We start from the raw sequence: 144179 nt of genomic DNA, 5'->3' as shown, positions 1-144179 counted from the left end.
AAGAAATCTGGAGAGTCTTAAGAATGATCACAACATTGGATAGATCAAGTCCCCAGTGCTTTATTTCTGAATTCCCTTCATTATAAATGCAAATAACTCTCAAGCAGCTATAATTCTCCTTTATAATGCATTCTCATAACTGAACTATAAATTTCTTCGCACTTGAAGTAATTTTTTTGTCTTTCAGCATAAGAAAATATGAATTCTGCAAACAATTTTTGCAGTGTTTATTTTAAAAATCATTTATTCTGTTTTCTTGAAAAAAATTCTTTTATTAAACACTACAATGCTATCATCCTGATAGCTTTTTTTTTTTTTTGCATTTAATTTTAATACCTCTCTAGGTTGTTTGATTGATTTGTTTTAGAAACCTTGTTTAAATCACAAGTTAATAATCAAAAACAAAGTTGTGCTCTATCAAGTCTGACCATTCAGAAACTGCTTGGAATCCATGAAGTCAATACAGAAATGTAGAATCGTGATTACATGAAACCCAAACAGTTTACCAGCTACTACATCTGTCCCAAACCCCACAGTTTCTCAATACTTCTTCCCTTTGTCCTTCCTTACCTCTCATTTTTCCTGCCACAGACACACATACATCCCTACACACTCCTCTGTTCTTTGAAAGATTTAAATCAGCCCAATAAGATTGTATGCAGAAGATTAAGTGGTTGATGTCTTCTTTCATCCTACACAACCCTATCTCTGATTATCTTTCAACTACCGACTGTGCTGAATTGCCACAAAAATAAACATGCAGACCAATGGAATAAAACACAAAGCCCAAAATAGATCCTACTCTATATGGATTTCTATGGTTCCAAATAATAGAAACATCACAAAGGAAAACGTTAAGGTTTGTGTCCACTGAAGTACTTGTGTCCCCTGGGGAGGCGGTGTAGGAAACCTATAACCACAAGACACAATGGAGAGGAAAGGAAATTGCGGTAAAACCAATTGAATGAAGATAAATATCTGTACCAGATAAACAGCTCTTTCAGATATATCAAAAAAAAAAATCTCAAATTCCATAGACACAAAAATGTGCATCTCAGGAATCAATATTAAGACAGCTCTGGAGTACCATTGTATATCTATTAAATTAGTGTCAGAAAACATTTTATAAATGCTAGTGAGGCCAGAATAAAATAGTAAAGTCACTAGCACTGAATATTAGTATAAACTTCTGGAAAGGTAACATGATGAAAAAAATGCATCCAGAATTATTAAAACATTCATACCATTGAACTCAGTAATGCAATTTATCAATATTTGTTCTAAGAAAATAATTCAATAGAAGCAAAAACTATCTGCTGAAATGTGTTCACTTCAGAATTATTCTTACAATAATGCAACTGTAGAATTATTAGAAAACAGTGTAACTGATGAAAATACTATCTGCTATGAGGTAATCACTGCAGGCTTACTTACAGTGGTAGAAAAGGAAAAGCCTAGAGCCAGATTAATAGCCCAAAAGGGCAAATGATGTAAATAATCAGTTCCATGAAGTATGATACCACTATCTCAAATGATAATTATAACTGTTATGCATAGATCTAAAAATGCTATCAGTAAAAGATTATGTGATTATAAACATATGAAATTATAGAGTGGATTTAGGGGCTTGTTCCTGCAATTTTTCTTTGGTTTTTAAAAATATCTTTTAAAAATAAAAATGGGGACCCTTTGTAAACTAGGTCCTAAGAGCCTTACAGGGAAAGCAAATTTTCCTTTGAGAAGTAGGAAAGTTCTTGACCGACTTGTTTTGTCTTCTTGGGCCCCAGTGTCTTTCACAATTCGTTCTGACAATGTAACTAATGGAAACCAGTGAATAATACCACTGTCACATCTGGCCCATGAAAAGTTCCCACATGTGAATCTCTGTTCTCTGGGGCTCTAGCTTGGTACAGACAGGCACACTGACTCGGGAAAGCCACATGTGACACGTGGCACAGCCGTGAGCTAGAAGGAGCCTAGGTCCTCGAGTCACTGTTGGCAGCAAATTGCATACCGATCCATTTTTGGCTTGACAGCAAACTGCTGAGACTTTGACTATATTGGTCAGGGTAGCCAGCTTTACCACCTCCTGAGTTTCAGTGTGAGGATTTCTAATTAGTTTTAGCAAGGAATTAGTAGGAAAGTTGGAGCTCAGGCAGGCAGAAATTCCGAGTCAGAACTTTTTAGCTCCCGTGCAGATAATCCTAGTTCTATTCTCCCTCCTTCATTGAAAACTGTTTCATTTTGTCATGTGTCATCACTCTTCCTTCTGTTTAGATTTTTTCCCCCCACCTAATCAAACACTCAAAATTTTGGTGTTAACATGTCAACAAGCATTTGAAAATATCCTACCCCGTATCCTCAGGAAGAAGGAACATTAGCGCTTGGCCACTCTGAGGCCAGGGGGAGCAGGTGGGTGCTCAGCAGACAGAGGTGAGTTATCTGGCCCCGAAGCTCAAGCAGAAGAAGGGGACATCTGAGAACATAGGGCCATGGGATGCCTCCACAGGCCAAAGTTTAGTCACTGTGTCTCTTGTGGTTCAAAGAGTTTAAATGTCAGTGTGATTATGATCAGTCAGTTGGCAGGTCAGATGAGAAACTGCCATCCTGCTCCAAAGGTTGGGAATTTCTCTAGGGATCTTGTAATTGTAGTTCAAGGCTGCTTGCCCTCAGACAGGGGGAGGGGAGGGCCTTATGCAGCTGGCAAGATGATTCAAGTGCCTTTATGGGGCGCCTGGGTGGCTCCGTCCGTTAAGCAGCCGACTCTTGACTTCCACTCAGGTCATGATCTCAGGGTCTGGGAGGGGAGTGTGCTTGAGATTCTCTCTCTCTGCCCCTCCCTCCCTCCGCTTGCTCTCACACTCTCTAAAATAATAAAAAAAAATTTTCAAAGATGATTTAAGTGCCTTTAAAAAGGAATCAACAATGAAAAATACGAACTCTTAAGCAGGAAAAAAATGTTTGTTTTTTTTAATTTTAAAAGTCAAAGGTGTACCACGAACTTTACCTGATACAAATAAAACAGAAGCATATAACTTCCAGTTCATAATTAACTTTTCAATTCAATTAATCTAATCACAGCTGATGAGTGATTAGAGCCCAAACTTGTTTATTTTTAAACTTAACCTACAATACCTGAGAGCTTTTTTGAAAAAAAAAATTATTAAACAGCACCTGAATTAAAAGTGAACTTTAATATGACAACATAGCAGCACTGTGTGGCTCTCTCCTCCCTACAAGTCCCCATTCCATCATGATGGGCCCCTCCCTATTGGAGTGACCAGCAAGCATTTGTACTCTGTCTCCTTCATAAACCCGGCTCACCTCTATCTCCATCCTCATCTTTTTTTTCATAATTTATTTATTATTTATTTATTTTTTGTTTTTTTTAAAGTTTTATTTATTTATTTATTATGATAGACACAGAGGGAGAGAGAGAGAGGCAGAGACACAGGAGGAGGGAGAAGCAGGCTCCATGCCAAGAGCCCGACACGGGACTCGATCCCGGGACTCCAGGATTGTGCCCTGGGCCAAAGGCAGGCGCCAAACTGCTGAGCCACCCAGGGATCCCCAATACTCATCTTTCCTCATCTCTCAGAAGATACCTTGTGTCTGAGCCCTACAGAACTCCTCGAAGTTTCCTACCCTAAGCTCCTCCAGAACTGCGTGCCTCTGCCACTTGAATGAAATCTACATCATCCTTCAGGACTCAGCTCCAGCCTGGCCTTCTCTCGAGGCTCTCGCCTGGGTTATTTGCCCCTCTTCTGTGCTCCCATGGTCTGCTCACAAAGCACTTGGCACACGCATTTTTTAAAAAGGATTTTTAAATAATCTCAACAACCAATATGGGTCTTGAACCCACAACCCCAAGGTCAAGAGTTGCTCATGCCATAAACCGAGCCAGCTGGGAGCTCCTTGGCACACCTATTTGTAATTGCAGTTTCAGTTGTTCATTCTTTCTTTCTTTCCTTTTTTTTTTTTTCAAACTGTAAGCCCCTTAAGGGAAGAAACAACTTTTCATTTTTGTGTACCCTGAGACACAGTATTGGCATATATAGATAGTTGTTTAATAAATTTGTCATATGACTGATTGAATGAATTCTGTATCTTAGAACTGTTTTAAAAAATAATGCCAAGGGGAGCCTGCATGGTTTTAGCCAGTTAAGTGCCTGCCTTCAGCTCAGATCATGATCTTGGGGTCCTGGGATCCTTGGGGTCATGATCTTGGGGTCCTAGCCCAGCGTCAGGCTCCCTGTTCAGCGTGGAGTTTGCTTTTCTTTCTCCCTCTAGCCCTCCCCTCGGCTCATGCTCCCCCCCTGCCTGTAGTCTCTGTCTCAAATAAATAAGATCTTTTAAAAAAATGATGCTACGATCACTTGTTAATCTAACCCCCTACCACAAAGTTTTTTAGTTTGCTAGCATGCAGTCAACTGGCGCAAGGTGTTGGAGTGACGAGGCTTTGTTTACCAGTTACAACTTAGCAATGGTTTACCAGGTCTTCCTAACAAGCTGCCTGTCTGCACATCAGATGCTATGTTGGTAGGTAAGTGTTGATAAAAGGAGCACCTAGTACACATTTATGGAATCCAGTCTTATGCTGACTGAATCCATTCATTCATTCATTCATTCAAAAAGTATTTCAGTGCCTACTGTGCCATGCTATTCTAGGTGTTGGAGATGCAGCAGTGAAAGAAAGTTAAAAGACTAATGTCTTCCCTCCTTAGAGTAGATACAAACTAACTAGATATGTACTTTGCTGAGTGTTATGAAAAATTAAGTTGGAGTTTAGTGGATATAGAGTGCAGTGGAGGGAAGACAGTTGCTGTTTCATAGGGAAGTTGGGGAAAATTTCTCTGATACAATGACATTATGAGCAAAAACCTGGAGGGAATGGAAGGGGTGACAGACGGCAAGTGCAAAGGCCCTGAGGCAGAAGTATGAATGGCAATTCTCCACAAATAGCAAGGTGCCAGTGTGGCTGGGGCCAAGTAGCAAAAAAATAATAATAATAATAAAAATGAGGTGGAAGGTGATTGTGGCTGTGGGAGAGAGGCAACAGATTATGCAAGGCTTCTAGGCTGGAGTTAGAACTTTGGTCTTTACTCTGAGGAAACTGGGGAATTACTAGAAGGTTTTGAGGAGAGGAATCCCAGGATTTTACTTTTTTTTCTCCCAATTTTTAATTTAAATTCTAGTTACTTAACATATATGCTTAATATTGGCTTCGAGTATAGAATTTGATTTTACTTTTGTTTTAGAGATAGCTCTAACTGCTATGTTAAGAGCAGACTACAAGTAGTAAAGGTTGCCTTGGGGGAAATAGGTTTGACACAGTGATGCAAGTAAAAGAACATGGTGACCAGACCCAGAATGGTATCGGCAGGGGAGATATGAAATGTTCATATTCTGGTTAGATTTTGAAGGTCAAGCCAACAAATGGTTAAGTTACGAGAGGAAGCAAGATCCATCAGCGATGACAGCAAGGTGAGAGGATCAGTAGAAGAGACTGGCCATCGAATGATACGTAGGGTTCTATTCATGTCTATCTTTGGGGGAAAATCTAGACGGTGTCTTCTGTATTTCCTTTTTCTTTTAGATGATAAGGTCACATTTACAACTTATCTGCTTCCAAATCCTGAGGATTATTTGAGATGTACCCTTTCCTCCACTGCTCCCCTGTCACCAACTCTGAAGCTTCTTTTTCAACAACATCTCGGATGTCTTCTCCGCCTTTACTTTTTCTCTCCCATTCTTTCAGTTTTGGCTCTCAGGACTCATTGCTAGCTAGAAGGCAGCGACTTCCCAGTTCATTTCCAGCCTTCAATACTCAACTCTTCCAGTTTCTCCCAGGATGAAGAAAGCATGGATGGAATCAAACCTACCATGTTAAAAAAAAAAAAAAAAAATCTCTGACGACCTTTTTCTGCTTGCTGAATAAAGGCCATGTCTGTCCTCTGAGCACAAATCTACGCAACATGCTCTTCCAGCCTTGCATTTTCTTACATGGACCAGCACATGCCCCTTGCTTCTGTTGTATATGCTCCTGGTCTCAGCTTTATTGGTTTGCGCCAGCCCATCTTCCACACCTGCCCCTGCCCCAAACTCACTTCTAACTGTGCATGTTGGAATGTTTCCAACCCTTTTAATATCCATTATTCCAATAGCTTCGAGCTTCAGCCAGTAAGAACTAATCTTTTCCTCTTCTACATATTCACACCCCTTTGGGCCTCTGCTTAGCGCTCTGTATTGGTGATTTATGTGTGTTTCTCTGCCTTCTTTTGGATAGTGGCCAACTATATGAGAATGCAGAGCTCATTTTGTGAATCCCATTGCTACAGTTCTCCACAAAGTACTGCTCAGAATAGATCCGCAATAAATATTCGTAGTAGGCTCAAATAGCAAATTGTGACAGCAATGAGAACAGCCTTAATATTAAGAAAAGATTAGCAGAATTTTCAGCTGGTCCCTACCCACACATAAGCAGTATACACAATTATTCTGTAAGTGCATTTTCTTTTATAGGATATTATTTATTATCAGAGTCTGTTTAGAACAAAACCATCAACACAATGTAAGTATTTTAAAGGTCATATTCAGAGAATCTCAATAAATATAAGCCTCTCCGGAGTAATATTTAGAAAACATTGTAGAATAAATGAGATGTTTTGTTCCTCTGAGGACAAGTATGTTTTCATTTTTGTGCGCCAATAAAAAAATATTGATTTTTCTCTTTCTTTGCTGAAAAAAAAGGTCTTTAAAACACACTGGGCAAACTGCGTATGTGTTGCAGAAAGCCAGATGTCTAAAGGACACTGAAATAGAGATCTTAAGGGAAAAGTGATGAATGTTGTGATTTGGCAACTTGAGGCTAGCTGGTTCCACTCTGTGCCGCATCAGGAGTGCCTCTGGTGTCCGCCTCACTGCTGCATGTTAACATTATTGGTATAAATGCCTCTTCTACGAGTTTGCTGCCCCACAGCTGCACTTCACTCCTGTGTATTAACGTTATTAGTATAAATATATTTTTCTTCACTAGATTATAAACTCCTTGAAGGCTATATTATCTAAAGTTATTGCTGTTTATGAATGTGTTTCTCCACTAGACCTTAAGTTCCTGGAGGGCAGGAACTGTCCTTTATTTAGTTTCCACCAACTCTCACTCTAAAACTTTGCACCTAGCATTCACTCAACCAGTGTTAAATTCACCTCGTCCCTTGGCTACCATTCTGCTTGATTTCCTTTCTTTGCTAAAGGACACTACAACTTATCCCTGATTTAGAAGCTTGTATTACTTGTTATAAAGGTTCAGAGGCTGTAACAGAAAGCCAGAAGAGTTGAAACAGTCCAGGGGGAAGCTTCCCAAGATTTACTCCTCCCGTCTGGCCTACCCACACAGGTGGCTCTGGGCTACTGGCTACTGTGTGTGGTTGTGCAGGATGTACACTGCAGCACTCTGGGGGCTTATTCACACTGTCAGCCTTGGGAATGGTGCCCACTGGGCTACTGCAAGGTATGACTGCATGGCTGTAGTTGGCAGCCCTATGGCTGCTCCAATGGTGGTAGAGATCAATGTCCCTTTTTCCCATGGCTCCACTATTCCGAGGGTGTTCCAAGATCCATCATGTTCCAAGATCCACCACTTCATCCACATTCCAGTAAGCACATGCTTACTGGAAGATGCACTCCTCACTTTTTCTACTCAACATTCCATGCTAGAACTCAGTCATACAGCCATGCTTAGCTGTAAGGGAGACTGGGATCCATTTTCATGCTCAGTGCCAAGTTGTAACTCAAGGGTTCAATTACTATAAAAGCAGGGAGCAGATACAATGCTGCAAGGTGCAGGGGACACGTTGCAAGGGACAACTAGAAGTCTATGACACACCGGAATACTACCTTTCATTGTGTCCTTTGCATTTCTATTTCTGCAAACTTTGTTACAGCTATCACTTCTTCTTTGTTCCCGACAACCAGGAATAATTTCTGTGTTGCCTAAATTTCTGTAATATTGTTTGTGACTAATGGCAGTTTTGTTTCTTCCTTCCTTGCTCTTAGACTTTCATCACCTCCCCCCTTGTTCCGCTAGCCGGGATTTCCAGAACAAGGCTGAACTGAAAATGTAACAATAAACACACCTGTCTTGTTATAAGAAGGCAAAAAATTCACTGGGTCATCCTTTAGTATGATGTCTGGTGTAAGCTCTTTGTAGATACTAGTCATTGGATTAAGGAAATCCTTTTTTTTCCTCTGTTGGAAGAGAGGGCATCTGTAAACAAGAATTTTTGAGAGAGGATCTTTGGCACCAACAGCAAACCCTTCCTATCTCCCTGAGACTTTGTCAGACGCTTAGGGATTCAGTATTCCCCTACTTTGGCCCCTCTATTCAGCAAACTCTTACTTTCACTCGCTGCGGTGCAAAGATGTTCTATCTTCACATAGATAACAATGCTCGCGTTATTTCATTCATTCATGCAGCCTGTTTTATATTACAAAAAATTTTAGAAGATATCTAAGCACCACACACTAAACCAGCAAAGTAGAAATAGACCGCAATGAACTTCATGGAAAATACAGCAAGTGTAAAAAATCCTCATTAAGGCATAGTTAACATGTAAATTTATGCAACTCATATCCTACAGTATTTCTAAATTCGACCTGCTAATTTTTTGATATTCTTTATAATAAGTTTTGCATTGACTATACGAAACAATCATATCAATTCCTCCCAGGAACTAAAGATTTCCTAACACTAGGATTTGAAAAAAAAATTTTTTTTAATGCTCTTCGCATATGCAGAGGATATTAAACACAAACTCTGAAAGAAATGCAGAAGCAGACTGCCTGTGACTGTTGTAATTTCCTTCAAGGTGAGCAGAGGGCATAATTCCAAAGCAAAATTCACTAAACACAATCTTTCAAGCTGTCCAAACATTTTGAATGAAGTAACCCGTTACTGCTGCTCGTTCTAGATCCTCTAGAAGTGGGGCATTCGCATTTGTTTGGAGTTACAATCTTCGTCAGATAAGCTGGTAATTTTCCCACCTAGGATTTTTTTTTTTTAATATGAGTTGTTCAGTGGTGACTTTAGTTATAATTAATTCTGGGCAAAAGCTTATTCCCATGACTGGTTAAAGATGAACATAAATTATTTGTCACTCTTCCCATCAAGAGGTGACTTTATTTCCCCAACCTGTGAGTCTAGGCTGGCCCTGGACAACAGAATGTGTTGTAAGTGGTGCTGGGCTCAGTTCCTGGTCTCACCTTTATGGGGACCGCCTCCCTCCCCTTCCTTCCTCTGGGGACACTGCCTCCCAGAACCCACCTACCTGGAGAAGCCAAGCCATGTAGGAAGTCTGTGCAAAGGAAAGCCAGTGGAGAGCCCCAGCTCGGCTCCCTGGAGGCAGAGACAAATAAATCCCTGCCACATGTGTGCATCCTTGTGGATATTCTCTAGCTCAGCTGGGTCCCTGGCTGATTGTAGCCTTAACTGACATCACATGGAGAAAAAAAAACTCTCAGCTGAGCTCAGAGGATGTGAGAGTCACAGGACTGTTGTATAAGCCATTACACTTTGGTGTGGTTTCTTAACTCAGGAATATATATAATAAAAATACTTCTCACATTTCACTTCACTGCACACAGCCCAGCGTCTGCTGCTGCCACTCCAAAGAATGTGTTCTGTAAAGTTCCTAATTTAACAAATCACTGGGAAACGTTACAGGCAGCCTCCCATTCTCGCCTCTCTGAAATTGCTGCTGCTTTTGAGTAAAGACGTATCCTTAAAAGACTATGCGGATAATACTTTCACCTGGTTTCAAGATGAGAAAGTTTAAAACTGTCACCAGGGGGAAGTCTCCCTTCTATTCTTTCCCACCCCTGGCCACTGACACTGCCACCTCTGCCCTCAAGAGGTAAGAACGATCCTTATTTTCTTAGTGTTTCTGTATATACACACATATATGCTTCTCCTTTTCCCAATTTTTATTTATTTATAAGTAGGTGCCACCACCAGCATGGAGCCCAAGGTGGGGCTTGAACTCATGACCCTGCGATCAAGACTGAGTCCAAATCACGAGTCAGATGCTCAACCCACTGAGCCACCCAGGCACCCCCCTCTTCCGACTTTCTTAAAATTTTTTTGACTTAAATTCAATTAATTAACATATAGTGTATTATTAGTTTCAGAGGTAGACTTCAGTGATTTACCAGTTGCAAATAATACCTACCCAGTGCTCATTCCATCACATGCTTTTAATACCCATCATCCACTTTTTAAACATGCACTTATACATGCCATTCCACGTCCTTGTTTTTTTCCCCCATTAACAATTTATCTTGGAGATTTTTATATGTAGAGAATTCTACTCTGTAATTTTTTAGAGATTTTATTTATTTATCCATGAGAGACACACACAGAGAGGCAGAGACATAGGTAGAGGGAAAAGCAGGCTTCCTGCAGGGAGCCAGATGCAGGACCCGATCCCCAAACCCCGGGATCACCCCCTGAGCCGAAAGCAGGGATCAACCACTGAGCCACTCAGGTGCTCTGAGAATTCAATTTTAAAATCATATTCCTTAAAAACATTCTACCATATTGCTGGCTCTATATTAAAATGCTGTTTGTTCCACTAAAGGATTTCTACACAACCCACAGAAAGGTATGAGTTTTACATTAGCAGTTCTCCTTCCCTCTAGATTCATAAATGGCCAAACATGCCACTTCTAATCGAGGCCTGCCCCTCAGAGAAGAAAAATATAATTAACAAGTAGGTCATAAATGGATTTTTCCTATTTCACTTTGTAGTTTAAGTGCCTGGCAATTATTTTTTTTATTGTGATGTAAGGGCTTGATGTTAAGCTTTTGAAGGCAGAGGGCTCCATTTCAAAGACCTCCATCTCGAATAAGCACACGGCCAGCCACACCATTAGACAAGGGACCGGGCTGCCCCAGCCCTGGAGTTCCCCTTTTAGAAAGCCCTGGGTGCCCTAGATAACTGACCACTTGAGTAACCGTGCTTCTCCCTTCCTGCCCTTTAAATCCCACACATTTTCAATTCACCAATAAAAAGTGAGTCCTCAAAACCTTAGGCCCCCTACCCTTGGACCCAATGAAGTCAGAACCCCATGCTCGCTCTCTCTCCATGACCTTGCTGTATGGCCCTTGGACTTGGATGTGCTGTGCACCCTCCAAGACCTATGAGTAATGAACCTTGTTTTTTCAAAGTTCCCTGATGGCTGTTGCTGGGGTGCATCCTGCAATCCTAATAGCCACAAGGTCTGGGTCAGTCACAAGAGCTCTGCTTGGGTAAATGTGTGTGGGGGCTCGCATTAGCAGCCTGGGCCCAGGTGAGTGCTCCAGGTATTTGCAGCCAAAGGCATTGCTATCCATAGGCTGAGACACAGAATACACCCCCCACCAAACAAATATTTCAATGTCAGAATGAAAGTAGATTCATGCTTGTATTTGAAGAGACATGGAGACAAAAACAGAATAAAGAAGGGGAACTTAAATGTGCAAATCCCGTGTGTGTGTGTGACAAGTCTAAGACTCTTCCCTCGTCCCCTAAGAGTACTGTATATTCAAGTAACCTTGAAATGAGAAGTTCCCCTGACATACGCCACAGGCAGCATTCCACTCTGGTGAGAGGAAGACAGGTCTTACTCAGTGAATGCTGTTAGAATAATGTGAGGTTCAGGCAGGGAAGAATAAAATTAGATTCCTACCCTACACCACAACACTCAACATTTCAGATGAAAATAAAGTTACGCAAGCCATTAAAGAATAAGAAAAGAAAATGTACTTAAGATTTTAAGGTGTCTAGGTCTTTTTGAACAAACATAAAATCAGACGAAAGGCTGGCAGGTTTTGTGCATAAAAAGTTAAATCTTCTGTAAAATGAAAGCCATCATAAACAAAGCTAAACATAGGCACTCAAAGGAAAGAAATGTGTATGTTAAAGAACGCATATCAATGGTGTACATGAGCCCTCACATGTCAGTAAAAATGACTAACAATTCAACATAACGGGGGCAAACAACTTGAAAGTACAATTCACAGTAAAAATACAAGTAGCCACTAAGCATATGAAAATACGTGCAATTTTAAAACTCAGGTGGTGAATATTCTATTCTAAACTCAGGTGAATATTCTATTTCATGGAAAAATATGAGGGTAGAGGTGCCCTCATACCTTGCTGTTGGGACTGAACTGATAACACCTTTTTGGAACACAATTTAGCAGTATCTACCAGAATTTAAAATGGTGTTCCCCTTAACCTAACAATTTTACACCTAGAAATCTCTGGCATGTATGTATGTGCATAAAGATACAATGTTTTTGGGCTTGTTGCTTAACCTAAGACCAATCCTTTATTGGTAAAATGTTTATTCTAATAGTGTGTGTCCCATTTGGTTATTTTTAAATGAGGTTTATTAATTAGCCCATGGCCTGGTACAAAATAAATTTCAACAAATGTTATATAGTATTATTGCCATCATTACCATTTAATTATGATAGTTATGTTTGTGTACTTATAAATTATAAATGAAATGTACATCAATGGAGAAATACAGATTATGAAATAGCATGCATGAATATATAAATACAATACTCTAAAATGTACGATCAAAATTATATAAAATCTGTACATATTTCCATTTAACTGTGTGTGTGTGTATAAAGGGGAAGAGTGAATGTGTTTCATAAAGGTCTATAAAGATACCAAACTGTTAGTAATGCCTGAAGTATTGGAACAAAGGGAAAAAGACAAACCTACATTTTACCCTGCATCATTAAAATTAGGCATTCTAAACATTTCTAAACAGCAATCTACGCTGGCATGGCCTCTCCAAAACCAATGAACTTGACTCATCTAAAACTGTAACAACTGGACCATATGACTTCAATATGGTCATCTAGTTTTTCAGATTAGAAATGACAAGATAATTCATAATCTAGATTTTGCACACCATCTGGGATGGCAAAGATTTACATCTAATCTTTCTAAATGGGTTCCTAAGATGAGCTTAAGTCTTTTGGAAAATCATCCTATTGCTAACAATGGCAGGTTAATGAGGTATTTCTGAATAAAATTATTCTATCGTATTCTGATTAAGGAATTCTTTTGAGAAACCTATGAATCTTTTATATTCTTAAGTTAATACCATACATACAAATTATGAATGATATGCTGACATAATGGAATTCTCTAAAAGAATCTCCTGTTTTAAGGAAGGTGGTCACATGCCCTCAGCCCTGGGACTCCTGTCAGGGAATCAAAATCTCCCTCCTCCTTCCCTGGAAGTGCTGCCAGGGGCCCAGGCTGGCTGGAAAATAGCTCACCACAGCTTCTGCCTAATTTTAAATACTCACTATTGAAAGACATGCCCATCAGGAAACCTCATATACCCTAAAAGGGATCAATTTATTGGTAGCTCTCTTCCACCGTTCTATTAAATGAAACTATGCTCTTCTTTTTCTAACCCAAGATGAGAAAATTTGATAGACAGAAGTCATCTTTCAGGAGACTGAGTGGCTCAGTGGTTGGGGGCCTGCCTTTGGCTCAGGTCATGATCCTGGGGTCCTAGGATTGAGTCACACATCGGGCTCCCTGCACAGAGCCTGCTTCTCTTCTGCCTATGTCTCTGCCTCTCTCTCTGTGTCTCTCATGAATAAATAATAAATAAAACCTTTTTAAAAATATAAGTCATCTTTCAAATCGGTAAAAAAAGGAAAATATATAGAAAAAAGAAAATTTTACCAAAACAATTCTCTGTAAGTGATATGAAATTCTACAAAAGAAATGTGGGTTTGGTATGACTGCAGAAATTCACCTGGCACAAAACCCTTGTTATAGAACCATAAAAAGCAAATTGTCATTTGCACCAACATTTATTGAATATTTATATTTGCCAGATTCTGTGCTACAGTTATAGATATTCTCTCATTGGCAATTCAGACAACATCTTAACTACAAAGGAGGACTCTGACACTTTGGAAAATTAGGTACTTTCCCCCAAATCTAGCACAGTCTTATTCCCATGCCCCATTCTTCACCATTCCACTCATCACTATTCCACTGCCGGACGGGGCCAATGAGAGAGACTTTTAAAATACTTGTCATCAAAACCTAATAATAATATCCTGAGGTATAGTCATTTTTTATTTGTCAAGAAATAAATCCATGTACTCTTTTTTAGCTCTACGGACATATTTACAGCTTTAAGTTAATCCACTTCATTCACTATGAGAGTGGAATTGGTGCTCAATTCAGTTTCCATTCCACAGAACTTTAAAATAAATGTGGTCATGATTTCTTTCCTTCTCTTAATGTTTACTCAACAAAGAATATATACTTCCCTCCCGTAGTGTCCCTCAGAGGTGGTGAAACAATTCAAATGCCTGCACCAGAACTGCCTCGCACCTTGCTAAAAATGCAGACTTCTCCACTCCACAGCCATTGGTGTGACCTAAGGGAGGGAGTCTGTGATCTCAGTTGACTCTTATAAAAGCTGCCATCTGAAAACCATTTTTCTGTTGTCATTATCCTCAAAGTAAAAACCACAAAGCGTTAAGTGGATTTAAGGATAATTTTAATTTTCAAACTGTACAAACTGCATTTTAAAATATAGGGATATGGCACTACCATAAATCAAGAAATAAAATTAATTTCTACAACAGTCTCAATCTTGTGTTACTTAGCATTTTAGTTGAGCAGAATAATAGCATGAGAAGAGTATATAATAGCATAGAACAGAATGCTGTGGTTAAGAAATTTTAAGCAAAACCAAAGTACATTAATCACAGAAATTTATAGTCTAGGGGCATAAAAGTCAATATAAAGGTGAGTTAATAATGTCCCCGGAAATTGCATGTGTAAAAAAAATTAGTACTTTTTAAGTCCTTAAAAAGATATCAATCTTCATGTATCAGAGGACAAACATATTAATCAGGTAAAAAAAATCCCAGTGCCTGATTTCAAAGACAAACTCTAAAGAATTAGACCAAAAGGTCTTCTATTACTAAAATACCTGCTACCCTGTCACCAAAATATTAACAGAAACCCTAACACATCCAAGTTATCACTGATAAATGGAGCAAATCTATACTCCTGTTGAAGAGTGTATAAATTAAGTCTATAATCATGGGGAAACATCAAAGAAATCCAAATTGAGAGATTTTCTACAAAGTAACTCCCTTGTGCTATTGGAAATGTCAAAGTCAGGATGCCTGGGTAGCTCAGTCCACTAAGTGTCTGCCTTCGGCTCAGGTCATGATCCTGGGGTCCTGGGATCAAGCCCCAGTTTGGGCTCCCTGCTCAGGAAGGAGTCTGCTTCTCCCTCTCCCTCCGCCCCCTTCCCCTTGCTTGTGATCTCTCTCTCTCTCAAATAAATAACACTTTTTAATTTCAATAACATTCTACTATTCTCAAATAAATAAATAGCATTTTTTATGTTATTCATGAGAGACACAGAAAGTGAGACATAGGCAGAGGGAGAAGCAGGCTCCCTGTGGGGAGATCATGACCTGAGCTGAAAGCAGACACTTACCCGACTGAGCCACCCAGGAGCTCCTAAATAAATATAATGCCAAAGTTGTGAAGCATGAAGAAAAATCAAGGAGCCACTCTAGACGGGAAGAGGTGACAAGTAACTGTAACGCCTGAACTGGGACTGTACCCTGCCCGTGAACGTGGATGTGTTTGTTCGGAACACTGCTAAGGAGGTTTGTGTGAGGTCGGCTGTCATCTAGCGCAAGGTACTGTGTCAACGTGAATTTCCTGTTTTGGGTCACGGTACTGTGGCTGCGCAAGAGGATGTTCTTGTTCTTAGGAAATATTTTGTGAAGTAATCACAAGTTAATGTTTTCAACCTACTCTCAAATGGCTCACAAAATATTAATGAAGGGAGAGAGAGGGGGAGAGGGAGAGAGGTGGGGTGGGAGAGGGAGAGAGGGAACACTACACCAAATGGAGCACAGTGTTAGGTGTGGGGAATTCAAGGGAACACTTTCTAGCATCCTTGCAATTTTCCAGTTAAGTTTAAAATTATGTCCAAACCAAAAACTGATAAAAATATTTTTTAGAGTTGTCAATCAGAACACTAAAAAAAATCTAATATTTTTAGAATACATTTTTAAGCTTCATATCTAGAGGAAGTACTTATGTCTAAGTTTGTTTTGTAAATCTAGACTAAAAATATGAACAAATTGAATTTTCAAATCCATTCAATGACTTCATACTAGAAACTATAAAATTGTGTTGTTCTTATTTTTTCTTCTATTGGATGTGTATATATTCCAGATCACTATATAGGTTAATGGAAAATACTTCTATGTTCTACGCATTCATCTGAAAAATAATTCAAATGCTGGTTTTTATAGTTATTTTTTCTTATAGTTATTTCCTTCCTTCTTTGTGCCTTAATGATTTATTTTATCCGTTTCATATCTATAATTGATTTTGAGTCTATTTGAAAGTAGTTTTAAACCAGAATGTTATTTATTTAGTGGCACCAATACACTTGTATACACGTAAGTAAACAAAAAATCCTGCCACATCAGATTACCAATGCATGGCATTTTATAATGTTTTGCAATGGCATCTCCTAACTAATCTAACCTAACAATTGTGTGAGAGATCTTACTGTGTGCAGGGTGGAGAGAGGTATGACAGGAAAAATAAACCAATTCTCTACAACAGTAATTGGCACACAGATGGCACAAAATAACTGTTTGTGTGGGGCAGGTTACTGTATGATTCTGTATTACCTGCCACGTGTCATCAGAAACCATGAGACAGTGGCATATGAAATAGATGCTTACAAATCCAAAGATGAGAAAATAAAGCTCCTGAGAATCTACAAAGGTCAATTAATAAAAGCTTTCGGTGAAAATGACTTTATGTTTATTTTGGCATACTTCTAAAAATTAAGTTATAACAGGGACGTTGTATTAATATCAAAATAAGACTATAAAAGGAAAAGGAAAAAAAGACTTGCACACACTGTACATATTATATATCAATCTTTAAGACTACGAAAAATGAAAAGCAGCCAGAATCTTGTGGAATGTCACCAAATATAAATGAAAGTTGCTAGTATCACAGTTTCTTGATAAATGTTTTTCCAATGCTGCGGGCTACAGGATTGAATGGAAGTTCGGTTTGATTCATGTCCTGGTTTGCTTATTGAAAAAGGAAAGTGGGGAAGACTTGGGGAGAATTCTAAAAGGTGCAGGCGCAGGAAACAAGTGCAAAGGAATTTCAAATACTTTGTCTCTCAAATCAAACTCTCATTTAATCACTTTGTTTTCTACACACAGGATAGTTTAGAATTAGTTGAGTATCAAAGATACTGAAGATAAACTAAATTTAAAGTTTAGGGGTACTATGCCAACAAAGGTCACTAAATAGTTTGATGCATTTTCGTTTTTATTAATCACAATTCCTACTTCAGGATATTCTACAACTGAAGGAAATAAAGAGTTATTACAGATGCTTGAAGGGAGTACAGGTTGAATTAACACAAGTTTTGGGAACAGCATTTAAAATATTTTTCATAAGACAGGCATCTAACAGGATCAAGATGTAAATGAACTTCTTATACATACTATGGTACCAAAGGGAACAACTCTCCCCCCAAATTTCTTCCATATAAAAATTCAAGATAAAAACGGATCAAATACTGTGAGAGCAGAATGAACACTGGCATTTTAAGAATTAGTAACCTCATACAGAGAATACACAGGGCTGGTTAAAACATTCAGCTGCAGAGAAATATTAAAATGTAATAAAGGAAATAGCACCTTTTAAAAATCATGTTACCTAAAATGATAGTTTGCAAAAACTATTCTGAACTGCAAATTTTCACATGAAGAAAACTGAGGAGGTACAGTTTTGAAATGTGTAATGTACATGTTGATTGTAAACACAATACAGAACATTTAAAGCCAAAATTCTCCTCCATACCGTAATAGGGAAAAAAAAAATCCTTTTCTCTTAAAGTCACACATTTAATACTGTCTCTAAACTGGGTCCGTAAAGCAGCATACCTTACCTAAGTAAAGGGAAAAAATATTTAAAAGGCCTACTTAAGAATTAAAGCAGTATTAAAGTATCTTTGTATGTCTTTCTTTTTTTTTTTTTTTTTGTAATGTCTTTCTACTAAGCACAAGGATAGGAACTTTATTATAAGACTTCTTGCTTGAAATTCAGTGGAATTCAGAATAAAGTGAGTCTGTCAGGTCATACTCCAAAACTTTTCATTACCTTAGTATCACAAGGGGATTATCATAACATGATTTTTATTAGATGATTCCAGGTGCAGAGAAGCCTTTCTCCGCCAGAGTTCTAACATTATGATCAGACCCAATGTTATTTGTTTTTTACAAGTGAGGCAAAGTATACACTTGCATTCTTTCTAATCCCTTAAAATCCTTAGAGTTGAAAAGGTTGTCCTTGAAGGTTAATCCAAATAAAAATAAATTTGCCTAGCAGTACATGTAATTTTAACAGCCTAGACACATACTCAAAGAATATTTTCCAATTGTGACATCTACTTGAATATTTTTATTATACAGCTACTTTACCTATATCAAAAGTTCTATCAAAGCAAATTATGTCCATGCTCCCAAAAATGGTTATTAATCAAAAATATTGCCTTATAACTTGTAGGAAACAGATCTGGGTTCAGGAAATATCAATATATTATTAACAAGTCATTATAATTCTGCATTTACTTTCATTTATAAATATCACATAAATATCACTGGCAAGTTAACAATGTTAAATCATTAAACTAATTTGTAAATATTGATTTAAAAACCTTGGAGCATGTGCTGCAAAAAAAAAAAAAAAAGTAAAAATTTTTAAAAAGGTTTTTTTCCCCCCTAGGTCATGCACCCAATTATTTTAACGATCACCTTCCCAGGAGTTGGTAATAAATACTAGTAAATACTTGCATAGTTCTTTATAGAAAATGGACCTAACACAATGTGAAGACAAATATTGGCAAATATCACATCTCAGATTATACAGTCTAAGAAATCATACAATCTGTAATATTTCATAAAGTTGTTTATTCTTGTTATTAAAACTTGGATTCAAGTAATCCTGGTTATTCTGGAAAAAGCACCTTGTTCAGGGGGATCATTTAATCATCCTTTTCTACAATCACTTCTCCATGAAGCACCTTTCTTCTTTGGCGTAACATATGAAAGTAGAGTTGTGGGAACACTATTTGAAGAGAGAAGACAAAGGATACTGTTGAAAATTATTTATACTTGGAACCTCTTACATGTTATGTTAGCAGCTGTTGAGGGTAAGCACACCATCTCCCACCACAGCTCCCCCCTTCCCCGGACATTTATAGAGCTCAGGCCAAGAGTACAAGAGGAGGCCTGCACACCATATGCCTACACGTTTCACAGGCTTGCCTCCTTTTATTGCGTTTTTTACAAATTGAAGGTTTGTGGTAATCCTGCCTCAAGCAAGTCTACTAGCACCATTCTTCCAACAGCCATTTGCTCATTTCGTCTCTTGTGTCACATTTTGGGGAATCCCCCGATATTTCAACCTTTTTCATTATTATTGTACTTGTCACGGTCATCTGTGATCAGTGGTAATGAATCACTGAAAGCTCTGATGATGGTGAGCAGTTAGCAATAAATAAAATATGTTCTAATCAAGGCGTGCACACTGATGCTATTGCACACTTAACACACTACAGTATAATGTAAACCTAACTTTTACTTGCAGTGGAAAGTCAAAAAATTCACTTGACTCACTTTATTGCAATATTAGTTTTATTGTAGTGGTCTGGAACTGAACCTGCACTATGTCTGTAATGCCATTAACTGCTGGGGATTCTTTAGCAAAGTTAAGTATCTTGATAAATATACTTTCATAATGACCTGGAACACTGCCAGAATGTTCAGCACAAGGAAAACTGCCCCCCTCTCTCCAGCCCGTTGGCTGTCCTGCACTGTGAGGGGTCTCATGAACACATGTAGGTATCTAAGCCCACACAACCCAGCTTTGTCCATACCCTTCACAGACAGCTGCCCCTCAGCTACCCCTTGATCTCAGGGAAGCATACACTGAGGACATGGTTTACTCCTCAGGAGAACAGAAGGGGAAAGGCTTCTGTGAAGTCCCTAGACACATGGTCAGTGCCCTCGGGGTAGTAAAGTCCATGGTCCCAGGTTTCTAGAATGTGGTCTAGAAGGAGAAGGGGAGGCCTGGTGGAGGAGTGATTAGAGGAGGGCCAGAATAGGGTCCTCTAAATCAGGGTACAGAACAGGAGCCCCTCTCGGCTGGGTATACGGCTATTCTGTTAAAAACACACTTACATGTGTGTGTTAAATCAGTTAGATAAATGGTCATCTGCCCTTTTAAATTTGAAGAATTACTTCAAATTTGCTTCTATTATAGTGCTTTACTGTGTAAATGTTAGTGGATGAACAAATTAGCAGCTATAAACAATACAAACGTAAAAATGTTTCTGAGAATGATGGACAGGATTAAAACCAATTAACTTAATAACCAAAAAAGCCTCTGAATCTTGCTTAGGCAACTTTGGTGAACTATTTTTGGAACTTAGTCCAAATGGAATAAAAATTCACAACAGAGTTTATTTCTTTAAATTTAGGTACTACCAGGGACGCCTGGGTGGCTCAGTGGTTGAGGGTCTGCCTTCAGCCCAGGACGTGATCCTGGAGTCCCGGGATCGAGTCCCACATTGGGCTCCCTGCAGGGAATCTGCTTCTCCTTCTGCCTGTGTCTCTGCCTCTCTCATGAATAATGTTTAAAAAAATCTTTAAGGAAATTAGTAAATTTAGGTATACCCATTTTGATAAATGTAATCATCATACCATACTCAGAAGCCTAAACATACTCAGGTAAAACATACTTAAAGCTACGATGAACTGAGAAGCTGCTATTGACACAGGCCAGAGTCTACGTCTCCCAGGATACCTGAAAACACACAGCCAAGTTATTGGTTTGATATTTTCAAACCATGACCTGTTGGGCCCTGGGTTTCCGTGGAGATGCCTCAGTAGTCGTAAGGAAGAGGGGAATCCAATACCCAAACCTAGAGCTACAATATGAACAGAAGCCAGCCCTGCTCTGCTCCACACCTGGGGCCCCTCGCCAGATCCTGGGGAAGCAAAGGGTGCAAACAAGCCCTATGGGTGACCACCCTGGGCCCTCCTGAACTGCCCCTGGTGGATAATCTGATGAGAGTCAGGCTGAAATGACTGAAGATGAGGGAAGTTAAAACAGTGTGACCATCAGGGCAACTTTGATTTTGAAAAAGTTTAAAAGTTGGAGGCTTCAAGGGACTAGCCAAGTTTAATGCTCACTCTCTTTACATAAAATATTTTATGTACATTTTTTTTTTTTACATTTTACTTAAATATCATGTCGATGCAGATCTTAGATACTATAAACTTTTCTTATTTTCTTTCTCCCCTCACTGGTACCAGTCTCCAATTTCATTGAGAAGGGTAAATAACAGCCCTGCTTTACCCATATTCCCTGCTAGTGACTATCAAAATTTGACCTAAAAAAATACCACTATTGGCATTTATGTGAGGTGAGTAAAGCTTCATCAATTCACAGCAACTCTTAAGAGGTGATGAGAAATTAATCAATGGGTTGAGTTATTCAAAATATTTTAAGGAAAGCAGTTTCATTATTTTCTAATATGTAGAGCAACACACACGAGACTAAAAGGTATTCCTAAATAACTTTTCCAAGTATATGCTCAAGGGTTAGACAGAAATGACCTGATATTTTCTTGGACAAAATGTTTATCTTTAGATAAATAATGCTGGCAAACGGTTCACTGATGTGTGCTCATTTTTTTTAAAAAAGTCATATTCAGCTTCTCTTTAAATGATTCTGAGAAGGCAATCATTTGTGTATTTATTTACTTACTTATTTCCTTATAATTAGGAAAGAGTCCTTTCTTCCATTATTTAAAATTATGAATACATGTGGGGTTGAACAGAGGTTTTTTTTTTTTAAGATTTTATTTATTTATTCATGAGAGACACAGAGGGAGAGGCAGAGACACAGGCAGAGGGAGAAGCAGGCTCCACGCAGGGAGCCTGACATGGGACTCGATCCCAGGACTCCAGGACCACGCCCTGGGCTGAAGGCAGCACTAAACCACTGGGACACCCAGGCTGCCCCTGAACAGAGGTTTTGATGTATTTGTAAGCCATCAGGTCTCCTTGCTTATTAAACTAGTGTACCATGATATTTTTACAGACACGTTTGCAGCACACGCTAAATCAGAGTACTAATGTCCACATACTTACATGGTATATATGAGGCCATGGTTATAAGAAGAAAATAGTAGTAGTCAAAGGAGACATTGTATTTATTAGGAAGTCTTATCGAAAACATTCCTGTCTTCTTCACATATGGTAAGGCAGCATATATTGTAAGGAGTTCACCAACAACCCCGACAGGATATAAGATGATAAAAAAATTGTATCTGAAAAAAGAAAGACCCCCAGAAAATTACTCTTTTATAATAACAAATGGAAAAAATAAATTAAAAATTAAAAAAAAAAAGAATAATGACTGGAGTTGATATCATTCTTTGGCTACTACTGTCTTTAAACTTAAAAACACACATATTTACAGTGTCTCTCACAGAAGGTTAATTTTTTTCTACATTATCATTTGCTTATAAATTTATCCTTTTTTATCATAGCAGTTTCTATTTTAGATGGTAAGATATTAATAAAATAAGACAACTTTACAGTACTGAAACAGTGGTATATGTGTTAGCAATGTATATGTAGTGTGTATTGTAAAGGATGTAAATGCTGTAAATACTATATTGTAAAGTACCTATAAGTATTATAAAGTATTGTAAAGGTAACTTCTTTAACACCTGGAATCAAAACTGAGTGGTTTGTTCTTTTTTTCCTTTCAGCATTTATTGATCAAGTGCTGTCCTTTAAAAGACCAGTTATAATCCTAATTTTATATCTAAATCTTAAAATTACCAAAGTGGTTCTTGAGGCATTTGGAAGCCTCTTTGCAGTTACCAATTAAAAGAAAATTAATTACTATTTCAGAAAACTGAAATACTACTAAATATATATTTATATATTAACATATAAATATACTAAATATATTTAGCGTATTTAATATATAAATAATACTAAATTATCAGTACTTGATGAATATATTGTCTAAAACTGCTCTCATAACAAAATAGGTAAAACAAGTTGTTTCGAAAATTCCCACAATAAAGGAACAGTCAGTTTGCTTAAAACAGAGTGGAGAAAGTTCTATTCAAAATCCAGAATCAGAGCCTGTTCATCTGGGCTGTGGCAAGGTCTCCCACATAGAGTGGACCAGCCATCATTCATGACTACAGTGAGGGGAACACTCTGCAGGCCTCTATAGGCCTCTAGCAGGAAGAGCTTCAAGGACCCAAGGCAACAACACTTCTCCATTAAAGAAAATCATTTTTCTCCAAGGCAGTTACCACAGAAAATAAAGGTGAAAATCTTGGTAGAAAAAGACAGAAATCAAATTAATCTGTATTTGATTTCATCATGTTGTTGGCATTAAGATATCGGTAAAGAAATATTAAGTTTATCATCAGTATAGCAGAAATGTGGAGGCAACTTAAAAGTCATTTTATTATTTATTTTATGTCAAGGATACACACCAGTAAGAGACGGTAGGGAAACAAAAGTAGTTGCCAAAATAAATTTAGGGGTAAAAGAAAAGATGAATGATCCTTTTACTGTCCCTGTCTATCCCCTCCTTGCCGTGGGTATATCATTACTAGTTTTGTGTAGTTTTTTGTATATTATTTAAATCACTCGTTTCTAATCTTAATTTCCTAACTCAATATAAAGATCATATAACTGAACATTTTCTAATCCCTTCTCAAGTAAAACTTTTAAACTTAGTTACACAGTTTTCCAACTTTGTGTGACTCTCCGATGATTTTTCTGGAAGCACTATTCTTCAACAGAAAAAAATATATCTCTCCTAGAATAAACTAGTTTAAAGCCTTCAGCCACTGATTATTCTTAATGCACTAAGAACAAAGTATATAATTCACTTTCTTTTCACTTTAAAAAGATTGTTTTAATACTGCGAAGAGAAAAAAAAAACTGCAAGTTTTGATGGCAGCATGAGCAATTTAACTACCTATTCAGAAAAAGAATTCCTCCTTAAAGATTCCTAATTGCTGTCTAAAAATTTTTTAAGGGAATGCATTTTTGAAATTAAAACATAAATTAACATAAAACATAACAACATATAAGTGCCTATTCAGTGGACTTTTCTAGGAACATTTCTAACACATAAATGGAATTGAAGTGTATTCAAACTAGTCATAGTAAGCCAGCTATTTATAAATAAGAAGTCATTCTTATTGTAAAGTTCTATTTGAGAATGACAGCTTCAACATTTGAATATAAATACAAATATTATTTTGGGTTTTTTAATAAGGTTGGCAAATATATATAAATGGTCGGGATCTTTTAAGATTTTTGACATGAAATACAATTACTCATGATTATGATGAACTGACATGTATTACGCTAACATGTGCATTTCAAAGTTGAAAGATCTTACAGTACTTGGTTTAACACTAATGCAATTGACAAAGGATTTCTAAACAGCAAATTTAAACATGTTTTGAACTTTTTCAGAAATTCAAGACATGCAAAATGCATTCCAAAAGGCAGACAGACAAGACATTGAAGATCATTATCTTCTGCAAATAAATTTTTTTTATATGGCAAATGAGATTATATCATGAATTAGTATTTTCAAAGGTGCTAGAGATCCAGAAGACTGAGGTCATGCAAGACACGAGATGCACTGAGATGCATTCTAGGATTAGTCCGGCGATACTCCAAACTGCCAACTGTGTGAAAGGCCCAACTACTCAAAGTGAAAAAGTGTTCAGTTACAGTAAGAATAAAATCAACCTAAAATATATAAACAGTAGCGCAGTAAAAACAAATCTGACACTGGTTGTATGTTACCTTCAAACAAATTAGGAATGTGTTAATCTAAATATCAGAGTTTTAAAAACTAGAAATATGGATATAGTATTGTTTATAATATCTCAAAACAGGATTTATAATATTAGCAAACTGGAAATGATCTAAATTCTGGCAACAGAGAAGTGGTATGTCATACTATAGAACATTGGGCAGCATTAGGTTATAGATAGATCTAAATATTCCTGCTTTGATTAAAAAAATAAAAGCTCCAAGATATAAACAAAAAGCAAATATAATGTCATTCTGCTTATGTTTTTAGAAACTCATGTTTGTGTGTTCAGTTTTGTCAATACGAAAAAGTCTGGATGGTTAAACTCTAAACTTTTTCCCTCCAAGAAAGGGAGTAGGTGAGGGAGGAGTATAAATAGGAAATTTCCATATTGATTCTATATATTTCTGTACTTTTTTGAGCTTCTTACAGTGAAAACATATTACTTATGTAGTTTAACAAAACAATTTAAAGAATGAAAATATCCTCAAACCCTTTTACCTTACCCATGTGGAACAGACATGTAGGAGACAGACACAGACGGGATACAGCCCTCTTACCCAAATTGTCTCCTTGCAACTTCCCACTATCTGGCATCTCACATGTCTGTTAGTGGTTTTATTTTTTGGTCTCTTACGTCTTGAGAGGACAGAGCTTTTCTTGTGTTCAAACTTGCATCTCAGGTATGCCGTCGTTACACAACACGTATTGTTGTGAATGTGAGTATAACACCAAGAACAAAAGGAACAAATCTATGCTGGCTTATGATCTGTTCTTCAAAGAACAGTCTTGCTTTTATAACTGTAAAATATCAGCTGCTCAAGGACTTCAAACTTTAAAAAAAAATCTTTTTGCCTTAAAAATTGTTTCTTTAGGATATATACATTTAGAACCCTTGAAATACATATTTTGTCCACATTCCAAAAAATACAGCTTAAGTGTGACTTTTAAAAATGTCTGTCTCTGCTACTTAAGACACCAAAGAAGCTGACACTGTATACATAAGATACTAAAAACTGTGGATACTAATTATTAAAATAATTTAAGTCATTCAGACAAAATGCCATATTTTGGCACAGAATTTACCTAATATGATTAAAAAATATTGTATATTTTGCTTTCAGAGAAAAATGAATGACCAATTCAGGTTGGGTAAGGATACTGATCTAACTTGTCTGGCACTGATTTTACTCAAAATCAAAATACATTAATATGATTTCTCTCTGGTCATTAAATTAAGACTTTAGAATTCAAGTTTTAATACTATTAAGAGCAAAAAAAACCCCAAAAAAACAAAAACCAAAACACCCAGCATCCTGGCATCATGGAGCTAAGACACAAATTTTCCTTCTCTGGTGTTAGCTCAGCACAGAAAACACGCATGCACTAGTCAGAAACTAAACTGCAAGACATCGCCACCTGGCCCATTTAATGAAGTATGGCAAGTGGTCGAGAAGACTGAATGTGTAGAAGGAATAGCGAGTGATCTCTGTCACAGTCCACGCGACCAGAAAAAGCACCACGCTCTCCTCATTCTGGATCTGCAGAATCACAGAGAAATCCACAGTGTCGTTCAACCTTGAACATTTTTCTCCACGAAGAATATACTTTAATTATTTACTATGTGTCTTTGATTACACTGGAATGTCAGGGGTGGACAGAGGCAAGACAGAAACCTCAACACAGTCACCGTTACGTAATTCATGACACGCACAAATATGTCCTAGACACAGAAATGGTCAAATTTCTAATGGTTTCTCCTTCTCAGCCTTCTCTCCAGCCGCTGACGTAACCATCCTAGGACATCAGCCCCTCAAAACCAGAGTGGGAACAATCCGATGCCCCAACTTTCTATGGCTTGTCTGGCTGTACCCATCCTACTGGAGCACCAGCTACTGCACCTGCCCATTCGCCTTTTGTCCTATTACCACCATCTGAATTCAGGGCCTCATGGTCTCTCACCCAGACTACTCTAACAGCCTTCTAAATAAATAGTCTCTCCACTCGTTATTCTCTTCATGGATGAAAGTCTTCTCTTAAAAGCAAAACAAACAAAAATGCATTTGGAAGCAGTGGTCCTGTGATTTAAAAGCTTCTTTGGCAGTCCTGCTGCCTAACAGGAGAAAAGGATTGTATTCAAGGTTCTCGACGATCAATCTGAGCTCAGAAATCTCTCCAACTTCATCTGTTCAACTTCCCACTACCGCCTCTCTCTCTAGTGACACCAACTTTGTATTATTTCCAGAATACGCTCTTCCCCCCAGTTAGAACGCTACTTACTCCCTTATTAGTTACCACCCTATTTCTCACCCTGTAAGATCCAGTTAAAGCATCACGCCCTCTGGAAACCTTTTCCCATATCCCACCTTTTGCCCTGACCATTTACTTGCTCACTTTCCTTTTTCATGTCCATATTCTAACACTTGCCAATTTGTATTAAAGTCTACCTGCCTGACTTGTGTATCCACTGGTGCTCTCAACTCTCCTTACACATCTCTTCCACAGGGAAGCCTTCCTTCCCTCCTAGGCCAGGCTAAGTCCCCAGATACACTTTGAAACATATTCATTTCTTTTTTTTTTTTTTTAAAGATTTTATTTATTTATTCATGAGAGACACAGAGAGAGAGAGAGAGGCAGAGACACAGGCAGAGGGAGAAGCAGGCTCCATGCAAGGAGCCCGATGTGGGCCTTGATCCCAGGTTTCCAGAATCACACCCTGGGCTGCAGGCGGCGCTAAACCGCTGCGCCACCGGGGCTGCCTGAAACATATTCATTTCTTATTTCAAAGCTCTAAAACTAATATAATGAAATTATTATAGTTGACCCCTGAACAACATGAGGGTTAGGAGCACCAACCCCTGCTGCGTAGTCAAAAAACCTGTACATAAGTTTTGACTCCCCAAAAACTTAACAGAAGATAACCTACTGTTGACCAGAGGCCTTATCAATAACATAGAAACAGTTGACACATGTTTACATGTGAACACATATTTACATGTTATATGTATTACATGTTATATTCTTATAATAAAGCAAGCTAGAGAAAAGAAAATTTTATCTAAAAATCAAGAGAAAATACACTTATCGTATTGTACCGTATCAGAAAAAATCTATAAAAAGAAAAATCTATGAGCGAACACATGCAGTTCAAACACATGGTGTTCACGGTCAACTGTATTTGTGCAACTACTCGCTTACTGTCTCTCCCAATTACAGGATCCACGAGGCAGGAACTGTATTTCTATTATTAACTGTCAGATCCTTAGCATAGTCTCAGGCATAGAACAGTTGTGCAGTTAGTGTTTGCTGAATGATTCAACATCTGACTGCCCCCCCCAACCAGTACCCACCATAGCTGGAAGTGCCCTATCCATTTCAAATAAATCCAGACATAAGCACAGTGTCAGGTGTATAGAAGGCACTGAATAAATGTTGGCTGAATTAATAACGAGGAGCGGAATGGTGCCAGAAACAAACTGTTGTTTGAGAAAACTGAGTAGTAATACTAAGACAGAGATCCTTTGGAGGATAAAAAAGAGCAGGTGGGTCTTTTTTTCTCCTGGGCACTGGCAACCCATTAGAATCTCTTTGACTTCTTTTCTGCAGCTGACGCTGGCCATCCTGTCTGGTCTTTCTTCTTCCTCAGTCTTCAGACTCTTTGTAGTCCTGGCCCAGCTATTACAGTCACTCACTGTCTGGAACAGTCTTTCTTTGATTCTGTTTATGTCCGACTCCTGCTTGTAAAGCACGCGGCGATCTGAATGAGTCTGGTTCTGCACGTGGCATGCGCTCACTGCTAAGTGCATGGCAGTCACTCGTGAGGGGCCAGGTGGGCCGAGGAAGCCCAGTGAGAGACGCTAGTCAGGACGGCTAACGTGCAGAGTGGAAAGAGGGCACAAGGGCAGGGATCTGTCCCCACACAGACAGGGGCCAGGACGTCCAGCAGGCAGGGGAAGGGAGTGAGGTATCATGTCAAGCAGACTAAGGACAAGAAAGGCATCTCAGGAATGGAAAGGAGGCCAGAGATCTGTCCTCAAGTAGACAGGAGACGCTGGAGGCTGTCAGAAGGTCAGAAGGGCCCATCTGGGAAATGTTTCTGTCATGGGTTTAAAAGGCCCAGTGTCTTCACATAGCGAGCATGGTGTTTGTTTGTCTAGAAGGGTTTAAGCCATTAATTAGATTCAGGTCTGTCTCCTGTCATGCCTGTTATAATATAAATAATATGCTAATTTCCCCTAAGTTCCTCAGCCCTTCCAACTTTTCATTTAGTCTTTCCCGTTTGCTCAGATCTATGAAACTACATTTGCTTTTTATGCCTGTTGCTACAATACTCCATGGCGAATGAGGAAAAATATACTGTTTATGCCGGCGACTTCAATACATAATCAAAGAGAATATACATCCATATAAAATTTTCCACCGTTTGACAGAATATGAATATTAATTTTTAAAACTGGGAAACATCAGAGGAGAATAGAATATAGATATGAATATTTAGTTTTGCTTGTGTTTCAAAGTCATTCTACTAATGTGCTAAGTCAATGTACAGTCACACCTAAATCCAAACTCAGCCTTTTTTTGTCTAGTGGTTCTGCTTCCTGAATTATAGCAACATTGGTATTTTCGATTCCTATTAATAAAAAAGCTTTCCTGCAGGCTCACAAAGAGAAAGTGTTAGTGTCACTTACTGGTTTTATACTGTGAGTAATGAGCCACACCATAAAGATTCTTGAGCTCACTTGGACCCCAGCCACAATCACAGAAGTAGGTACAATCCCTTAAAGAGAAAAACAAGTCAACCATTGCCCTAAAGGCAATTTATACCGACTATAAAAATTAAATCAGAAACTCACCAATTAAACAGTGGACTATCTGTAAGCAAATAAAAAAAAAATCACAAGTCAATAGCATGCAACATAAAATAAACCCGTGAATGCTGGTTTTCTACAAATTTGAAGGTGATATATGTCATCAGAAAAATAAGATTGATTTTGCTCAACAAATAATTTTTCAAAAAAATAGTACAATGGAAAAACAGCATCACTGAAAACTTACCTCAAGCAAGGCAAATGTCTGGAAAAATTTAAGTGTCTTCTGAATACTTTTATATAAACCTTTGTGTGTTCCTTTTTCCATATAAAAACGTACCATGGCAATAGCTAGAACCAACCACCTAGAAAAAATAAAAGTGTTTTGTAAAGTTCTATAAAAATGAATACCAGTGATCTTCCTGAAAGGAAATGGCATAATTCATAGTAATAATATGTATGTTTTATTACATTCTCAGTTCATTATTCTTTTTAACAAAACCCACTGGAAAAAATGACATGGTTTTTACACTGACCCTTCTTCGAGGGGATGAATAGAACATATTGGAGATCAACTGGATTCAAATGTCAATGTCCATTTCATGTTTGGTTTCAGCAGGTGAACTGACAGACTGAAGAAATTATATACCCAATTGAGGTCATTATAAAGCGTTCCATAATTATATATTTCTTATGGTAAAAAGCTGTGTATGTGTACATACAGAAATATATAGTATAGGGCACCTGGGTGGTTGAGCATCTGCCTTCGGCTCAGGTTGTGATCCCAGGGTCCTGGGATCAAGTCCCGCATTGGGCTCCCCACAGGGAGCCTGCTTCTCCCTCTGCCTATGTCTTGCCTCTCTCTCTGGGTCTTTCATGAATAAATAAAGAAAATATTTTTAAAAATCTAAATATATAGTATATATTTACATGTAAGTATAAATAAAGATCTTTCATATTTTTTATTTTTTTAATTTTTTTACAATTTGCACAAAATAATAACAATTGTTATTACCACAATTGTATCACCACAGAAGGTGTACATATAGAAGGTCTGATCTGGGCCTGCTTTCAAAGAGTTTGTTTTACAAAAGGACAAAATACAAAATACATATGCCTTCCCTTTTCAACTTCTATTTCTACATGACAGAGGTTCTATGCTGTGAATTACCGGCACTTCATACACAAGCTACACCTGTGGAGATCGAGTTTCTCACCTTATATTCAATCCGCTAAAGACAAATTGAATTTGTCACAATTTTAAGAGCACTTTCAAGTTTTAAAAAGTTGCGCCATCTGTAACTTTTTATTTTTATTTATTTTTTTTAATTTATTTTTTTATTGGTGTTCAATTTACTAACATACAGAATAACACCCAGTGCCCGTCACCCATTCACTCCCACCCCCCGCCCTCCTCCCCTTCTACCACCCCTAGTTCGTTTCCCAGAGTTAGCAGTCTTTATGTTCTGTCTCCCTTTCTGATATTTCCCACACATTTCTTCTCCCTTCCCTTATTTTCCCTTTCACTATTATTTATATTCCCCAAATGAATGAGAACATATAATGTTTGTCCTTCTCTGACTGACTTACTTCACTCAGCATAATACCCTCCAGTTCCATCCACGTTGAAGCAAATGGTGGGTATTTGTCATTTCTAATAGCTGAGTAATATTCCATTGTATACATAAACCACATCTTCTTTATCCATTCATCTTTCGTTGGACACCGAGGCTCCTTCCACAGTTTGGCTATCGTGGCCATTGCTGCTAGAAACATCGGGGTGCAGGTGTCCCGGCGTTTCATTGCATTTGTATCTTTGGGGTAAATCCCCAACAGTGCAATTGCTGGGTCGTAGGGCAGGTCTATTTTTAACTCTTTGAGGAACCTCCACACAGTTTTCCAGAGTGGCTGCACCAGTTCACATTCCCACCAACAGTGTATGAGGGTTCCCTTTTCTCCGCATCCTCTCCAACATTTGTTGTTTCCTGCCTTGTTAATTTTCCCCATTCTCACTGGTGTGAGGTGGTATCTCATTGTAGTTTTCATTTGTATTTCCCTGATGGCAAGTGATGCAGAGCATTTTCTCATATGCATGTTGGCCATGTCTATGTCTTCCTCTGTGAGATTTCTGTTCATGTCTTTTGCCCATTTCATGATTGGATTGTTTGTTTCTTTGGTGTTGAGTTTAATAAGTTCTTTATAGATCTTGGAAACTAGCCCTTTATCTGATATGTCATTTGCAAATATCTTCTCCCATTCTGTAGGTTGTCTTTGAGTTTTGTTGACTGTATCCTTTGCTGTGCAAAAGCTTCTTATCTTGATGAAGTCCCAATAGTTCATTTTTGCTTTTGTTTCTTTTGCCTTCGTGGATGTATCTTGCAAGAAGTTACTATGGCCGAGTTCAAAAAGGGTGTTGCCTGTGTTCTCCTCTAGGATTTTGATGGAATCTTGTCTCACATTTAGATCTTTCATCCATTTTGAGTTTATCTTTGTGTATGGTGAAAGAGAGTGGTCTAGTTTCATTCTTCTGCATGTGGATGTCCAATTTTCCCAGCACCATTTATTGAAGAGACTGTCTTTCTTCCAATGGATAGTCTTTCCTCCTTTATCGAATATTAGTTGCCCATAGAGTTCAGGGTCCACTTCTGGATTCTCTATTCTGTTCCACTGATCTATGTGTCTGTTTTTGTGCCAGTACCACACTGTCTTGATGACCACAGCTTTGTAGTACAACCTGAAATCTGGCATTGTGATGCCCCCAGATATGGTTTTCGTTTTTAAAATTCCCCTGGCTATTCGGGGTCTTTTCTGATTCCACACAAATCTTAAAATAATTTGTTCTAACTCTCTGAAGAAAGTCCATGGTATTTTGATAGGGATTGCATTAAACGTGTATATTGCCCTGGGTAACATTGACATTTTCACAATATTAATTCTGCCAATCCATGAGCATGGAATATTTTTCCATCTCTTTGTGTCTTCCTCAATTTCTTTCAGAAGTGTTCTATAGTTTTGAGGGTATAGATCCTTTACATCTTTGGTGAGGTTTATTCCTAGGTATCTTATGCTTTTGGGTGCAATTGTAAATGGGATTGACTCCTTAATTTCTCTTTCTTCAGTCTCATTGTTAGTGTATAGAAATGCCACTGACTTCTGGGCATTGATTTTGTATCCTGCCACGCTACCGAATTGCTGTATGAGTTCTAGCAATCTTGGGGTGGAGACTTTTGGGTTTTCTATGTAGAGTATCATATCATCGGCGAAGAGGGAGAGTTTGACTTCTTCTTTGCCAATTTGAATGCCTTTAATGTCTTTTTGTTGTCTGATTGCTGAGGCTAGGACTTCCAGTACTATGTTGAATAGCAGTGGTGAGAGTGGACATCCCTGTCTTGTTCCTGATCTTAGGGGAAAGGCTCCCAGTGCTTCCCCATTGAGAATGATATTTGCTGTGGGCTTTTCATAGATGGCTTTTAAGATGTCGAGGAATGTTCCCTCTATCCCTACACTCTGAAGAGTTTTGATCAGGAATGGATGCTGTATTTTGTCAAATGCTTTCTCTGCATCCAATGAGAGGATCATATGGTTCTTGGTTTTTCTCTTGCTGATATGATGAATCACATTGATTGTTTTACGGGTGTTGAACCAGCCTTGTGTCCCAGGGATAAATCCTACTTGGTCATGGTGAATAATTTTCTTAATGTACTGTTGGATCCTATTGGCCAGTATCTTGTTGAGAATTTTTGCATCCATGTTCATCAGGGATATTGGTCTGTAATTCTCCTTTTTGGCGGGGTCTTTGTCTGGCTTTGGAATTAAGGTGATGCTGGCTTCATAGAACGAATTTGGAAGTACTCCATCTCTTTCTATCTTTCCAAACAGCTTTAGGAGAATAGGTATGATTTCTTCTTTAAACGTTTGATAAAATTCTCCTGGGAAGCCATCTGGCCCTGGACTCTTGTGTCTTGGGAGGTTTTTGATGACTGCTTCAATTTCCTCCCTGGTTATTGGCCTGTTCAGGTTTTCTATTTCTTCCTGTTCCAGTTTTGGTAGTTTGTGGCTTTCCAGGAATGCGTCCATTTCTTCTAGATTGCCTAATTTATTGGCGTATAGCTGTTCATAATATGTTTTTAAAATCGTTTGTATTTCCTTGGTGTTGGTAGTGATCTCTCCTTTCTCATTCATGATTTTATTAATTTGAGTCTTCTCTCTCTTCTTTTTAATAAGGCTGGCTAATGGTTTATCTATCTTATTAATTCTTTCAAAGAACCAACTCCTGGTTCTGTTGATCTGTTCCACAGTTCTTCTGGTCTCGATTTCGTTGAGTTCTGCTCGAATCTTTATTAACTCCCTTCTTCTCTTGGGTGTAGGATCTATTTGCTGTTTTTTCTCTAGCTCCTTTATGTGTAAGGTTAGCTTTTGTATTTGAGTTCTTTCCAGTTTTTGAATGGATGCTTGTATTGCCATGTATTTCCCCCTTAGGACTGCTTTTGCTGCATCCCAAAGATTTTGAACGGTTGTATCTTCATTCTCATTAGTTTCCATGAATCTTTTTAATTCTTCCTTAATTTCCTGGTTGACCCTTTTATCTTTTAGCAGGATGGTCCTTAACCTCCATGTGTTTGAGGTCCTTCCAAACTTCTTGTTGTGATTTAGTTCTAATTTCAAGGCATTATGGTCCGAGAATATGCAGGGGACAATCCCAATCTTTTGGTATCGGTTCAGACCCGATTTGTGACCCAATATGTGGTCTATTCTGGAGAAAGTTCCATGTGCGCTTGAGAAGAATGTGTATTCGGTTGAGTTTGGATGTAAAGTTCTGTAGATATCTGTGAAATCCATCTGGTCCAGTGTATCATTTAAAGCTCTCGTTTCTTTGGAGATGTTTTGCTTAGAAGACCTATCGAGTATAGAAAGAGCTAGATTGAAGTCACCAAGTATAAGTGTATTATTATTTAAGTATTTCTTCACTTTGGTTAATAATTGATTTATATATTTGGCAGCTCCCACATTCGGAGCATATATATTGAGGATTGTTAAGTCCTCTTGTTGAATAGATCCTTTAAGTATGATATAGTGTCCCTCTTCATCTCTCACTACAGTCTTTGAGGTAAATTTTAGTTTATCTGATATAAGGATGGCTACCCCTGCTTTCTTTTGAGGACCATTCGAATGGTAAATGGTTCTCCAACCTTTTATTTTCAGGCTGTAGGTGTCCTTCTGTCTAAAATGAGTCTCTTGTAGACAGCAAATAGATGGGTCCTGCTTTTTTATCCAGTCTGAAACCCTGCGCCTTTTGATGGGGTCATTAAGCCCGTTCACATTCAGAGTTACTATTGAGAGATATGAGTTTAGTGTCATCATGATATCTATTCAGTCTTTGTTTTTGTGGACTGTTCCACTGAACTTCTTCTTAAAGGGGAATTTTAAGAGTCCCCCTTAAAATTTCTTGCAGAGCTGGTTTGGAGGTCACATATTCTTTTAGTTGCTGCCTGTCTTGGAAGCTCTTTATCTCTCCTTCCATTTTGAATGAGAGCCTTGCTGGATAAAGTATTCTTGGTTGCATGTTCTTCTCATTTAGGACCCTGAATATATCCTGCCAGCCCTTTCTGGCCTGCCAGGTCTCTGTGGAGAGGTCTGCTGTTACCCTAATACTCCTCCCCATAAAAGTCAGGGATTTCTTGTCTCTTGCTGCTTTAAGGATCTTCTCCTTATCTTTGGAATTTGCAAGCTTCACAATTAAATGTCGAGGTGTTGAACGGTTTTTATTGATTTTAGGGGGGGATCTCTCTATTTCCTGGATCTGAATGCCTGTTTCCCTTCCCAGATTAGGAAAGTTTTCAGCTAGAATTTGTTCAAATACATATTCTGGCCCTCTGTCCCTTTCGGCGCCCTCGGGAACCCCAATTAAACGTAGGTTTTTCTTCCTCAGGCTGTCGTTTATTTCCCTTAATCTATCTTCATGGTCTTTTAATTGTTTGTCTCTTTTTTCCTCAGTTTCCCTCTTTGCTATCAACTTGTCTTCTATGTCACTCACTCGTTCTTCCACCTCGTTAACCCTCGTCGTTAGGACTTCTAGTTTGGATTGCATCTCATTCAATTGATTTTTAATTTCTGCCTGATTAGCTCTAAATTCTGCAGTCATGAAGTCTCTTGAGTCCTTTATACTTTTTTCTAGAGCCACCAGTAGCTGTATAATAGTGCTTCTGAATTGGCTTTCTGACATTGAATTGTAATCCAGATTTTGTAACTCTGTGGGAGAGAGGACTGTTTCTGATTCTTTCTTTTGAGGTGAGGTTTTCCTTCTAGTCATTTTGCTCAGTGCAGAGTGGCCAAAAGCAAATTGTATTGGGAAAAAGAGAAAAAGAGAGGAGAGAAAGAAGGAAAGAAAAGAGAAAGAGAGAAAAAAAGGGAAGAAAAGAAAAAAAAACGAGAAAAAAAAGAAGAAAAAGAGAAAGAAAAAGAAAGGAGAAAAAAAGGGGGTGGGGGAAGGAAACAAATCAAAAAGCAAAACAAAACAAAAAAAAAAAAAAAAAAGAACCACAGGGGAGTATCTTCTGATTCTGTGTTCTTTAAGTCCCTTGGCTTCTCCTGGAAGTTGTCCGTCTAGCTGATCTTCTGGGGGAGGGGCCTGTTGTGCTGATTTTCAGGTGTTAGCAGTTGGGGGAGCTGCTGTGCCCCTGCCTGGTGCAGGGCTCAGTGGGGGTTGTTTACCCCGTGAGGCCGCAGGAGGAACAGCCCCAGTGGCGGGGCAGCTCTGGAAACCTGGATTCAGCTCCGGAGCTCTCCGTCTGCAGGGCCTGGAGGCTCCGGGGCGGGGCCGCTGATCTGCTCAGCTGGGGCAGGAGCGTCCTTGCTGTCCTGGGCCCTCCCGGTCTCTGCCTGTCCCGGAGGAGGCCAGATCCTGGGCTGTGACCCGTGCCCTGTGCTCCGGAGCCTGCGCTGGTGGAATCGCGCTCCCGGGCCGCGCAACCCCCTCCGCGGAGCCGCCGCCCGAGCCCCTCCGAGCTGCTCCTGGAACCGCGCAGCCCCCTCCGCACGGAGCCTCTTCCTCTGCCCGAGCCCCTCCGAGCTGCTCCCGGGGCCGCGCAGCCCCCTCCGCGGAGCCGCCGCCCGAGCCCCTCCTGGCTGCTCCGGTCCCGCCGGTCCCGCCGTGCGCGCTGCAGCCCTTAGGGAGCTCGGCGCACTCTCCTGGGCGCGCAGTTGCTGTTACTGTCCCGGGGAGCCCGAGGGCATCCCCGCCCTCCTGGGTCCTGCTCCACCTCCCCGCGAGCCCCTTTCCGCCCGGGAAGGTCGGTGCAGCTCCTGCGTCTCCGGGACGGGGCTCTCCTGTCCTGGGGACACTCGCCCCGGCCTCAGCCCGGCTCCTCGCGGGGCCCCTCCCCCTCGGAGGCCTTTGTTTCTTTATTTCTTTTTCCCCGTCTTCCTACCTTGATAGAAGCGCGAACTCTTCTCACTGTTGCATTCCAGCTGGTCTCTCTTTAATTCTCAGGCCGAATTCATAGATTTTCAGGATAATTTGAAGGTTTTCTAGGTAGTTTGGTGGAGACAGGTGACTTGGAGACCCTACTCTTCCGCCATCTTGCTCCTCCCCTCTCCATCTGTAACTTTTTAAAATCTTTAGTAACACAACCATGGAAATGAGTACCTAACCCAGGCTTTTAATTTGGTGGTCTCCAAAGTGTCTACTTACATGGGTTTATGAAATACATTATTATACGGTTTTAACTTTTTTTTAAAGATTTTATTTATTTAATTAATGAGAGACACAGAGAGAGAGAGAGAGGCGGAGACACAGGCAGAGGGAGAAGCGGGCTCCGTGCGGGGAGCCCGATGTGGGACTCGATCCCGGGTCTCCAGGATCAGGCCCTGGGCTGAAGGCGGCGCTAAACTGCTGAGCCACCTGGGCTGCCACGGTTTTAACTTTTTAATTAAAGATCACTCATAAAATGGACAAACGGCTTAAGATTCCCCACAAAGGAACTAGTGATTGAATATGATAAATGTGATCAACAAGGTCAACAGAAGAAGATGGCAGCGGGCACTTCTGCTCTGGGCACTTCCACTCCTCCTCAGCACACACTGAGAGGAAAGCAGGGGTGTTCCTATGAGGTGTGACAATAAGTCAGGTAAAATCTGAAATTATCAAGACCTCTGAAAGATGGAAAAGTTAGTGATAACAACAATGCTGATAATAACATATTTTCAGAACGCTTCCAATATTCTACACAAGGTTCTAAATGCACATTTAACATATTAATATTTCACGCTCAAGAAAGCCCTGTGAGGTAGAGATTGCTATTATCCTATTTTACTGTAGAGGAAACAGGCAGAAAAGGTCACATGGCTGGGGTATAAACCTACCAGTGAGCTCTTGCTTAGAATCTATACTCTTGTACCATGATGCTGTACTGGTCTGGCTCTAGGTATATACATGCCTTGGGATATTAGTTAATCATAGTATTTGGTATATTTGAATTACAAGTAAATTTAAAAAGTTATAAAGAGGGGGGCATGCATGGCTCAGTCAGTTAAGCATTTGCCTTTGGCTCAGGTTGTGATCTCAGGCTCCTGGGATCAAGCCCCTAGTAGGGCTCTGTGCTCAGCAGGGAATCTACTTCTCCTTCTCCCCCCAGCTCATGCCCATGCATGCTCTCTCAAATAAATAAATAAATAAAATCTTTAAAATAAATAAGTAAATAAGTAAAAGTTATAAAAATTGTGCTCAAATATTTTAACTGATAGTAGTATGCTATCAAAAAGGTTTGAGGGCCACTGTTGTAGATGAGACAGTCACCATGCAGAGATGTCAAGTGACTTACCCTAAGTCTTAAAGTCAATGGGGCTGGGGAAAAAAAGACCCTCTGAGGTCTCTTAACCCCCATGCTATTCTCTCTCCATGATACCCTGGCTTTACTGGATTCAACTGATGGCTTCATCCCATATGAGGGCCACGGGTGAATTCTGTGCTGGGCCAATCTGATTTAGATGCCTCCCAGGTTTAAAGTGTTATGATTTCACCATCTTCAATTCTAAGTCCCTATACTAACAATAAGAAAAAGTGTATTAAGCTGTTTAAATTCACATTTTTCATACATTTGTCTCTTTTTTTAAAAAAAGGAAAACGCCAAAAAGATCATTTTGAGAGGTAATTATTAACCTACCAAAGAGTTCATTAAAGGATTCATTTAGACAGCAAGTTTTCTTTTGAAATAGCAAGATATAAAAATCCATGTGTTATAACATGGTCACAAATTTTACTGCTGTTCCATAGGTGGCAGTATTGTACCACCTAGTATACTATTTTAACACCAATAACAAACTTGTTCAAAATAAAAGAAATTAACACTCTGGGTGAGGTTAGAAAGGACCACGGAGACATCTATCCTAACTTCTCATCTATTTTCAGTCAATATGGCCAGGAGCTAATCTGAACTAATCAGTGGTCACTAAGCCCACCATCACAACAGGATGACAGTCAAGTCTCCCACAAGGACCCTCCATTTAACTAACTTCAGACTTCCTACATTCATCAGTTTAGCAATTGTAATTTTAAAAAAATGCAAAAGCGATGAGAGCTTCTGCAATTGGGAATTCTTTTTTTAGAAATACTGTTTTTAAAAAATAGGCCAGAGCGACTGATAATCCAAATATGAACCGAGATAGCTATGCTCAGTCCTTGAGAAAGTACTGTCTTTGGAAAATATATAAACGTGTGCTTTATACTTAAAAGACTGCTTGCTTGCTTAACTCATTCATCTTCACGTTCAACATTTATTGCTAAGCCAGAAAGTGTGCTACATGTTGAGAAATGAGAAATAAGTAAAACCTAGTCCTTGCCTCAAAGAACTATTAAATTAGTAAGTGGATAAAACTAAATAGTGCTACAACAGGAGGTATGTGCCACAATTCACTAAACACCAGGCCTTCCTTACCATGTCACTACGCTATGATGACCCTGAAAAATCTTATCAGAGAAGTGCTTTCTTCTAGCTGTCTCTGGTGCTTCTTTCACTCCTGAAGTTTCTTGGAGACAAACTGCTCCATAAGGAACTTGGTTACACCAAGTTCTACACCTGTATCTTTTTTATTCCAGCACTTCTTTTTAGATTTTAATTATGAACAACTTCGCACATACACAACAATACAGAGAATGGTACGAGGAACCCCCAAATACCCACTCCCCCGATTCAAGCATTATCATCTTAATGGACAATCCTGTGTCATCCAAGCCTCTATTCACTTCTCTCCTCACCATCCCTTCCCCTCATTGTTTTGAAGGAAATCTCATACATTTTGTAGTTTAATTCATAATAAAAAGCTTTTGATAAACATTACCATAATACCACCATCCCATGTAAAAAGTCAGTAACAGATCACAAAACAGAGTCAGGTTATGAATTTTCTCAATTGTTTCATAATTTTTAAAAATCATGATTGAAATAAAGTTCACATGTTGTAAGTAGTTGCTATGCCTTTCAACGACTCTTTTAATCTATAGGTTTCCCCTCCCTCCCTCTATCCATTCATCTCATCTCTCCTCCTTTCTTGTGAAATTTGTCTGTCCAGGACACTGAGTGGTTTGTCCTGCAAAGTTACCCTCAGTCTGGGTTTTGCTAATTAGATATCCAGGGTCATTTATTATGTTCTTCTGTTCCCTCTATTTCGTGTTGACAGTTCCTGGCTTGTCAGATAGAGTCACATTTGAGGCTAATTCCTAAGTTGTGTTGTGTACTTCCCTAAAGAGCACATACCTTCTGGCTGTCCCTCTCGTTTGTCTGTGATGCTAGCACTCACTGCCGATCATTGTTCAGATCCATTATTTCAGCAGTTGCTGAAAAATGGTGATATTCTAGTGTCATTTCTTCCTGATACCTTCAATAAAACTACCATTTGGAAGCTCCTACCGGAGATGGTCTTTGACATTCATATCATCCATACTTTGTTTTTTTTTTTTAAGATTTTATTTATTTATTTATTCATAGAGACACACAGAGAGAGACTGAGAGAGAGAGAGGCAGAGACACAGGCAGAGAGAGAAGCAGGCTCCATACACCGAGCCCGACGTGGGACTCGACTCGATCCCGGGTCTCCAGAATCACACCCTGGGCTGCAGGCGGCACCAAACCACTGCGCCCCACATCCATACTTTCATGTATTGTTCACTGACACCTGTAAACCTCCTTTCCTAAATTAAAATTTTTATTTAGCAGCCAATATGTGTTTCAAGGTAATGCACATAGACATTCGAGACAATGGAGTTAAACTGAAAGGTTCACCAAAAAAAAAAAAGATAAACTGAATTCCATTTAGAATAAAACCTCCTGCTCTTTGAAGAGAATAAAAAGCAAGCCACAACTAAGAGAAAATATTTACAAATTACATATCTGATTAAAGACCTATATCCATACCATGTAAAAAACTCTCAGAACTCAGTAATAGAAAATCAAACAGCTTCATTCTTTAAAAAAAAAAAAAAAAGAAAGGGCAAAGAAGATTTGAAAAGACACTATGCCAGAAAAAACACACAATTGGTAAGTAAATGCATAAACAGATGTTCAGCGTCATCAGTCATCAGGGAAATGCAAAATAAAATCACAATAGAGATAACACAATACACCTCTTAGATGTCTAAAATTACAATGACTGATCAATATCAAGTGTGGGTAGGATGTATAGCAGCTCTCATTCGTTGCCCACAGGGCTGTAAAATGGTATAATCATTCTGGCAAAGCTGGGCAGTTTCTTAAGAAATCAAGAATGTGACTACTGTTGACCCAGCCATTCCACTCAAAGATATTCACCCAAGAAAAATGAAAGCATACGTCCAAAGCATACGTCCAAAGACTTGGACGTGAACGCTCACAGCTTTGTCACAGCCAAAAATTGGGAAGAACCGAACCGTCTATCAACAGATGAATGGATAAACAAGTTGGATAAACAAGGTCCATAAAACAGAACTACCCTCCTCAGGGATTAAACATGTCTATTTAACATTTTGGGAAAAGTATATGTCTGAACCCCAGGTTTGGTGCTCTAATAACCCACACTATGTATACTCTGAAAACATCTTAAATAGTTTCTCTTTGTCTATCAACCACCTTACTGATCACTTCATATCCATGATCTTTTTATTCTTTGTAATAATCTAGCAAAGTAGTGTTTTAATTTACAGATAAGAAAACTCAAGGTCAGAGAGGTTAAGTAACTTCTCTGAGGTTACTAGTCCTCTGAGCTAAAAAGGAGTAAAATACTGCCTTTAACCAACACCTCATTGTGGTATTTACAGACTAAAACCCAAACATGTTGGCCAGGCGTTTAAGGCCCTGTGCAATGGTCCAGGCTTCCCATTCAGCTTCACCCCCACACACACACTTCAGGCCCAATTGCGATCACCTCAGCAACATGTCTAGGAATGTCACATCTCTGTACCTTAAGTCACGCTGTTTCCTCATTCATGCCTATCAAATCCTACTCATCCTTCAAAGCTCAGTTGAAACGCTATGATCTTCACCACAAAGCTCTCTCTGATTCCCTCTACCTGTCTGACCTGTCACCTCTGTCACCTCTGTCGAGCACTTATCTCATTCTTTCACTGCAATATACAAATGCCCCTGGGTTACACTTCTTCAAGGACAGAGCCTAAAATATTTATCTTATGTCTCTCATTTGACCAAGGATGATGCACTTGACACATACAGGCTCAAAAGTCTTAAAAAAAAAAAAATAAGAGACGGAGAAAGAGAGAGAGAGAGAAATACTTCTCTGGTCAAGTACCTGTTATGAACAAGTACCATAAAAATCCTCACATCCTTTAAAGGTGTAATTCCACTCCTGGGAATTTATCCTAAGCAACTAATTTAAAAGAAACAAGTAAAAGCAAATGTCATTGAGGGAATGATCTAATCTGTTATTGTGCATTAACTCTATACACTCTTCTATAGCCATGAAATAATACATTTATGAAAACTATGCAGAAATATTTGGTAGAATATTAGGTGAAAGTAGAATATGTAATAGGGCAGACACCCTAACTACAATGCTTTATAAGTACATTTAGGAGGTGACACTCTAATGGGGGACATGAGGACAATAAGCAACAAGACAAATTACTACGTTTATGACAATAAGCGCAATGAGAAAAACAAAGCAGGCAGGAGGAATGATAGCATAATGGGGTATATGCTTTCTGCATGAAGAGAGCTAGGAAGGCCGCCCTAAAAATGGAGATTTGAGTGAAAGCCTGAAGGAAGTTAGATACATTAAAGATAACAAAAAACAAAAGGTCATGCTAAGCTTATAGAATTAGGCAAGTTCTTTTTCTACATTTATGTAAAGACTTCTCACCTATTATTGTTTTCAAAACTATTATAAAAATTTAACATACTTCAGAGTTCTGCTAAAAGAGAAAAACAAAATAAGCAAGGTAAATGAACAAAAAGCACCTCAGCTAACCTTCTGCTATCCATACTATTCAATGTATACCTCGGTGTCCCACTTTACACACCACAACCTTATTTACCACTGTTCTCCAACATCACCCTCCAGATAGGTCAAGAGAATATACCAAGCTTTCTTGCATCTCATGCCTATTTCTAGAATTTATCTCACTTGAAATATCTACCCTCCACATATGCCAATCCTATTCCTTCTTCAAATCTCAAGGACTCTAGAAAGCCTCCAAAAGGTTACATGGATTATTCCATTTTGGTTACCTTGCTTTTAAACAGAGATGAAAATGAAAAGTGACCTTCCCAAAATAGGCAGGGAGACAGATAAGTTTCAGACACGCAGTAATTTGCTGGGCAGGTAGGAAAGATAGGAAGTGTGAGAACACAAAGGAGGGAGCATTTAATTCTGTTCCAGATAGGGTGGGAGACCTAGAAACCTTCAGAGGATGGCTTGATTTAGATATCATACGAGGAACAAGGAGGATATTATATGAAGAGTGAACAGCTTGAGCAAGAACAGAGAGAGTGGTGAAAATAAAAATGTGTGGTGCTTTGCCCACATTATGAGTTACAGCTGATTTCAAACGCGGTAAAACTGGAATGGGAAATAGGGGAGCAAATTGCAAAGGGCCCTGAATGACATATAGCCTAATCCCTTGGATTACAGCAGAGGTAATGGGGAGTCACTGAAGGCTTTTAACTAGAGTTATGCACTGATTTTCACTTTTAAAAGGTTAACCTGGTTTTCAGAAGGGAGAGTGCACTGGGTAGAAAGGGACAGCAGACCAGTTAAAGGCAGGTCTCCCAGAAATATTAACCGCGTAAGACTATCACGGGAGAGAAAATTCTATCAGTTCCCACTGTCCCTAAAGACAGTAGCGCACGGTGGGTACTCAACTATTCCCCAGTTTTTCTCAGTATATTATTTTTCTGTTTCAAGATTATAAAATTCAGTAAAGCATAAAGGCAAAGAAGTAGCAGGTCTCTGGAGTCAGACTGTCTAGGCTGAAATCCAAGTCTGACACCTGCTGGCTGCATGATCTTGAGCAACATACTTAACCTCTTTGTGCCTCAGTTTCCTGACCTGTCAAATGTAGTATCATGCACCCCGTCACGGGATGGTAGAGAACTAAAATTGAGATAGCACAATTAAAGTAATCAACCCAGTACCTGGCACATGGTAAATCCTCGTATTGTTCGTGAACCGTATTTGGTATTCTGGGTTACACCGAACGCCTAATAGGGACTCGGTACTGGGTCAAACTATTTATTCTTTCTCTACAAGCCCCGGGGAGAGTGTAAGATACCAGACATCCCCCCACACTTCTATGGATTAATACTCCATGTGACCATGAGACAGTAAGTTCTTAAAAAGACCATGCGTTTTAGAAACAGAGCATTTTCCCAACAGGTCCCGCAAAGCGATCGACACAAAAGTGTCACTTTGACAGCTCTCTGAAGAGCGCTAGTCGTGGCGTAACCTCAACTTGTAAGGCCTCCTCAAAGTCAGAAATAAGAGTTCAGGGACTCAGGAAGCACCGGCCCACAGAGATGCTGGGCTCGAGGGCCACGCTCCGATGCGGCAGGGTTTCGAGAATACTGTCCCCAGGAAGAAGTTCTGGGGCTCAGGGGAAAAAGCAAACAAACACCCAACCCAAAGCCACTCGTGCCGGCACTGGCGGTTCAGAGCGCTCTGCGCTGCGCGGTGCGGCGCAAGGCAGCGGGCACCGGGACAGCTCCGGGCGCGGGGCCGCCGCACACAGGCGTTTCTTCAACAGCAGCAGCAGGCGGCGGCGCCCGGGGCGGCCGGGCCGAAGCCGCCTCCCCCGCCGGTCGGCCCCGCATTCCTGCCCGGGTCTATACTTAACCTCCGGCCCGCGCCCCGGGCCGCCGCGCCACGCCGTGCACCGTATTAGGCAATGCCGGGCGAGCAGGGCCCGGCCCCCGCCCCCCCCGCCCCGCTCCATTCAACGCCGCCGGCCGCCGCGGCGCCCAAGCCCCTCCCCCGCGCCGCCGGCCGCGCCCCCTCCCCGCTCCGCGCCCCCCCCCGGGCCCCCCGCGCCCCCAGGCCCCCTCCCCGCTCCGCACTCCGCGCCCCCCCCGGCCCCCTCCGCGCCGCCGCGAGCGCCCGCAGCCCAGCCGGCGCCCCGAGCGCTGAGTGTCGGGGGGCAGCCGCGCGGGGCCGCGGACGGAGGCAGGCCAGGGCCCCCGGCGGCGCACGTACCCCGCGGTCATGGCGATGTTGTAGAAGGTGAGCCAGACGGTGGCCAACAAGCCGAGGCGCCTCCGCCTGCCGGGGGCCTCCTTCTCCTCGCCGGCCTCCGAGGCGCCGCCGTTGGTGCCGTCCTCCTCGCTGGACGCCATGGTGGCCGTGCACCCGGGGGAGGTGGAAGCCGGGGGAAGGGGAGCGGGAGGGGGCCCCGCCGAGCGCGCAGCCGAAGCGCCGCCGCCGCCGCCTCGGTCAGGCGCCCCATGTGCCGCGCGCAGGGGGCTCGGCGCCGCCAGCCCGGCCGCCCCAGGGGGAGGAGCGGGAGCCCCCGGCCGCCCCGCCCCGCCCCCGGCCCTCGGGAGCGCGCGCGGCGCGGGGATCTGGCCGCCCGGCCGGGGCGCGGGGGCGCGGGGGCGCGGGGGCTCGGGGCTGCCGCGGGCCCCCGCAGAAAGCCGTCCGCGTCTCCGGCCGGGGCGTCCCGCGCGCTGGCGCCCTGTGCCCGGCTGGGGCTTGTGTTCGGGGCGGACGGCGCGCACCTGGAGCCGGGAGGCCCTGCCCCGCCCAGCCCGTGGGAAGGCACCGTGTGGGCAGGGGGACGGGCAGGGCGACCTTCCCGCCAAGCACGCCTCAACACCTTCGGGGGAGGAGTCGCCCACTTGCGTCTGTTTCACTTTTGCCGGCCGGTGGGGCGTGTACAGGGGGGAACACGCAGAATCGCCTCCCTCGGGTGGGTTCCCCGGGGCCGGGGCCCTAAAGCCGTCGCGGCGCCGTGGCGGAGGCGAGAGGGGAGCTGGAGCGGGAGGGCCTGGCGAGAGACCCAAGGGGACGCGCTGGGGCCCATGCGGGCAAGCTGCAGCTGCGCCGCCACCACCGCTGCTCTCCACTCCATCCCTTTCCTTTCCGTATCTTCCCTCAAACGCCCGTGCGTTCTCCCAGTAGCTCTCTGCTCTTTCCCCTTAAAGCGCACAGTTGGGAAAGCCGGCTCTGGAGTCGGGTTACTGAAATTCAAACCCCAGATTCCTGGCTTCCCCAGTCTTACAAGCTTGTGAACGGGGGCACCTAAACTTCTCTGTGCCTCAGTTTCCTTAGTGGGAATGATTTATAAACCTGTGTCGTGGGTTATTGTGAGATGCAAGTCTCACACTTAGGAATCACCCACACTTAAATCACCCACATAAATCACTTACAGGTCTGAAGCAGTTTTGCCCACCCCCCCCTTCCCCCAAATTAGCATGTTAGCACCATTCTGGTGACTCGGATCTCCCTTGATCCAGCAAGAGAAATTTCTGCTCAGGCCTGTGGAAGCGATCTGCTTGTTGTTAGCTGTGCTGCTGGAACCTGAGCTTGGCCCTGGGCAGGGGACCACATAGCTACGAGTCCAGTAGCTCCTCCGGGTATGGAGTAATTTCTACGCAGAAGAGAACTTGGGAGAGGTCACCATAAGGGAAAAAGAAGGACTCATTCCTTTGTTGAGATCTGGGCTCTGGGCGCCTGTCCAGGGGGGCACTACCGGCCTGCTTGGGAAATGATAATTTTGAGGAAGACATTCCAATAAGGGAGGAGGAGGCTGAGATGTTCCTGGGGAAGAAATAATGGCTGAAAATGTTCACATTTGATGAAAACAATGAGTGACTGTTTTTTAAAGACATTTAAATTGGAAAGGAAAAAATAAAACTATTTACAAATGACAACACTGTATAATTAGAAAAGCCCTAAGGAATCCACAGAAAAGCCACGGGAACTAGTTGCAGGTTACAAGGTCAATGTAACAAAAATTGTTTTCTACATACTAGAAAAGAAAACTGGAAATTGAAATTAAAAATAAAACCATTTAATGCTCAGCAAACAAAAAGATGAAATATTTAAGGGTAAGTTTAACAAAACCCGTAAGATCTGTATACTGAAAGCTATAAATCACTGCCGAGAGAAATTAAAGACTTAACTAAATGGCTATACATTGGAAACCATTGGAATTGGAAGATGAATTGGAAGATGTTATGGTTAAAATGTCAGTTCTCCCCCCAAATGCCAACAGAATATATATTGTTTTAATTTGACAAGTTATCTCTAAAATTTATACATAAGAAAAACAAAGTTGAGGCACATACCCACTGGTTTTCAGAACAGTATTAACCACAGTTTTATATAAGACTGTGGTAAGCATAAGGGTAGACAAATCAGTGAAACAGAATAGAGTCAGGCCCATATATATGGTCATATATATGGTCAACTGATTTTTCGCAAAGATGCCAAGGTATGTCTTTTCGACAAACTGTGCTGAAATAACTGGATATCCACATGAAAAAAAAAAAAAAAACTTGACCCTTACCTCATACCATACACCAAGTATTAATTTGATATAGATCATTGACCTAAACATAAAAGCTAAAACTATAAAGCTTATAGAAGAAAAGAGATTCATTATGGTCTTGGAGAAGGCAAAGATTTCTTAGATCCGATAACAGAAAAAGCATTAATCATAAAGGAGAAGACAAAACTGTCAAAACATAAACTTTTGTAATTCCAAGGACAACACTTAAAAGTTGAAGATTTTCTCAATACATGTGTCTGACAAGGAACTTGTATCCAGGGTATATAGAATCTTCACAATGCAATAACACAACTTTTTAAAAATGAGCAAAAATTTGAATAGATTCTTTGCAAAGAAGATATGTAAATAACAACAGCACACGCAAAGACACCCAACCTTACGTTTTTAGAGAAATGTAAATCAAACCCACAATGAGATATCACTATACCTAATATTTTAAATGTTGTCAAGGATGTCGAGCAATTGGAATTCTCATATATGGCTAAAGAGAATAACACTTTGGAAAACAATTTGGTCATTTCTTTAAAAGATGGTCATAATGCTGGCTTACCATATGACCCAACAATTGCATTGCTAGTTATTTAGCCAAGAGAACAAAAACAGGTTCACACAGATTAGGACACAAATGTCCATAGCAGCTTTATTCATAGTAACCTCTTACTGTGAAAATAATTCACAGGTCCATCAACATGTGGAGTAAAATAAATTTGAAAACTGGATCACAAAGTGCTATGGTATTTAAAGAGCTGTCAGGAAATGTAATTTGGGAGATTAGAAAAGGCTTTGTGCGAGAAATTGCCATTGAATATTTTATTCCAACAGACAGATTGCAAGAGGCAGGCTGAGTGCTCACCAGGAACAATGAAGACAGGCCACGCCAACAAGCTTGAGGAAAAGTGAATTGTGTGGTTTGACTAAAATTTAAAATGATCAGGAGAAGGACTGAATAGAAGTGTCAAGAACCACTCTATTTTAAAAGGTAGAATTGAACTTCTACTAAAGACTTGTGTGGAGGAGAATCATGTTAAAGAAACCTCTTTTTGAAGAAAATTAGGCGGCAGGAAATGAGATCAGTCGTCCTCCAGAAGAGAATAAGAAAGGCCAGAATTGGGTTGGTGATCAGAATGAACAAGGGAATGAATGAATGAGATCTCTTGAGACAGAACAGAATCAAAGAAAGGGTTTTGTTTATTTGCTGAAGTGAAGGTGCCATTGAATAGGGAGAGACTGTCTATGTGAAATAGGCTATTTATGGAGCAAAATCCCTCTGACTGTGGGAAGATAAGAGAGTAAGAGGATAGATGGAGGAATTAGTTTTCAAAAAGAGAAAAGACATTTCTTTCTCAGTAGGAATGAAGGAAATGGGGGTAGAACTATTTCCAGGTAGGGAACAGAAAGTTGAGGTAGGGAAACAGCTATATATGAGTTTTAGTTGCTCCTTATCCTGGCCAATACTTGGTATGGTCAGTCTTAGATTTTGCATATTTTAATAGATATGTTGTGTTATCTTATTATGGTTTTAATTTCCTTAATGGCTAATGATGCCGAACTTCTTTTCATGTGTTTGTCACTTGTATATTTTCTTTGCTTTAGGGACTTTTCAAATCTATTCCCCATTTCTTAGTGGTGCATCTGTGTTGTAAATAAATTTTGAGAGTACTCTAGATTCTGGATCTAAGTCCTTTATCAAATATATGATTGGCAAATATTTCTTCCCAGTTTGTGGGTTGCTTTTCATTCTCTTAACAATGTCTTTCCAACAGCAAATCTTAATTTCGGTAAAGTTCTATCTACCAATTTTGTCTTTGATAGACTGTGTTTTTAGTGTCATCTCTAAGAATCTTTGCCTAACCCAAGCTCACAAAAGATTTTGTGCAATTTTCTTGTGGAAGATGAATAGTTTGTAGTTCTACAGTTACGCTTATAATCCACTTTGAGTTAATTTTTGTATATAATATGAGATCCAGATTGAAGTTCATATTTTTTGCTTATAGATATCCAAGTGTTCAGCACCATTTGTTGAGAATGTATCCTTTATCCACTGAGATGCCTTTGTACTTTTGTCAAAAATTAGTTATCTGTGTATGTATAGATTTCTGAAATGTCTATTCTGTGCCAATGATCTTTTTATCTATCTTTATACCAATACTATATCTTGAGTATCATATGTTTAATAACAAATCTTGAAATCAGGGTTAATGAGAGTGTTAGTGATGTAAGTGATCTGTCATGCATGTTTTTGGCATATGATAAAATCTGTCTGGCCTTGGTGTGGTTATTTCAACAGGATAAGAGAAATAATATCATTAATGGGAAGAATGGAAAGTGATGTCACTAATTTAAGAAAAAAAATTTCGATTTTTTTTAAAGATTTATTTATTTATTTATTCACGAGAGACACACACACAAGAGACAGAGACACAGGCAGAGGGAGGGAGAAGCCGGCTCTCCACAGGAGCCTGATGTGGGGACTTGATCCCTGAACTCCGGGCTCACGCCCTGACTCGAAGGCAGAACTCAGCTCAACTGCTGAGGCAGCCAGGCATCCCCAAAACAATTTTTAAGCAGTTTTTCTACTTGTAAGTATCACAACAGGAATGACTATGAGAGGACAGAAAGTGGGTAGATTCAGGAGGAGAGTATTTGTAAAGTGCAGCCTAAGTGAGTAATGGAAGTATAGTTAAAAGCTGAAATGTGAAATGTGAGAAAAAATCTGAAATGTGAAGAATGATCAGAATCTTAAACACGGAGGTATTAATGTAGAAGATGATAAATTGAGCACTGTAGTTTGGAAGGATTGGGGTTAATTTGATTTTTTATTGATGTGAAAACTGAGCCACAGTGATGTCTTTAGAGCTTATCTAGAATCTCCTCTAAAACAGAATCAATCATACAAATTTGGTTTTAGGTCGTCAGCTGAAAGTCAAATCTTCTTTTTTTTGTTTTTTTGTTTTTTTTTGAAAGTCAAATCTTCTTAAGTAAAATCCTTTAGTTCTATACATGTATTATTTTATTTTTTGTAAAGATTTTATTTGTTTATTCATAGAGACAGAGAGACAGAGACACAGGCAGAGGGAGAAGCAGGCATCATACAGAGAGCCTGACATGGGACTCGATCCAGGGTCTCCAGGATCACGCCCTGGACTGCAGGCGGCGCTAAACCGCTACGCCACCAGGGCTGCCCCACATGTATTATTTTATTTTATTTATTTATTTATTTATTTATTTTTTCATGTATTATTTTAAATGAGAACTTCATTACTAAAGAGCTAGTTCATTCTTTACAAAACTGATTATGAAAATGAAATTATATATGCTATCATAAACACTAATTATGTTAGACTAAACATAATATAAAAAATAGTATTTTAATTGCTTCTTTCGGAAATATTTTCTACATGGACGCAGATATAGTACAGGGAACTTAGAATGAAAATGCGTTTTTTTTTTTCCTATCAGTGTCCCTACAGCAAGCGTATATGTTTTTCATTGTTGCTAGAAATGAACTACCTTAAAAACTGGCATCACCTGTTTTAAAAATTGTGGCTTATTTTTAATATGCCTGAAAGCCTCTGAAAAGTCTGAATGGTAAAACTGGGGCAGAGCAGATTCTTTGGTGCGGATCTTTTCCAAGTATATACCAGTTGCAAATTGAGTCAGCGGAATCATCATAAACCCAGACCAGCTGGTGAGTGTGGCTGATCTAGTTACCCAGTGTTTGGCACTTATTAAAGAAAATACATGATCTTTATAGGGGTAAAGGGGGAAAAAAGTGAAACTGACCAATTTATGTATACTACATTAAGGGAGTTTCTATGTTTATAAAAACTATAGTTTGTTGTGAAAAGGCTATTTATAAACCATGGCATTAGACAGATTTGTCCAGTCTGCTCAAAAAAAGATGTTACACTAAGAAGCAGCTGTTCCAAAATTATCTATTAGGAGAGGCTGGGTAATCTGGTTGGGGAACAGGCTGAGGCCTTGATTTTCAAACATTTTTACCTTTACTCATATTTTAAGTGATTTAAAATTTTTCGTCAGAACTATAAACTTGTTGTGAAGGATAAATTTCTAGTAATTTTAATTGCTTTATTGAGGTCTAATTAACATACAATAATATGTGCATATTTAAAATGTACAAATTGATAAGCATTGACATATATGTACATCAATGAAATTATCAACACTCTCAAAATAATGAAGATAACTTATCAACCCTCACCCCCCAATTTCCTCATGCACCTTTTGTAATCCCCAGAGAATTCATCTAGGCCTGCAATTAATTTTGTTGAAGGTTCTTAACAAGCAATTGCATTTCTAGGTAGTAACAGTTCTATTCAAGTTAACTATTTCTTTTTGAGCTTTAGTAATTTGTGCCTTTGAAGTAATTTGCCATTTCTTCTAAGTTACTCAATTTATAAAGTTTGTCATAATATTCCCTTACTGTGCTTTTAATATCTGTAGCATCTATAACGGTCACTTCCCTCATTCCTGAAATTGGTAATTTGTTTCTTTTCTATTTTCCTCATCAGTCTGACCATAGTTTTATCGATTTTATCTCCTCAAAAACCTAGCTTTTAGTTTTATTTTCCCTATTGTTTCCTGTTTTCATTGTTTTTCTCTTTGACATTTATTATTTTCTTCTGCTTACTTTAGATTTCATTTACTATTTTTTCTAGATTCTTAAATGAAAGCTGAGATTTTTGATGAGACCTTTCTTCCTTTCTAGTATATAGGCTGTATTATAAATATCCCTGTAAATACTGCTTTCCACAAATTTTGATGTTTTCATTTTTATTACTTCAAAATACTTTCTATTTTCCATTTTTATTTCTCCTTTGACTAACAGTCATTTTTTTTTTTATGATAGTCACAGAGAGAGAGAGAGAGAGAGAGAGAGAGAAAGAGAGAGGCAGAGACATAGGCAGAGGGAGAAGCAGGCTCCATGCACTGGAAGCCTGACGTGGGATTCGATCCCGGGTCTCCAGGATCGTGCCCTGGGCCAAAGGCAGGCGCTAAACCGCTGCGCCACCCAGGGATCCCCAACAGTCATTTATTTTTAAACATTTTATTTATTTATTTATTTGACAGAGAGAGGGACAGCACAAGCAGGGGGAGTGGCAGAGGAAGACGGACAACCACGCCCCCCCACCAAACAGGGAGCCCTGATGTGAGACTGGATCCCAGGATCACGACCAGAGCCCAAAGCAGACGCTTAACTGACTGAGCCACCCAGGCGCCCCAACCGATGATTATTTAGAACTGTGTTATTTAGTTTTCAAATTATTTGATGACTTTTATGTATTCTTCTATTATTTATTTTTAATTTAATTCCACTATAGTCAGAGAACATATTTTTGTGAGACTTGAATCCTTTTAATTTCTTTTTTTTTATTTTTATTTATTTATGATAGTCTCACAGAGAGAGAGAGAGAGGCAGAGACACAGGCAGAGGGAGAAGCAGGCTCCATGCACCGGGAGCCCGACGTGGGATTCGATCCCCGGTCTCCAGGATCGCGCCCTGGGCCAAAGGCAGGCGCCAAACCGCTGCGCCACCCAGGGTTCCCTCGAATCCTTTTAAATTGAGATTTGTTTTTATATGTCGTGAGCACTTGAAAAGAATATTCAGTTCACATCGGTTGTAGTGCTTTATCAATTACAATTAAGTTGGTTGATAGTATTAAGTCATGTACAGCCTTACTGATTTTCTGCTTGTTCTATCACTGTTGAAATAAGGGATTTGAAATTTTTAACTTTAATTGTGGAATTGTCTGTTCTTCCCTGAAATTCCATCAGTTTTTATGTTCTCTGATGTTCTGTTATTATAGGTCAGATTCTCTCATTTAACTCCTTTTTCATTATAAAGTTACATTCCGTATCTCTGGTAATATTCCCTGAACTACTTTGTAGGATTATTAACACAGTGTTATGTTTAAAGTAGGTTTCTTATAGATAGCTTGCTAATTTTTTATTGGATGTCAGACACTGTATATTTTATCTTCTCAAGTGATGGATATTTTTGTGTTCCAGCATGTCTCCAGTACTCTTTTTTGCAAACTTTTTCAGGCTTGGCCCCTCTGGACTCCTATCTGAGTCTATATGTCAAGGAGACTGGCACTATATGTGATAGCCTGAAAAAACTACCCAAGCAGTAAGCTAGGACAATCATAAGGCTAACGTCATTTGTGTCCCACCCCTCAGTGATCATTATCCTTTGTTGTCTGATGTTCCAGTGTCAGGAGAACTGTTGTTCATATATTTTGTCCAGTTGTTCAGTTGCTTCATGCAGGAGGACAAATCTAGCCTATGTTACTCCTTCTAGATCAAAGGTCAAACTGAAACCTATATTCTTTTTTTTTCCTTGTCTTTAGTGTCACCACCATAATGATATTTAACTATAGTGTGAAATGGGCATTCTTGTATTTCTGTTTATCATAGAGAGAAACACTGTTTTCCTTCACCATTGGGTAAGATGTTAGCTTTAAATTTTTTTGAAGATTCCCTTTGTCAGGTTGAGAAAGGTTTCTTTCTTTAAAAAAATTATTTTTGAGAAAGGTTTCTTCTATTCTTAGTTTGCTAATAGTTTTTATCACAAAGGCTTTTGAATTTTCTCAAATATTTTTCTGCATCTATTATCATGTTTTTCTCTTACATTCTGTTAAAATGGTGAATTGTGTTGATTTTCGAATGCTAAAGTAACCCTGTATTCCTGGGATACACTCTACTTGGTCATGATGCATTTTTGTTTTTGTATATTGCTGTAAATCTCTATTTTTAAAGGATTATTATATTTATGTAAATGAAGGATAGTTTTTGAAGTTTTCCCATGATATGTTGTTTGATTTTGCTATCGGGGTAATGTTGATCTCATAAAATAAGTAGGAAATTTTTCCTTCGTGGTGTATTTTCTAAAAGATTTTGTATAGGTTTGATATTATTTCTTCCTTATAAGATTGATGAATTAGAATTAACTACTGAATTTGTGGGCCTGGAGATTTTTGTGGAGTGTTTTTAACTAAGAACTTAATTTCTGCTATTGATATATATCTTTTCAGGTTTTCTGTTACCAGTTGTGGCCATTTGTATCTTTCAAAGGTTTTTTCCACTTCCCTTATGTTCTCAAATTTATTGGCATAGAATTTAAGAATATTCCTTTATGAATGTTTTAATATCATTTAATTCCTATAATGTTTTAATTACAGGATATGTAGTCATAGTGCTTCTTTCATTCCTTAAGCTGGTAATTTGTTTGTTTGGTTTTTTTTTTTAAAGATTTATTTATTTATTCATTCAGAGAGAGCGAAGAGAGAGGCAGAGACACAGGCAGAGGGAGAAGCAGGCTCCATGCAGGAAGCCCGATGTGGGACTCGATCCCGGGTCTCCAGGATCACACCCCAGGCTGCAGGCAGCGCTAAACCGCTGCGCCACCGGGGCTGCCCTAAGCTGGTAATTTGTGTTTTCTTTTACTCTTTTTTTCTTTTTAAAATATTTTATTTATTTACTCATGAGAGACACAGAGAGTGGCAGAGACCCAGGCAGAGGGAGAAGCAGGCTTCCCGTGGGGAGCCAGATGCAGGACTCAATCCCACGACCCTGAGATCACGACCTGAGCCAAAGGCAGATGCTCAGTCACTGAGCCACCCTGGTGCCCTCTTTTTTTCTTTTGATGTAGGTAGAGTTTTACCCATCTTATTAATCTTTTTAGAGGATTAAATTTCGTTTTGTTGATTTCGCCTTTGTGTTTTATTTTACTGATTTCTGTTGTCTTTATTATTTCTTCTTTATTTTGAATTCATATTTTTATCTTAAAGGACTCATGTTAGATTTTTTCTTTTCTATTATCTAAGGCTGGAAGTATTCCTCTAAGCAACACACCAGCATCCCACAAATTTTGACATGTATTTTCACTTTCATCCAGGTCAAAATATTTTGATTTTTCTTTGACACCTAAGTTACTTAATAACTGCATGGGTCAATCTTTACATAAATTGCAATTTTCCAGAAAATGTTCTCTTATATTCCTAAGTTAATTCTGTTTTAGTCAAGGAACAAAATCTATAGGATTTTATCCTTTAAATTATATGGAGTCATTTTAAGGTCAGCATATTCTTATTTTTGTTAATGTTCTGTGCCTATTTGACAAAAATGCATGACTTGTGGGGTCATTATGTCAGTTAAATCAAATTAATTGATAGAGTTGACTCTTCTAAGTAATTATTGATTTTCTATTCTATCTTTACCTGAGAAAAGAATTTTGAAATAGCCAACACAGGGGCCCCTAGGTGGTGCAGTGGGTTAAGCATCCAACTTGATTTCAGCCCAGGTCATAATCTCAAGGTCATGAAATCAAACCCTGTGTTAGCTCTGAGCTCCAGCAAAGAGTCTGCTAAATTTCTCTGCCTCTCCCCTATGCTCACACTCTAAAATAAATAAAACTTTAAAAAAATAGCCACGGCAACTATGGATGTATCTATTTCTCCTTTAAATTTTTGAAGTTTTGTTTCCTTTTTTTTTTTAAGTTTATCATTAGGTTGATACATGTTTAATATGTCTTCTTGGTTAGTTGATCCCTTCACCACTATGAAATGTCATTAATTATCCCTGGAAAGTTTCCTTTTTTATTTGGTCTGATATTAATATAACCAGAGCTTTCTTTAGTATTTTCAAAAAGTATCTTTTTCCACCATTCACTTTTAACCTACCTTGTCTTTATTTTTAAAACTAGTTTCTTATATAATGCATCATCTAGTTGGATGTTGCTTTTTTAAAAATCTAGTCTGACAATCTTTATCTTTTAATTGGAAGAAGTAGATTTCTTGTATTTAATGTAGTTACTGATATGGTTGGATTTAAATCTCTGTCCCATTTGTTATTTTTGGTCTTTCTTTACTGCCTTTTAAATTTTTTTTTGAATTTTTCAAAAAATTGCATTTATTTTCACTACTGTTTTATCTATACCCCTTTGCTTGATTTTCTTTGGGAGGGCTATGGCTCTAGGACTTATGATATGCATTTGAACTTATCACAATCTCTTTTCAAATTGTATTTATATTATACCACTTTATACATAATATAAGGACTCCTCCAACCCTATATTTCTATTTTCCTACTGCCATCCTTTGTGCTATTTTATTTCTGCCTATTATCAGTTTCAAAATATACAGTTGATATTTTCATTTTTAAATAAATTTAAAAATAAGTAGAAATGTCTTTTACACTTATTCTCACATGATCATTCTAATGTTCTTCATGCCTCATGTGAAGATTTGTATCATAGATACCATACTCCTTTGCCTAAAATTATTTTCATTTGTATATTTTAACATTTTTCATTGTGTAGATCTGCTGCTGAGGCTTTTTAATGGAAATATTCATTTCACCTTCATTTTTTAAAAATATTTTTATAGAGAGAATTCTAGGTTGACATTTTTAAAATTAAGGACTTTAAAGGTCCTGCTACAGTGTTTTTTGTTTTTCTTATCTTGCACGGTTTAAATCTATTTTAATTCTTTTTTCCTGTTTTTGTCTTTTTGTTTTCCAAATTGTCTTTATCACTGATTTTCAGTAATTTGGTCATGCTGTGCCTTGGTGTCATGTTTTATTATTGTTTTCATTAGTTATGATTGGGATTCACTTACATTCTCAGATCTGTGGCAATAGTGTTCATCCAATTTAGGGAAAATTTGGTATTAAAAATTTTTTCTTTTCCCTTTTTCTTACTTGCTGTGAAACTACACATTATATTTTTTCATGTTTGCTTATGGGTCATTGAGGACAATTTTTTGTCTTCTTTCTACGTATTTCAATTTGTATACTTCCTGTTGCTGTGTCTTTAAGTTGTTATATCTTCAGTGTCTAATCTGTTAATTCTATTTAGTGAGTTTCATCATAGGTATTAGATTATCTGTAGAATTTCCATTTGGTTCTTTTTGATATCTTTTATTTTCCTTCCTCATTATGTTCATCTGTAAAGCCTTAACTTTATTGACCATAGTTATAATAGTTCTTTAAATATTTCTGTATTAATCCAATCATCTGTTTAATTTCTGGATATTTCTATGGACTGCTTGCCCTACTGGTTACTGGTCATATTTTCCTGGGCCTTCATGTGTCCAGTAACTTTTTATTCAAGTCTACCCATTTTATGTATTTACCAAAAACAACAAATAAATCAAAAACAATGGATGGCTGTTAAAAAATAAAGGTGTAGAGACGGGAGTGGAAGAATGAAAACTAGGGAAATAAAATGCTTGATAGTTTTCAGGTTTGCCACCAGAGATACAATATTTTAAATACTTTGAGAAAGAGTGACTTTTAAGAATATTATATTTCAGATTTTCAGCACTAACAGATTGCATATATACAGTTCATTTACTTTTAATAAATTGGCAATTGATATTTTATTAAATGGGGAATTAAGAATATAAACTAAACTTTGTCTTAAATTGATTTTTTCTTGGCCTTTATTTTTATGACTTAAAGTATAAGTTATATTTTGGGAGATACTTTCTAGACATTTGGGAAGTTTGGGTGCTATATGAAGAAAAACATTTAAAGATATATCATATTTCAGATATAAACATCTTGTTTTCTTGAATGTAATTTATTTATTGGTTTAAAATACCTCTTCTGCTCTCAAGATGGTGCCTGTTAACCTAAACGTAGAATATATTTATTACATACAAAATATTTCTTAGCCACTTTTAAGCAGCAATGTTTTATCTAAATGGATGTTCATTTATACATCCTGATAATTATTTAAATTGTTACTTAACCTCACTCTGGAAAAAAAAATAAACCTTAACATTGAAACAACAACAAAAAAGTCTAGCCATTTTATTTTTTTGAGTATTGTATTGGGGGGGTATACTTTTTAATTTCATACTTTGTTTGCCCTTCATTTATGTCTTGATTTTTTCAAGAGGTACTTTTTAAAGCTTTCTTGGAGCAGCTCTAGAGTAGCCTTCTCTTTCAGGCCACTCCTCACTATTAAGACATTACCTTTTGAGGGTTATTAAACATCTAATATCGTCAATTAGGTTTCTTCCCTCTGGCTTTGAGAACTCAAGTGATTTCCGGACTTGTCTGAGCTCGTGGGATTTTTCAGATTTTGGTTCCCTGGAAATAGCTCTTTCCTTGAAAGTTCTTTACCTAGACTTGTAGAGCTCTACTGACCCATGACTAGATTAGCAGTCAGCCATAGTCTCAAGGGAACTCCTACACAAATTTCTGGAGCTCTTTTTTTTTTTTTTTTACTTTTTTTTTCTTTATTTATGATAGTCACACAGAGAGAGAGAGAGAGGCAGAGACACAGGCAGAGGGAGAAGCAGGCTCCATGCACCGGGAGCCCGACGTGGGATTCGATCCCGGGTCTCCAGGATCGCGCCCTGGGCCAAAGGCAGGCGCCAAACCGCTGCGCCACCCAGGGATCCCTGGAGCTCTTTCTCTACATAGCACCGTCCTGTCTTCTAAATTCCAGCCCTTCAGCCTATCCAACTCTGATTTTTCTCTTTAATATAATAAGACCATTTGGTTCCTTTTGAGTTTCCTTTCTCCATAGTATAGTCCAGAAACTGACTCTAGGCAGAAAGCTGTGGCAATCGGAGGGTTCATGCAGGATTCCTTTATCCTTGGGATTACAGTCTGTTGTCCGATGTTTGAAATCAATTGTTTCATACATTTTGTTCAGTGTTCTATTTGGTTATGGTAAAAAGAGAAGTCCAGATCCTGTTACTGCCTCATGGCTGATAAGTATGTTATTGGAAATATACTACTTTAATCCTGACATATTTTATTTCTTTACTACATTTAGTAAATATTTATGGGACACCTGCTGAGGAAATCTAGAGATAAGTGAGTCACAGACTAATACTACTAAACAAGTAAGAAGTTACAGTATTGTGGTTGCTTTCAAATATAGTCCCAAAATTCTTTAACACTCCTTTCATCAAGAATTGGGTTTATTTCCTTTCCCCTTGACTGTAGACACTATGACTGCTTGTCTAGTAGAATGTAACTGAAACGATACTGTGCCCATTTCCTATCTCTTAGGAAACTAGCAGTTTATTTTTCCTGTCTTAGGAAAACTAGCAATCTTAGGAAACTAGCAGTTTCCTTTTCGTCTCTTGGAATGCTCAGCCCAATATGCTAGGAGCAACCAAGCAGACACATAGGAGGTCCCATATAGCTATTCTAGCTGACAGCTCCAGTGACCTAGCCAACTGCCAGCATCAGTTGCTAGACATGTAAGTGAAAAAGGTTTCAAACAAATGCCAATTCCAAGGTGCCTTTGAGGCACCCCTGCTGACACTGTGTAGAAGGGAAGCAATCTGTGCCTGCAGAGCTCTGACTATATTTCTGATTGGTAATCAAAAGGAATGATTATTGTTGCCTTAAGACAAGTTTGGAGGGGTTTCTATATAGTAAAAGACACCTGGAGCAAATATAATACCATTAAGTGCTGTGACAGAGGTGGCCAATAATTAATTCACATATATTTATTATATGCCTGTTACTGGTCAGGTACTGAGTCAGGGAAGGCTTTTGGGAAGTGAAATCTGAGTAGAGGTTTAGAAAAGGTATCGAATCAGAGAAGGAAAGGTAGAAAAAATTGCTTGTTCGAAGATATGAAACCATGGAGCATCAGAAATGTTAGACTACGAAAAAAGACTGAAGAGTTGAGGTACTAGAGACCAGCTCAGTAAGGATATACTTACTAAAGCATCAGAATTTAACCCTGAAGGCAGGAGACTACTCTGCAGAATTGTAATCATGCAATTTATTTAAAGACTGTATTCCCCATAGGATATACTTCAAAAAAGGTTATCTCATATAGAGCATTTGTCCTTATGTATACAGAATGGTACCTGGCTCACATAAGGAATGAATAAATATGTATACCGAGTGACTGAAGAACCATGTGAGAATTTTATAGGAATGACACGGTCAGATCTGCGTGTTAGAAAAATCATTCCATCAGGGGTTTGGAGAATGGTTTGGAGACAGGTAGGAGCATTAGTCAGTTCTGCTGTCCTAAGAAATGTTCATTGATTGGAAAGCTTAAACAACAGAAATATATTTTTGGAAGCTTTTAAGTCTTAGACCATGGTGCCAGCATGATCAGGTTCTGGTGAAAACTCTATTCCTGCTTTTCTTCTGTGTCCTCACAAGGCAAAGAGAGCAAGTTCCCTGGTGTCTATTCTTAAAAGGGCACTAATCCCACCATGAGGGCCCCACCGTCATGACCTTATCTAAACCTAATTACTGAATGATCTATCAAAGGCTCCATCTCCAAATACCATCAGATACCAGAGCAGGGCTTTAGTGTCAATTTGGGTGGGATGCAAATCAGTCCATAGCAGTAAGAAAGGAGAAAAGCATAGTAGAAAGTGGATGTAATAATTCATATAAGAGATGATGAGGGTGTGTACTAGTGTGAATAATCTTTCTGGGGTATTTCTTTTCCTAAACTTTAAAATTATAGATTTTTCTTGGAATAACTCCATTTGCACATTGCTATTGTTTTTTAATGTAGATTTTTCAAAATCGAACCAGAAAAAAAAAAAAGGATTTAACATTTTAAAATTAACCACTGAATTTAGTAAACACATACTATAGAAATGTTTTACTGTGAAATTGACAGTCAATTTAAAAAACTTTTGATATTAAAAGTGCAACTCCTGCAGTTTCAATGTTTTAAGGGATTATAACGGAAAGCTAACCTCAAAATACAAACCCATCTCAGTTTTCATATTTGGCTTTTATGTTAAATATAACAATAGTATTAAAAGTTCTACATTTAAAAGTTATTTATAGTATAGTCATCGTAAAGTCCCCGAGTAGGTAAAGTAATTCTTTTAGGTCAGAAGACATGGATAATGCCACCAATACTAATTCCTTCACTATTCCCAATGCTTTTACATATTGATGATCAAGGCTTGAACAATTTGGTCACTGGCTTATTGCTGGCAACAGTAATTCAGTCTCCTTAGTGAAGTAAAAGCACATCCAAATGCATTTTCATAAATATTTGACTTTGATGCAGAGTGCCTATGATTAAGGTGCCCCAGGCACTGCTCAGGAGCTTAAGATGGACAAGCTGTCACTTGATTCTGTCAGCCCAGTCATCAGGAACCAGTTTTTGAGAGAGAGAATGTTCTGCTTCTATCAATAGTGATGTTTTAGAAGAATTTAATACTTGCCATACGGGAACACAAACAAGCTTTTGGCATTGGTTCCTTAAAATGTTAAGGACTGGTGTTACTAACATACCACATTTTTTTACATTGTTGTGTTTTGTTTCTGAAAGAAATATAGGCTCATTAAAATATCTGGAATATATAAAATGCACAAAAAACAAAAAAAATCATCCCAAATCTTAACCATATGTGGTTCTCATTTATTTCCTTTCAGACTTTAAGAAAATTGGGAGTATTCTGTAATTTTACATGTTTTTGCAACCTTTTAAAAACTTACGTATTTAGATGTCTTTGTATGAAAATAAAGACCTATATAACCACCTTTAGCTGTGGGGAGTTTTTACTATAATCTACTTGGATATTAATAATGATCTCTTGCACTTATTTGGTGCTTACTATATGCCAGGCAGGCACTCAAGGGCTTGGTTTGTATTCATCCGTTTGATCCTTCACAACCCTATTATTATTCCTGTTCCTCACGGATAAGAAACTGAGGCGCCAAGAGGTGAAGTAATTCATACCACTTCTTAATATTGGACAATGTTAGTGGTTCACAATACTTTGGTATTATAAAAACTGCGTTTATATCGTTGTTCATGTTCTTAAAAAATATCTTTCCCTGCGTGGAACCGGCTTCTCCCTCTGCCTGTGTCTTTCATCAATAAATAAAATCGTAAAAAAAAAAAAAATCTTTATGATGAATTCCATGAAGAACTGCTGGGTCCAGAAGAGTTCTCATTTCTGAAAGCTCTTCTAACAGACGTTCAGGGGTGTCCTTTGGGAAGACCCCGTTAACTTAGACTTCAGGCAACAACGTGAGTCCACGATTCCCCACATCCCATTTTAATCCCTGTCGGACAAAAAACGTCATCTTCACTTTTGGGAACGAAGAGTGTTCATTGTGAACGGTGCTTGTAAGCATTCTTCGTACACCGATCCCGTCGATGACAAGTCCTAGACCCTTGTTTTCCACGCTACGCTTCGAGGTGCTCGGATTTAGGTATGATCCACGTAATTCCACTTTGAGCGCAAACGCTCCTCCTCTGTCCCAAGCGGGACGCAAAGCGTCTGGGTGCTTTCCTTAAGAAATCCGACACGACGTAGGCACCGCTGGTTAAAACACTCCTTAAAACAACAACAACGACAACAAAACAACAACAAAACACTAAATAAACGTTTTAAGTCCTTGGGAAGCCCTCATCGAGTTCCAGCTCCATCCGCAGCTTTGTTTTGGGATTTTGCTCGGTCTTCGCGGGGAAGCGGGGTTTACCGTAGGGTAAGTCCCAGGGCGTGAGCCGTATTTTCCGAACATCGCCGCCGCTCAGGGACTGCGCGGTTAGTCAGGAGCCTCGGCCTCAGCCAGAGGCGCTCCCGACCGGGCCCCGCAAGCAGGCGTTCGCGGGCCGTCGGGACGCTGCCGCGTTACCTCAGCCTCTCCGGAGTCGCGCGCCCTGACACTCCCCTCCCTCCCCAAGGAGTCGGGCCAACGGGTTCGGCTCACATGACTTCATCCAAGCAAGTTTCTGGTCACCTCAGGCAGACACCGAACTCACGGCTTTTTAACTTCAATACCCCCCGCCCCCGCGAAGGCGTGTCCCTCCTCCCTCCCTGGGGACCATGAAACGCTCACAGCCCACGGCGTGCGGGGCGAGCACGGGGTCTCGCTCAACGCTCACGCGATCCTCTTTCTTTCTCAGCCTCTGATTCACTCCGGGGCTCGGGGGGCGGCCCCGGCGCGCCTGAAGGACCCCGTCCTCCGGAGACTCCCGGCCGAAGCGAAGGCAGAAGACGCAGGCGTCGCTCCCACTCTCCGGGACGACCGATCGCAAGGGGAGTCAGGCAGACGGGGGCGCGTTGGCGGGGCCGGCTTCGGGGGGCCCGTTCCGGGCAGCTTCTGAGCAGGCAGCGCCGAGGTCGCCCCGGTTCCCGACAGGCTCCGCGCGCGGGAGGGGCTTGTCTGCGCCTCCGCTGTTGCCGCCGCAGCCGCCGCCGCCGCCGCCGCCGCCGCCGCCGCGGTTGCTGGGGGTCTGTGAGAGGTGGGGCTGTCGCCACCCCTGTGGAGTCCGTCCGCGTTGCCGTGTTTGCCCGAGGCAGTCTTCCCGCGCGCGTCGCCCCCGGACTCCCGTGGTGTCGAGGGGGAGTCCCCGCGGACACCCGGGCACGCAGCGGAGATGCCTCTCTTTGCCACCAATCCCTTCGATCAGGATGTTGGTAAGCGCTCCTGCCGCTCCCCGGCCACCCCGCGCGGGAGCGCCTGCCCGCCCTGCCCGCCCTGCCCGCCGGCCCTGGGCGCGCGTGCCCGACCCCCGCCGCGGCCCGCCGCTTCGCCTTCCCCGAGGCTCCGTCCTGAAGACTCTGGAGGAGGCTGGGGGCTTGGCTCGCCCTTTTGGGGAAGAAATGGGACTCGGAGAGCCTGCGAAGTGGGCCTTAGACTAGGGCTGTGGGCTTCGGGAGCCCCGCTGTGGAGAGGGCTGGTGTGGGGGGCCTCGGAGGAACAGCTGGTGTGGCATCTGGGGCTGGGACGGCGCCTCTGCAGGACGGGGAGTGGAGGGCGGAGCAGCAGGAGGTCACCCAGGGGAGGACTATAAGCCCTCCAATAAAGTGTTTCCCTGGACAAATGTCAAACGTTTGGAACTAGGGGGATGTTGTAGGTTAGCTTCCGTAGGGGATTTTAGGATTTATTTATTTATTTTTATTTTTTGCAATTGTAACGGGTGGAGGGAGCTGCTGGCTAAGGGTAGAATCACAAAAATGTCGGGAGAGGTGAAAATGGAATAGTTGGCAACAGCTGAAACCGAACCGGGGACCTGAGCCACTGTGCTGCCTTCTTTAGGCAGTGTCTCAGTATTTCACGAAGTGTGCAAGAGGACCTTAAATCTGGAAGTGCTGCCTTGTTTTAATTTTTCAAATGTCCCTTCTGTTTTGTTTTTCTGTTTTCTGAATCACTGGTTTGGGGTCCTGACCATACCAATTCAACAGGTTAGGGATTCCCCCACCTCCCCACTCTCCTGGGTTTGAGGGTGATAATTACAGACTTTGAGTTTCCTGGAGTAGAATTTTGGGGTGATTTGGATGCACTTAGGAACTACTGTGGCACACAAGTATGGAATGAAAGCAAGCCAGGTACCGTGACTAATTACTATAGTAAAGAAATGTAAGGACACCCTTAGGGAGTTGCGTTTTTTTGTTTTTTTTTTTTTTTTTGTAAGATTTTATTTATTTATTCATGAGACATACACAGAGAGAGAGAGGCAGAGACACGGGCAGAGGGAGAAGCAGGCTCCCATTAGGGAGCCAGATGTGGGACTGGATTCCAGGATCCCAGGACCACGCCCTGAGCCAAAGGTAGACTCTCAACCACTGAGCCATCCAGGCGTTCTGGAGTTGCTTTTTATTATTTTGTTTAATTACAAATGGTAGGTGTTGATTTTTGCTTTTTAACTCTTCCTTAGAACATGTCACTGAGGCTTGGAGGTTTGGGTTAAGACTAGAAAATGGGTTCAGTCCCATCTTGGCCACTGCCTAGCTCATGGTGAGATCATGGGCAAATCCCTGAAGCTCTTTGAGTCCCAGAGTGCTGCTCATCTTTAAAACGTGGGAAAAAACACATTGTTTGTGATTCCGTGAAATGATACATGTAGAGGGCTCAACGAAATAACCTGTATAGTGCCTTTGTAGAGTAGTCATCTAAGTGATAGCTATTTTTGGTGGCAGTTTAAATGCATGGCCTGAATCAGCAGTGGATGGAACTTTAGAGATGGCCAATAATACTTAATAAATAATTGGAAAATTGCGTTTAATTCAGTAAGCACTTAGCACACAGTACAGATGGTCCCCGACTCACAATAGTTCAACTTAACGATTTTTTGACTTTAGTATGGTGCGAAAGGGATATGCATTCAGTAGAAACTGTACTTTGCATTTTGAATTTGGATCTTTTCCCGGGAAAGCCATATGCAGTCGGTATGATCCTCTCTCATGATGCTAGGCAGTAGCACCCACCTGCAGTTCCCAGTCACCCATGCAACCACAAGGGTAAACTACCAGTATACTTGGGCCATTCTGCATTAATACAGGCATTCTGTTTTTTCCCCACTTTCAGTACACTGTGCAATAAATTATATGAGATATTCAACATTTTTTTAAATAAAATAGGCTTTATGTTAGATTTTGCCCAAACAGGCTAAAGTAAGTTTTCTGAGCACACTCTTAAGTAGCCTTAGTAGGTTAGCCTAAGCTGTAATGTAGGTTAGGTGAATTTACTGCAATTTTGACTTAGGATATTTTCAACTTACGTGGGTTTGAGACCTGACCCTATCATAAGTCTAGAAAGATCTGTATTTATAGGAAATTGTCTTAGTGACATCACAGGTGAGTAAGACATGGCTGCTGCTTTCAAGCAATTTTATCACATTACAGTAATTTCTAGGGCAAATGCTTAAAATAAAACAATTTCTTAATACCTCTGTTTTCAGAACTTTTATCTGTTTTTCATAGCTGCATATAATCTAGTTTCTAACTACATTCACTTTTATATTCTACTGCCCTTTTTTTTTTTTTAAAGATTTTATTTATTTGAGAGATACAGAGATAGGGACAGAGATAGCAAGAGAGAGCACTAGCGGGGAGGAGAGCAGGCTCCCTGCTCCTAGCCGGATGCGGGACCCCGGGCTCAGGGTTAAGGATTGGATCCCAGGACCCTAGGATCAGATGCTTAACCGAGTCACCCAGGTGCACTTATCCTACTAACTTTTAAGCACACATTTAAATCAATTTCTTAATGACAAACTTAATTTCCCAAGTACCTACACCAGGGTTTGGTTAGTTAATGTCTTACGTGTCAGTTCATTCTAATTTATTTTTTCTACATTTTTACCTGTGCTCATGATTAAAGGATAACTCAGAATCCAACTCATTATTGAATCATTTCCTGATTAGTCTAGCCTAGAATTTCTCAGTAGTAATCGTATTGACAGTTTAGACGAGATAATTACCTTTGTTGTGGAGGTCTATCTTGTGCAATGTAGGGGGTTTAGCAGCAGGTCTGACCTCTACCCAGTAGATACTAGTGCCAACCCCACCCCCCATGATTTTTAAAATTTTCAGACGTTACTAAATATCCCTTGGGGTCATAAAATAGCTTTCAGCTGAGAACCACTCTTTTTTTTCACCCCCCCCACCACTCTTCTCGCTCACTGTAATCTTCTCCCTTTTCCAAACTCCTGCAACGCTTTCTGTCTTTACCAAATTATTTAGTATTAAAGATAGTTATATCCTGTATTATGCTCCGTAATTATTTTATTAGTTGCTTCATAGTAGTTGCCTAATAAATGTTTGATTGAGACTGTCTCAACTGAGGCTGTTAAACAGTAAGCTGCTTGAATGTAAGGACATTATTTTGCTCCAGGAAAGCTTATCTTTTAAAGTTAGTCAGGTTCTGGTATTTGGATCCATTTGCTCTTCATGAAAATATGAGATGTTACCCTAAGGAGACCTGTCAGAGACTTACAGTAAATAATCCTTGGAAAGAGTCCAATGGACTCCCATGTTAATTTTTTTTTTTTTTTTTTACTAATATATAGAATATGGTATGTAGAATAAATTTAACAACATTCCTTCTTAGTCTATCAATGAGTATGTGACATTAGTCATACTAAGTCACTTGATTTAATTATCACTTAACAGAATATACATTTGTACTTCTTCAGAATTAACTGCCTTTAGCTTTATTCATAAACTGAGATGGTGAATCAGAAATGCACTGATTTATAGAATGTAACATTTTATACAGAGACAAAATGCTGGTTATAGCTTTTTCCCTGTGAGAAATGCCGAGATGTGTTAGAATGTAAGCTCCATAAGGACAGGGATTGCTCTATACTATATCCCAAACATGTAGACTACTAATAAAACATTCAGCAAACATTTATTGAATACATGAGTCTCTTTTTGGATGTTGTATTTCTTGATCAGTTCAATTATTGAATTATAATAATAACTTATTCCATCAAATTTTTATTTCAAAGTCCCCTAGTGACTTCAATCTTGCCGAGTCTAACGGTTATTTCCTGGTCTATTTCTGTGTTGATCTCTTAGCTTTCCTCTTTGATATACTTTATTTACTTGGTTTCCAAGATATCAAACTTTTGCTCATTTTCTGCTTAGCTTCTGTTTAGTCTTCTTGGCTTCTTGTTTTTGTGACTTCCAAATTCAAACCAAGCCTCAGGCTCAGTCCTAGAAATTCTTTGACCTTTTTCCCCGTGCAGTATTACCAGGCAATTTAGCTTAGTGTTACAAATTCAGACTCTGGAGCTGTACTGTTTGAATTTATTCCCCAACTTTGCTGCTTATCAGTGAAAGTGACACTGTGCCTCAGTTTCCTTGTCTTTAATATGGGAGATAGTGATAAATGGTTCTTAGTTTTCTTACCTGAACATCCTCATTTCTTCACCCTTGCCTATTTCATTTAGATGGCAGCATTGCTATATCCTGTCACTCATCTCTGATGTCTTCAAGTCATCATTGTTTCTTCTTTTTTCACTTTCCACATCCATTTTATCAGTAAGATCTTTTGGCTTTACTTTAAAAATATATCCAGAATTTTGTCACTTCTCCTTACCTTCCCATTATTGTCTTATTCTGGTCATTGGTACCTCTTTCTTAGACTACGGCAAGAGGTTTATAGTTGCACTACATGCTTGCCCTCTATAGTCAGTTCTCCTCTACAAAGGTCATTGATGATTTTTTTTTTTTAATATTTTTTTAAAATTTATTTACGACAGTCACACACACAGAGAGAGAGAGACAGAGACATAGGCAGAGGGAGAAGCAGGCTCTATGCACCGGGAGCCCGATATGGGATTCGATCCCGGGTCTCCAGGATCGCGCCCTGGGCCAAAGGCAGGCGCTAAACCGCTGCGCCACCCAGGGATCCCCTGATCTTTTAAAAATCTTAGATAATGTCACCTACTCAGAACCCTCCAATAGCTTTCCATCCCCTTACAGGGAAATGCACATTCCTTGTTGTGGCTTACAATTAGGCCCCTTCCTGTATGTCTGATATGATTTGATCTCCAAACTTTCTCATTCTAAGTTTTTTGGGTCTGAACACTCCACGGTCATTCCTGCCTTTATATTGTGCTGTCGTCTTTGCTTGAATGTTTTTCCCCTTGGTATTTGAAGATCCAGATGTCCATTACATCATTCAAGACTGTTCAAATGAGTTTCTAAGAGAGTCTTTCCCTAATTACTTTCTGTAAAAAAAAAAAAAATCCATTTTTACTCCCTCACTTTGTTTCCTTGTTCCATTTCATTTTTCTTTATGGTACTCAACTATCTGACATTGATTGAGTGATTGTCTCCTGTGTGGAGTATAAACTCCACATAAGGAGACTTTCATTTTTATCTCTTAATACCTAGGGACAGTATCTGGTACATACTCAATACATAATAAGTATTTATCAAATAATGAATTACTCATTTTTTTTTTATCTCCAGTCTTGTATTTCTGTTTGGTGTTCTATTATTACCTAGACATCAATCTATCAGAAAACCAAATTTATTTTCCAGTCTGATTATACTTTCATTATATAGTAGATTTTTTCTTTAAGATTTTATTTATTCATGAGAGACACACAGAGAGAAAGAAAGGCAGAGACACAGGCAGAGGGAGAAGCAAGCTCCATGCAGGGAGCCCGATGCGGGACTCGATCCCAGGCCTCCAGGATCACACCTTGGGCCGAAGCAGGTGCTAAACTGCTGAGCCACCCAGGGACCCCCCTCATTATATAGTAATTTTACGGTGTTCTAGTTATCCTGATTTGAAACCCTAGAGACATCTTCGAATCATTACCCTGCCTCTGCTAAATCATCATATCTTTGTTTTTGTAATAGTACTCTTTTGTATTTCTAATCAAAGTACTTTGGACCAGTTCGTATCCTGTAGACTTGGCCATATTTTTAGTCTTATCTTTTTAGTCCATTCAGTCATAAAACACAGCCATTTTAATTTTCATAAATTTTTTTTTAAGGATTTTATTTACTTATTCATGAGAGACAGAGGCAGAGACACAAGCAGAGAGAGAAGCAGGCTCCATGCAGGGAGCCCGATGCGGGACTCGATCCTGAGTCTCCAATATCACTCCTTGGGCTGAACGCGACGCTAAACCGCTGAGCCACCGGGGCTGCCCTAATTTTCATAAATGTTAATGCTACATTATTCTTCAGTATGTATGGCGTGATGGAAGGACTTTGGGCTTTGGGTTTAAATTGCAGGTGCAGCATTTGCTGTTAGTAAATGGGCACAGTGTGGGCAAGTACAGAAGCCCTGTAAGTTCAGTTTCCACCTTTGTAAATATGGATAAAAATACCCCAAGGAGTTGCTATGAGAAATAGTTATAGAAACACATGACATTCTAATTCTTTTCTGGAGATAATATGTTTCAAATCCAGTATGCTCAAAATCATATCCAGACTTCTCAAATACGCTTTTCCTCTGTTCTGATTAATGGTACTTCAGTTTAGTCACACATGTCAAGAATATTGACTTCTGTAGTTGTAATTTTCTACATTCCAGACAACAAGCACATACTGTCTACTAGGTGCCAGGCACATGGAACGTGCCCTCAAGGATTTGGTATTGCTATAGTCTGTATGCTTTATCTTCCGTATAAAGCTCTTGAATCCACACTTATTTTCCCTCCATTCATGCCTCCCATCCTTTCCTCTGCTAGGGCAGGCTTAGATCCCTCAACTCTTAGATTAGTACAGTAGACTGTTATCCCTGTCTGCAGTCTGTTGCCATTTTCTGGATGGCTGATAATATTTCTAAAATGTAATATAATCATATATCTCCTCTGATTGAAGCATTTCAGTGAATCTACACCTTTCACAGGAATTTGAACTTCTTAGCATAGAATGTAAGACCTTTTAGCATTTAGCTTCCTTTTTACCTCCTCATCCTTACTTTCCACTGCGTTTCTCAAGGCATGTTTCCTTGTTGCTTTTATACTGCTACTTTTTCAGATATGAACCTCTGGCCTGGCATAGCCTTCTCTTCATTAGTCTTCATTTAAGGATGTGATGCATGGTAAAGCACTTAATACAGTACTTGCCATATAAGCAGCAGTGGATACATTTTATCTTCTCTTATAATATAATTAGTAGTAGTTGTGGAGCCTGGAGAGACTGCTCACATTCTAAGGGGTGGAATCAGTTACTGTGAAAATATGTTCAGGGGAGAAATGTGAAAATTTAGAATATAGGTCCCTTCAAAGTCTGATAACCATTGGGTAAGAAATTGTACTCAGTGTTTCTTCTGTTTTGATTTTACTTCTCCTCTTAGGTATATTTCTTGTAGCTTTTCAGGTTTGCATTTCTATTTTGCACTTTTCTCTTAGATGCTTCCATGCTGTTCCTTTGATGCCTACTTCTTTTCTGGTTAGTAGAGCTTCAGATTGCTTTTCTTTGTAAACACAGTTTCTGGCGGTCAGGGGGGATAGGAACTTTAGATGAAACATTTTGGAAAAATTGATAACCATCATCTCCAAAAGACAATAATTTCTTAAAGACTTGCTTTCTTCATTAGCCATTTTTGACGAACTGTTACATCTCTAAGCTGATTGATTCCCCCCCCCCATAGCCAGAACATAATCGGCAATCATCCTGTCAGCATTTCTCACCTTCCCAAATCTTTGATAGTCATAAATCCTGAGAAAATCAGAAATAGCTGCTTATCAGAAAAAGATATCCAATGCATTGAGAAGACTGTTGAAATTCAAATGAGGCTCTGCATGTGTTTTTCTGGGTACCTAAGCAAATTTCTCAGTCTTCTCCTTTTGGGTATAAGTATACCTGGGAGATCTTGCTGGTTCTGTTTCAGATTTCCACAGTAAAGCAAATATTGCAATAAAGAGAATTAAATGAGTTTTGTTTCTCAGTGCATATAGGTTAATTTACATTATACCATAGTTTATTAAGTGCAATAGCGTCATGTCAAAAAATGTATATACCTCAATTTAAAAATACTTTATTGCTAAACAAAAATGCTAACCATTATCTGAGTTTTCATTAAGTCATAATGTTTTTGCTGGTGGAGGGTCTTACCTTGGTGTTGATGGCTCCTGACTGATCAGGATGGTTGTTGCTGGAGACTGGGGTGGCAGTGGCAATTTCTTCAAACAGCAGTGAAGTTTTCCACATCCATAGGCTCTTCCTTTCATTGAAATATTTATTTCTCTGTAGCATGCAATGCTGTTTGACACCATTTTACCCATAGTAGAACTTATTTCAAAATTGGAATCAGTCCTCTCAAACCCTGCTGCTGCTTTATCAACTAAGTTTATGTAATCGTTTAAATACTGTCACATTTCAACAGTTTTCACAGCATTTTCTAGTAGATTCCATCTCAGGAAACCACTTTCTTTGCTTATCCATAAGAAGCAACTCCTCATCTGTTCAAATTTTATCATGAGATTACAATAATTCAGTCCCATCTTCAGGCTCCACTTCTAATTCTAGTTCTTTTGCTATTTCTGCCTCATCTGCAGTTACTTCTTCCACTGAAGTCTTGATCCCCTCAGAGTCATCCATGATGGCTGGAATCCGCTTCTTCCAAACTCCTGTTCGTGTTGATCTTTTGACAAACTTCCCATGAATTGTGAATGTTCTTACTGGAATCTAGAATGGTGATCCTTTCCAGGTTTTCAATTTTCTTTGCCCAGATCCATGAAAGGAATTTGTATCTATGGCAGCTGTAGCCTTAGGAAATAAATACATAAATATTTTTAATGATTATATTTGAGAGATATCATGGAGAGGGAGGATGGCAGAGCAGAGGGAAGGGGACAAGGCAGACTCCCTGCTGAGCAACTCAGGACTCAGTCCCAGGACTCTTAGATCATGAGCTGAATCAAAGTCAGATACTCAACTGACTGAGCCACCCAGGTGCCCCAGGAAATGTATTTCTTAAGTACTAAGACTTGGAAGTCAAAATGACTTCCCTGATCCAAGTGCTGCAGAATGGATGCTGTATTAACAGACATGAAAACAACATTAATCTTGGTGTATATGTCCTTCAGAGCTTTTGGGTGGCCAGGTGCATTGTCAATGAGAGCTTGTATTTTGAAAGGAATTATCTTTTTTTTTCTGAGCAGATCTCAACAGTGGACTAAACTTTTACTGAACCAGGTTGTAAACAGATGTGCCATCTTCCAGGCATTATTCCATTCACAGAGCACAGGCAGTGTTGATTTAGCATAATTCTTAAAAGGCGCTAGGATTTTCAGAATGGTAAATGAGTATTGGCTTCAACTTAAAGTCACCACCTGCACTAGCCTCTAACAAGAGAGTCATTCCTGTCTTTCAAAGCTTTGAAGTCAAGTATTGACTTTTCCCTAGCTATGGAGGTCCTAGTCAGCATCTTTTGCCTCTATAAGGCTGTTTTGTCTATGTTGAAAATCTGTTTAGTGTAGCTACCTCGTTAATGATCTTAGCTGGATCTTCTGGATAACTTGCAGCTTCTACCTCAGCGCTTGCTGCTTCACCTTGCTCTTTTATCTTACAGAGATGGCTTCTTTTCTTAAGCCTCATGAATCAACCTCTGCTAGCTTCAGACTTCTCTTTTGTAGCTTCCTTTCATTTTTCAGTCTTCATAGAATTGACCTTGCTCTGGATGGGGCTTTGGTATAAGGGAATTTTATGCCTCATTTGATCTTCTCTCCAAACTACTCAAACTTTTCTCCGTATTGACAATAAAGCTGCCTCACTTTCTTATCATTTGTGTGTTCACTGGAGTATTTTCATTTCCTTCAAGAACTTTTCCTTTGCATTCACAACTTGGTTAACTGTTTGGTTCAACAGACTTCGCTTTTGGCCTATCTCAGCTTTTTGACATGTCTTCCTCACTAGGCTTAATCATTTCTAGCTTTATTTATTTATTTATTTATTTATTTATTTATTTATTTTTTTTTTTTTTTTTTCATTTCTAGCTTTAAAGACACATGTGACTCTTCTTTTCACTTGAACACTTAGAGGCCATCATGAGTTACTAATTGGCCTAATTTCGATATTGTTGTATCCCAGGGAATATAGGGAGGCCCAAAGAGAAGGAGAGAAATGGGAGAATGGCCAGTGGACAGTTAATATACACACTTTATTAAGTTCATCATCTTAATATGGATGCAATTTGTGATGCTTCAAAACAGTTAGAGTTGCAACATTAAAGATTACTGGTCTTTGGGCAGCCCTGGTGGTTCAGCAGTTTAGAGCTGCCTTCGGCCCGGGGTGTGATCCTGGAGACCTGGGATTGAGTCCTGTGTCGGGCTCCCTGTATGGAGCCTGCTTCTCCCTCTGCCTGTGTCTCCCTCTCTCTCTCTGTCATGAATGAATAAATACAATCTTAAAAAAAAGATTACTGGTCTTTGTATACAGGCATACCTTGAAGGTATTGTGGGCTGGGTTACAGAACACTATAATAAAGTGAACATCTCAATAAAGTGAGTCAGGTGAGTTTTGTTATTTCCCGTGTATATAAAAGTTACATTTGTACCATACTGTAGTTTATTGAGTATGCAGTAGCATCCTGTTTAACAATGCACACACCTTAATTAAAAAATACTTTATTGCTAAAAAATGCTCGCCATCATCCGAGTTTTAGCAAATCATAATCACTGATCACAGATCACTATACCAAATATAATAATGAAAAAGTTTGAAATATTGCAAAAATTATCAAAATGTGACACATGGAAAAATGGTGCCAAAGACTTGCACAAAGCAAGGTTGCCACAAAACTTCAATTTGTAAAAAAACAAAAAACAAAAAAAACGCAGTATCTGCAATGTGCAATAGAGTGAAGTGAAGTGCAATAAAATGAACTTTGCATCAGAGTAAGGATGATCTGAGGATAAAATGAGATCATTATGAAGCTTTCAATTCTTTAAGAAGCAAGTCCCTTTTTTTTTTTTTTTTTTGCTTGGCACTTTTACCTTCCCTACAAACCCTCTTTCTGTCTTAGAAAATAGTTTTGACTTTGCTGCTCACAAAACCATGTTGAATTGTTACTAATAGTTTTTATTCTTCCAATTTAAAATGTATTTGTTGTTTTGTAACTGAGAAGAACTGTGCTACTGCTCTTGTTGATCTTGAGCCAGCATCAATAAATAATCTGAATAGTTTCAGAGTTTGGAAATGGGTTGCATTTCTGATTTATGTAAGTTTGAGTCAGATTCTGATCTTGTTTATGTATCAGAGAGCAAAGAAGGTAGGTAGTTCATGACTGTTTACCTTGTTCACCTGTTCAGTAGGTACATCTTCACTCAAGAACTGTGAGATCATACTTTGCTACGGTAATAAGCCATTTATATTTGATCAGACATAAGCATATCATATCTGGTCAACAATTGACTTAGTAAGTTAAGACTTAAATAGCTTAGCTATTGTATTTTTAAATAAGGCGATGAGTTTTAAAATTTAAGTGTTTTCTTTTACAAAAATGCATTGTTTTTAAGAAGCCTGCTTGGCTACCAGTCAGTAAGGATGATGATTAATTATTTAAATACACTATCAGCTCAAAGTGATGACTTACTTTCCTTTTCTAAGATGAAGTAAATGTTAGACCAGAGGATATTGATCAGGTGATTCACTCAATATTCTTTGGCTTCCTAAAGGTTGGGATCTATGAGGTTGGGACTCCCCAGAGCAGTTCCACTTGGATTGGTTTACATATTGAGTTTCTTTGAAGGTAAAATTTTCTTATAAAAGAGAGTAATGAGTAATAAAGTGTGTCACTGGTCTTTGTCCCTGTTTCCTGAGAGGGACCCTCTAAATCTTTAGAATTTCTTGAGTGATGATAGGAGCATCCTATTCAGGAAGAGCTCCTAGGACAGTATTTTAGTTTATGCTAATGAGATGACTCAGCATGGAAGCTGGTCATTCCAGAAAGACTTAGCCTTGTGATTAGATGGTTGGGACTTTGAGTCATATGATATTAGCCAGACCTCCAGAGAAGGGTAGGAGGCCTGGAGATTGAGTTCCAGGAGGTGGCCGATAATACTTCATTTACTGAAATGCCAATAAAAACTCTGGACACCAAAACTTGGTTGAGCCTTCTTGGTGATACACATTGGTGTGCCAGGAGGATCATGCATCCTGAGGGCATAGCAGCTTTGGCTTTGGGATTGTCCCAGGCCTTAGTCCCACACTTCATTGATTGGTTCAGATGTGTATCTTTTGTAATAAAACTGTAATCATAATGCTTTTCTGAGTATTGTGAGTTGTTACAGTGAATTAATGAACCTGAAAGGGATATTGGGAATCCCTGATTTTGTAGCCAGTTGGTCAGACGTGCATATGACCTGGGAACTCCAGAGCTTGTTGCCTATGCCTGAAGTGGGGAAACTTGTGGAGTTCTCTGCCCTTAGCCAGTGCACAGTGCAATCCAACAAGCTCCAGATAGGTAGCATCACAGTTGCATTGTAGAGACTTTTGTGCACTGAAAAGTAAAGTTTGAAAATCATTGAAGTAGATACCATTAAAGGTATATGTGTTCCTGTGAGTTTTATGGGTTCATACTGTAAATTACCTGAGTGGATTTAATATTTATTGAGTTCTTAGGCTGAGAACATGAATATTGAAAGAATTGCCCAAAGTTCAAATTGTTATTATTTTTAAGGGATTTAGTCTTTTATGGGAGCTTGAAAAGTGACAGGGAAGTTTGATTCAGTTATCCTTTTGGCATACACTACAGCCTGAACAAAATCAACAGCATCTCAGCATTTGCTTTATAAGTAACCTGTTTAGTTTCTAGAGTAGTGTTAGTTTCTCATTATGTTTGTTGCTTTTCCCTCATGCAAACTGTTTTCACATATGGGCAGTTGATTCTTCCCCCCCCCCCCCCCCCCCCGAAAGTCCAGTTCTGATCAGATAATTTCTTGTTGGAAACTTTGCTGTTTCTTGAGCTAATACAAATACCTCATCTTGTATTTTAGGTTTTTGAGTGGTTCCAACTTTTCACAAAGTAGTCTTTATTGTAGCCAGCCTAGATTCTTTGTTATACTTCTCTTCTGTTTTCATAACTTTATTCTTTATTATACTATATATACTGTATATTTGTACTTAAGTAGAGACACGAGTGTATTATTAATCCTGTTCTCTTAGTTTTTAAGTATATCAAGAAGCCTTTCCTGAGTGTTCCTTTCTCTCCCCCCAGGTCTTTACCTTTTGTTTTGTTTTGTTTTGTTTTTTCCAGCTTACTTCAGGCTTTCCATTTTTTTCTGTGACACTTTTTCTGTTGTCTATTTAGATCTCTATCTGCTGGTTTCATTTCTTTATTTAGAGTCTAAGTACTTCAGATGGGGCCTGGCATAGATTAGAAATTTATTCCATTTTGTTGAATATCCAGATTTTATTACTTTCTGCAAATAAGTCACCTTTCCAGGATCTCAGATGTCTTGGATATTTGTATTCTTACACAAGGAATTTGTGTGAATTACCTGCTTTTGTTAAAATCTCTATTGGAAGATGGTAGGATGACTAAGCACAGGTACCTACTACTCATTGGTTATCACCTACTACCACCTTATTAGATACTTAATCTAATTCCCTAGTGGCAATGACTAACTGGTAGGTGTTTCTCTATCCCTTGGGGCTGTTCTATGGATCAGGAATTGTAAGCCTACAAAGAGGTTGGACAGAATTGGCTGCTTGCTATTTTGTGCTTTAAATCTCCAGCTCTCCATAGTAGATTCTAGAATGGGGAAATGAGTATTATTGTCTGTTGAACCAGGGAACAGGACTTTGAAGGAAAGTAAGGAGCAAGAATTTCAGTGTCCTCACCAAGACCAGCCCCTTACAGGTAGGAATATTGGTATAGATCAGGCCTCCTACTCCCAACCCATCTCAGGTTTAAAAAAAAAAAAGGAAAATGTTAGTGGGAATCACGGTGATGCTGTCTTTCAGCATATCTGTTCTTTGAGTCACGGTGTTCCAGGCAAGACAGGTTACCTTCTGCTTCTGTGTAGCTTTTGTTTCAGAAGATAATAACGATTTCTTTTGAAGTTTTTTTCCTCTCCACATAGACTCTTGTTTTTTCTAATTTGCCTTATTCTGTTTTCTTTTTTGCCATATTTGCCTGTTTTGTTTTTTTTCCTTTATCTTGCATATTAGAAGACTTTCTCAGCTGCTAATCCGTGGTTGTCTTCCCAAGCTTAATATTAGAAAAATAGAAAGCGCTTTGGAAGCTGTGATCATGTGGTTAGGCCTTACTGACTGAACTTCATTATAAGTGATATGGTATGCCATTTACTGTGGAATCTCTCTCTACCCTCTGTGTCCCTATCTTGAGTATTTTTAGCTGTTTCCTCTTGGACTGACCTGGAATCCCCAGAGAAGAGTTCTGTAATTTCTCTGAGGGTATGGATGAATGTGAGGGGGTAGAACAGAATAATTTCTGAGAGGGCAGATATTTGATGGGGGTGTGGGAGACCTCAAGACTACCCTCCTACCTTTCCACTTCCAGGATTCACCAGGACTCACAATACTCAGCATATAGTTACAGTTATGATTTATTATAGTGAAAGGATCCAGAGTGCCATCAGCAAAGTGAAAGGGCACATGGGTGAAGTCTGGAAGTACCATTCATTAGAGTCAGTGCTTGGGGTTTTTATTTGGAGCTGATCTTGTAGGCATACTCTGCTTGGCACGTACCCAAACTCCAGACTCCCGGAAGGAAAGCGGATATTCAGAATAAACCATACTGTCTGTACAGTCAGTTTAGACCTAGGGAGCCAGTCTTCTCGTTTCTGAGGATGGTGAGAACTCTCCCTATATTCAAGTTTCTATACACCAGGAAATGCATAAACAGGCTTCTTAAAGTATAACAGGCCTCTATGTTAACTCTTCAGTGCAGCAGGTATGAGCATTCATGCAGTTGCTGCTTCCTTTATTAATTTTTAAATAATAGACTTTTAGAGTAGTTTTAGAGTCACAGCAAAATTAAGCAGAAAATATAGAGATTTCCTATATCCCTCCTGCTCCCACATATGCTCAGCCTCCCCAAATATCAGCATCCTGTACTAGAGAGGTATGTTTGTTAAAATCTTATGAACCCACATATCCCCATCATCATCAGCACCCAAAGTCCATAGCTTACATTAGCATCACTCTTGGTGTCTCATCGGAGTAGTTTCTCTGCGTGGCGAACCTCTGTGCTCCCTGTTCGTCTTGCCCTTGCTCCAGCCCCTGGCAACCACTGATTTTTTTTTTTAAACTGTCTCTATAATTTTCCCTTTTCTAGAATGATATATGGTTGGAAATATGTATTATCTACTTTTTCAGATTGGCTTCTTGCCCTTAGTAATATGCCTCTAAACTTTGTCCGTGTCTTTTCAGGACTTATTAGGGTTTTGTTAGCACTGAATAATATTTTGTTGTTTTGATGTACCTTAGTTTATCCCTTCACCTACTGAAGGACATCATGTTTGCTTCCAAGTTTTGGCAATTATGAAGAAAGCTGCTGTAGACATCCATGAACATGGAACATCTTTCCATTTATTTCTTTGATTTCTTTCATTGGAGTTTCATAGTTTTCCTCATATGGAATCTTGTATGTATTTTGTAGATTTATGCTTAAGTATTTTGAGTGCTAATATAAATGGTATTGTGTTTTTAATTTAAAATTACAGCTGTTTGTTGCTTATATTAGGAAAGCCTCTGACTTTTGTATCCTACAATTTTGCCAAAATAATTTTTTTTAAAGATTTATTTATTTCAGAGAGGGGGCAAGGGGGAAGGAGCAGGAGGGGGGCAAGCAGACTCCCTGCTGAGCAGGGAGCCCAACAGCTTAGAGGGGAGGGGATGCTGATCTCCAGCCCCTGGGACTGTGGCCTGAGTCAAAAACAAGAATCGAAGGCTTAACCGACGGAGCCATCCGGGCGCCTCTCATTTTTTAGTTCCATTTGTGGATATTTTTGGATTTTCTACGTAGATGAACATGTCTGTAAGGAAAAATAAGTTTATTTCTTCCTTTCAAATGTATACCTTTTATATCTTTTTCTTGTCCTTTTGTATTAGCTAGGATTTCCAGTATGCTGACGAAAAGGTATGGTGAGAGAAGACATCCATGCCTTGTTTCTCATCTTAGGTAAAGCTTCTACTAGTTTCTCACCATTAAATATATTAGCTATAGCTATTTTGTAGATGTTCTTTATCAAATTGAGGTTCCCTGTTATCCCTGTTTTGCTGAGAATTTTTATCATGAGTCATTGGACTTTGTCAGATGCTTTTATTGATGAGATCATGTGATTTTTCTTCTTTAGCTGTTGATGAGCTGGATTAAATTTATTGACTTGAATACTGAGCCAGCATTGCATACCTGGGATAAATTCCATTTGGTTGTGATGTAGAATTCTCTTTACGTATTGTTGAATTTGATTTACTAATACTTTCTTAAAGATTTTTGCATCTGTGTTCATGAGAGATAGTGGTCTGTAGTGTTCTTTCCTAATGTCTTTGTATGGTTTGGGTACTAGGGTAATATTGCTCTCATAGAATGAAGTATTTTCTGCTTTTGTCTTCTAGATGATATTGCAGATAATTGGTATAATTTCTTCCTTAAATGTTTGGTAGAAATTACTATTAACCTCTCTGTGCCTTATGCTGTCTGTTTTGGAAGGTTATTAATTTTTGCTTCAATTTCTTTAATAGATACAGCCTTCTTCAGATTGTCTATTTTTGTGTGTGTATTTTGGCAGATGTGTCTTTCAAGGAATTGATCATTTTATCTAATCAAATTTGTGGGCATAGAGTTCATAATTCTTATGGGTGTTTTTCCAGCACTACTGAGCAGTTCTCTAATTCTCAGTGGACATTGACCAGTGTCCCACAAATGTAACTCAGTTCTGACACTATCTACCTAGAAATAGTGTCAGAGCCCCCACAGGTTGAGGACTCAGTCCCACAAGACTGTCCTCACTCTTCACTTCAGATGCCAAAGTCCAGGATATGTCCTTGTGCTGCCCTTTTTTTTTTTAAAGATTTTATTTTATTTATTCATGAGAGAGAGAGAGAGGCAGAGACAGGCAAAAGGAGATGCAGGCTCCCCACAAGAAGCCCCATACGGGACTTGATCTCAGGAACCCGGGATCACACCCTAAGGCGAAGGCAGACGCTGAACCACTGAGCCACCCAGGCATCCCTGTCCTGTGCTTATTGATTGGCCATAATTTGGTGGTTCCCATGATCCCCCAACTTTATTGAGCCATAGTAATGTTCATATAATATCCTTTTAATATCCATGGAATCTATAGTGACATCCCCTCTTTCAGATATTAGTAATTTATCTTTTTTAAAAAGATATTTATTCATCAGTGACACAAGGAGAGAGGCAGAAACACAGGCAGAGGGAGAAGCACGCTCCTCCAGGGGAGCCCGATGTGGGACTTGATCCTGGGACTCTGGGACCATGCCTTGAGCAATGTTCAACCACTCAACCAGGAGTCCCTCTTTTTTATTTTTCAACTGTCAATTTTATTGATATTTTCAGAGAACCAACTTTTGATTGTATTGATTTTTCTTTATTTTCTTTTTTCAATTTCATTGATTTCTGCTGTAATTCTTTTCATCTGCTTACTTTGGATTTAATTTGTTCTTCTGGTTTTCTTTTTTTCTTTTTTTTTTTGTTCTTCTGGTTTTCTAAAGTAGAAGTTTATATTAGTGACTTTAGATTTTCTTTTCTAATGTAGGCATTCAAAGCTATAAACTTCTCAAGCACTGATTTCAATTATATTCTACTTTTTTTTTTTTTTAAGTAGGCCCAGTGTGGAGCCCAACATGGGGTTTAAACACATAACACTGAGATTGAGATCTGTGCTGAGACAATTAGCCAAATGAACCACCCAGGGGTCCCTGTCCTACAAATTTTTGTATGTTGTACTCTCATTTTTGTTTAGTTCAAAATATTTAAAAATTCTCTTGAGCTTCCTTCCTTGACTCATGTATTATTTAGAAGTGTGTTACTTCACGTTTTGTGATTTTTCCAGCTATTTTTTGTTAATGATTTTTGTTTAATTCCATTGTGGTCTGTGAACAGATATTGTAAGATTTCTAGTCTTCTGCATTTGTTATGGTGTGTTTTATGGCCATGCAACATATTTGGTATTTCATGTGAGCTTGAGAAGAATGTGTCTTCTGCATTTGTTGGATAAAGTAGTTTATAGATGCCAATTATATACAGTTGATGGTGTTGAGTTCAACTATGTCCTTAATGATTTTCTGCCTTCTGCATCTATCCATTTCTGATAGAGGGATGTTGAACTCTCCAACTAGAACAGTGGCTTCATCTATCTTTATAGTTCTATTGGTTTTTGACACTGTTATTTTGACATTCTGTAGTTAGGCATTAACATTTTAAGGATTATTATGTCTTTTTGTAGAACTAATCCCTTTATTTTATGTAATGCTCTATCCCTGATAACTTTCCTTGCTCCAAAATCTGCTCTGTCTGAAATTAATATAGCTACTCCCACTTTATTTTAATTGGTGTTGGCATGCTTTATCATTCTCCATCTCTTAACTTTTAATGTGCATGTGTCTTTGTATTTCAAGTGGGCTTCTTGTAGGCAATGTATAATTGGAATTTATGTTTGATCATTTTGTATTTAAAGTGGGCTTCTTGTAGGCAGTGTATAATTGGAATTTATGTTTGATCATTTTGTATTTAAAGTGGGCTTCTTGTAGGCAATGTATAATTGGAGTTTGATCACTCTGATAATAATTGTATTTAGACCATTAACATTTAAAGTAATTATTGATATTGTTAGATTAATACCTACCATATCTGTTACAGTTTTCTAGTTGTAGCCTTTGTTCTTTGTTCCTTTTTTTTTTCCATTCTTTTTTTTTCTGCCTTTCATGATTTTAATGGAGCATTTCATATGATTTAGTTTTTTTTCTTTTGTAGCACATCAATTATACTTACGTTTTTGTTATTTTCAGTGGTTGCCCTAGAATTTACAGTGTACATTTAAAAGTAGTCCAAATCCACTTTGAAATAGCATTATACCACTTGACTGTGGTAGTGTGAAGTGCACTGTGTAGTGCAGGCAAGTGAAATAAATAACAAAATATTGCCAGTTCCTCTCTCTCGTTCCTGATATCCTTGCTGTCATTTATTTTACATAAATGGAAACACATGTATATACCGTATATCTCGATTTTTTCCTCTATCTTCACAGATAGAGACTTTTTTTAAACTTGTAAAGTCAGTTTATTGGCAACAAATTTCCTTAATAGTTTTTTGTTTGAGAAAGTCTTTATTTCTCCTTTCCTTTTGAAAACTAATTTCACAGGATATATAATAGGTTGATGGTTATTTTTTCTCAACACTATTTCACTCCATTTCCTCCTTGATTGCATGGTTTCTGAGATGTCAGATGTAATTCTTTTTTTTTTTAATAAAAGATATTTATTTATTTATTTATTTATTTATTTATTTATTTATTTAATTGGAGTTCAATTTGCCAACATATAGCATAACATCCAGTGCTCATCCCGTCAAGTCCCCCCCCACCCCCCAGTGCCCGTCACCCAGTCACCCCAACCCCCTGCCCACCTCCCCTTCCACCACCCCTTGTTCACTTCCCAGAGTTAGGAGTCTCTCATGTGTTCTGTCTCCCTCTCTGATATTTCCCACCCATTTTCTCTCCTTTCCCCTTTATTCCCTTTCACTATTTTTTATATTCCCCGTATGAATGAAACCGTATAATGTTTGTCCTTCTCCGATTGACTTACTTCACTCAGCATAATACCCTCCAGTTCCATCCACCTTGAAGCATATGGTAGGTATTTGTTGTTTCTAATGGCTGAGTAATATTCCATTGTCTACATATACCACATCTTCTTTATCCATTCAGTCAGATGTAATTCTTACGTTTATTCCTATATAAGTAAGGTGTTGTTTTTTTTTTCTGCTGACTTCTTTTTCCATTTTTTTCTTCCATCATTCATTTTCTTGCAATTTAAAAATGATTTACCTAGGTGTAGCTTTTTTGATAATTGTTATGCTTGGTGTTTCCTGGACCTGTGGTTTGATGTCTTACATCAGTTTGGGGAAATGTTGAGTTGTTTTTGCTTCAAGTATTCTGTTTCTCCTGTGCTATTTCAGTTATGCCTGTTTTACTTTTTATGGTTTCCCACAGTTCTTGGATAATCTATTGTAGTTTTTTTTTTTCTTCTAGTCATTTTTTTCCCCTTTGCTCTTCAGTTTTGGAAGTTACGATTGATATATACTCAAGTCCAGAGATTCTTTAGCTGTGTTCCGTCTGCTGATGAGTCCATCACAGGCATTCATTTTTGTTATACCAGTTTTGATCTCTAGTATTTTTTATTCTTTTTTAGAATTTCCATTTTTGTGCGTACATTCTTTATCTGTTTTTGTATGTTGACTCTTCTTTCCATTAGAGCTCTTAGCATATTAATCATAGCTTTAAAAATTCCTGGTCTGATAACTCCATTCCTGTCATGTGTGAATCTGGTTCTGATACTTACTCTTCAGACTGTGTTTTTTGCCTTATAGTGTGGTTTGCTGAAAGCTAGACATGATGTCCTAGATAAAGGAAACAACATACCCCCAATCTCCCAAAAAAGAAAGAACACCATCCTTTAATAGTGTAATAGTAAGGAATGATGAGGTAAGACATGTTCTGTAGTCTCGTGATTAGGTCTCAGTTTTTTAAAGTGACCTTCTGCCCCTGGGATGTGAATTTCTCACTGCTTCTCAGTTTTTTCCTCTTTTGGGTGAGGAAGGATGGCTAGATGGGCTGAAGTTGGATATTCCCTTTCTTCCACATGGGAGGCTGGTGTTGGGACTTTTCCCTAACTGTAGGTGGGTTAATCTCTGGTAAAAACCCTGGTTGGTTAGGTACTGGTTAAAATAATTAACAAGTAGTCCTTGTTCAGAAAAGAAGGCTCTGGTGTATCTCACAATGGTTATTGTCCCCCTCATCCTGCTAAAAAATGGAAAATTTTCTCTGAATTTATCTTGAGATCCTGGGAGAGCTCCTGAGAATAAAATTTATAAAAATGTGGGAAATCCTCTGTGTACCCTTTTGGATTTTAGCCTTCAGAATTGTGCACACTTAGCTCCAGGAAATTTGTCTGTTACAGCTTAGATCTGTGGTACTGGTTCCTGGTGATATTTCTGCTTATGGGTTTCTGATCTATTAAATTGTTATTCTGTGTATCCATCTGTCTGTATCTCTGATTTTGGGCACAGCATTTGGCCTGTGACTTCACTTCTGAGGGATCTCAGAAGAGTTTATTTTTCAGCTCTTTACTTGGTTGGATAGAGTGATAATTTCCAAGTTCCTTAAATGCTGTATTGGAAACTGGAAATAATTACTTATTTTTGGTGCTTATGTCTCAGCTATGCTTTATCTCCAGAAAGCAAATCTTCACTCATTTGCTCAGGAGGCTGGGGAGAGGTGGTTACCAGAGCTCCTGATTAAGGAAGGCAAAATAGATACCTACCTACACTTTGTAGCATTATTCCATTCTAAATCCTCTTTCTTCTCCACTGTCAACTGCAGGCATTTCCTTCTGCTACCAGTACTTGACTTTTCTGAGAATTCAGTGGTATAAAACAAGCTGGTTCTTAAGCTTTTTTTGTTATTGCTGGTTGGTATATGATGCATGTTTTTTAGGTCTTTTGAGTAGGTAACCATATCTATATTGTTACATAGTTTTTGAGATACTGTTGCTGTTATTGCTTCTAATGTTTTCCTTGTCCTTGTGTGTTTGCCTTAAAAACATTTTTTAAAAAAATATTTATTTATGACAGAGAGAGAGAGAGAGGCAGAGACACAGGCAGAGGGAGAAGCAGGCTCCATGCTGGGAACTCAAGGTGGGACTCGATCCTGGAGTTCCAGGATCGTGCCCTGGGCCAAAGGCAGGTGCCAAACTGCTGAGCTATCCAGGGATCCCCCAGAACTTTTTATTTTAATTAAGAGAGGGAGCCTAATGAGATGATTGAGCTCAATCTGTGATATCTCTAAATTTGTCATTTTCATTTAATGGGAAATCCTCAGTTAAAGCTTGGTTTCTTTTGTTCATTTTCTTCCTTCCCCATGTCAGATACAAAAATCGACAAAATTACATAATAATTTTATTACCTGAAACTTTTTGCTAAAGATTTGTACTTAGTTATGTTTCTTCACTGGCAAGTAAAGGTAAGAAGTTTTTGATGATGAAACTATTTCTTATTTTAGTCTTTCTTCATGGGGAAAGGGATAGATCTGTATGTAGTTTTTTTGTTGTTTTATAAATAAGTATCAATGGTCTATTTGTTTTTCTTTTTTAAGATTTTATTTATGTGTTTGTTAGAGAGAGAGAGAGAACGTGTGAGCAGAGCCCAGGGGGACAGGGGAGAAACGGAGAGAGACAGGTAGATTCCATACTGAGCGTGGAGTCAGATGTGGGGGCTCAGTCTTAGACCCTGAGATCAACACCTGAGCTGAAATCAAGAGCCAGGTGCTTAACCAACTGAGCCACCCAGCTCTCCCATCAATGGCCTGTTTCTTCTCTTTTTAAAGATTTTTTTACTTTTTCAAATTTTAATTAAAATCAATTTATTTAACAGAGTGTATTATTAATTTCAGGGGTAAAATTTAGTAATTCATCAGTTTTATATAACACCCAGTGCTCATTAACATCAAATGCCCTCCTGAATGCCCCTCACTACCATCTTCTCCACCAGCAATCCTTAGTTTCTTTCCTATAGTTAAGTCTCTTACACTTTTTTTCTCTTTGTTTTCATCTTTTTAAACTTTTCCTTCCCTTCCCCTATGTTCATTTGTTTTGTTTCTTAAATTCCTGGCCTATTTCTTATATTAAATAACAAGCAACTGAAGTGTGAATGGGGAAAATTATTGTAATAGAGAGTAAATGTGACCCTACCCTCTTTTGAGGATGTACTTGACCATCTCATTAAACAGATTGCTGGCAGCTGTTCTGATTTCTAGTTGATACTTGACGATATCACAATTTGGTCATTTGAATGTGGTCATTTACCTCTTAAAGATTTTTAAAAATAATGTTCCTGCAATTTCTTTTCATAAACACAGAGAAAGCAACCAGTGAGATGAATACTGCTGAGGATTGGGGCCTCATTTTGGATATTTGTGATAAAGTCGGTCAATCTCGCACTGGGTAAGTGTTGCCAAGTTTCAGAAATATATATTCTCTTTATTAACAGGAATAAAATGAGAATTAGAAGGCAAAGCATATTACAATTATAATTTAGTTTAAGAAGGCAATGTTTTTGCTAGCAAGATTTGAGGAATTATCCCATTTAAGTTATCCTTTACAACCAATTAGGGTAACATGACTGGTAACAATGTTGGTTTTTTAATTAAACACCCTTGTCCATAGTTGCTTCTTGAAGCCTAGCTTTTTCCACTGACTTTTAAAACAATAGTGTTTTTTCAGGTAAGTGATTTCTTAAGTTTTCGCAGTTATTTTTCAGTTCTTTTCTTCACTGTCATATCTGGAATATCCCACCTACTTAATCAGTGTATAGACAGTTTTAGGACAGTATAATCTTAAACTTTTTGGCATAAAGCCTTTTTTGTTAATACAGAGCTTTTAATACAGTGAGTGGATTAACTGGTATACAGACTAATATATCTTAATTCCTGGGCTAATAAACACCTGGTTATTAGCAGCCTCATTTACCCCTTTGTGCCACAAAAATCTTGTCTTATTTATGTACTTTGCTGTGAAAAATGTTAGAGAGCACTGCTGTCTTATACTTGATTCCTTTTTTTTTTTTTTTTTAAGATTTTATTTTTAAGCAATATCTACATCCAACACGGGCTTGAACTCATAACCCTGAGATCAAGAGTTGAATGCTTCACCAACTGAGTCAGCTGGGTGCCCCTTTACTTGACTCTTGTGTTGCTAATCTTAACCATCTGATGATGCTTTTTTGGCTCTCCTTCCTTCCCTTCTAAATATATGCAGTTTCTTAAACTTTCTTAGATCCATTTTTTTTTCAAATACTTTTTTCTTTGCCAGTACATTTTTTTAAATCTTGCAATTTGTTTGTATTTTTATATGGGTGGCATCTATATTTTTGGCCCTGATTTTTCTCATCCTAGCACTAGTCTTGTGGACACATCATTATTTCTGGACATCATACTATATAAGCTTTCATCTCACCATGTAGATCTCTGTTAATGACAAGATTAATTCATTTGCACTTAATACCTCAGAGTCACTTCCACATTAATATTGTTGAATTCTATCAATCTGCCTCCAAAATATCTCACAGAATGTTGATATTATTATAAAGTCTCCTCAATTAACTTCTTGAACACAGGCAGGGGCAGTTTGTCTTCATAGTCTTTCTGACCCTTCAATCAAGCTCCTTTCTGGCCTGTAACGTACAGCCTTCATTAGGTTCCCCAGACTGTGGCCTCCAAATGTGGCCTTATCCATCTGCTTTCTTGTCTTTACATTTTAGTGTACCTAGTCTTTGTTTCTGACCCTGTTAGTTCCTTTATTTAATTGGAATTTGAGTAGCTACTGTGTGCTGTATATCTATTCCTTTTTCTCTATTGCTGTTGGTCCCACTTGAGACATTCCTTTTCATGCCTAAACTAGTGAATTAACCTTCTGACATTTCTTTCCATTTCCATTTCATTTCTGTCTACTTCTTATATCTAATTGCCCCATAACAGCTCTGACCATGTCATTCCCCTACCTTCTGCAGTGAGTTGTCTGACCTCTCTCTAGGACTCTGACTCATTTATTTTCCGTTTGTTTTTCCTCTAAGTACTGTTTTTTTTCAAGTCAAGCTTTTCAGCTGCTAGTGCTTTTCTACCTTAGTTTAAGGCTTTTGGTCATTGTATTCCTTTAGTGTGAAGTATTTGATTCTCTCATTTTCTGTCTCTCTGTCTCATATCCTTCGAGGCCCAATATACACTTCATTTCTTCCACAAACCTTTCTTTATCCCCTTTATTGCAAATCATATTATGGTCCTGTGAATCCTCAAAGCAGTCTATCAAAATCATTCTTTTTTGTGTCTTGTTTTGTGTTATCATAGTTTATGTCTGTCTGATAGACTTAGATTTATAGAATGAAAAGGTCCATGAATTTTTGTTGTGTAGAGGAAAGAAGCAGATAGTTTAGTGGTTAAGAGCATGGACTTTGAAGTGAGACCGTCTGGGTTCATATTCTGGCTCTGACCGCTCTGCCGTGTCATACTGGGTAAGTATCTTATCTTCCTGGTTTGCTATGTAAGAGTAAAAATAGTGGCTTCTTCACAAGGTGCTTATTGTCAGTGTGAGATTAGTTAACAAATGTAAAATGTTTATAGTAGTATCTGGCACATGGTTAAATGGGTGCAACTTAACCTCTTTTTGATTAAGTTCAATTTTGTGACAATTTGTCTGTTAAGGATTAGGTATCAACCTAATTCCATCCCAGTATAATTTGGAGATAAAACTTTTATCTAGCATTCCAGTTACTAAGTGCCTCCCCTCTTCACTCTGTCGGCTTTCTTTTCATTTTTACATTGGTAGATACTTTTTAAATAATTTGGTTTGTTGCTTGAAATACAAAGATAAACTGCTTTTCATTACTAGAAATAGTCCATATTTTTCCATTTAAAAAATTTATAATTTATCTGAAATTCTGCATAATGTACAATGAAGATAAAGAGATGAGTAGTTCTTTTTTTTCTTTCTTTTTTTTTTAAATTCATTTTGCCAGCATATACTATAATGCCCAGTGCTCATCACATCATGTGCGCTCCTTAATACCTCAACCCCCCCTCCCCCCCCAGCTCCACATCTACAACCCTTTGGTTGTTTCTCAGCGTTAGGAGTCTCTCCTGGTTTGTCGTCTTCTCTGATTTTTCCCCACTCAGTTTCCCTCCTTTCCATTATTGTCCCTTTCACTATTTTATATTCCACATATGAGTGAAACCATGTGATAATCATCTTTCTCTGATTGACTTGTTTCAATCAGCATAATACCCTCCAGTTCCATTCGTCGATGTAAATGGTAGGTATTCATCCTTTCTGATGGCTGAGTAATATTCCATTGTGTGTGTGTGTGTGTGTGTGTATATATCAATCACATCTTTATACATTCATCTGTTTAAGGACATCTCAGGCTCCTTCAGTTTTTTTTCCCTTCAGTTTGTTTTTCTTCACGTTAACAGTTTTTTTGCTACTATTTATTATTCTTTTCCTTATTTTTTCTTATGAGAGAACTTTTAAGGCCTACTCTCTTAGCAGCTTTAAAGTTCCAATAAAGCATTATAACTATACTCTCCTTGCTGTATGTTATATTCCAGAACTTACTTAAAACTGGAAGTTTCTACCTTTTGCCTCTTTTTACCACTTCACCTCACACCCACCTCTGCCAACCATCAACCCACTCTCTATTTCTGAGTTCAGTTTTATTAGATGCCACGTATTAGTGAGAGATCTTACAGTATTTGTCTTTCTCTGACTTATTTCACTTAGTATAATGCCCTCAAGGTCCATCCATATTGACCTCATATATTTAAAATGTCTTAATTTGTAGCTTTAAAAAAAAGTTCTCCCATTTTTTAAGATTTATTTATTAATTGGCTGGGGGGAGGATCATTGTCAGAGGAGGGGCAGAGAAAGAGGGAAAGAGAAACCCAAGCAACTCTTTACTGGATGTGGAGCCTGACATGGGGCTGATCTCACTACCCTGAGATCAGACCTGAGCTGAAACCAAGAGTCAGACGCTTAACTGACTGTTCCATCTAGGCACTGCCCCTCCCCCCTAACTTGTCTCTTTTTCATCTAGTATCAGTAGGTTTAGATACATGATCATTTTTTTCAAATTTATTTTAGACAGTATACTTCCTGTCAGTATGTTCCTTAATATTTCAGTTATCTTTTGGGCGTTTTAATTGACATAATGCTAAGTCTGTGAATTAGGAAGTATTTTCAACTTTGCTGATTTAAATAACGAGATGTAGTTCTGTTTCTCCTTTTAAATAATGTTTTTTCCTTTCCTCTTTCCTTCTCTTCCTTTTTTCTTTCTACTTATTTTTTTCTTCCCTTAACATTTATTGTGCTCTAGTTCCTTTAAATCTTCATTAATTTGCAAACATTTATTTATATAAATACAATCTCTTTTCATAGCTCCCGTTAATAAAGAATTATTTGAAAAGGATTAAATAATAATTGAGACGCTATTCTAATATTGCTGAGCTTTTAAAAAATGTCACCCTTAAATTTTATGATTTCTCTTGAGAATAATGTTTTATATACATATCTAGTTGTGTTTTCACTTTCTTGTACCTTGATAATTTCATAATAGGAAATGAAAACCATTAAGGCCATGTTCATTTTCACTAGCCCTCAACACTTTTGCCCTCATGGGTCCCTTTTTCCATGAAAATTAATAAAACTGTTTTATAACTGCATTATTACAAAAACAACTATATTATTATACACCCAGACATTCTTTGCCCCAAAAGTTCATTTTTTTCTTTTTCTCTTAAAATAAATTTTTATTTTTATGGGCCCCTAAAATTATTGTGAGCCCTAAGTGTTGCATCTACATGCCTAAGGATAAGTGGTGTTACACAATTGTGTAAGATATTCTCAAATCGGGATGCCTGGGTGGCTCAGCGGTTGGGCACCTGCCTTTGGCTCAGGCCATGATCCCAGGATCCGGGATCCAGTCCAGCATTGGGCTCCCTGCGAGGAGCCTGCTTCTCCCTCTGCCCATGTCTCTGCCTGTCTCTCTTACGCGTGCTCTCTCTCTCTTTTTGTGACTCTTATGAATAAATAAATAAATCTTTAAAAAAACAGATATTTTCAAATCAACTTAGTAGTAGTAAAATTATTAAGGTGCTTTTCAAGTGAGCAGTAAACTATGGGATACTTTTTTTTTTAATCTTATTTTATTTATTTATTCAATGAGAGACACACAGAGAGAGGCAGAGACACAGGCAGAGGGAGAAGCAGACTCTGTGCAGGGAACCCAACGTGGGACCTGGTCCCAGGTCTCCAGGATCATACATATCCTGGGCCGAAGGTGGCGCTAAACCTGTGAGCCACCCAGGCTGCCCATATGGGATACTTATGATGGTGTTTGTAGTATTTCTTTTGTTTGCTTATTTCTTTTTATTGTGGTAAAATATATATAACATAAAACTTAGGATTTATCCATTTTGTGGCATGTTTGTGACATTCAGTACCGTCACATTGTTGTGGGATTATCACCACTACCCATTTCTAGTACTTTTAATCAACCCCAGCTAAAACTCTTATTAGACAACTCCTCATCACTTCCCTGCCAGCACCTGGTAACCACTTAGAACCACTTAGAGTTTGTTTTTAATCTTTGAAATCATTTTGTAATTAGTGTATATGGAGAACTTGTGGAGATCTGGTTTATGTTACCTAGGAACCTCCATACATATATTTAGTATGGGTTCCTGAAGGTAGCATAAAACTATTGAATATCACTGTAGGTTGTCAGCAAGATATTCGAGGGACCCGGTGTGCTTTAGTTAAGACTGAGAAATGTCACTGGTTTGAGAGAGGTGTTCCTGAAACCATACACATGTGTTGTGTATTTTCCTGAAACAAATTTAGATAGGGTGGGCTAAAGTATGGGAAATTATGGATTGGAATGCATTTCATAAGGTTAGTTGTGTACTATGCAGCAGTCTAGATTTTTTAAAAAAGCATTACCATTTGGGGTTTTTTTTTTTTTGTTTTTTTAAAGATTTTATTTATTCATTCATGAGAGACACCGAGAAAGAGGCAGAGACTCAGGCAGTGGAAGAAGCAGCCTCCACACAGGGAGCCCGATGCGGGACTTGATCCTGGGACTCCAGGATCACACCCCGGGCCGAAGGCAGGCACTAAACTGCTGAGCCACCCAGGGATCCCTTGGTTTTAATTTAATTTTATAAAATATACAGATTTATTTAAGAGGATGGATTTGGGGATTATAGAGGGAACTTTAGGAAAGGCTTTTCTTTATCTATAAGCTTTGATATTTTTATCAAAATTACTTATAACCATCAGTATATTGTGGAATTATTTAGTGCAGAAATAAAATAACTTTTGTCAAGTCTTTCTCCCCCCCCCCCCCCGATCCTTTTGGTTCGTTCTTTCTTTCTTTCTTTCTTTCTTTCTTTCTTTCTTCCTTTCTTCCTTTCTTTCTTTCTTTCTTTCTTTCTTTCTTTCTTTCTTTCCTTCCTTCCTTCCTTCCTTCTTCCCTCCTCCTTCTTCCTTCCTTCCTTTCTTTCTTTCTTTCTTTCTTTCTTTCTTTCTTTCTTTCTTTCTTCTTCTTCTTCTTCTTCTTCAAGCATCATCTAGTTTAGAGTTGTTGTAGTTTGGAAAATATTCTCAAGTTTTTAAGGGAAGAAAAAGCCATTATTGTGAAATTTTATTTAGTTAGAACTGTGACCCAGAAACATGGCTTCCATTGTTTTGAAAAATGTTCCTTATATTCTTTCTCTTTTAAAAATTTTACTGTTCTCTTCTTTAAACCATACATAAGTGTGAATGTATTTATGTTTGTTGATTTCAGGAAATACTTATGTTTATGTAAAATATGTACTTTTTTGATTTAACAATAGATTTATATTTACATGGCTCAAAAATTAAAGCAACTTGAAAAGATGAACATGGATAAGACTAACTCCGATCTCTTTTTCTCCTCCATCCTATATAGGTAGCTGCTTTTCTTGCTTTTATATCTTTTCATTGTTTCTTTACAGGAGTATGAATTTATTTTCCATTGATATATAATAAGCATATTGTATACATGATTCCACATTTGTAATTAGTTAATTCATTAATATATCCTGATAGCCTTAGAAATACATTTCTTTTAATGTCTGTTAGCAATGCATTGGTTGTTAAATTGACAACATACAGAAATCATTTTGTAGTTTAACATCAGGTTTTAATTAGTGGCATGTAGAATATTACCACACTTTAAAATCATTATTGGGGATCCCTGTGTGGCTCAGCGGTTTGGCGCCTGCCTTCGGCCCAGGGCGTGATCCTAGAGTCCCAGAATCGAGCAGAATCGAGTCCCACATCCGGCTTCCTGCATGGAGCCTGCTTCTCTTCTGTCTGTGTCTCTGCCTCTCTCTCTCTCTCTCATGAATAATAAATAAAATCCTAAAAAAAAAATTAACAAATTATTTAATAATCGCAAATAATTATATCAGTCTCAGGAAACCTAGTAGTTGTAATTATTGTTTGTTTCATATAGGTTATAGAGGTTATTTTTTAAGCCTGAAATGTTTGAATATGCTGGACTTAAAACTTTAAAGAACATTTTGAAAAATTTTTCTGACTTCCTAGGACATTCACATGATTTTTAGGGTACAGTTCCAGTGTATGAGTAAGTACTGAAAAATGCCTAACCAATGAGGTCATATGATAGACTGAAAAGTCTGTTTAGAATCAAGAGAAGTTTGAGAATGATGGTAGCAGTTTTCTTTAGCATGTCTTCACATAATGAATAGCTTTTATTTGTTCTAAATCATTTGTTTATATTCTCACATGAAGAATAAATGTGAGGGTAGGTGTTGATTATCCACAATACAAGTTAAAATTAAAATTCTGTGATTGACATCCAGATTAATTTGTATTGTTACTTTGTATCTGAACTGTCTTTGCTTAGCTTTGGGCAGAGATAGAGTTGACTGAATGTGGAAAACATGATATATAACTTGGTTAAGGGATTATTTAGATGATAAATCTTTGATTTATTCCTATAGAATTAGAAGGATATATAGTTATGACTGACATTTTGTGAAGAATACAAATATAAGCCTTTGGAAAAGAGTTTGCTAAAAATACTTTTCATTTTGTCTGTATTGCCTTGTCTTAGACCTGGGCTGTGACTATTTCTGTTTTTCACCTGAAGGTTGATGTAGTATTTTCAGATTTTTTTAAAGGGAAAAGTAGTCTCTGACCCAGACATCTTCAATTACATAGAGGAACACATTTCTTCCAATATATAGTATGATAATCATATCTTCAAGTTATAAGCCTTAATTTTCAGAGTCTTCCAAGTGCTCTTTTAAGAATAATAGCCATCATTTACTGATGGCTTATTATTTGTCAAGTCTTGTTTAAGTTCTTTAGAAACATTTTATATAATTATCACAGCCCTAGGTACTATAGGTTTTTCCAGTTTACAAATGGAATATAATTCATATTTAGGATTAAATATAATTTAAATTAGAAATCCCAAGAGGAATAAAATTAAAGGATTTTTTGTAAAGTGTGATCTTGGTTTTTCATGTCTTTTTTACTTTACATTGTGGACTTATTTTTAGTTGGTTTCATTCTCTCTGCATCAGTCATTTTTTCTTTTATATGACAAAAAAGTGAGTACTAGCTGGGTATCATGCTTTGTGTATGCAGTGGTAAATAAAACAACAAAGCCTTTGTCATCAGCTGTGGTGACAGTCTGCTAGTGGAAGGTAGAAATAAATAGGTAGACAGATAACAAGCCAAGATAGTGCTTTAGTGGAGAATAAAAGGGGAGACCTATTTAGATTTTTTTGAGGAAGGCCCAGTGTGAAAGGATAACATTTATGATTTTAAAGTTGAGAAGAATCCAAGAGCTGAAAGCAGAGGTTCCAGGCAGAGGAAATAATACCTAAGTAAATCCTACAAGAGAGAAAATGGTTGGTGCTAAGAACTTCAAAGATACAGAGTAGCAAGAACAGAGGTGAGTTGCCCTAAATGAGAGTTGAATATAAGAGTGAGTGAGTTAGGAAAATCGAAGTCATAGTTGGAATGGTTGAAATTGAGATTATAGAGAGTTTTCACTTCCTGGTAATGGCGTGGTCTAGGATGTGACCATGGCAGTTAATAAAGTGTGATAGAAGTTAAAAAGCCAAGATGTTGGGAACATCACTCATGTAGTAATTAATTAACATCTCTGAGGGAATTGAAACAGAGGTAGTGTTGGAGAGAGTGGCAATGAGCTAGGAGTTAAAATCCTTGAGGGATGAAGGGGTAATTGAGGACTTTTTTTTGTTTTTTAGAGAGAGAGGAGGGAGAATGTCAGGCAAATTCCATGCCCAGCACAGAGCCTAAAGGGATACTGGATTCCACAACTTGGAAATCCTGATTTGAGCCAAAAACAAGAGTTGGGTACTTGACTGAGCAATGCAGGCACCTCACGTGAGTTTTGTTTTGTTTTGTTTTGTTTTGTTTTGTTTTACGATAGTCACAGAGAGAGAGAGAGAGAGAGGCAGAGACACAGGCAGAGGGAGAAGCAGGCTCCATGTACCGGGAGCCCGACGTGGGATTCGATCCCGGGTCTCCAGGATCACGCCCTGGGCCAAAGGCAGGCACCAAACCGCTGCGCCACCCAGGGATCCCTGTTTTTTTTTTTTAAATAAGTGCAGTTAGAAGATAGTCCCACCTGATGAGAGCTGGACTGTTAGGAAAGAGGGAGGGAGAATGAATAGGAAGTAGTAATGGAAGCAAAGAAGACCCTTATCTTGTACCGACCTATTATAGTGGGAATAGTATCCTCCCTGGAGAGCCAGATTTCTGTAAAGCAAAAGGACTGAGGATTGGGGCTTTTGTTGACATTGGACTGTAAATTCTAGAGGACACAGTGGAGAAGTTTCAAAAGGGGGAAAGTAATACACACGTAGAACTGTTTAATGATGGAAAGGCTAGTCTGGGAGCTTCTTGTAGGGACTGGTGTAAACAGGAATTATAGGCATGTATTCTCAAATTCTCAATTATTGGATAGTAGAGAAAGTAGGGTGTCCAAGACTTCCTTCTGACCTTTATGGATGGATCCTTGGAGGCCTAGGAAGAAGTGGTTGGGGCTTGTTTTTGACCCCAGTCCATAAAGGGAAGAGGCTTGAGGTGGGATAGTCTTTATTTCTGTTTTTTTGTGCTTTAAAGATTTATTTATTTATTTGAGAGAAGGAGAGAGCGAGCACGTGCGAGAGAGCGAGCGTGTGAGCATGCACATGTCCGGGGAGAGAGAGGGGCAAAGGGAGAGAGAATCTTAAGCAGACTCTATGTAGAGCATGGAGCTAGACTTGGGGCTTAATCCCATAGCCATGAGATCACAACCCGAGCCAAAACCAAGAGTCGGCCGCTTAACTGACTACACCACCCAGGTGCCCCAGTCTTTCTGTTTGTTTACTTTAATTCCAGTTAGTTAGCATACAGTGTTATTTCAGATGTATATGTTATATTAATTTCAGATGTATTGTAATTCAGCACTTTTCCTACATCACCCTGGGCTCATCATGTGTTAGTTTTACATTAATTAAAAGGCTCACTTTATCCTTTGCAAAATTAAACATAATTTTTTATGTTCAAGAGATTTTGACGTTTCCTTTTCTGTGAACTGTATATATCCTTTCATTTCTTGAAGTCTTTGATACAGTAGGGGCATATCTTGTCTATAGTTTGAGTTGTGTGTGTCTGTATGTATACACACACATGCAAACACACACACACATATATATATATTGTATTATTCTTTTTACTTTGTTTTTTTTCCATTTAGAAGTTTTAATTTTTTATGTAGGTAAATTTATCAGTCTTATGGTTTGCAGAATTTTAGTGGAATTAACTCATTCTGGTGGAATTAACTCATTTTTCTTTATGGTTTCATTTTTTAATTTCATAATTAGTTGACTGGTTTTTGAATACAGTTTTAGATTTACAGGAAAATGGAGCAGACAGTATAAAGAAATCTATATATCCCCCCTATTCTTCACATACAGCTGCCCCTATTATTAACACCTTCATTGTATAGTACATGTGTTACAAGTAATGAACCAATATTGATATGTTATTATTAACTGAAGTCCATTGTTTCCATTAAAGCTCATTTTAGTACAGTTTTATGGATTTTGACAAATCTTTAATGATCTATATCATTAAAATATCACACAGAATAGCTTCACCATCTTAAAAATGTTTTATGCTCCACCTATTCATTCCTCTCCTCTCTTTCTCTTCACTTCTGACAGTATATTTTTTAACTGCTTCTTTAATGTTGCCTTTATCAAAATGTTGTATAATCAAGATCATATAATATGTAGGCTTTTCAGACTAGCTTGTTTTACTTAGCAAAATGCATCTAAGCTTCATCTGTGTCCTTCCGTGGCTTGATAGCTCATTTCTTTTTATTTCTGAATAATACTCCATTATATGGATGTACTATATATCATTTTTACATTCACCTATTGAAGGACATCTAGATTCCTTCCAGTTTTTGGTAACTGAATAAAGCTGCTATGAAATACATTCATGTATAGGTTTTTTCTGTGGGGACATAGGCTTTCAACTCAGTTGAGTAAATACCTAGGATCATGGTTTGGAAGACTGATTAGCTTTGTGAGAAACTGCCAAACTGTCTTCCAAAATCTCTGTATCTGTGGTTACATTTTTTTACATTTAAATCTTTGCTCTTTTTGGAATATCCTCTTATGAAATATGAGGTATGGTTCTAACTTTATTCTTTTCTGTTTGGCTACCCAAAATTCCAGTGACGTTTACTGAATAGTACATCTTTTTCCTTTCTGATTTGAAATACTGCCTTTATGTATGACACTCCCACTATGTATGACCAGTGTATTTTTTAAACTTTATCTTTTGTCCTATTTGTACATGTGTATACATGTGCTGCTACCACATGGTTTCAATTATTAAAGCCTTAGAATACATTTCAGTATTTGACAGGGCTAAATTTCCTCTTTTTTGTCCTCCTAAGAGTTTTTCTAAATACTCCTTCCCCTTTCTACTTCCCCAGATAAACTTTGGGATTGGCTTGACTAGTCTAAAAACAAAATTGTTTCTTTTAAATTGGCTTAGTTTTAAATTAATTGTCTTTATGATATTAAATCTTCTTATCCAAGAATAGAACATATCTTTGTATCTTTTAGTAGTGTTGTGAAATTTTCCTCTTACAAGTCTTGAATATTTTTGGTAAAGTTTCTTATGAGATATTTTGTCCTTTTGCCACTGTTTAAGTGGAGTCTTTCTTTTACTGGTTGTTTGAAAGGAATTTTCTTTTTTCATCGGTGGACTGTATTATAAATTCTGTGTATCCCGAAGAGAATGATCCATTTTAAGGCAGGAAATTTAGATGATGATTCAGGGAAAAGGGGGGATAGTAGCAGGAACCAAGTCCTTGACTAGGGTAGGGTTCTGATTCAATTTCATTTTTTCATCTTTACTTGCCCTAGACAGTGATTTTACTTTTGTATTTTACTACAATTTTTAAAACACGATGTATTTTATGGCTAGGACCTATAGAATCCTCGTGACCATAGAGATGGTTTCACAGATAGGGAAACTAAAGCCCTGAGATTTTAATGTGACTTCCAAAAGTAGTAGCATAAGCAAAAATCAAAGTCAGGTTTTTACTCCCAATCTTTTTTTTTTTTTTTTTTTTTTTTTATATGATAGTCACACAGAGAGAGAGAGGCAGAGACACAGGCAGAGGGAGAAGCAGGCTCCATATGCACTGGGAGCCAGACGTGGGATTCGATCCCAGGTCTTCAGGATCGCGCCCTGGGCCAACGGCAGGCGCCAAACCGCTGTGCCACCCAGGGATCCCTTTTACTCCCAATCTTATGTTTATTTCTCACTTATCTGTGTCACATTCTTAGGTGCCTATAATGAGCAGTTATTTGAAAGTTAAAATCATGAATCAAGACATGCCAATTTGATATTGAAGTTTTGAGTGCTTCCTTTCTCTCCCATGTATTATATTGGTATTTTGCTTGACAGAAATATGCTTTAGTCTTATATGGTCTAGGAAACTCAAAATATCCTCATACTGAATTTAAGTATGTAGTAACTTATCTTTTTATTAATCCTCAATATGTAGTATGTAGAAGTTTAATTTACCTACTTTTCTGCTGAAGTCTTTTGGAATCATGAACTTGTTTTGTTTTAATCTAAATTCAGTTTGCCAACATATAACATCCAGTCCTCATCACATCACGTGCCCTCCTTAATGTTCGTCACCCAGTTACCCCATCATCCCACCCACCTCCCCTTCTGGAACCCTTTGTTGAACTTGTTCCTTATATAGCCAGATAATATCATTTGTATACTGAATTCATGTTCCATCAGTCATCTCACGAAAACACACCTACTTTACAAGCTCAAAGTCAAGAATTTGATGTTTGTGCTCAGTGTTTCACCCTTTTTGCCCTTGTGTAGACTGTGTTTTATGTAAACTGTATTATAGATCAAATCTATCTTTTCAATATGTCATAGAATATACAATTACTTGCTTCAGTTCTGATTGCTTTCCTATTTTATATTAGAGTTCTCTTCAAGTTAGTCTCTTGCTTTTACGCTTTTGAAAGGCATCCTCTACATTAGACTCTTCTCTGTATTCAAGGAAGGTATTTATTATCTGTTAATTGAAAAAAAAATTAAGATTTAAATTCCTGTATCTTTTAGTGTGTGCCTGCTAGGTACTACCCTATACTAAGACCTATAAAAGCTGTTTGTACACGTTTAGCCTTTCACCACTACACAATATAGATAAATGTAAATCCTTGAAAGGTTAAGTTGTAAAGCATTTTTTAGAGTATGTAAAGTGACAGTTTAGAGGTCAGATCATTCTAGTCTAAAATAATTTGAAAGCTAAAGTTGTAAAAGTAATTTGATAGAAGAACAAACTAGAATTAATGTTGTTGAAGTTCTCTATGTCCCTGGGACAATTCTCAAAGTATTGGAATAACATAACTGATCAGGAAGCGTTAAAATTCCCTTTCAGGATGACGTCTGTCAAGCTTCAGATCTTTTCTACTTTTTCTACTGTATTGTAGCTCTGCTTATGTCTAGCATTGGTTCTCAGCCTGGGTAATATGTTTATATTAGGGATGGTTTTCATTGTCAACATATGAGGGTTAGGTGGGGCATAGGGATGTGATACTCCAGATAGTCTTATACTATAAAGAATTTTATGCCCTGAGCACATAATAGTGCTTCTATTTAGAAATCTGCTAGTGTCTTTGTACTTTTTCATTCCTGCTTCATAGGTGATGAGAAGTTAACTATGCAAGCACTTTCATTAACTGTGTTACACATTATTATTACTGCTTTTTTTTTTTAATATTTGCAATATTTTAAGGAAAATAACCTATTCTTTTGTCAGGTTCCATGAGGGGGATAATGAAGAAGTAGTATCCTCATTTTGAAAAGTGTATTGGTCTAAGGTCATTGATTGACTTAGAAATAGATGGAGGAGTTAGAATTTAAATTTACTGTTTTTTCAATGGTAATAATTTCCTTAAGGATATAAACCTTATCACAGTTTAAGTTACTATTTTTATGATACAAAATACTTCTCAAATGAAAAGTAGAAGAGTGGGACATAATTGAAATAAGGGTATTTTTAAAAAAATTTTATAAAGCACAAGATGTCACAAAACTTGACTGCTTTATCCAGCAAAATGTTTCTTACTTTTTCCATATATATTAATGGAAAGACCTTTTAGGTAATCCCACTAACTGGTGACTAGGAGACTAGTGTTGAGCTATTTATCTGTCATAACTGTACAGCAACATGCTTGTAAGTAGGTAGACATTTATAAGTAATGAACAGTTTTGGAAATTTACTTGAGGCTGTTTAAAGAGATTTGAAATTTCATTATCTTTGAAAAGAGAGTTGTAGAAATGTGAAATTAGCTTTACTTTTCCTTGATCTTCTGACAACTGATATGAGCTGCATCATATGCATGTTTATCTTACTGTGTTTAACTGTATTGTTTGTAGCCCCCTCAAATTGAATTTTTCCAGAAAGCTTGTCCCTGCTCTCCATTTAGTGAGCTTATTATGTGCTATCTCCCCATTACAGTTTTCATTTTCTTATAGAGTGTGAATAGCTCACTGTACTGAGTGTGATTCTTGCTCAGTGTATGCATGTTTTAAACAACGTGGCCCTATATGAAAGCCACCTTCTTTAATGGAGGCTCAAAATAACAGTTTTGCTTTAATAATTGAGGAAAAGTTGCCTATTTGAGCATATTTGAGAGATGGCAGAGTATGTTTTCCAACAGGTAACTCCTTGATCAAGAGAAATTGGCTAATTATAATTTTCACCTGTGCCCTGACTTTGGAAACACACCCCAGGAAATGGTACTATTCCCCTATATTTTACAGTGGTGAGATTTGTGCTGTGCCCATTTCTCACTTAGTAGGTTAAGAGCAGCAAAGTTATTTTGGGGTTGGAAAACTGGGAAAGGTGAAAATTTTCCCTTTCCCTGTTCTTATCCCTATCCCTGACCCCAATCTTTTTGTTTTCCCATCTCAAGATAAGGAAAAGAGGATATGTCTTACAAAAGTTTTAAAATACCAAAATGGAATTTTGAGAAGGTTTTTTGCAAGAGACTGCAGAGGTTGGGTAATGGGAATCATTGGTAGACTCTAAAGCACATGCTCATTTTATCTTTAGCATGTATTTTTACAAAATACTTCATTTATGTTTATTACCATCAATTACCTTACATCCTGTGCTCCTCCCAGCACTACTTAATCTGCATTTTTCCCCTTATTTTGATCTTACTGTAATTCTTTTTTTATCTTATTGTAATTCTAAGGCAAGATTTTATGAAAGAATGTACATTTTTCTCATAGAAAACTAATTCAGTGGAAGACATACGGGAGTTGGTAATAAATAGAGCTTGAAAGGAAGATTATTTGATTATTCTAAATACTAAGTATTGTACAACAGTGAAAAGTAGTGTTTTTCCATACTTAGCTTGTTGACTTTTTATTCAGCATTGACCTTGTTCAAGGCATTATTTTAGGCAGCATTCAGAATGAAAATGTTTACCTTTAGTCACTGGTGAGCAGCATCAGCTAAATAATTCCTGTTTTTGTTTCCTCAAATTTCACTTGAGAACATAATTATGTACCATGGGTGGTAAGGAGTAGGGAGCCAAGGGTGAGCAGTGTAGCCCTGGATCCCATCTTCAGGAACTCTTTTTTTTTTTTTTTTTTTTAAGATTTTATTTATTTATTCATGAGAGACACACTGAGAGAGCAAGGCAGAGAGAAGCAGGCTCCATGCAGGGAGCCTGATGTGGGACCCGATCCCGGGTCTCCAGGATGACGCCCTGGGCTGCAGGTGGCACTAAACCGCTGTGCCACTGGGGCTGCCCATTCGGGAACTCTTAAGATGAGGAGATAAACAGTTAAGGCAATTTTATTAAAATTTTATTTAAAAAAAAAAAAGATGAAAAGCAAACCCAAACAATTGTAAATAATACAGTAGTGTTTAAAGCTAACAGCTGTCAGCACACTTTGTTATAGGTGATTCTAATTATCTATTGCTACATAACAAACCAATGTAAGACTTAGTGGCTTAAATGAGCATTTATTATCATCTTCATGGTTCTGTGGGTTAACAGCTGGGTACTTTTTGTTTGAGGTCTCTCATGAACTTGCAGTTACCTAACAGCTGGGACTGGAGTCCTCTGAAGCCCTGATTGGGTTGGATGTTCTTATATGGCTGGCAGTCAACTGGGATCTCAACTGGAGCTCTCAGTTGAAATAGTTGCCAAGGCTTATGTGTGGTATGAGTTTCTTACAGAGTAGTAGTACCTGGGATCCCAGAGGGAGCAGCCTAAGAATAAGTGTTCTAAGAGTTGTAGGTTGTATTATACATAGCTTTTTTTTTTTTTTAAGATTTTATTTATTTATGTATTTGAGGGAGAGAAAGAGAGCAAGCATGAGGGGCGAGGGTAGGGGGCAGAGGGAGAGTGAGAAGCAGACTCCCTGCTGAGCAGGGAGCCCAATGTGGGGCTCAGTCACAGGACCCGGGGATCACTACCCAAGCTGAAGGCAGAAGCTTAACCGACTGAGCCCCTACATAGCTTTTTGTGAACTATACATTTCAGATTATCACTTTCACTACATTCTGTGGATCAAGCGTGTCACTGGGGTCAGCCCACATTTAAGAGGAAGATTATTAAACTGTACCTCTTTATGGGAAGTGGTAAGGTCACTTTGTAGAAAAGCATGTGGAAAAGGAGTTATTGTGGTTATCTTTGGAATACATAACTTGCCACAGAGGTCTGGTCTGTAAATATTGAATGACAGCTTTGACCTAGATAATAAAACAATGAATATATCATTAGAACAAAACAGTGGATCCTTAGTAAACAAAATAGTTCCAGTTTTGATACTTGAGATACACAGTCATTAGGAACTTGAATGGCAAAATGTGGTGTGAGGGTCCTTTACTACTCTCATCTAACATTTGTTTATGACTTTTACATAGAAAATTGTTATTATGTGTTGAAAGAGTTCTACCCATTTGTAAATATTTGTAAATAAGAACAGAACAGTTAACATGTCATAAAGATTTAGGTAGTCATAAAGATTTAGTTTCATGGTGACCTTTCATGGTTTTGTTTTATATACATGACTTGGTAAAACTTATGAAAATTCATAAAAGCAAAAGTGAAGATGACAGTATAATGTTAGTTAATGAAAGCATTATCAGCAGTTATTTGCTACCTGTTGAATATTTTTTTCACAGTGTAATTTGTAATTTACATGGAGATGGTGATTCAGTGTGACGGTTTTGGTGACCAAACTGGTTTAATCATAGGGTCAGTATCCTTTAGCACTGATAGAAATGTAAGGTACTATATGTAGAGGGCTCTTGCTTTCTGGGTACTTTTTTCCAATAAGATGAATGAGCAAGAATAAAAAGTTTTATTAATCACTGTTAGATCAAAGGAGTGACTGTTGATAAAATTTGTTTAAAGAATATATGCTTTTCAGAATTGCCTTAAGAGCTTCAAGTTCTGCAGCTCTGTTTTCTTTTTTTTTTATTTATAAATTTTTTTTAAAATTTATTTATTTGTGATAGTCACAGAGAGAGAGAGAGAGAGAGGCAGAGACACAGGCAGAGGGAGAAGCAGGCTCCATGCACCGGGAGCCCGATGTGGGATCCGATCCCGGGTCTCCAGGATCGTGCAGCTCTGTTTTCTGTGGGAAACTGGAAAAGTGTGAATTGCAAAAGAAAGCACAGTAGCATGGCTCTGTGGTATTTGTGTCTGAAGGTTAAGAAGGGTTCACGCCTTAATTTTTATTTACCTTTGAGCATGAAGTAGCTTAAGTTTAGTAGTTGTAACTTCACATGGTAACCGAATGACTGAGTGGTATGGTGGGAGACAAGTAGAGTAGAGAGGATTTGATAGAAAAGAGGCCCCTCTTAAAGCTCTACTTTCTTTGAAACCCATAGTAGTTTGTTGAGGTGGATTGAAATAATACCTATGGATAATGAAACTGAATTTGATGCTTTATTTCACCAGAACTGACATATGCCAAGGCAGCTGTGTACATTCCTAAAAAGTCTGTCTTGTGGCTGGTCTATTTGAGAAAAAGTCATTAGAAGCCACAGTCACGTGAAAGTATAAGTATCCCCTGCTTCTGGAAGTTTTGTATTATGCCACTTCGCTCTCATGGAAGGACCTACATTAGTACCTGTTTACCTTAACTAAAAGAGATTTGAAGGGTATTTTCACTGTATAAAAAAAGGCCAGAAGTGAAAATGGCGTTCAGTTTTTCTTTGCGCTGTTTTAGAGATAGCACACCCCTGTAGCAGCAAAAGTAGTGCCTCCCAGCTCTATTCTGAGGAGCTACACTCAGCATCTCAGCATCAAGCCACCATAGTTTTGAACTATGTCTGTGAGCATCTGCTTTATTTTGACTTACTTTGTGCATCCATTAGTAAGACGTGTCCTAAGGTATCAGAAAAGCCTAAGAGAAGTTATGTTTGGGGTCTGGGAATGCTAAAAACATTTTCTTTATGAATTAGTGGTAATTGCTTCTTCCCTTTAGGCTTACACAAGTAGCAGTAATAGTAATAACAAGTAACTAAATCTGTGGAACACTTATGTGTTTAGGTTCTCAAAAAATATTTCTTTTAAGATTTTATTCATTCATTCATGAATGACACACAGAGAGAGGCAGAGACATAGGCAGAGGGAGAAGCAGTCTTCCCACAGGAGCCAGATGCAGGACTTGATTCCAGGACGTCGGGATCACAATCTGAGCAAAGGCAGACGCTCAACAACTGAAGTTACATTGAATTAACTCCTTATGGCTTGTTTTTAGCTTGTTTTAGGATGGATTTAGAGTAGTCTTTTGGGATAGGTTAGTCCCAGTACTAAGGCCTAAACTCCGTGTATCCAGTGAATGCTCTAGATTATTTAGCAAGGACTCTCCATTTTGATATGAACTCTGACAACTGTGTGAGCTTTGGGAACTCTTTGAGTATATAGTTTGCAGTCATTTTTTGTCCAGCCTTATGAAGGTTTTAATCTATGCATGTGTGGCATAGGTAGACCTAAGTGGACTCTATGTAGGTATCCAGAACTATTTCTTCATGTAGCTCCTTTTACTCTGTCTTATGAATTTTAGCTTCCTCAGCCTCCCTGAATTCTGATTTCTATCCTTTCAACTCAGTGAAATCATCATCATTCTCTTCTTGGGATCACCTCTACACAGATATCCAGAAACTGCCTTTAGGCAGAAAGCCTGTACTGATAGCTGGAAAGTGCTTCTGAATGAAAAGTTGGGGCTTAGTAGTTAATAATTTCTTCTTAGAGATCATTCAGCACTGCCTGTGACCTAATGTCACAGGGACCTGAGTGTATATTTTAAATATATTTTTCCAGTTTTCTCATTTGTAGCAGGAGTATAGGTCTAATTCAGTTTATTCCATCATAACTAGAAGTGGAAGTTTGGGTCTATCATTTCATTTTCAGAACTTTTTCACCTATAAGTAGTGTGAAATGACTAATCTATGATTGCTAAGGAAGAGAGCCTGTTAATTTTGTTTGAAAAATTTAAAGGAACTTCTTAGTGTACAGTTCAGTTGTGTCATTAATAGAAATTAGGCCTCTCTACTATAGTCTACCTTTTGTATAGGAGTCTGTTGCCTATTACAGTTAAGAGGGGAAAAGCCTGGGTATACTACTGATTGATTGTTATATTTATTTTTCAGACCTAAAGATTGTCTTCGATCTATTATGAGGAGAGTGAACCATAAAGATCCTCATGTTGCTATGCAAGCTCTGACTGTAAGTGATTTCATTTTAAGTTTTACCACAAAGTAAACTGCTAAAATTGAGACATTTTAACTTGTGATATTCTACTTTTAGCTTCTAGGAGCATGTGTATCAAACTGTGGCAAAATTTTTCATTTAGAAGTATGTTCAAGAGATTTTGCTAGTGAAGTAAGCAACGTATTAAACAAGGTAAGGAACATTATTTTTAGATATGAATGAACACAATTGTCTTCCTGTATTTCATTGTTCAGTTTTTCACATTTTAAATCACAAATGACTGGTCTGTACTTTATTTTTTTTAAAAATCCTTCCTAGGCTGTGTCTATCCAATATGTAAGTAAGGTAAATGCTATTTTGCTGAAGAGACTACAAGTTTATATAGTTAGAGAATTATTTTTGCTGTTTTAACCAGATTAGAGTATATTTAATCTGTTTTATCATTCTTTTCATCTAATAAGAAAATACATGTATTTCTCTATCTGATTAAATAATACCAGTCTATTTTAGTCACAGTTTTTGTAACCTTTTGTGTAGCCACGGAGGTATTTTCCCAATGTGAGCTGTTCAGAAATACTGCCAAAGTATGACACTATTTTCATTGTGATACAAGAAAGGCCACTATCTCACCATGACAGGATTTTAATGTTATGCTTTTCATTTAACTGGATGTGCAATAAAGAGTTCCATTTATGAAAAAAAAAGAATTCCATTTATGCAATTCAAGGAATTAAAAGAATTTAAGTTTCTAAGTAACGTGAGTTTTTCCAGTAAAAATTTATGCATTGTGAAGGTAATTATTTCTGACTCTTTTGGGAGGAGGAGAGAGGATGGGATATTATATAATCAGGAAAAATTTTAAGATGTTAAGAGGGAAAATACCTCGTGTTTTTGGGGAAAAAATGTTTCTCTCTAGGTTTTAATAGAAAACAGTCCAGAAATGAGATAAAAGTTTATTTAAATAATTTTTTACAGAATTTCTGTACTTTGTTTTCGAGTATGATTATGTGTTCTTTTCCTTTTTTGCTTTATTCAATTATATTTAGGTATTTTCCACTAATTAATAACTATTCCTTTAATGTCCTGAATGTCCATCAAAATGTATGACTGTTTATGAAGAGATTTTAGTATATAGTGTTTTCTGTAATTAAATTGAAGATGAGATATTCGAACTTGTAGTTAGTAGCATGAACAACTATTTTGAAAAGCAAACAGCTACATATAAGAGAAAGGATTTCTTTATTTTCCAATATTTTATAGTGAACATATTGATTTATACTTGAGGGAGAGATGTTATTTTGAAGAAATGAAGTTTCTAGAAATACTGACATATAGTGGACCACAAACCAGGTCTCAGATAATTAGATAACTTGGAAAAAATACACAGGCATAGTTTTAAAAGTCAGGGATTAGGAATAAAGGAACTGTCTTTTTTTTTTTTCTTTTTCCAACTGTTTCTTTTTTTTTTTTTTTTGTCTGCAAAATAACCAAAACAAAACAGACTACTTTTGTCTTCTTGATGTACAAAGCTCACTTAGTTGCAAAATACTCTAAAAAGTTCCATCACTCTGACGTCCAAAATAAGTTAATACATACTTAATGTTTACTTTGACATAAGGTATGTATGTTGATATCATCTATTGTTTCATAGTGTGACAAAACTTATTTATGGTAATCCACTCTGTTTTCTTATTGTATCATCTATAGCTAGGGGTAATTTGTGATTTAAAAAATATCTTCCGCACTTTATAATTTTTATATTTAATGTATCTTGTGTTAAAACATTAGCCAGGAAATTAGTAGTTTTTATTAAATTTTTTCTTTTTTCAGGGTCATCCTAAAGTCTGTGAAAAATTAAAGGCTCTTATGGTTGAATGGACAGATGAATTTAAGAATGATCCACAGCTTAGTCTAATATCGGCAATGATTAAGAACCTTAAGGAACAAGGAGTTACATTTCCAGCTATTGGTTCTCAGGTATTTTGTAAAGTTGCATGTGTCTTTAATGTAGCCACATTTATATGAATTTTTCTTTCCCCCTCAAACCCAGGTAGTTTTTACTACTGCAAAGGATTTTTTAAAATAATCTTTTAATAATTTTTGTTAATAATCAGTGGTGCCGGAAAAATACAGGGGGAATATTAATGTGTTCTAACTTCTACCTTCCCACACTTTCTCCTTCCTTGGAAATAAATTAGATTAGCATTTTACAATTTAAGATTTTTTTTTAAAGATTTTATATATTTATTGACACAGAGAGAGGGGCAGAGACACAGAGGGAGAAGCAGGCTCCATGAAGGGAGCCTGATGTGGGACTCGATCCTAGGTCTCCAGGATCACACCCCAGGCTGCAGGCAGCGCCAAACCGCTGCGCCACTGGGGCTGCCCCAATTTAAGATTTTTTAGAGTTTTTAATAACATAGACAAAATTGCTTTATATGATATTAGGTGGTACTGACAATCTTGTTAAATAGGCTTCATGCTTTAATTTTGTCTACAAAGAATGACAGCTTAAAAATCAGGATATCCTTAAAATTTAAGGATGAGTATAGAGGTTCTTTTTATTATGCAATTTAAGAATACTTGTATTAGAAATGAGAAGGAGATAAGGGAGTCAAGAGGAGAGAAGCACAAAAAGCCTCTTTTCCCTTAATAAGAGCTGACTGGTTTGTAAAGATGATTGAGTGAAAGGCTTAAATTTCCTTTCTGCCCCTTCCTCCTCCAATTTATGTGTAATGGGATCAATTTCTAATTTACGTATTAAAGGAAAAATTGAAGGGTGTCTCATTTTTTTTTCTATTCTGGGTAACCATCCTTTGGGATCTCCTGCTAATCTAGGGGACTTAAAATGTGTGGTAATTTATTATACTGCCTTTCCCTACTCCATTATTGGGACAGAATATCACAAGTGGTGTGAAAGCACGCACAGAAAACTCTTTTTAGATTTCTTCCCCAGAGCACTCTTTTAGTTTATCTGAATATTCTTGAAGTGTGAAGATCCAAAAGTATGTTTGAGAGATGAAGGAAGGAAAGGATATTTTTCTTCTTACTTGAAGAAATTTGGCTTATGAATGGTTTTACAATGATGAAATATATCTTTAAGAAGTATTTATTTATAATTTGTAGCTGGCTTTTTACTACTCTCAGAATAATTTCTAAAATCTGTATAATTAAGGAATAATTTTATGCAGAAAAATCTTCTAATGAATTCCTTGACAAAAGAGGCATTGTTTATTTATCAAAGGGTAGACTCGCAGAAAATGAGGAAGTATATTAATCATAAAGATGATTAATGAGATTGTAGTTTCTGTGCCCTGAAAAGCTTTTCTAGAGCTTATTACTTCATCATCATCACATGAAAGTTTGTTAAAAATGCAGCATCTTGGGTGCCACTCTAGAACTATGGATTCATTATCTCTATTTTAACAAGCTCCCTGGATAATTCTGTGTGCACATTTAAGTTTGAGACATGCTGCTTTTGAGTACAACTCTCACTGCAGGTGAAAACTGCTTTTCAGGCCACAAAGGGATTTGTTCTAGTTAGAGAAGGAAGGAGAACTAATGACCCATGTGATATGTAGCTTTGTTTGGTTAACCTAGAATCTCAGATAGTTGTGTGAACAGCTTTAGGGATTCTCTAATCTACTGCCCTCATTTTACAGATGAGGAAACAGACCCAGAATGGTTAAGTGACTTCCCCAGGGCCACAGCTCGTAATTGACAGAGCTGGAACTAGAACACAGGCCTCCTGACTCTCAGTCCAGTGTTCTTTCCACTACACGATCCTGCCTTCCGTTTGATATAGAGGTTAGTGGATATGTGTCTGTCCGGACTAGGCTTCAAAGGACAAGAAGTGGAGTGAACACTGGCAAGAGCATTTATTTATTGACTGGTACAGAAGTTAGGTTACTCTCCTGTTCAAGAGGTTCAGGACACACATCAGCGATAGTAAAGAGTTACTTTTTTTCATCTGGTATGTTCTAAAGTATATGAAAGCTAATTTTGTTGTAGTTATTATCTTCAGCCACAAGAAATACATAAAATGCATATAAAGTAAAATATGATGAGGTAGAACGGTGATTTAAAAAAATAATATCTGATAGTTTATCATTGAAAACCATGTTTGTGAAGAACTTCATATTTAATGAAAAATGTATCTTGGGGATCCCTCGGTGGCAGTTTGGCGCCTGCCTTTGGCCCAGGGCGCGATCCTGGAGACCCGGGATCGAATCCCACATTGGGCTCCCGGTGCATGGAGCCTGCTTCACCCTCTGCCTATGTCTCTGCTTCTCTCTCTCTCTCTCTCTCTCTCTGTGTGTGACTATCATAAATAAATAAAAATTTTAAAAAAATTTAAAAAAAATGTATCTTGTAGGATCATCACAAGTACCTCTAGATTTTAAACTCAGTTGCATAATCATTATTCATCTTGATCAGGCTAGATCTTTGTCAGCATACTTAAGAGAAGCCTCCAAAAGTAAAGGGAATTTTTAAAGTACATTTTTTCATCTAAGTACAGAAGAAAATAATACAAAAATATTAAGAAAAGTCATACTTAGTTAACTCATTCTGCTGCAGTTCTTGTAGCCCTAACTTGTGACATAGAGATAAAAGAAATGCTAGCACCGTGACTGTATTTGACTGACTACTAGTGTATGTATTGTTGCTGCACTTAGAACCCAGTAATAGGAAGGAATTTTAAAGAGTGCAGTTCAGGAATATAGGATAATATACTTATTTCTGCACTTTCTTCTCTTTTTTATTGAATTTTGACATAAAATATTTTATTAGTTTTAGGTGTACAACATAATGATTCAGTGTTTATGTACATTATGAAATGGTCACTTTAATAAGTCTAGTTATCTGCTACGATAGAGAGTTGTTAGAGTATTATTGATTCTCTGTGCTGTACATTATATCCCTCCATCTTAATTATTTTATAATTGGAAGATTGTATCTTTTTTTTCCCTTTTTTTTTAAATAATAAATTAATTTTTTATTGGTGTTCAATTTACCAACATACAGAATAACACCCAGTGCTCATCCCGTCAAGTGCCCCCCTCAGTGCCCGTCACCCATTCACTCCCACCCCCCGCCATCCTCCCCTTCCACCACCCCTAGTTCGTTTCCCAGAGTTAGGAGTCTTTATGTTCTGTCTCCCTTTCTGATATTTCCCACACATTTCTTCTCCTTTCCCTTATATTCCCTTTCACTATTATTTATATTCCCCAAATGAATGAGAACATATAATGTTTGTCCTTCTCCGATTGACTTACTTCACTCAGCATAATACCCTCCAGTTCCATCCACGTTGAAGCAAATGGTGGGTATTTGTTGTTTCTAATGGCTGAGTAATATTCCATTGTATACGTAAACCACATTGGAAGATTGTATTTTTTAATCCCCTTCACCTGTTTTGTCCATCACCTTCACCTGCCTATTGTTTGGTAGCCTTCAGTTTCTTTTCTGTATCTGAGTCTGTTTCTGTTTTGCTTTTTATATTCCATATAATACATGAAATCATACCATATGTTTTTCTCTACTTATTTCACTTAGCATTATACCCTCTGGGTCTATACATGTTGCAAATGGCAAGATTTTATTTTTTTATTATGGCTCAGTAATTGTGTGTGTGTGTGTGTGTGTGTTTGTGCGCGCGCGCTTGCTTCTGCGCGCATGTACACGTATACCACATCTTCTTTATCCATTCCTCTATGGGAGGACACTTAGGTTGCTTCCAGTCTTGGTTTTTGTACTGCAGTGAGCACAGGCGTGCATATGTCTTTTTTTTTAGAATTGGTGTGTTTTTTTGTCTTTGGATTAGGAACCTAGAAGTTTTTCAGATAAAAACGAGAATTGCTAAATTTTATGATTGTTGTATTTTTAATTTGTTGAGGAAGAACCTACATACTCTTTTCCATAGTGGCTTTACCGGTTTACACTCCCACCAACAATGCAGGGGTTCCTTTTTCTCCACATCCTTGCCAACACTTATAATTTATTTTTTATACTAGCTATTCTGTCAGATGTGAAGTGATTGTCTCATTGTGGTCCTGATTTGTATTTCCCTAATTGTTAGTGAATATCTCTTCATGTATGTCATCAGTATGTCTCTTTTGAGAAATGTCTATTTAGGTCCTCTCTCTATTTTAGATTGTATTTTTTTTTTTTAAATACGGAGTTATATGAGTTCTTTAATATTTTTTGGATGTTAACCTCTTATCTGATATATCATTTATGAATATTTTCTCCTATTCAGTAGGTTGCCATTTTGTTTTATTCATATTTCCCTTTGCTGTGCAAAAGCTTCTTAGTTTGTTGTAGTTTCATTTGTTTATTTTTCCTTTTGTTGTCCTTGCCTGAGGAGATAGATCCAAAAAAATATAAGACCGATGTCAGGGATCCCTGGGTGGCGCAGCCTGCCTTTGGCCCAGGGCGTGATCCTGGAGACCCGGGATCAAATCCCACGTCGGGCTCCTGGTGCATGGAGCCTGCTCTCCCTCTGCCTATGTCTCTGCCTCTCTCTCTCTCTCTGTGTGACTATAATAAATAGATAGATAGATAGATAGATAGATAGATAGATAGATAGATAAATAAACAAACCGATGTCAGAGAGCTTAACTACCTGTTTTCTTCTAGGAGTAGTATGGTTTCAGTCTTACATTTAAGACTTGAATCCATTTTGAGTTTATTTTTGTATGTGGTACAATAAAGTGGCCCAGTTTCATTCTTTTGCATGTAGCTGTCCAGTTTTGTCAACATTATTTGTTGAAGAAACTCATTTTCCTATTGTATATCTCTACTTTCTTTGTCATAGATTAATTGACCACAAGTATTATTTTATTTCTGGATTGTCTTTTATGTTCCATTGACCTGTGTTTCTGTTTTTGTGCTGGTACCATACTGTTTTGGTTATATTATAACTTCATAGTATATTTTGAAATCTAGGAGTGTGATATTCCCAGCTTTGTTTTTCTTGCTCAAGATTTTTTTGACTCTCTGGCATCTTTTGTAGTTCCATACAAATTTTAGAATTCTTTGTTTTAGTTCTGTGAAAAATATAATTAATATTTTGATGTGGATTACATTGAATCTGTAGATGTTTTGGGTAGTATGGACATCTTAGTAATATTCTTCCAATTCATAAGTTTGACATATTTCATTTATTTGGGTCATCTTCATTTGTTTTCATTATTGTCTTACAGTTTTCAGGGTACAGGTCTTTCACTTTCCCGGCTAAATTTATTACTAGGCATTTTATTCATTTTGATGGGGATTGTAAATGGGATTGTTTTCTTAATTTCTCTTTCTGATTGTCATTAGTGTATAGAAGTGCAGCAGATTTCTGTGTATTAATTTTGTGTTCTTCAGTTTTCCTGGATTAATGTATTAGTTCTGATAGTTTTTCAGAGGAGTCTTTAGGATTTTCTATATATAGTACCATGTCATCTGCACATAGTGACAGTTTACTTCCATTACGATTTGGTTGTCCTTTTCTTTCTTTTTTGGCTTAGTACAGTGTGCTTTACTGATGGTACAAGGTAGGCTCTCTAAGCCTCTTTTCTTCTTCATGGTGTCTAGGATGAAAACTTTGTTGAGGATGGGAGATTCTCCACATGTTGGGAGATGAGCTGGAGCAAGGACTCCATAGCAGTTGAGGGCTTCTCTCTCCTCTTGTGCTCTAGCAGGAGCTGATATTCCTTGAAGGTCATGTGGACCATAAGGTGGACCGCCCAGTTGCTTTGGCCAAATTCGTTTTCGTAACAGGAAATGAGCTTGACAAAGTGGTCATTGGTGGCAATGCTGGCCCCAACGTTGAATTGGAAGAATAGGTGTCACTGTTAAAATGGCAGGAAACAACCTGGTCCTCAGTGCAGCCCAGCATGCCCTTGAGGGGCTTTTCTCCCCATGAAGTAGTCCCTCTAACATTTCTTTTCTTTTATTTATTTTTTTAAAGGTTTTTACTCCTTTTTTTTTTTTTAAGATTTATTTATTTATTTATGATAGACATAGAGAGGCAGAGACACAGGCAGAGAGAGAAGCAGGCTCCATGCTGGGAGCCTGATGTGGGACTTGATCCCGGGACTCCAGGATCGCGCCCTGGACCAAAGGCAGGCGCTAAACCACTGAGCCACCCAGGAATCCCCCCCCTAACATTTCTTGTGAAACCCTTTTAGTAGTGATGAACTCCTGTAGCTTTTGCTTATTTGGGAATTCTTTATCATTTCTTCAGTTCTGAATGACAGTGATAAGTGCTTTGTGTATTCATTTGACAATATAAAATATAGTAATGTAGATATACATTATAATGTATTACAATATTATAATGTAGATATACTGTATTTTACTATAATTTTGACTATTTTATCTTTTATTTACTCAATAATTATTTCTTGATTGCTCACAATCCATATTTAGGCACATATATTCTCAGGAAACATAGAGCACGGTTAGGGAGATAGATATAAGCAGATAATTTTAATAGAAGTTGAGATGTATTGACTCTTACTTTGTGCCAGGCATTGTTCTATGTGCTGTGCATGTGTTAATTTGAATACTTTGGAATTCCAATTTTGTTGTCGTTCTTGGTTGATTTGGGTATTCTGATAAACATTTGTAACTGTTCACAGCCTATATATATATTTGAACCAGGTAGATTTAGGTTTTGAACCCATGTTTGCCTGACTCCACCATTTACATTCTTAACTACCCAGAGCATACCTTTTACCTTGTTAAAAATACTATCAGAGGAACACAGAGGAGGGAGTACTTCATTTAGGGGTTTAGGAATGCTTCATTGAGAAAGTGATTATTTTAGCTGTTGACTAAAACTATTTAGCTGTTGAGTTAAAACTCAATAGGGAAAAATGTGGACAGAGTTACAGGAGCCAAAGGGGAGGACATTATTAAGCGTCAGAGATATGAAAAGTGAGTGTGTGTGCGCTCGCTAGCAGTTACTGGTAACTGAACTATATTGTCAGAATTAACTATTTGTATTTTAGTTTATAAAATAGTGTAATTTTATGAATATTATATCATTGTATATAAGTCTCTACTCCTAAAGATACCATCCTGCCTCTTAATCTGCAAGAAAGCAATAAAATATAACTGTTGAATAGATGGTTTAAATTTAAAAACTTTGTTTTTAAAATAGTATTGCCTTCCCTTTCCCAAGATCTCTGGGAAAGAGTCTCTCTCCCTTTTTCTGGTTTTAGGATTTTTCTAACAATTTTTAAATCTCCCCTAGTCTGTCTTCTTTTGTTTGTCTTCTTTCAGCTTCCTATCTTTACACAAATTTAAGAGAGTGCGATTAGGCTCTTCATCCTCAGTGTCCAGGTCTTTTCTCTCCAGTTCGAACTCTTCTCCTTTCAGAGTGGAGACTGCTCCGTTTGGATTATCTTCTGCTTTAAAAATCTAGTAGATTGATTAAGAAAGCTCTTGAAAGTTCTTAGATTAAGGAAGTAGGAAAATTTGAGAACAGTCTTCAAATATTGTGTTCCTTTCTTTGTGTTAGGCTGCAGATCAAGCAAAAGCAAGCCCAGCATTGGTTGCCAAAGATCCTGGTACTGTGGCTAACAAAAAAGAAGAAGAAGACTTAGCAAAAGGTATGTTTTTAAGTCCCCGATGTTGGAAAGGTGGGAAGGAAATGGGTCCCTTACTTAATATTTGTTTACTGAGATATTTAAAAATAAAAGACATAGGACTTTATAAGCTAACCTTGAAATCTGCTTTGTGCCCCTCTTTGGTGTCAGTTGATACTCTTCTAAGACAACTAGTATTCATATGTCCTTTAAGTCTATGGGCAATACTGTTTTTATTACACTCTGTCTCTATAAACAATACTAAATACTTTTATGCATCCACCACATTTTTTCTGTCAGTAGTTATACCATCTGTAGTTTATTTTTATGCAACAGTATGTCTACGATCATAATAAAACATATAAATCGAATTCATTTATTTCAGCCATTATATAATATTCCATTGTACTGATAAATATATATTATAGTTTATCTGTCCGGCTACTGATGGATGTTTGGGTTTTTTGGTTTGTTTGTTTTTTTTATTACTATAGTAAGTGGGCTGCGTTGAGTATTCTTGTACATATTTTCTTGTGATGTTTGGGTTTTTTGGTTGGTTTGTTTTTTTATTACTATAGTAAGTGGGCTGCATTGAGTATTCTTGTACATATTTTCTTTTGTGTGTGTGTGTTTTGTGTGACTGCAACTGATATTTTTGGCTTATGGGGGAAGTACATCTTCAACTTTGCAAAATAGTTTTATTCTTTCTTTTGCCATTAGCAGTATATGAAAGTAGTTATTGTATTTTTTATCTCCTGAAAACATTTGATATTGTCAGAATTTAATATTTGTGATTCTGATAGGTTGGAAATAATGTCCATTTATCTTGACTTTTATCCCCTTGCTTACTAGTGAGGCTGGTCCTCTTTTGTATGTTCATTAGCTATACTGATGATGTCTCTTACTGAGGTTTTTTGTGTGTGTGTGGCTTTTTAAGATAATGATATGTAGAAAGTCTTAATTTTGGATGTTAAACTTTTGCCTGTTATTTCTATTATAGATACCTGCTCTTGATTTTTGGCTTTTATTTTGACTTTGATAATGGTATATTTTATCAAATGAAATTTTAAAATTTTAATCTAGTCAAATATTTGCTTATTATGATTTTTGCTTTTTTTTGTATCTTATTTTTCCTTAACCCCAAATCTTAAAAGGTACTTTCCTGTATTTCCTTATGATAGTTTTAAAGTTTTCTTTGTCTTATAGGTCTTTTATCAATGTAGAACAGAGATGGAAGGGATGAAGGGGTCATGGTTTGAGTTGAAAGTTGGGTAATCAGTGCAGATTACATTGCAGAGCCTGAGTGACATATGATGATAGCCTTTACTAGGGGAAGAGTGGAAGGGATAGACACATTTGAGGGGTGCCTGGGTGCCTCAGCCAGTCAGTCAAGTGTCTGGTTCTTGATTTTGACTCAGGTCATGATCTCAGACTTGTGAGATCTAGACCCACCTGGGGCTCCCCGCTAGGCGTGGACCCTGCTTAAGATTCTCTCCCCCTCTCCGTCTGTCCCCTTCCCCCCACCATAAGAAAAACACACATTTGAAATTTCTCTGGGGGAATTTGTCACGTGAAACTTCATTAGAGTTATTTCCAAATCCACTTATTAGACTAATTACATAAGATTTAACTTTGGAGCCAAGTGCAGGTTCTTGGATAATACCTTTGATACCCTGATTTAGTAAGTCTTCCTTGAGATTTGGGACTCTTGACTTCTCAATTGACTTTAGCATTTTGGAAACAGAAGCTATAAAAATATATTGAAAAGATGAAAGAAAATAAAAATATCTGTAACTAAATAAAAAAAGTGGATTTAAGAGATTATATCTTTTTATTACCCAGAATAATTTAAATTTTTATCCATTCAGTAAAAGTAGTCATTATGTGGGGCACCTGGCTGGCTCAGTTGGTAGAGCATGCAACTCTTGATCTTGGAATTATGAGTTCAAGCTCCATGTTGGGTGCAGAGATTACATAAAAAAATAAACTCTTAAAAAACTAGTCATTATGCTGTTCAACTTTTTTATAGTTTATTCTTTAAACTTTCAGTTGTGAATGAATAAAATTGATGAAATTATTTTCGTTCAGTGTGTCAAGATATGTCCTACTTCCCAGCTCCACATTTAAAAGAATATATTTTACCTTCAGATACCTTTTTGTACTTCTTTGGATCGTTGGATATATTAACATTTTGGGTCTTTTTAACTCATTATTTTCCAGCTATTGAGTTATCCTTGAAGGAGCAAAGGCAACAGTCAACCACCCTTTCTACTTTGTACCCAAGCACATCTAATCTTTTAACTAACCACCAACACGAAGGTCGAAAAGTTCGTGCTATATATGACTTTGAAGCTGCTGAAGATAATGAACTTACTTTTAAAGCTGGAGAAATTATTACAGTTCTTGATGACAGGTGATGGATAATATCAAATTGATATTAAGTTGACGTTCATATGAAAATATATAACATTACTTCTGTGTTTCATATTATTCCTGTTGATTGCCATTATCAAAGGTAATAAGAAAAAATATTGATGTAAATATTTCCTGTGTGTGATAGTTGGTTGCTCTGCTTGTGTCATATTGCCTAGATTCTTACTTTGTAGTTTAATTTTTTTTCTCATCTTTTCTTTAAATAGTTTTTATTTTTTTGGAGATCTAGTTTATTCATTTTTTTTTTGTTCCATCTAATAATATGGATTATTTAAATTAGTAAGGTTAAGATTTTATTTTATTTTTTTTTTAAGGTTAAGATTTTAGATAATATACCACATATGTATTTGTATTTATGTAATATGTGATAAATACATAATATATTGAACTTATTTATTCACAAAAAATAGCATAATAGTATATCTGTGTGGGACAAATTCATTTTACATGGCATTATATACGTTTACATTATTATGGGAGGTGATTCAATACATCGGTTTTCTTATTTTATTTTGTTTTAAGATTTTATTTATTTATTCATGAGAGACATTTATTCTCTCTGCATAGAGAGAGGCAGAGACACAGGCAGAGGGAGAAGCAGGCTCCATGCAGGGAGTCTGATGCAGGACTCGATCCCGAGACCCCAGGATTACTCCCCGAGCCAAAGGCAGATGCTTAATTGCTGAGTCACCCAGGCATCCCTGTTTTTTAATTTAAATTCAGTTAATGTAGAGCGTATTATTTGTTTCAGAGGTAGAGGTCTAGGATTGATTCACCAGCCTTATATAATACCCAGTACTCATTACATCACATGCCCTCTTTAATGTCCATCACCCAGTTATCCCTCTATGCCTCTCCCCTTCAGCAACTTTGTGTTTCTGATGAGAACATCTGGCTTTTGACTCTAGTTTTATTTATGTTCACTCAAAAATTGTTACTGATGATTTTTACTGATAATGAAGTACTAACATTTGCAAGTGGTTTTAAAAAATAAATTGTAAAAAATTTAGTTTATTCCTATAGTATCACACTTCTGTTGTTTCTTGAGTAAAAGAAAATGAAGTTTGAGCTGCTTAGCTGGAAATTGCACAAAACCTTGATTGATTCATTCAAAAATGTTCATTGAGAGCTTGCTAGCTTTCCTTATACTAGGCTCCAAGGGTACAATGGTGAACCATGGGATGTATCTGAGAGTGTTCATTGTGAACGTTTTATTATAAACAATGTCATCTGTCATGTTGTTTCTTGTGGGGATGGGAATGTGCGAGTATATACAACAGAGAGCGCTCATTTAGGAATGAATCTGAATTAAGAGCCTATCATTATCTTATTACAAAAGAATCTTACAGTGGAACTCATGAACTACCTGAAGACAAATATAGAGATCTCTCTTTTGGGGAGAAAGTTCACAATCTTGTATTAAATCCTCAAAGCATTTACCAGCCTTCCAAAAGATAAGAGCTGTGTGTTTAAACACTTCTTTAACATCTTTGAGGCTTCATCTTCTATTTGTAATAATGGTACATTCATTTCTTCCCTCATTAGATTTTTGGGGGATTCAAATCCAGTAATAATGCAAGTTAAACACTGTAAAAGGTAGACATTTATAGAGATAAAAATCTTTATTATAATCAGGTATTCTTTTTTGTTCCTCATTAGTGATCCCAACTGGTGGAAAGGTGAAACCCATCAAGGTATGGGGTTATTTCCTTCTAATTTTGTGACTGCTGATCTTACTGCTGAACCAGAAATGAGTAAGTATTTTCTAGTCTGTAAGTGGATGATAATCCACAGTTGTCTTCTAAATGAAAGTTGAGTAAATTCAACTTTATGGAAAGTTATGGAAAGTTACAAGCTGAGCTAGGACTCTCAGGTGATAGTGCCTGCAAAGTGTTTACAAAGATTGCATCTTGTGTGCTTGCTTCTGCAATACATATACTAAAATTGGAGCGATACGGAAATTACAATGGCCCTTGTGCAAGGATGACACACAGATTTATGAAGCATTCCATATTTTCGTATTGTATGTAGTGATAAATCATTAAATTCTACTCCTGAAACCAGTATTGCACTGTATATTAACTAACAGGAATTTATTTATTTTTATTTATTTTTTTTACTAACAGGAATTTAAAAAAATTTTTTTGGTAAAGATTTTATTTATTCATGAGAGAGGCAGAGACATAGAGAGAGGGAGAAGCTCAGGCTCCCTGAAGGAAGCCCGGTGTGGGACTTAATCCCAGTACCCTGGGATCACGCCCGGAGCCAAAGGCAGGCGCTTAACCTCTAGGCCAGTCAGACGTCTCTAAATAAAAATTAAAAAAAAAAAACAAAAACTGCAGCTTACTAGTCAGTAGGTTATTTACCAGAAATCATCTAATTATCTACAAATTGAAATTGTCTACTAAGATTGTCCTTAATCAGATAATTGGGCAGACTGTGGACTTTTTTTTGTGTGTGTGTGTGTTTTGTTTTGTTTTGTTTTGTTTTTTTTTGACTGTGGACTTTTCTTTTGAAAAACTAGATATGTGCCATTATAAAACTGCAGATTAAGAAGTGTTATGAAATTTTTGCATTATGTATTTTCATTTTCAGTTGATAAAGTATGACTAGTACAGTGTAATCTTCTAGAGAATTCTTGCTGTTCTAAGATTAAGGCCGTTTCTTTAGTGTCTAGCTCCAAACAGAAGCAGTAGCCTGTAAGCAATATAATGGCTTTCCTAAGCCTCCATGTCAGATAGTCAGAAGGAGCCATAACTAATCATGTAAGTACTTTTTTGTTTGGTTTCCAAACCTGGGCTACTAGGGGAAATAAACTTGGAAGTGGTGCATAGGAGGAAAAGTGATGTTATTGGCAGGCACAATAGTTGCAGGAGATGTAACTAATGATAATCTACCAAAATGTTGGTAGACAGTTCACTATATTTTTACATAATACTATACTTCACTGATCATCATAATGATGAGTGAGGGTCATCAAGATTAAGTCATAACCTCTCTCTATTTTAAGGAAACAGAAATATGTTCTAGTGTAGAAAGATTTTAGTGACTGAAAGATTTAGAATTTTAAGAGTTTTTATGTATAAGTTGGTAAGCTGTAGTTACCTGGCAAAATATCTCACCTCATCTAGTTTTCTAGTGCCAGGAGAAGGGATTAGAGACAGTTACAAGCTGCAGGATGTTTAGGTCTTTTTTAGTTTACAAGAATTTTAAGAAAGGATCTTTGTCTTAGTCATATTTTCATATCCAACAGCATGTCGTACTCTTTTTTTAAAAAAAGATTTTATTCATTTATTTATGAGAAACACAGAGAGGCAGAGATACAGGCAGAGGAAGAAGCGGGCTCCCCAAGGGCACTCAATCCTGGGATTCCAGGATCACACCCTGAACTAAAGGCAGATGTTCAACTGATGAGCCACTCAGGTGTCCCCATAGTACTCAGTCTTACCCAGGATACAGACTATATAAATATTTGTACAAAAGTGATACATAGATGTGTGTGTGTATATTTACATACATGTGTATGTGTGTATATATGTATATATAAAAGAGATACTTTTCTTGAAAAAATTTAGGAACACTTCACTTTGAAGAGAAGGCTTTAACAATAAATCAGACATTACTTTCATCTTTGATGAAATGATGTTGTCTCATAATTATTGCCAAGTTGTCTCATGTCATTTTATGACAGATTTATGAGAGTGACAGATTCCTGATCCCCATTCTAGTAATGGAGCTCTTTTTTGTTAGAGCTCAGAAAATATGTTGTAGAACCCATTTTAAATGGCAATGTATTGTGTGCCAACTTTTTAACCTGGGCTCATGGTAGTGATTTTTTTGTTTTTTGAGGTTTGGGTTTTTTGTTTTTATTTTGTCCTCAATAAGCTATTGGGAAAGATAGAGTTGTCTTGGACTTCTGTTCAAGATGAGATCCAAGATCTCCTATGGATCATAGCCAGCTCATCTTTTCCCCCCCAACATATATCAGTGCAGCTTTAAAATGAGTGTTCTGGCTCTTCTTGTGTTTTACTTTAGACTACTGAAAAGAAGAGCAGGAGCAGCAGAGCTTATGTAATGGAATTGTAGTTCTTAGGCTTGGGAAATGAGTATTAGCATGATCTTCATAGCATTATTCTTTATGAGGAAACAAGCCCACTTTACTTAATGTTCAGTAGAAGTACCTACCCTGCTTAGCTTGTTTTCCTTGTGAAAGTGTAGGAAGATACTGTGAAAAGAGTTTATTTTGTGTACCTATATAATACATACACACATGCATATGCAGAAATATCTCTAGCACATGTCTCTTTTACCCCCATGGGAAAATAAAATCAGCAGAAAGTTTTTGTGTGTATATAGAATTTTACTGTATGGTGACTTGAATGGAAATTAAATTATCTGCATTTTATACAGAAGCATACAACACAGAATACATAAGTGGTATGGGTTCTTGTTCTTAGAGTAAAAAAATCATTAGCCAGATTCCAGTATGTGGGATGGTAGCACCAGATAGATTGGCATTTAAATCCAGGCTGTGTCATACATTAGCTTTCCCTTTGCAAGTGTTTTTAATATTACTAGTGCTGCTGTTAACCGCATTTTTAAAATGGGCATATCTCATAAGATGGCATCAGAGATTGGGACGCCCAGGTGGCTCAGTGGTAGAGCATCTCCCTTCAGCTAAGGGCATGATCCCGTAGTTTTATGGGATCGAGTCCCACATCAGGTTCCCCCCAGAGAGCCTGCTTTTCCCTCTGCCTATGTCTCTGCCTCTCTCTGTGTGTCTCTCATGAATAAATAAATAAAATCTTTAAAAAAAATGGTATAAGAGATTCATTTGGGGGGAAATGTAATATTCTATTATGCACATGTAAAAATTTAATATATTTCCTTTTCTTTCTTAATTCTGCTCTGTTCCCAAACCCCTTCTCATCTTGATTTTTAATATTTTTATTAATACTGATTCACCACATTGGTACAAGGATGAAAAGTGCAGAAAAGAATTTCTTTCCTTTAAAGCTGTATGGGCCTCTCAATATTTTGGGGGAGAAAGTTAATTGCTCTATTAATCATAGCTTTATATTTACTAGTTAATGATATATTAAATAGTTTTAAAAGATTGCTTTGTTAAGCAAGAGAAATATGTGCTTCTGGCCAGTGGTTTGCAGATCCCTTCATAATCCCATTTTTATTTCAAAGAATAATGTAACTAAAAAATGCAGGCCAATTCAGTGGAAAATTCAGATCACTACCAATGTCACTTATAAAGTTCTTCACTGACCTGGATGTCGTTCTCTTACTAAAAAGTCTGAGTGGCTTGCCATAGAATGTATAGCTGACTTTAGTTCACTACATGGAAATAGCATGATCTTTCCAATGAGATTTTTTTCTTTGAAAGGACTGGAAATTTAAAAGAGGACTTATTTTAATTTGCAGAGTTCATTTATGACTTGTAAAACTTTACTTTTGGTCCACCGATTTACTAAACTCTCATATGTAGTAGGTGATTAATCTTTGTTTCAGAAACACATCTCTTATTTTTAATGAAGTATCTATTATGGAAAATGTAAAATCTTTAGAAGAGAAAATTAAGAAATCTTCATAGAATTCCATAAAATAATGTTCTCTTATTATTGCCTAAATCTGTAGTTTAATGATTCCTTAAATTGAGTCTCCCAAATTGAAGGGAGTATAAGAAAAATCCAAATTCTCTCATGCAATTTAAAGTACTTAGGATAGAATTTTAAGTTTATTATAAGGAAAAGATAAATATTACATGTTTTGCAGTCAAAACAGAGAAGAAGACGGTACAATTTAGTGATGATGTTCAAGTAGAAACAATAGAGCCAGAACCGGAGCAAGCCTTTATTGATGAAGTAAGTGATTTCCTCCATGAGAGTGGTTCATACTTGGTATTGAAGTTGAAGTACCTGTTAGTCTTCTTCAAAAATTTGATTACTTGATTAATGCTTGTATTTTATGTTCTGAAACTCAAGCAATATAGACAAAGCAAAGATTATCCATGAAACTGTCTTCTCTAGTCCCATTCTGTACCTCAATATTTAAAATTCCTGCTTAGTATTCATAGAATGGGTTTATATGATTAATTCTTTTACTATTGGAACTTAGGTTGTTTGCAGTTTTTTGTTTTTTAAATTTTTTTTATTGCTAACACAACTGTTGTGAAATTTTTTTTGGATAGAATATATTTAATAGAATATGTGGCTTTTATTTGTGAAGATCAGTATTTAATGTTCTGGAAAGTACATCCTTTTTAACATTTTAAACTTATGATGAAAAATGACATGTCCTCTTTAAGATATTTGAAAGGATTTTATAGATTTTCAGGCTTCTTTGGGAGGAGCCATAAACAGAAAGTCTGATTTGTGTTGTTTTAGAGAAGCTGTAGAAGACTGTGCTGAGAGCCAGGGAATCTGACTGATGGGGAGTATTATGTTTGGCCAGTTGTATTACATAAGAGGATATGTGTACAGTAGTCAGCCTAGTTGTCTGAATAGAAATCTCATTTCTCGGATATTAGATCATTTCAAATAGGGTGTAATATTCTGTGAACAAATAAAACAAAAATTATCCACGTTAATTGATTCTCATGTTACTCCCACTTCCCCCCTTTTTTTTTCTGTAGGCAAACTTCTGACACCATCCTCTTTAAGGCCATTTAAAATGAAAATTGTGAATCTTTTACATTGAAAAATAGTATCCATTTCAAGATACAAAATTCTTTTGACTTTAGAAGAGTTTTTTATATACTTATGTTGCTTTCACTGTCCAGTGACCATTTATCTCTCAAGCTGTTCTTTGCAGAAACATAGGTTTTGTTTTGATTTAAATGACTGCTTAGAATTGGTAGTCTTACATTACTTACCTAATATACCTATGTTTAGTAACATAGCCATGTAAAAACCATGCATGGATAAAACTTAGTAATTATTACAGTATTATTTTTTGGTACATGAGATCATTATTTTGATTTTTAAAAACTTACATATGAGTATATATATACTTGTGTAATAGATAGATATATTTATGTAATGATGGCTTCATTAGTTCCTTTGGTTTTTACAAGGAAAGATTCTGAAATAGATCTGAGTACTTGCTTTGAGATGCTTTTCCAGCCTTCTCACATGGGAAAACAGAGAAACTACAAATCTTCCTCCTTCCATAGCTGAGCTATGCCTCGCCAAAACAGCTGCTGCATTCACCATGGTAGAAAAATAATAACGAGTTGTTAGTCACAAGCAATGCCATTTTGAGAGAGAAGTTACACCTGTCAACATGGCAAGACTACAGCTGCTCCAAAACAAAATGACACAAATCCATAAGCATGACATAACAGATTGAAGAACTCACACATTGTAAGTTTAAATATGGCTCTTTATTCTGATTTAAGAGAGTCTCTGCAGTTTTGAAAGTAAGTAGGAAGAACTTTCAAGGCTCTGACACACATGGTATGAAAGAGAATGCACAGATACTAAATACATAAAAGCAAAATTGGAATCCCATATGAATCACAAACATTCTCTATCATTAATTAATGAGGTGAGACCCTAGTGTTGCCTAAGGATTTATTGCTTCTCCTATTAACTATTTAAAAATACTCTTGTAGGACAAAATGGACCAATTGCTACAGATGTTGCAAAGTACAGATCCCAGTGATGACCAACCAGATCTTCCAGAGTTACTTCATCTTGAAGGTAAACTTGCCATTAGCCTTACACATAAAGAATAATTAGAGGCTATATAGTGTTCTGTTATAGAATGGCTTTATATTTAAATAAAATTGAGAATTATAAGAAAAAGTTAACATTTTTCACTCCTCTATAACCTAGTCTCACTTATATGAATATCCATGAGAGAGATGCTTCTTTTTGCTATGTTTTCTTATATTTCTTTAAATCTTGTTATCTTAGCAATGTGTCACCAGATGGGACCGCTCATTGATGAAAAGCTGGAAGATATTGATAGGTAAAAGAACACATGCTATATCTATACTTTTTATCTTTCCTGAAGTTCTTTTTAAGTGCATATGGGGATAGGTGTACTTTTTTATTATTATTTTAAAGATATGCCAAAAGAATCAGTTCTCCTTCCGTTGTTTTCCACTATAGATATGGGGATTAGAATTAGACGTATCTATTTTTTAAGGTGAACATTTATTTCACCTTAATTATATTAGTCTTTTAAAAAAAATGGTAATTTACTGTAATCATTATAATGCTATAAATGGCATTACCAGAGCCCACAAATGACCTACCCATCTGTTATTTACTAGGGACACCTAGTTATTTCAAGGTAAAGTCAAGTATAATAAGCTAAAGTTCTCCCAGCACAATACCATAAACAATTTTGGTTGCCTTGGAGCTAAAATACAGGGTATTTTCTGCCATAAGGTTAAATTTTTAGTAATGTCTACTTAATATTTTTGCTATTTTTATGTCTTCTTATTTAGAACAGTGTATTATTTAAATAATACAATTGTGTTTGAAATTACTGTGTGTTTGAAATTGCTATGTAATATTTCAGAAAACATTCAGAACTCTCAGAACTTAATGTTAAAGTGATGGAAGCACTTTCATTGTATACCAAGTTAATGAATGAAGATCCAATGTATTCGATGTATGCAAAATTACAGAATCAGCAGTATTATATGCAGTCATCTGGTGTTTCTGGTTCTCAGGTAAGCTTTTAAAAATTAAGTATGTCATTTTATTTTATTTTATAATCTTATTTTAAGATTTTGTTTTAGAGCATGTGAACCAGGGGGACAGGGCAGAGAGAGAGGGAAGGAGAGAATCTCAAGCAGTATCATACTTGCTGAGTGTGGAGCCGGATGCAGGGTTTGATCTTAGACCTTGAGATCATGACCTGAACCAAAAATCAAGAGTTGGACACTTCTTGATTGAGCCTCCCAGGTGTTTATTAAGATATCATTTTAAGTTCTCAATATATTTGAGATTATTTGGAATAGCTGTGTTTTTGTAAGATGTGAAACTTTCTAAAACTAATCTTAGAATAAAGTTTAAAAGAATTTTTTACTTGACAAATACATGTGTATAATACACTATTCCAAATATTCCTTTTAAAAAATTGCTTTTCTTCAAGGAGATACATCAGAATCATTAATCAAACTTCCAAAAAAAATTTCAGGTTCCTTGGCCCTACCCCAAACCTACTGAATCAGAATATTCAAGAATAAGGTTCAAGTATCTATATATTTTTAAAACTTCATATGTAATTATCTGGTTAAGAACCACATTTTTTGGTCTGAGTAAAATATCTATTACTAAATTTTTCTGAGTATTTACATTTTAGGTTTTATAGTAAAATGCTTTAATCTGAGTTTTCCTCTTCCATTACATGAGAAGGCATAGAATATAAAATAGAGCCCTTTTCCCCTTTATTCATTGTAATCAACTATTTCAAGAGCCCCTTTTCCACAAACTCAGAGAGTTTACTATATAGGGAATAATTAGCCAAGTGCTCCATTTACTCATACAGAGTATGAGTAACTGAGGAAATAAACTTTATGCATATTTTTTCTTAAAATGGCCCACTTCCCCTGAAATGAAGGGTCAGATTCTGGAATTGAACAGCCAGACTTGAGCAACACGGGGATAGGTGATACCTACTCATGGCTCTTGATTCCAGTTTGAGGGAAAGAACAACACAAAATTCTTGCATGTTTCGATTGGAAAGTACAAAAAAATAATGCATTTGAGAAGGCTGGAATAGCTCCATTTATAATTAAGACCTTCTGTATTCTGATGTATGGTGAGGCGAGTCTCTTATGGCTTAAAAGAACTGCTAAGATCATTTTATCTCCTGGTGACTATGTTACTACTATCTTAACAGCTGGTAAGAATCTCACTACATAAACAATGGGAGTTCTCCTTGTAAACGTGAAATGGAGGGATCTAATTAATACAACAGAGAATTAGAATATTAAGTTTAAGATTTTGGGCATTTAAGAGGTCAGTCTCTTTTGATTAAAGTAAGTATAGTTTATAGATGCATGAATGGTCAAACAATAGCCCAAAGACTAAATGCAGCCTCCCAGCCATTTTTTTTTTTTTTATAAACCTTTACTGTAACGTAGCCATTCTCATTCATTTATACATTGTTTCTGACTGCTTTCTATATGGTCAGAGTTCAGAGAGGCCCACAAAGCCTAACGTATTTACTATCTGGACTTTTGCAAAAATGTTTGTTGACCCCTCCTTTTGAAAGTTAGGTGCTTTGTGTTTACTAAACTGTAATGGAAATACATATACCTATAAGCAAATGAAGTCTGTTGACTTGATTTTTTTTTTTTATTTTTTATTTATTTTTTTTTTTTTTTAATTTTTATTTATTTTATGATAGTCACAGAGAGAGAGAGAGAGAGGCAGAGACACAGGCAGAGGGAGAAGCAGGCTCCATGCACCGGGAGCCTGACGTGGGATTCGATCCCGGGTCTCCAGGATCGCGCCCTGGGCCAAAGGCAGGCGCTAAACCACTGCGCCACCCAGGGATCCCGAAGTCTGTTGACTTGAAACAGTGAATTCAAAGACACTTCTTAAGCATTTTTGGGGGATTTCTTTTAGGGAAGTACTTAAAATATCAATATGGAAAGAGAAATGATATTAGTATAAAGTTTCAAAGTAAGTTCCTTCAGTGCTTCTATATGAGATAAACATGAACTTAGCTCATGTTTACCTAAGAACAAAAATCAAAAGCCCACATCACTGAAAAGTATTTTTTAAAATGCCTATCAAAAGAAGTAACTTTTAGAAAGATTTCAGAGATTTCACTGTGTTCACTTTGTAACTGAATGCCTATACAAAGAAATTTTGGCATACCTATTAAAATCTTAGAAAATGTAAAAAAAAAATTTTTTTTTTTTTCATGAACTGTTCTAGGTATATCCAGGACCTCCTCAAAGTGGTACTTACCTGGTTGCAGGGAGTGCACAGATGAGCCATCTCCAGAGCTACAGTCTTCCCCCAGAGCAACTGTCTTCTCTCAGCCAAGGAGCAGTTCCACCATCTGTAAACCCAGCTCTTTCCAGTCAGCAGACTCAGGCTTCTTACCCTAAGTAATTTGATTTTTTACTATTTTCTTACTTTTGTTTGGAGTTACTATTATAACTCTTAAATGTCCCAAATCACCTGTAACCATAAGAGCTGCATGAGTAAAACCTAGGATAGATGCCATCACTTAATACCAGATGGTCAGCCCTGTTTGTGGTGATGAGTGGGTTTTATATGAACCTCTGCAGTATTGCATTACTGACCAGCAAGCTAGTCTTCTGTCTTACTACTCACTGAACTGCTATATTCAGGTCTTGGTTCTGTATTTTTAAAATTTCTTATAATTTTTCTTTTTATCTAGGTGAAATTGGCATATAAACTTACATAAGTTTCAGATGTACATTTTAATTCTCTATCTGTATGTGCTATAAAGTGATTGCTTCTAAAAGTCTAGTTACATCCATCACCATTCATTTTACCTCCTTCACCCATTCCACCTGTTCCCTTGCCCTCTTTTTCTCTGGTAACATCCAGTTTTCTTTGTGGGTTTGGTTTGGCTTGGCTTGGCTTGGCTGTTGTGGTTTTTTTTTGTTTTGTTTTGTTTTGTTTTTTAGATTCCACATTTGAGTGAAATCATACACTATTTGTCTTTCTCTATATGACTTATTTCACTTAGCATAACATAATACTTTTAATGTCTCAAATGGCAAGACTTCTTTACTCCTGAGTAGTATATGTATACTACATACAGTACTGTATACACACACAAAGGCATATGCCACACATCTTTATCGATTAATTTGTCAGTGGACATTTTGATTATTTCCATTTCTTGGTTCTTGTAAATAAACTTACAGTGAACACAAGGTTGGATATATTTTTCCGAATCAATATTTTTGTATTCCTCAGATAATACCCAGAAGGGGAACAGCTGAATCATATAATCATTCTATTTTTAATTTTTTAGGGAATCTCCATACTGTTGGCTACACCACTTTACATCCCCACCACAGTGTATGATGGTTCCCTTTTTTGTACTGCCTTATCAATACTTCTTTCTTGTCTTTTCGATAATACCCATTTTAATTGGTGTGAGAGGATATCTCATTGTGATTTATATTTGCATTTCCATAATTACTGATGTGGAATGAATATTTTTCCTGTGTCTGTTGGCCATTTTTATGTCTTCTTTGGAAAAATGTTTATTCAGATCATCTGCCCACTTTTTAAATTGGGTTTTCTCTTCCTTTGTTGAGTTATGTGAATTCTTTATATATCTTGGATATTAATCCCGTCAGATATATGATTTGCAAAAACTTTCTCCCATTCAGTAGGTTACCTTTTCTTTTTTTTTTTTTTACCTTTTCATTTTAATGATGGTTACCTCTGTGCAGAAGCTGTTTATTTTGTTATAATCCCATTCATTTATTTTTTTCTTTTATTTCACTTGCCTTTAGAGCCAGATCCCCAGAGATATTGCTAAGACTGATGTCAAAGAGCTTATTACTCCTGTGTTTACTTCTAGGAAATTTATGGTGATCAAGTTTTATATTCAAGTCTTTAATCCATTTTTTTTAAGATTTTATTTATTGATTGATGAGAGACAGAGAGAAAGAGGCAGAGATATAGGCAGAGGGAGAAGCAGGCTCCACCCAGGAAGCCTGATGCGGGATTGGATCCCTGGACTCCAGGATCATGCCCCAAGCCAAAGGCAGATGCTCAACCACTGAGCCACCAGCGTCCCAGTTTTGAATTAATTTTTGTGTATGGTATAAGCTGGTAGCCTAGTTTCATTCTTTTGCATTTGGCTGTCTAGTATCGCTGGCACCATTTACTGAAGATGCATCCTTTTTTACAGTGTACGTTCTTGGCTTTTTTGTTGTAAGTTAATTGTCCATGTGTATAGGCGTAATTCTGAGCTTTCAGTTCTGTCCCACTGATTTCTGTGTCTCTTTTTATACTGATACTGCACTGTTTTGGTTTTTGTAGTTTTGTAGTATAGTTTGAAATCAGGCAGCACGATATCTCCAGCTTTGTTGTTGTTTCTCAAGATTGCTTTGGCTATACAGGATCTTTTTTGGTTCCATACAAATTTTAGAACTGTTTGTTCTAGATCTGTGAAAAATGCCCTTGGAATTTCAATAGAGGTTGTAATGAATCTGTAGATGGCTTTGGATAGTATGGAGATTTAACAATATTAATTCTCCTAACATGTGAGCACAGAATATTTTTCCATTTATTTGTGTCATCTTTAATTTCTTTCATCATGCCTTATAGTTTTCTGTACAGGTCTTTCACCTTCTTGGTTAAATTTTTTTCTAGGTATCTTATTCTTTTTGATGTAGCTATAAGTAGGATTATTTTCTTAGTTTCTCTTTCTAATAAGTCATTAGTGTATATAAGAAATGCCACAATTCTGTATATTGATTTTGTGTGTTTACAAAATCTTCAAGCATCTTTGACCACTGGATTCATGTATTCTAACAATTTTTTGGTGGTGTCTTTTGGTTTATCTACATATAGTATCCTATCATCATCTGCTAATGATAGTTTTACTTCTTACTTTCCCATTTGGATGCATTTCCTTTCCTTTTCCTTTTCCCTTTCCCTTTCTTTTTTCTTTTCTTTTCTTTCCCTTCCTTCTTTTTATTTTTCGGCTTAATTGCTGTGGCTAGGACTTCCAATAGTATGCTGAATAAAAGTGGCTAGAGTGGGCATCGTTGTCTTGTTCCTGACCTTAGAAGAAAAGCTTTCTCCAGCCTTTTCCTTTGGGTATAGTGTTACTGTGGCTGTGTCATTATGTCTTTTCTTATGTCGAGTAATGGTCCCTCTGTATGGATACTGTGTTTCATCAAATGCTTTTCTGCATCTATGAAAATGATACAATTAAAAAAAAATTTTTTTTGAGTGGGGGAGGGGGTGTTGATGGGAGGCATAAAGGGAGTGATAGAATCTTAAGCAGGCTTCATGCTGGGGCTGGATCCAAGACCCTGAGATCATGACCTTAGCCGAAATCAGGAGTTGGGCCTTAACCCATAGAGCCACCCGGGTGCCCCTGAAATGATCGTGATTTTTATCCTTAGTTTTGTTAAAGTAGTATATCATGTTGTTTGATTTGTGGTTATTGAGACATACTTGCATTTCTGGAATGAATACCACTTGGTATCATAGTATATGATCCTTTTAATATATTGATGAATTTGGTTTGCTAATATTTTGCTGAGGATTTTTGCATCAGTGTTCATCAGTGATAGGCTTGTAATTAGTGTGTGTGTGGGTGTGTGTGTGTGTGTGTGTGTGTGTGTGTGTGGTTGGTTTCCTTATCTGGTTTTGGTATGGGGGGGGGGGGTAAGGCTGGCATCATAAATTGATTTTTGGAAGTATTCTCTCCTTTTCAGTTTTTTGGAAGAGTTGGAGAAGAAGTATAGGTATTAAATTTTCTTTATGTTTGCTAGAATTCATCAGTGAAGCTGTTTGGTCTTAGACTTCTGTTTGTTGAGAGGTTTTTTATTGCTGATTCCATCTTTACTACTATTAATCGGTCTACTCCGATTTTCTGTTTTTCTGTGATTCACTTGTAGAAGATTGTTTCAAGTAACTTCCATTTTTTTCTACATTTCAAGTAGTAGTTGCTGCTTATCCTTTGTATTTTTGTGGTGTCAGTCAAAACTCTTTTCATTTCTGATTTTGTTTATTAGATCCTTCTCTTTCTCTTGGTTCATCTAGCTAAGGTTTGAGTTTATCTAATTATTGCGGTTATAGTTAATTTTACTATTTTTGTATTTTTTTTAAAGATTTTATTTATTCATGAGAAACAGAGAGAGGCAGAGACAGAGGCAGAGGAGGAGCAGGCTGCATGCAAAGAGCCCGATGTGGGACTTGATCCCAGGATTCCAGGATCACTCCCTGAGTCAAAAAAGGCAGGCGCTCAACTGCTGAGCCACTCCGGCATCCCCTATTTTTGTATTTTAATCTTCCTACTTGTATAAGTGATTTTTTCTACCTTTACTCTATATTTACTTTTTCCAATGAGATTTTTACTTTTGTATGTTTTCTTCTTATTAGTGCCATTTCTTTTCAGGTTAAAGTCATCTCCTTAACATTTCTTGTGAAACCAAGTTTAGTGGTGATGAATTTCTTTAGCTTTTGCTTATCTAGAAAACTTTTCATCTCTCCAATTCTGAATGATAATCTTGCTGGGTAGAGAATTCTTGATTGTAGTGTTTTTTCTCTTAGCACTATGAATACTGTCTTCTGTTCCGCTGTTTCTGCTGAAAAATCTGCTGATAGCCTTATGGGGGGTTCTCTTGTATGAAATAACTTTTTTTTCTCTTGTTGCTTTTAGGATTTTCTCTTTATCTTTCACTTTCACCATTTTAATTATAACGTGTCCTGGTGTAGATCTTTTGGGTTCATATTCTTGGGAACTCTCTTAAGCTTCTTGGACCTGTGTGTTCATTTCATTCTCCAGATTAGGGAAATTTTCAGCTATTCTTTTTTCAAATAAGTTTTTTGGTATTTTCTTTCTGTCTCCTCTTTATGGGACCCCATAATGAGAATGCTATTCTTGGTATTTTACTAAAGGTTTTCTTTTCATTCTTTTTTTCTATTCCTTCTGGATGAATTCTCATTGTTTTGTATTCCAATTTTGGATTCACCCAGCCTGCTGTTGTACCTCTCCAGTATATTTTTCAGTTCAGTTATTGTATTTTTCATTTCTGTAACTTTTGTTGGGTACTTTCTTATATTTTCTATCTCTCTGTTGAATATATCACTGTTCACCCATTCTTCTGGGTGTGATGAACTTCTTTATGACCATTACTTTAATTCTGTCAGATTGCTTATTGCTCTTTCATTAATGTCTTTTTCTGGTATTTTTCCATGTTATTTCATTGGAACATATTCCTCTGTTTCTTCTTTTGGCCTAACTGTTCATTTCTTTGTATTAGGTAAATTAACTACCTGTGTTGATCTTGAAGGAGTGACCTTGTGTAGTAAATAGCATATAGAAGACAGAAGCATAATCCCGTCTGAGCAGAGCTAGATGCTCATAGGATGTCCCCTATGTAGATTATACATGCTTCTCTGCTGTGTCAGGGCCCAGTCTGGGGTGTGGAGGTGGGTGGGGCTGGTGCCTGATTGGGCTGTGCATCACAGATGTGCTGTGTCAGGGTGGTAGGTGGGGCTGTTGTCCTGGCATGATGGTTCCTCATGGTTGTGCTGTGGTTGTGGGCAGAGTTCTCCACTGGACATGACTACTGGCTCTAGCAGGTTAAAAGGATAGTTCCAACATGGTACTTGCTAACACAGACATTGGCAAGGTACAGTGAGGTCACTAATATGGCTCATACCAGTATCTGTGTTCCTGAAGAAAATCCCAGCAGTTTCCTGCTTCTCTGGCAGGCACTTCAAGATTAGTAAGTGGTTCTTGTTTACATATGGTCTAGGCACTTTTCAAATTGGTATTGTAGTGCTGGATTTTGAGTGAGTCTGCATGACTAGCCCTTTAAGAACAAGTTCTTTGTGCCCTATAGTCTGTGTTTTTCCTGGATAGAAGTGCCGTAGGTTTTCAAAGCCCAACATTTTGGGGACTCCCCTCATGCAGGATCTAAAGGTTAATTTCTCCTCAGGGAAAATGTATATATATTTGAGATCTCTCTCAATTGTAGATCAAAGTGCCTGGGATGGGTTTTTTTTTTTGTCCACATGGTCTGCCTCTCCTGCCTGTCTCAATGGTTTTTGTCCTTTGTTGCACAGGTTCTGTTTTTCCAGTTTTCTGATCTTTTTCAGAGTAAATTGTTTCATATGTAGTTGTGTATTTGTTACATTCATGAAATGGAGTGACTTTAGGGCCATCTTGAGCCCAGCCCTTAATCTTTTTTTGTTTGAGTATATGATGCTACTTCAAGGACTTAAATGAAACTTAAATTTGATAACTATAATTTATCCTCCACAAACTTCATATAAAATCTAAATGTTTTTATCATTATTGTTTTAGAATTTATAGTTCTGGGATGGCTTGTAAGACAGACATTTCCTTCTTTTTGCCCTGTGTCAGAATTTAGTATATTATAACAAGATAAACCTTTGAAAGGAGGTACAAGAAGCCGTATGCCTGTATAGTTCATGCATCAGGTAGCTGAGTATGACATGACAGACCCATATTTTGGCTCTTTACTTATAATGCCTCCTAGCACATAGTTAAATGATTATATATGATAAAATGTCTAATTATAGAAGTGTTTCTTCTGCTTCAGTAGGGCCCTAAACCAAAGTCTTTCTTTTGAAGTGAAGAAAAGATAGACATTAGGAAGTCAGCAGTGTGTCATTCTAGACGTCATGATATTCTGACTCACAACAGAAGTATTTTGTATGTTCACAGGCCTATGCCTGTGTACATAGGCACAATTTGTATAAACCTATCCATCAGTGTTGAAGTTGTCCAGAAATGCCAACATATTGCCATCATTGTTGTATTATTCATTTTCAGAAAAGTCACACTGGGGATTCTTGGGGATTTTCACACATCATTTTGTGGTCACATCTAATATTCCTAAGTGACATTAAGAAGAAGGGTAATGAAGCCTATTATAGGCACCAAAAAACAGGTCATTTTCTACTGGGTTGTATAGCATAGGGATAAAAAGTTAGGTATAATAGCTTTTTCTCTTCTAGGACTTTTTAAAATTTTAAGTTGAAATTTGATGAAAACGAATACACTTATATGGAAAATAAGCAGATTGGTGGGAAATAACATGCTTTTTAAAAACTAGATACAAAGCAGGTAGGCATTGTTGAGAATGTGCATAGATACTTTATTATTAGCTAGAAATGCTACCTCTTTCCCAGCTAGTCTGTTGTTACTGTGTTATATACTGCTGTAGCATCCTTGTTCCTAGAGCTTGCTTGGAAACCATTCTTAGGTCAGGCCCATAGAGATAATTTATCGGCAGGTGCTTAAACTGTGTTATGCTATAGCGCTGAAGCATCCTCTTCTTGCTTTTTTGATGTGGGTTGCTCTATCTGCTTCTGCAGTGAAGATGTGAAATCCTGGTGTAGGGTCCTGCTCTGTATTCCGGGCCCTGATTCCACTGATACACTGTAGCTATCAATATCATCTCTTAAGAAACACATCTATATTTCAATAGGTGCCTTTTGTAGAGTATTTCCTTGAAATATTTAGCCCTCTTTACCTGGCAGATTCCTATTCTTATTCTTAGTTGACCTTCATCTTTACTAGAGCACCTGTTTCCCCTTTCCTGTCTCTCCCAACACTGTTCCTCTTTTGTTGCTGTCACAGGACCCCAGCATACCTCCTGCCTTTCACTTTTTTACTTGTTTATATCCCCCCTGATCTATTATATATTGAGAGCTAGTGCTCGATCTCTTTAACCTTTGTGTGCATGCTGTATAGCACAGTTTTATACCTGCTGGAAACTCAGTGGGTATTTGATAAATAAATGTTCAAATATTGATGGGAATTTCAAGTGCTCTATTAAGCCAACGAGATATATTTTTTAAATTCCTTGCAAAGGCTTCACAAAGGCTTTAAGGAAGTTTTTAAATATACATATGTATTATTCATATTTATATTTTACTATTTATATTATATAGTTTTAAAAAGATATATGCATACACAAATACATATATAACATATATTTATAAATACATAAAAATTAGAGTTACGTGTTTAAATGAGAAAATTGATAACAAAGTAAATGTAGGATAACAAAATTGAGAGGAGCAAGAATTGAGTTTGGAAGTATGCTTGATAGAGAAGTACTACATATTTGACTTAAGCTTTTTAATTACAGATGACAGTCAATGAGGAATAATTTTTATTTCTATTTTTGGTAGGCAGGCTTTTAAGTGTCCCTCAGTTCATACCTAGATGGCCATTTCTTAATCATTTACATATAATTTTGGTTTTAGGGTTATCATTTGTCCAGAGTTCTGTCACCCTGGGACAATCTTATAATTTAGTAAAGTGGTACTAGATGCAGTTTCCTAAACCTGCCTGTAGCAGTGATGACAGTGATAGTATTAAGATGAGCAGAGCTATGTACTGGTTTCTTATTTCAATTTATTTCTGTTAAACAGATGTTTACTGAACATTTCATCTGTGCCATTATGACTTAAGAGTGTTTTCCAGTTTTATTAAGATACAACTGACATTAAAAAAAAATTGTGTAAGTTTGAGGTATACAGTTTATTGATTTGGTATATTTATATATTATAAAATGATTACCACTCCACCATAGTATTTGCTACCACCTTCATCCCCTCCATTAGTTACAATTTATGTGTGTGTGTAGTGTGTGTGTGTGTTTGTGTGTGTGTGTGATGAGAACATTTAAGATTAACCCTTAGCAGCATTCATTCATGTATATGATACAGTATTATTAGCTAGAACTACCATGCTTTATATTAGGTCCCCAAACTTGGTCATCTTATAAATGAAGATGTGTACCCTTTGTTCAGTATTTCCCCATTTTCTGCAACCCCCATGCCCTGGTAACCATTTAAGTGAGATCATATGGTATTTGTCTTTCTGTATCTTATTTCACTTAGCATAATGTTCTCCTGTCTCATCCAAGTTGTAACAAGTGACAGGATTACTTTCTTTGTCCTGGCTGATAATGTTTCATTTTGTGTGTGTGTGTGTGTGTGTGTGTGTGTGTGTGTGTGTGCGCGCGCGCGTACCCCACATCTTTATTCATGCAATGGTAAACATTTAGGTTGTTTTCATATCTTGGCTATTGTGAGCCATTGCTGCAGTGAAAATGGAAGGGCAGATATCTCTATGAGGTCCTGATTTCCATTCCTTTGGATATATATCCAGACATGGGACTATTGTATCATATGGTAGTTCTATTTTTAATTCTGGGGGGAACCTTCATACTGTTCTCTATAGCGGCTACACCAGTTTACATTCCCAGCAACACTGCTCAAGGATTCTCTTTTCCCATAGCTACTTTAACAGGTGTGAAGTGATATCTCATTATGGTTTTCATTTCCATTTCCCTGATGATGAGTAATACTGAACACTGTTCATGTACCTACTGCTCATTTTCTGTCTTCTTTGGGAAACTATATATTCATTTCCTCTGCTCATTTTTTAATCAAGTTGTTAGTTTTTTTGGTGTTGAGTTATATGAGTTCTTTATATAGTGGGTATTAACTTCTTATTAGGTATATGATTTAAAACCATTTTCTCCCATTCTGTAGGTTGCCTTTTCATTTTGTTGATTGTGTCTTTTGCACTGCATTTTAGTTTGACTACATCAAGCTAACATCATTTTTGTTTCTTGTGCTTTTGCTGTTATATCCAGGAAATTGCTGCCAAGACCAATGTCAAACAGCTTTTTCTCTGTTTTCTTCTAGGAGTTTCAGGTCTTCAATATAAGTCTTTAATCCATTTCAAGGTCATTTTTGTGAATGGTATAAGACCGATGTCCAATTTAATTTTTCTGCACATGGTTATCCAGTTCTCTCAGCATCATTTATGGAAGAGGCTATCCTTTTTTCATTGGGTAGTCTTGGCCCCGTGGTCAAATACTAGCTGACCATTGAATTTCTTAGCCTCAAAGTGTGCTTACTGGTTATGGTTGGTAGAGGCAGACACAAATATGTAATTAGAACAAATTACAAATAGAGGTACTTGCAGCATGATACTTGTAGGTGAACCTTGTGGTTCAGGGAAGATTTACAAGAAAATATGTTCAAGCTATGTTATTCTTAGCCTGGAGGAATAAAGAAAGATTTTTCTATCATTAGTAAAGAGTTGGTAGTATGAAATGGCTTGGTACTCATGGAATGAATAAACTGAGGAATTGTGAAAACACATGGCATGTTTTTGGACATTACCAAACAGTGCACTCTTACTAGAGGATTAAAGTCTTGTGGTGGAACAGAGGAGAGATACCCTCGGAGTTACTGGCAAGGATAATGAATGATTCTATATATAGATATGCTAAAGAGGTTGGGTCTTGTCTGGGAAAGCTTGTTATTAAAGGGCTATAAATGGCAGTAGTATAGATGAATTTTTAGAGGCTAGGTAAGAAGCTGGCAGAGTGGGACATCTGGGTGGTTCAGCGGTTAGGTGTCTGCCTTCGGCTCAGGTTGTGATCCCGGGCTCCTTCGAAGAGCCTGCTTCTCCCTCTGCCTATGTCTCTGCCTCTCTCTCTTTCTGTTTCTGTGTGTCTCTCATGAATAAATAAATCTTTTTTTTTCTTTTTTTTTTTTTCTTTTTTTTTTTTAAAGAAGCAGCTGGCAGATTGTGTATATTAGACAACAAATGATTGTCTAATTGCAGGACAAAATGATAAGAGATGGGGAAAAAGTTAATCCTAAATCCTAAAGGAGATTAACTAATGACTGCATATGGGTGACAAGCTGGAGAACTAGGGCAGAGCAGCGATATGTAAGAGAGTATTGGGTAAATTGTGAGTTTTTGCCTGGTGCCTCTTTATCTTATTTCTAGTCTAGGGTTTAAATAAGAACTACTTATTTCTCTGATTGTAGTCACTTCCCAGAGGATCTCATTTAGGTCCATGACTCTGAATACTGGGTGTGTGCTGACTCCTTAATGCGTATTTCTAGTCTTGACCTCTCAGTTGGACTCTAGGCCTGTTATCTTTTGTGACTCTCCTAGGTCTCTCACTTAATGCGTCTATGACTGCACTTTGATTTTCCCTCCCCAGATCTACTGTAGTCCTTATGTGCAGTCTTCCTTTTTAGTGAATGGCTTCTCTCCAAGGTACTCAGTTCTAAAACTTCAGGCACTTAACTACTTCCCATGAGCAAATTTTGATGGCACTGCCTTCAGAATCTGACCCTTTCCTCCCCTCTTTACCATGTCCACCATGGCTCTAATTACCTGTCATCTCTTATCTGGACAATTTCAGTAGCCTCCTTTCAGGTATCCTTGTATCTCTCATTGGCCCAAAGTGAGTCTGTTAAAACCAAAGTCAAATTATATCCGTCTTCTGTCCAAAACCAGCTATTCAGTATCTTCATCTCACTCAGATATAAGCCCAAATCCTTGTTATGGTCTACAAGGCACTACATAGTCTAAGGCTCTCCTCCTCCTTCTGCCACTTGATATTATGGTCTCCTCCCCTTTGCTTGCTCTTGCTTCCATCATGGCCTCTCTTCTGTTCCTTGAACATGCCTGGCATTTTCTCCCCTCAAAGGCTTCTGTATTTACTGTTCTCTTTGCCTGATACACTGACCCCTTTCCCCTGATAATCAATATGACTCCTTTCATGATTTTCAGCTGTCTTTTAAATGTTGTCTTATCTGAGAGGCCTTCCCTTACCACTGCTCATGAACTAGAATCTCTTGTCCCATGTGCTCCTGGTCTTCCTACTGTGATTTCATTTTCTTCGTATCACTTATGACAACTTAACCTATTATAAATTTATCTTTTTTCTCCTACTGGAATTTAAGCTCCCTGACAATAAGGACTCTTTTCACTTCTTTCTTTATGATCTCCCAGTGCCTAAATTAGTGATGTTTGGGTTTGGCTCTTATAGGTATTTAATAAATATTTATGGTCTGGACTGAATGAATGAATGAATGAATGAATGTTTAATGAATGGCTTTCCTATTTATCTCTAAATGGCTATATAAGTCAGTATTGATCTAATCGAGTGTTTTTCCCCCCCTCCACAGCACAATGGTCAGTTCCGTTCAAGGAAATACATATCCCACCCAGGCTTCAGTATATAGTCCTCCTCCTGCTGCTGCTGCTGCTACTGCGGATGTCACTATATACCAGAATGCAGGAACTAATATGTCCCAGGTGCCAAACTATAATTTAACATCATCAACACTGCCTCAGCCAGGAGGCAGTCAACAGCCACCTCAGCCACAGCAACAATATTCTCAGAAGGCTCTGCTATAGGACTTGGGATTCCTCTGTGTGGCAAATACCCGCTAAATGCCGCTGACAATGTTACGAGATTCTTTAATATCTTAAGGTTTGTTTATCCTCAGCTTATAGGAATCTTATCTTGGTCTACAAGTTCAAATATTCAAGAAGGTAGAACTCTCTTCAATTTGCACTGACTTTTTAGAGGTTCTTCCTTCCCCCTCCCCTAGAGGAATGAAACTACTTACAACATTTAATTCCTTTCATAATATGAAAGAATGATACAAGATTATTTGTCTCATGAAATTACCTGGTCTGCAAAAAGTCAAACTTAACAAAAACTGTTGTGGCAAATGTTATGTACATATATTGCTGTGTAACTCCATTAGTGGCCATTTTGAATCACAATGGTGATCATGTGAATATATTTAACACTGTTAAATTAATTTACATTGCTATTTTATTTTAATCATGAACAACTACCATGTTTCATAATGTTTTGTGTAAATTTAAGATAATTACACCATCCCTTTAAACTGCAAGAGAACAAAGCTGTAGCATATTTACATGAAGGCATTATGTTGTCCATGCTTCAGTTTCACATTAAAGTGAACCTTCCTTTGACTAATTGTGAGCTAAACATATGTATTTTATGTCTTTCTGTAGCCTCTGCATACTACTAGCTGTCATCACACCAGCGTACAGTAGCTAAATTTTTGGTTTAATTATAGCAAATGATGACGTTCCCTTTTAAACTTTTACATTTTGGCATGATATTTCAGAATATTGTGGGACCATGAGACAAAATTAAGTAGGATCACATTCTTTATATCTCATTTTTAAAGGAGTAATGTTGATTTACTTTTTCCTAGTTGAAGATAGTAATTAGATTTCTAAGCTGTATACTGTGTTTATTGGTGGCAGTGACACCAAAGATAGAGGCAATGGATAGAAATTTTTAAACTGGAAAGAAAAGATGAATTACACTACATTTTCAAAGTCTCTTGTAATTATTTAGGATATAAACAAAATTTGATTCATCTGTCTTTTCCCACTCTTAGTCTTTTCAATATGTCTTTAACACATTGTATCCTTTAATTGTTCATTAAAATGGATGTAAGCAGATGTTTCAAAGTATTCTATATTCCTGGTTTTGCTTAATAGTTTGTATATTTATTTATTCTTATCTTTGAAACTGGACTTTTTGGGGCTCCTCTCAAAGTTCTGGTGGAATTATTTTGGCTTCCTATTCAGGAGTATTTTTGAATGCAGTCTTTCTTTTTGACCTACATGAAATATGTTTTCCACTGACATTTTAATCTTATTTATAATTTCCCTACTTGTGCTATACTGTTAATTAATACTAAACAACAGAAAAAATTGAGGTCAGCATTATATTAAATGAATTGACTTAACGTGTTTCACACTAAAAATGAAAATTTAATGTGTATTTTCTAAGACCCTTGTAATCAGGTAGCTTGTTCCTTTCCTTTCTGACAGATGATTCCATCTGTGGCAAGTAATCTTAATGGTGACTAAAGTCAGAGGTTCAAACTTAGAGCGTCATCTTCAACTTCAGTTTGTCAACCTAGTGTTGTGTTATCCTGAGTTTAAAGTATGTTGCTCTCAAAAAATAATTTTAAAACTGGAATTCATACTTTACATTAAAAAAATTTTAATATATTGTGAATCAGACTATAATCTTTTTCATTCCAATTTGAAATGGAAACTACCAGTTAAACTAACTATCTAGTTTAACTGGTAGACGTTTCCCTAAGTCATATTGTATTTTTCTCTTTGTTTTTTGATAGATTTCTGTTTACCAATGGCAAATGTATTATTTATCTTGATATCCTTCATGCTGTATCATCAATTACATAGTCTCTAGTATCCTTTTGAGCTGTAAAAATCAACAAATGCTGAAATGAAAAAAAGCTGCCCTTATTACAACGTATATATTTTTGTTATCTTTTATTAGCCTTATGAAGGTTTAAATAATGAGCACTTAAAATTGATAATAGTTTATGCTTTGCATTTATTTGGTTTAAAAATACCAGTTAGAAAAACTCTAGTTGAAAGGAACCCCTGGATTTTCCTTCATTCAGA

General features: G+C 37.5%; 2 protein-coding genes and 1 non-coding gene across 5 annotated transcripts; 2 read left to right on the top strand and 1 right to left on the bottom strand.

Annotated features, from left to right (window-relative positions):
• Positions 1 to 17411: 17411 nt before the first annotated feature.
• Positions 17412 to 45773, bottom strand: HACD1 (3-hydroxyacyl-CoA dehydratase 1). The gene is given in 8 exon segments (XM_025445264.3): positions 17412 to 19232; positions 22325 to 22503; positions 26463 to 26584; positions 29732 to 29820; positions 29897 to 29915; positions 30099 to 30216; positions 45524 to 45752; positions 45755 to 45773. Coding segments are annotated over 8 exon segments (858 nt in total). The 3' UTR covers positions 17412 to 19149.
• An 18201-nt stretch (positions 45774 to 63974) lies between these two features.
• On the top strand, positions 63975 to 143763 carry STAM (signal transducing adaptor molecule). 3 transcript variants are annotated; one of them, XM_049097274.1, is made up of 15 exons: positions 63988 to 64249; positions 87154 to 87238; positions 96115 to 96253; positions 107097 to 107172; positions 107254 to 107349; positions 108988 to 109137; positions 116672 to 116762; positions 118959 to 119151; positions 120831 to 120925; positions 124956 to 125044; positions 126796 to 126883; positions 127100 to 127154; positions 127713 to 127866; positions 130088 to 130263; positions 141875 to 143763. In XM_049097274.1, the coding sequence occupies exons 4-15, from the start codon at positions 107122 to 107124 to the stop codon at positions 142104 to 142106; spliced, it is 1470 nt and encodes a 489-aa protein (XP_048953231.1). In that variant the 5' UTR covers positions 63988 to 64249; positions 87154 to 87238; positions 96115 to 96253; positions 107097 to 107121; the 3' UTR covers positions 142107 to 143763. The 3 variants fall into 3 exon arrangements, with proteins under 3 accessions (XP_048953223.1, XP_048953231.1, XP_048953219.1); XM_049097266.1 differs by lacking the exon at positions 96115 to 96253 and having other exon boundaries at positions 63975 to 64249; positions 108988 to 109134; XM_049097262.1 differs by lacking the exon at positions 96115 to 96253.
• On the top strand, positions 121086 to 121189 carry LOC112659124 (U6 spliceosomal RNA). Its single transcript, XR_003136198.1, has one exon. It is a non-coding gene; the product is annotated as a U6 spliceosomal RNA (small nuclear RNA).
• Positions 143764 to 144179: the final 416 nt, after the last annotated feature.

Source organism: Canis lupus, chromosome 2 (assembly GCF_003254725.2).
Source record: "Canis lupus dingo isolate Sandy chromosome 2, ASM325472v2, whole genome shotgun sequence".
NCBI classification, from domain to species: Eukaryota; Metazoa; Chordata; class Mammalia; order Carnivora; family Canidae; genus Canis; species Canis lupus.
This window is presented reverse-complemented; position numbering and strand designations above follow the sequence as displayed.

Bases quoted from the DNA above. Each gene is read 5' to 3' on its own strand.
- STAM (XM_049097262.1), top strand. From the start codon at position 64,210: ATGCCTCTCTTTGCCACCAATCCCTTCGATCAGGATGTTG. The intron at 127,155-127,712 runs GTAAAAGAACAC...GTAATATTTCAG, and splicing joins AAGCTGGAAGATATTGATAG to AAAACATTCAGAACTCTCAG. The intron at 130,264-141,874 runs GTAATTTGATTT...CCCCCTCCACAG, and splicing joins ACTCAGGCTTCTTACCCTAA to CACAATGGTCAGTTCCGTTC.